Source organism: Melospiza georgiana, chromosome 1 (assembly GCF_028018845.1).
Source record: "Melospiza georgiana isolate bMelGeo1 chromosome 1, bMelGeo1.pri, whole genome shotgun sequence".
NCBI classification, from domain to species: domain Eukaryota; kingdom Metazoa; phylum Chordata; class Aves; order Passeriformes; family Passerellidae; genus Melospiza; species Melospiza georgiana.
The window spans coordinates 47556945-47701123 of NC_080430.1; the positions used below are offsets into that span (position 1 = coordinate 47556945).

At 40.7% G+C, this 144179-nt stretch overlaps 2 protein-coding genes across 2 annotated transcripts; one reads left to right on the forward strand and one right to left on the reverse strand.

Annotated features, from left to right (window-relative positions):
- Positions 1-34106: 34106 nt before the first annotated feature.
- LOC131081541 (uncharacterized) lies at positions 34107-52928 on the reverse strand. The gene is made up of 2 exons (XM_058020760.1): positions 52848-52928; positions 34107-34672 (listed from the first exon to the last, which is right to left on the reverse strand). Exon 2 carries the CDS (start codon positions 34662-34664, stop codon positions 34107-34109), a length of 558 nt encoding a protein of 185 aa, XP_057876743.1. The 5' UTR covers positions 34665-34672; positions 52848-52928.
- Positions 34743-113045, forward strand: SEPTIN7 (septin 7). Its single transcript, XM_058020885.1, has 13 exons — positions 34743-34946; positions 52844-52946; positions 86161-86267; positions 92219-92319; positions 92919-93053; positions 95966-96083; positions 97752-97844; positions 99071-99167; positions 101212-101263; positions 102176-102301; positions 108668-108803; positions 111372-111511; positions 112026-113045. The coding sequence occupies exons 1-13, from the start codon at positions 34743-34745 to the stop codon at positions 112063-112065; spliced, it is 1452 nt and encodes a 483-aa protein (XP_057876868.1). The 3' UTR covers positions 112066-113045.
- Positions 113046-144179: the final 31134 nt, after the last annotated feature.

A 144179-nucleotide genomic window follows, 5' to 3' on the forward strand; every position in this document is an offset into this window, starting at 1 on the left:
TTGATTTTTCCAGTAGATAGTGTCCCTTTAATGCCAAAGAATCAGACCTTTAATTAAGCTGGAGAGAGGCATGAAGAACTTTGCTAATGAAGAGAGGACCATAAGGAACTCCAGCTTCTGAAGGAAAAGATAAAAAGAAAAGCCTGAAGGAATATCATTTGCCCCCAGGACCTAATTCTCCTGTTTAAATAAAACACGGATGCAGACAACTAATGTTAGGATTTGCAAAAGCAGAGGAAACAGCCCTTATTTTTTATGTTTATTGACTTTTAATTGCCTTTCTGTACAACCAGCCTTTGCAAACCTCATGTTTGAGATGGGACATGAGACCTCAAGCGTGTTCCTACAGCACCTGTTGTCTTTGAGATTGCTTATCAAATTGTAAATGTGGACAACTGGTATTTGACAGCACCTTCAGTGACAACACTTGACATGCTCATACCAGCTCACTTCCCTCCCTTGTTCTATAAGAGCAGTTGTTTGCTTTTGAAATTCTGATCATGCTGTTACTAGCAGAGTATGTACTTGGAATTCCTGGGAATTTCCAAGAATAAACTGGAATTTCCAAGAATAAACTAGAATTTCCAAACACCTGGCAGATATTTGTACATAAGGCAATGGATCAGCTAGCTGATCATGGGTACTTGGAAGAATTAATATGCAAAAATCAAGGCAAATAGTCCATAGAATTTTTCATTCAGACTGGTTGAAATTTTATTGCTTGACAATTTGATGGTCTGTAAATACACAAGTATTTCTACAGTGCACATTTTAACTACTATACAAAATTTCAGACTTGGGATGATTGAGAAATCTCCTGAGTTAGAACCTGCGAACAGTAAGATCCCTTTGGTGGTGGCATTTAGAAGCTGCATGGTGTGCCAGCTCTGTGAGCAGATCCCTGCACTGTGCACAGGCCCACGGAGGGCAGCATGACTCTTGCAACAATCTCATTTTAGGACTAAAACTTAAAACCTTGTAAAAATGGCTCAGCATTTATTTATGCTCCAGAAAATCAAACTCATAGAATTATAGAATTATTTGTGTTGGAAGGACCTTAAAGATCGTTCCAAACCCTTGCCATGGGGGCATAAATGTCTTATGAATACTGATTGTGAGGTATCATATCTCACCAAGAGTCCATTTGATATTTTAACATGCAATAAATTATGTCATTATTCTTAATACTTCTCTGGCTTGACATACCTTGACACATCCACAGTAATAATTTGCATATTTGCATATTTCTATTGTCTGTGACATCTCTGTAGTCCAGAGGAAAAATTTCGGCACGTGTTAAAGAATGCCAAAACTAGTCTTTTTTGTAAAAGAATTCATGCAATAAAATGTTATAAAAGACTGAGGAGATCATCTTCTGACTCCTGAAATGTCTAAAGCAGGTACCTGATTTGAGAGTTGGGCCTTCTTACACAGCACTAGCCTATCCATGAGGAAATGCACAGCCTATGAGATCCTGCATCTCCAGGCTCTTAACTAAGGCACAGAAGATACATGTATAACTAAATTATTAGAGAACATCCAAAAGGGGCCATGAAGATGGTGACCAAGGGGGAATGAAGATGGTGGTCTAGAGGGGGAATTCATACAGAGGGTGGCTGAGGTCACTTGGCTTGTTCAGCCTGGAGGAGACTGAGGGGAGCCCTGATTGCAGCCAGCAGCTTCCTCACAAGGGGAAGCAGAGGGGCAGGCACTGATCTCTTCCCTGTGGTGAGCAATGGTAGGGCCTGAAGGAACAGCAGGAAGCTGTGCCAGGCGGGGTTTAGGTTGGGCAGCCACCCGAGGGTGGTTGGGCACTCGAACAGGCCCAGGAGAAGTGGTCACAGCACCAGCCTGACAGAGTTCAAGAAGTGTTTGGACAACGCTCTGAGGCACATGGTGTGACTCTTGGGGTGTCCTGTGCAGGGCAGGAGTTGGACTAGATGATCCTTGTGGGTCAGGATCCTTCCAGTTCAGGATATTCTGTGATTCTGTGATTCTAGTCCATGCTGATATCCCTTTATCATGCTGCAATAGCTCAAAATCTCAAGTAATTGGCAGTAGAATACCATTCTGTTTCTCCATTGTTTTTATTAATTTATTTATCTCCTGATAAGGTAGTATGCAGTCTAAAAACTTGGATCATTTCTTTCTTTCATTCCTCTGCAGAAGCCAGCAGGGCACAGCTTAGGCGCTGTAACATCACAGCAGTTGCAAGCTGAGTTACAAACTGAGTTGCAACTAAAAAATTCAGCCTCTTCTGTTATTTATACTAATAGTAGGGGTCATGTGAAATGTCTGACCTGTATGTGGGATGACAACCAGAAAGAACTTGAGAATCTCTATGCTCAGACACATCAGTTTTCTCCAAGACTTTTTCAAAACTCTGCCTTTCCATGGAACAAACAAAGGATTCCCACATTCCTTCTCCAGAACAAATGATTTTGAGAAAATCAGTATTTCAGTTCTTGCCAAGATTTTTTCTTATAAATCACAGAATTTACATTTCAGTTAATGATTTGGAAAACTTGATTGACGGGGAAGAAAGAGTGGGTTTGTGCTGTTTTTGCTCTGTTCAGTTGTATACATGCAGCCAGAGTGGTTTATTCCTTGAGAAAACTAAGGGAAAGGTCATGTTCACATGGATTTTCTCACTCTGGAAGTGTGTATCATCTCCTCAGTACTAGAAATATTACAATTCCCAACAGTACAATAGGAATTTCCATAATGGATTTCCGTCAGGAAGAATGTCTCTGTAAGCCTTTTTGTTGCCATATTAACAGCACTGACAAACAGGTTTGACAGCATGTCTTTAGAAAAGAAGTATGCAATTTGTCAGTAATATTTCTGATATTTCTGTAAGCAAGCAAGCTGAAATGCATATGTTTTTAAATATAATAATGGGCTTCTCAGTTTGTTTTTTTTTTGGTCAGGACTTACGCACTTATGTTTTCTATATGTACCAGTTGATCCTTCCTCTAAACTTTTAACTCAGTGGCCAATTTCCATCAAACATCACAAGGGGTAGCAGTCAGATATTTAAAGGCTGCAAGAATTATGGGGCTATTAGAGAGAGAGAGAAAAAAAAATTAACACATATTTACTGATAAGAAAGCTAATAATCTTTCTTCTTTTTAGCCACCAGAGAATTCAAATGGAGCAGACTGAGAGGGAAATACAGAATTACTTGTTTTCACTTGCAAATCACGTAAAGAATGAGTCAGTTTAAGGCCCTACAAGTCTGCAAGGGGTGGCAGGCGAACATTTGGCAACATGGAAATGGGCTTCTGAAAGAAAAAGAAAAATTATTTCAAATACTCAATTTATAACATTGCTAAAATGGCCATTTGAAATCTATCAAAACTGGCTATTATCATGGGGTTTTTTTAGAAGAGCATTTGTTTGTGTAAAAAATACTATTTCCATTTAGAGACAAATTCCTTGTCTTTTTATATTTCAAATAATTCTAAGACACTATGAAGAAAAATTTGAGACAAATCAGCATTTCTACGAAGAATGATCTCTTGCAAAGCAGTAAGTACAGGAAAGTCTACTGATACAATTGATTTTTAACTCTGAAGAAGCCTCTGACCTTACTGCCCACAAGAGGCTACTGATGAGATGAGTGCTGTGATCCAGCTTCTGCTCCCATCAGTAGCATTCTTTACTCATGTGACACTAAGAGTCATTAACATTAAGAGACCATTAACATTAAGAGACCTGTCAGTCTGCCCACATGAAAGAAACTGCAGTCAGCTCCCACAAAGACACTGATAGGGCAGAATGTGATAAAATGACACTGAGAGCTGAAAAAGTGTTTCTCACTCTAGATGTTTCCTTGTTTTCTGCTACTTGCTTGACTTTCTTTTGAGGTTTAAAGCCCTTTGGAGCAGAGACTTCTCCACAGTGCCTGGCTGTAGACCAAGCAATGAGCTGGCTGTGTTTTAGGGACATGTATGAAACGTGGGAGGTGCATAAATGTCTGCAGGAACTGTGGCTTCTTTGTGCATCATGGCACAGCCCATGCAGCCCCACAGTCCTGGGTCCATAACCATAGAAGCAATAAACCCAAAAGGATCTCTCATAATTTGAGAACAAAGCAGTACTTAATTAAAATAAGAAGAAACAAAGTGCGACCCTTCTTTTCATAGTTCTTTTTACAACAGCGTATAATTAGTTCGTGGAACTTGCTACCTAAAGATAATCCCAAGCCCCAGTTTTGAGGGCAGTGTCAGGAAGCATTTGATTAGGGAAGGGCAGAGTTCATGGTTGGAAAGGAGTAACTTGTCCCCCAGCTAAGAACAGAGCAAGTGCAGACTGAAAAGGTGCCTGTTTCATTCTCCATAGCATACAAGCTATGTTGAAGCATTGCCAATTAGAGTAACATCCCTTTCACCTCCAGGAAGCAGTAATGGACTCATCTGAATCAACAGCAATGTAAAATTTATTGTCACTGAAGATCACTCCTTCCTATAGTCGTATTTTTTTCTTTGAGTGTGTTCAGGGCTAAAAACATAAGGAAAAAAACCAAGAGACTTGATGGTAGCCAGAATTTTTCATGCTCAAAGGAGAAGTTCCTCTGAAACCTGAGAGGTTTATGATTTACATTACAGGGGCTCTGTCAGATATTTTAAAATTTTTTAACCTTTTCTTGGGTAAAGTTTGTGTCAGCATCTTTAATTTCAGCTCTGGACAACACAGACAGAAAAAGGGATGCAGGCATCTCCTGGCATGTGCTCAGATAACTGGCACCTGCACAGTAAGTGTGACATGCTCCAGATACCTTGAATTTTTATTCACTTCAAGTACAGTTGATGTTTGTATGTGTGCTGGCCAGTTATCAGGACAGACATCACTTGGTCTGCACTACTGCACATCCACTCACGTTGCTAGCTATCCAAAAATGCCAAACATAGGACCGAATTCCTGGGTTTCCATGTCAACAAAATTTTGGGGCTGAGGGGAAGAAAGGACATGCATGGAAAGAATTAGGATATGTAGGTGAATAGCCAGCTTTTGATGAAAGAAGGGATTGCTCCTCCACTAACCACTACAGTGGTGTTTGTCACTGAGCGCCTCCCCCGCTCCCAGGACAGGGCACAAGGGAATTACAAGGGCAGAGCAGTGCAGCACTGCCAGTTCCAAGCCTTCCTCGCCTTCCTCATCCTCCCTGCATGGCATGGCAAAGCATCTTTGTTCAGTGGCACCTGTGGGACAAGGAATAGAATTAGGAGCACGGTTATGGCAGAATTGTCTGGATGAGAACAAGGTGTGGCAGGCTCAGTGATGAAAATACTTGGAATTAGCAAGGCAGCTCCTCCCTGCTTGCAACTCTGGTGTAGCCATTACCTCCTGGCAGTATCCCTTGCAGCAATCCCTGGGGATTTCTCTCTCCCCCTGTCCCATACACTCTGGCAGTGCTACACAGGTGAAAATATCCACACAAGTAATTCATTAATTGGCAGAAGAATGTGAAATGCTGACAATGTGTCTTTGTGAAGGGGTAGAGGAAAGCCTTTAAAAACTGCCAGTCTAATGATTATAAAATATCTATCTTTCTTCATTCTTGTCTTCATACTTATTATTATTATTTCTAACAAAAATTATCAAATGCTTGCTAAGTTTTATCCAGTCTGCAGAAAAGAAACCATTGTTCTTCAGAATGATTTATCCTTTTTGAAGTTCCAGTCTTACAGGTTTGCAGATGTCACAGCACATGACTGGAGACTTACAGACTCTAACTAATGTCTTTACTCATGAGCAATCCCAGGAAACTTCATGCATCCATTTCAGTGCATAGGTATTTACAGAAACAAGATCCAGTTGTCCTGGAAATCCATATATTTTGTATATTTATATTTTGTTATGTCTGAGCCATTGTCTCATGTCTGTTGTGATGACACTCTCATATATTTTTGAGTGGAAACAAGCTGGTTTAGATTTTGCTTCCAAATATTTTGTTTCCAAATGCTTTTCAATTCTTGTTTGTCTTTTTAGGAGTCATCCTGACATCTGTACTCTGAAAAATATAACCTTCTCAGTCTGAAATGCTGTTCTTGCAGCTAGAAGGTTTTATAATAACATTTGTCTCTGTCCACTAAACATCACACTCTTATTTAAAAAAAGATTTTACAAGGTTTTGAATATCATAAGAAGAGTCTTGAGTCGCAGTTGAAAGTTTCAAAAGCTTCTTGCTCATAAATGTGGAGCTTAACACTGTGTTCTGAGAATCTGTAGTCACATCTCATTTACAAGAGCAAGATACAATTAAATAACCTGGTGGGTATTTTGCCTGCAGTTATTGATGCTTTGGCTTTTGTTTTATCTAAAAATTGCAAAGGGTGAATTCAGCCTATAGGTTGTGTAAGCAACAGGGGTTAAACCTAGTTACAATTTGATTCAAGCCATGCTGAGGTGCTTGCAAGAGGAAGAAAGACACAATTTCCTCATAGTGACACTTCAAAGAGAAGTCTTAGCCGTGTAAATCTGGATGCTCCAGTTCCAGCAAGGAATCCTAAGTGTGTATGTAATCAGCCACCCTCCTAGCAGAGCACTTAGAGATTCCTCGGGAGCACTGCAGGTCACAGGGCTCCTCCTAAACCCAAGGGGGATCGTGGGACTTCACACACCATTTGTGAAGACCAGGTTCTACAAGCTGTCATGAGGGTTCTTGGGCAGAGTCAGTTGCTCTGGCCAGTCTTGATCCCTACAGTCATTTCATAACAATGCCAGACTTCTTACACTGCCAGTCTGCTCTTTGACTGCATTTGCCTGAGTGCCTTTTGGACTGTTCAGCCAGCTACTTGTACAGCAAGTATGCCAGGTATTTTCTCAGTTTGCTGGCACAGACATTGTTCCCACTGAACCTTATATGATTATTAACCAACAGAAGGTTAGTAAGAGTGAACTTGTTGATATCCAGGATGTAGATGTTACCAAAACACAAATGGTCTTTAAAATCACTATTTCATGCACTTTCACTCCATTTTCACATCTGTCATTTTAAGTTGAATGAACTTGAAAGGTTCTTTGTTTGTTTGCTTTAATGAGAGTCTTTGGCAAGACATGGATTTCCTGCAAGACTCTGTGGTCCTAAGATGTGAGCCCTCAGGTCACGTAGCACACAGGGTCGTGCATGTCAGGCTCCATTTTCAAAACCTGCCTACAAACAGCTCCTAAACACAATTAAAGGTCCTCAATAATTCCCAAGTCAGAGATTCCCATGTCAAAGATTCCCACCCCCTTATTTTGCCAGGTTGCTCCAATAACATTGTGTTGATGTCCGGAGTGTTTTTCTGCCTTTTACAGAGTAATCAGTGTTCAGCAAACACCAAGCTTGCTTCTCAACCACGACATGTGTTGTCATCTCATGCTTGGGAAAATAAATGGCACATGCTTAGGAGTGCCTATTCACACAGGTACCTAACCAGATGTCAAAGTGGTGAGTAATAGGGAGACTCAGCAAGTTGCTAACCAGCTATTAACTGTGTGCTTCAATAATTGGCTTCTGCTGAAAACCAGTTCTCCACAGGCCACAATTTTAGGATGGAAACGGCAAGTTAAATGAGCAGCACACAGAGATGCTGTGGTTAACCTTGTCAGTCAGTAGATGGCTCTGTTGCTTCTAGCCACCTTCAGGGAACAACACTGCATTGCCATGGCCAAGGAGAGCGCTCTTCCCCAGGGATACAAGGAGCCACTGACAGTGTTCACAGACCTTTCCACTTCGTTGTTTCCAAATGGTTCAATTTGCAGTATTGTTCATCTATTTTTTTTTCATCTATTTTTGTTAGTTGCACGAAATCTTTGTTAACTCTGGTTGAGCCATCATGCACTGCTGTTTCATACATCTTAAGCTTAAGTAATTATTTGCTCTTGACATCACCATAATTTCACAGCAACAGGTTACAAATGCCCCACTGGGAAGGAATGGGTTATTAATGTTTAGAAGTGGACTGTGAGTTTCTTCAGTTGTGTATTCATAGTCATTGCCCTGGCTCCTCCTCATTCTCACCTTGTGGCCTAGCAATTGCACAAGTGATGGGCTTCCTGTCAGCTTAAAACATGGCAACACTCACATCACCAAAAAATTACAATTGCTTCATTGATTAGCTCCAGCAGAGAGAATGAATAAATACAGAGTTCAAGCTACTCTTCCCTTCCAAAGAAACAGTCACACCAAATTGGAATTGCAGGAGACTGCCAGGGCATCAGGAGGAAGCTTGGAGTGTTAGGCTCCTTCTATTCTGCAGATAAAAACAACATTTCAGTTACCCAGAAAATCTATTAATGAGTTTTCTCATGCATTAAATGACCACACAAAACCCTCTTTCCCTCTGTCCTAAAAACACAAGCCAGCATGATGCCAGAAGAACTCAGTGGTGGCAGAATTTACAATGGGTACAAGGAGATTATATTGGCTGCAATGGAAAGAAATGAAAAAAGAGAAAAGTTTATTCTTTGGCAGTTGTGGGAAGATACAGCAAAACTAGTGACAGAGGTAAAAAGTTCAGGAAAAAATAGTAAACACTTTCAGATGCAGGTGGATTAATGTTCAGAAGCTGGTAATATTATCTGAGCTCCTGGAGCAAGGAAAGCAGGTCCTGTAGGCAGGATCTGCAGTCCTCTGGAAGCACTGGGAATGTTTTTATGGGTTTCAATAGCCTGTAGAGCTGCCAAATGTTGTGCATTTCACTCAGGCCAGTGAGGACCTTCTCACGCTGGCCTGGCTTTCAGCTGGTTTCTCAGGCTCTCAAGCTGGCAGTGGGAAAATGTGTCAGGCTTTTGGCTTGTAGTTCTGTCTTTGGACTGTTAGAGGCCCCCACGGCTCTACTCCTGTGTAACCATGACCTGTCTGTAACTGCAATATGGCCCTAAGCAGTGGACCTGATCCAGGACAAGGGGAGCCAGGATAAAGGTTCCCAAGCTATTGTCAGTGATGGCAGGATCCCCAACATTTTGCTCCACAGGTAAAGTAGCTTCTCCCTTTGGAAAGCCCAAATCAGAGCATCAACTCCTTTTCTCACCCAGCAATGTCTGACTCATTCATTATCCTTCTGCCCTGGAACCACATGGATCTGATGTTCTCTGTGCTTCCCTCCTGCTTGGTGACCATCTTCCCATTAATCCCCCTTCCACTTCCCAGCAGCATCCATCTCATAGCCCTCTCCAGCACTGCACTACCCCACACCTCTGCTCTACACTGCTTCAAGTAATGTGTGTTGCCTGCTAGTCTGAAAATTGTTTGCAAGCATGTGTAAAATTGCACACAGGGAGCATGGCACCTTTTGGAATCACTGTTTCAGCCCCAGTCTGGGGCAACATAATGAGCACAATAATAATCACAAAATCAAAGAAACAAGTTTTCAACTTGTGGAAAATGCCTGCAGTCAACGAATGATTGCCCAGCATGTGGAAATGAATACCCAGGGTCTGGAACAAAATAGGATTTATATTGCCATAGATTTCATACTGGATGGCAAAAAACATCACACAGATTGAAATAGCAGAGGAATTTATCTAGAAAATGCTGCCTCACAGAGCTGTGAGAATATGGAACGTTAAAAATCCATATTCGATGAGGGGTCAAGGGAGATATTTAACCTTTCTTGGACTGTACACGTACGAAAACTTGAGTTAGATGGTTACAAGCTTTAAAGAAGGCTGACCCATTTTGCTGTTTAAAATATTCTGAGACTTCCATGGAGACATATCTGATGCCACCTATATATAATGACCTAGATTTTAAAAGCAGTTGGGAAGCAGACGTCTGGAAATCTGCTGTGAATTTTAACGTTTTCCATACAAAGATGGAGTGTAAACTGGCAGTTTCATTTCACTTATGGAGGACCAAAATGCTTTTAGGGCTTCCCAGTTATATAATGAGGAATGTCATGTTTGAGAGATGACTGTGAAGTGACAACAGAGCCATCCAGATTCCTGTCCTGAAGGATGCTCAGGTAAGCACAGGTCTAATGCTATCTAATAACTGTATGGTTGTCTGCGTGCCATATCTTAATGGCTTATTAATAAATGGGTGTCAGTGGCACACAATTCACAGGCACCACTGGGTGCCTGCTGGCTGAGCTCTCACAGTGACCCACTAATGGAGCAGTGAAGAGAATGAATTGCTTTGCCAACGTGAAGCACTCAGAATAAAACAGACATGTGATGGTTGAGATGAAGCACTTTACAGGATACCTTCCCCTCTCCTCAGATTAACAGGCTTCAGGCCACAGGTTCTTCTTCCCAGCTATATTCTCTGGGGCTCACTCAACCATCCATAGCGTGGACTATGTGAAGTGGCATTTCTAGAGTTTAGCAGGCAGGCTGCCAAAAGAATCTCTTCTACTCCTATTTTAACGTGAATTTCTGTGAGTTGGGGAAACGAAATCAAGCAGTCATATGAAAGGGAATTGCTGGCAGAAAATATTTGGAGGAAAAAAAAAAGAAAAGGAAACTAAAATGTCCCTTTTCATATTTTAAATAGGAAAAAATATCCCAGATCCTCATAGGCTCAGAGATCCAAAGGTCAGGAGAAACAATAAGTAGTAAGGCTTAAAAAAACAAATAATCTAGTTGAGGGGAAAAAAAGGAAAATTTGTAAAAATAATCAAAAGCAAGTTAAAGGGTAATTAGTGAGATAAATAATACTGATTTCCAGAAAAATATTTCATCTGATAGCAAGGGGACACAAATATGTTTTTAGTGGAAGCTGACCAAAGATAATTAAAAATTGGTCCATGGGAGCATAATTGCCTTGATTGTCACAGCTCTTTAAATAAGAGTTTTGAAATTGTGAAAACAGTTGTGTGATACTACTGGAAGTGCTCATTAAAATAAAGCAGGCATTTCTGCAGACTGCTAACAAAAATTCCTATGAAAAGGTCTGATTAGAGTTTCCTCTTCAGAAACTATCTGCACAGCTTTTGGAGGCCAGAATGCACATGGAGTCAGAGAAAAGTAGAATTAACTATGCACTTTCTCCCACAGTTTCATCAAAACCTTAGTGAATTACATTATAACCATATTATAAAATAAATGCTAATTTTAATCCCCTGCAAGTCTCACAAGTGCTATCCCTGTTACACAAAGATGACTCCAGACACAACAGTTATGTCTTGAGAAATATCAGGCTAGATCATCTTTCACCAAAGCAAATAAAGGCCAGAAAAGATAAAATACTATGAAATTATGCTGTTCTTTTTTTCAGATGTCAAGGAAAATTCTGTGTTATAGTAGCAATACTGAATTAAGTCAGAGCTAAATACTAAAGGGATTATTGCTGTGCAGAAGATACAATGGCAGACATGTGTGCAATGAATTGGAACATACCATATGCTTGTTCAGATGAATCTTTGCAAAAATTGAGTTTAGTGAAATAAATTTCAGAGTTTCAGCTTCTCAGAAAAACACACTTTGAATTACTTCTCATAAATATTTGGTGATTACTCTTGCAAATCTTCTTATTTCCTGAGTGCAGGCCTGTTAGTATGAGACAATGTTCCTCAAGTCTCTTGAAGCCCAGTCTCAGAGGGCACTGCCACTTGTTTTATACTGGTTCCATGGCAGAACAAACTGGTTTTGGATGAGGCAAGCATCAAGGGCATTTGAATGTCCTTGGAAGTACCAGGTGGAAACCCTGGGCAAAGGGAAGCTTGCAGTGGTACAGCAGACACAAAGAACCTGAGAAGAAGGAAAGCAAAAACCTTGGGATGGACAGAAGACAAATGCTACCAGATGCTTTAACATCAGCTGAGTAATAGCAAGCAATTTTCATTTAACTGCTCTTTCTTACAACTGCAACACAAAGAAGCTTTGCCAATGCCTCCCATTCTTAACTGCACTTTTGCAGCAGAGTTTAAGCCTCACAGAAGTCAATATGGTACTGCTGGCAGAAGAATGGGGTTTGCACATGATTTTTTTTTTTTTATTCAAATTGAACAAAACTTTTTTTAGTGTATACTGTGATTTCCAGAAATGACTAGGTTTCCAGAAATTGCCTGTCTTTTATACTTTAATTTAGAATCACTCAGGTAGTAAAAACCTATAGCCATTTTACCATCTCATAGCTTGCAATATTGTCTTACTAACAATTTATAGCTCACGCCCTCCACAAACATGACAAGAGTCAATCCCCAGAAGTTAAATGAACCACATCCTCTGTGAATATACCAACCCCCAACCATCTGCAGAAGGCCTGAGAAAATAGAGCTAGTAGTGTAACGCAGAAGGTCAATAAACTGATTCTTTCAGATCTACACTATTTTGGATTGGGAGATAAAAGCCAGGATGTGAGCTTTCTGAGGCTGCTGCTTCTATATGCAGAGTGTGTTCACAACCTCTGTAAAGACAATTCAGAGCTATGTTAGTCTTCAGCCTTTCACACTTATTTGATATTTCCCAATTACAATTCCACTCAGTGACAGGATGATTGAAATTGCTATGATCCCTGCTGTAGCTATTTTGCAGGCTTCCTTTATCTACATAAACATTTCCTGTTCTGCTTTCTCATCCTCCCCCAGTGTCCTATAATGGCTTCCTATTGTAATTTTTTACCCTTTCTTTCACTTGAGTTCAAATGGATTTTCACTGGTGACCACTCTGTGATATTTCTTGGGTTAGAAATACATCACAGCTTCTCCCCAACTGAAGAGGTTTTCTGTGTGCTACCAAATGCTTTGGATAAAATATGTATTGAAATGTTTAAAATTCTTTGCCAAATCTTAATTTGACCTGAGCTGCAATACAACTGGTTCTAGTTCTGCACCTTATCTTTTTGTGATTTTTACTCCTGAGTGGTTTAGTATTTATACAGCAGCATGGGTATAATTTAGGCACTGTACAGGTGCTGTATTTCTCTGTGATTTATACTTTAGCATTATAATGATTTACTATGGAGGCTGCAGTCTGACTGAGATAGTTACAGACCACACTGCAAGGGAAAGACCAGTGCTGAACAGCACCAGTATGGAAGCTAGTTCATTAAAGTCAAGTCAAAGTCAAGCTGAAAAAGAGGAGTCTTAAGGAGGCTCTTAAGTCTTTGTTTTGTGGAATAAGAGATGCAGCTGAGGAAGGTCTGGGAAACAAGCCTGAGTGATATTTGTCTGTCCTCACCCCCACTGCTGTGCTCTGACCAAGCAAACCTTGCCTCCAGTCACTGTTTCGTCTCTCTCCTACTGGTCTTAAATCATACTAGTCATTTTTATAGCCTTGCTTCTCATCATCTTCCTTTCCAGCAATAAAATTTATGAATATCCCCCAGATACCACCACTGGCTCTGTCCCCTCACTAGCTTTACCATCCCTTGTTTTTTCTGTGCCTCCCATTCAGGATATCACCATCATGTGCATTTAGTCTGTAGCTCATTTTGCTGCCAGTCACCCAAACCTGACCCATGCTACAGACAAATGGATTCTCCCACTAACACTTAAGGATGCTATGGGCACTCCTTTGTGCTTTTCATTTCAAAAAAGTAGAAGCCTGGTTCTTTTCCTTTCCCTGAAGGCCCTTCATGAAATCCAAGTTTCGTTCTCTGAGATAGTGAGTGACTCCATCCTGTACACCTGCAGATCCTGTTCCATTAGTGGGTCTCAGTTCTCAAGTAAGAGTGCTCCTCATTAGCTCGTATGAATTCCCTCATAATTGTCATGATTGTGGATGGCCACCATGTAAAATAGTCTGCTTTACTAAAACAAGTGGAAGTGGGCCATTTTTTAGGGATCTGCCTGTTGTTTGAGAGGAAGATGTTGTAAACGTGGCTTCTCTTACATCCAAGAATTATGTTGGTTCATCCTCAGCTGGAATGTCTCTCCAATAGCTTTGGTGTTTTGAGAAATGAGTAGATATAAGGTAGTTAAAAGAAGAGACAAGAGAGATAATTTAGCAGAGAGATAATTTATCCTTGCTTCTGTTGAAGGAAGGTTTCAAATAGAATATAGAATATTGGATATAGAATATAGAACTTATAGAAGATAGAATAGAATAGTTCAGCTGGATGATGAGTTTAGCTCCCATCCAGCAGCTAAAATTATCATCTTGTCCAACTGCCTTACCACTTCAGGGCTGACCAAGGTAAAGCATGGTATTAAGGGCTTAGTCCAAATAAATGCCTCTTGAACACTGACAACTGTGCTGCATCAACCATCTCTCTAGAAAGCCTATTCCAGTGTTTGACCATCTTCTTGGTAAAGAGATGCTTCCCAATGTCCAAACTAAACCTTACCTGCTGTAACTTTGAACCATTCCCATCTGTTCTATCACTGGATCCCGAGAAGAAGAGACAAGCAACTCCAAGGATATGCCTTCCTGTCCTCTCACCATCTTTCGTGTACTCTGGACACATTCAAGGATCTTCACATCCTTTTTAAGTTTTGGGGCCCAGAACTACACAACATCCTGAAAATTAGGTTGCAGCAGCTCAATACAGTGGGATAATTATTCCTCTTGGCTGGTCAGTTGTGCTGTGTTTGATGCACTCCAGGATGAGGTTTGCCCTCCTGGCTGCCAGGGCACACGCTGCTGGCTCCTTTTGAGCCTCCAGTCAATTGGCACGCCCAGGCCCCTTTCTGTGGGGCTGCTCTCCAGCCACTCCTCTCCTAGTTTATACTTGTACCCAGCAGTATTCTCTCCCAGGTGCAGAATCTGGTATTCCAGGTGGCTAAATTTCATCCCATTAATCATAACCCAATGTTCCTGTCTATTCATGTCTCTCATCAAGGCCACTTGTCCTTCAAAACAGTCAACACTTTCCAGTTCAGTATCATCAGCAAACTTACTAATGGTGCATTCAACTCCTGTGCCCAAATCATTGATAAATATATTGAACAGAACTGTTCCTAGGATTAAGCCCTGAGGAGCACTGCTGGTGACTGATCTCTCTCTGGATGTAGCCTCCTTCTCTACAACAGTCTCAGTTCTACCCTCCAGTCAGTTAAAGCTTGAGTAAAAAATGTGCACCTTGCCATCTTTTTGAAAAAAGCAAGCAATGATCTGCATTTTGAGTAAAAAAAATATGCACCTTGCCATCTTTTTTTTTTTTTAAAGCAAGCAATGATTGCATTTTGTTTTTCTTTGCCAGATGAATTTCTGCAGTAGATGTGTGTTCTTCACACTCTGTCCCCTCAACTGATCTGAGCTTCATTTCAATTTTCAAGACAATTACATCATCCCCTTTGAGCCAAGTATCCCTGGAGTGGTAAGGAGGGAAATACAGTCATTAATGGCGTTAAACCCTATCCTGCAGAAAGCCAAAAAGAAAAAGATCATTGTTCTGGCTTAAAGCAGTTGAATGGGGAATCACTAAGCTGCAGGGAGACATGTTCTGAGCTGTATGTATTTGCCTTTGCAGCTCAAGAGATGCATAGCTGTACAGTGGACTGGTTAATGTTTCTGAAAAGCTTTCTGGACATTTCAAAAGATAGAACATTCCCATCTTCCATTTTAGAAACAGATACAGGGATAAATGCCCCAGCTCCAAGAAGCAGGTTGGATTAAGGTGGAAGGTGTGTAAAATGGCTTCATGGGTGTTCAAATCCTTATCAGAATTAAGTATTACCTGGGTGCTGGTATTCTTATACTCTCTTATATATAATCTCTCCTTAGCAACTGATGGAAGAAGGGGAAAGTCGTGATTTCCTTGAAGTGCTGTACCATCTGTCAGCTCTACCCATCTTTTCTTCAAACTTATTTTGAGACAGCTTCTTTTCTCCTTCTGACATTCTCTATTCCCAGGCTTGGCTATAGCTGGATGATTGTTATGTTCAATTACAGATTATGAGATACATACAACTGTTCACTTGAGAAATCTGAGGTAGCTCATCAAGTGACATCCCATTGACACAAATGTTGACAACCAGCTTTCCACGAGGGGATGTGAAGCCAGAAGATAACCAACATGATTCTTTCAGATGTTTCTGCAGGGAGTGCAGATATAGCCTGACCCCATTGATCCCAGATAGCTTCTGTAGAAAAGCAGCCAGATCTGAAGTTCATTTGTATGGGGAGCTGATGATAAACCTTGCAGACTTTCACCAGAGATAAGAGGATCATATTCTGCAATGGCCATAAATCATGCTAAGGAAGGTTTGCCTTCCTGTGGAAGCTTTGAATTACTGAAGCTGTTTTTTTCATATTTTTCTTGAACTTAAAAATACAGTGATTATGCAACACAATAAATAGATTCTTTTCTGTTTAAATGTGATTCTTTCATTGAGTAATATCTGGACCATGTATGAGGGAAGAATTTATGCATCTTTTAAAACTCTGAGTCTGTTCTGGTAATTTTAACCTTGCAAAGACTGGTTTTTGGCTTTTAAATTTTCTTCCTGCTGTTAGTAGGACTTTATTTAGGGTTTTAATTATTTTTACTTGCCCTCTACAGTCTCTCCAACAGAGCATTAAGGCAGAAGAAGTTAAAATGACAAAAAAAGGCACATCCTTATACATTCAGGATGCTAAATCCAGCTGAGCAAAGCAAGCAGAGTGCAGATGCAAGACAGAAATAAAATATGCAGCAGATTCAGAAGTGAAAGAATAAAGACGTCAGTGTGGCAGACAGTGAGAAACTAAGCAAACACTGAAAACACAGCCCACGAAAGAAGCAAACATGCACCACGTATAATGAGGAAGGAAAAGTCAGGCTCAGGCCATCCCCACTCACTGGCAACACACGAAGAGAGTCAGCAAATGCAAGCTGTATGGGTTTCTCTGAAAACAAAGGCTTGATTTTCAGAAATGGAATTTTCTTCTTCCCATGAAGCAGCATATCACTTTGTAAAAGTCAGTCCCTCCAAAAAGTCAGTGTGAATACCAGAAACTGGTTTAGGCTTTTGTCTTCTGGGGAAATGGTTATCCTCACTAACTGGGGGTAATTGGAAAGGAATGATTATAAATTATCTGTGGAACTTTGAAATTTATCTCTTGCATTGTGTCATGTTCTGGCAGTAAAGTGAAAGTAAGTCAATGCTGGTGGTTCCAGGAAAAAAGCTGGAACAGGAAATAGCAGGAAAAGTGAAGGCAGTGAGTAAGAACTCAAAGCATAATTTACAATATGTGGACGTTACACACATACCTGGAGCAAGATGTGCACATGTACACCTTTGCCATGCAGACACTGAGGCAAGAGGCAGAAAGACTGAAGCAGAAAACAGCTTAAGCACTCTGAGCCCATGTCCACACGTGTTAGACCTCTGTCCCAAGCCCACCCACACTGAGCCCTTTTTGTTCACTCTGCTAGTCTTGAAAAATATGATGAAGAGCCCTGGCATGTGGGAAAAAGCCAGTGGTTTGCTAAAGCTCTTATGGGTTTGTCTGCTTTTTTAATCCTTTGTTAAATGTGATTGCAGCTCAGAATTCATCCTTTTTTATGTTTTGCAAATTGAATTAAAAATAAATAAATAGCTAAAAGGAGCTTTCTGGCAAAATTATTTTATGTCTGTGTTGTTATAATTCAGCTAGCAAACACCAAGTTCTTCAGAGGAAAACACCCAGGGCTCATGGCTTGAAAGATCAAAAAGCAGAAAAAAGGGAGCAAGGAGCTACATCCTTTGCTAACCAGCCCAGCATCCATTACTAAGATTTTTATTATTGAGTTATACAAAGGCAGCAGTGAAAAATTATGAGCTCAGGAAGATCTCATATATCACATTGATGGAACTAACAAAATTTTAAAATATGTGTCATTTTAAAGGGCAATGAATAAAGATAAATGTGTCTTGTTCCATACTCCAGAAATGAGCAGCTATTCAGAATGGGGAACTGAATAAACCTATCGTTTCACATCACTCTCAATTCTTCCACCATAATTTTCACAGCCAGAATAACTTAATGGGAAAGTGACACAGGTCACCGATGTAATAAGAAGCTATCTGCAGCCAGCTCTCACAGCAGTTGCACTGGGGGAACTGCTGGTGCAAAGCAGGCAAAGCAAAATGAAGTTCAAGTAAAGACCTGCTTCTGAAAGGTGGAAAGGTCTGGGCACAACAGATGCCTCAGCTTGACAATGTAAATTCTGTAAGGACTCAAACAGAAAGGGGCAATTACTGCCTTATGCTCAAGGTTTAATCTTAAATTATAGGATAGTTTCCTAATGAGGGGGAACACTGCTGGAGACAGCTGTGGTGGATGGAAGGGAACCCTGCTGTAATTACAGATCCTTGCACATCAGTGACAGACGGTCCCAAACTCCAAGGGGAAACACCTTCATGATGTTTGTTTTTACAGAATCAAATACCATTCTAAGCTTGCAGTGGAATGGAAACATTCAAGGATGGGAACCTTAAGACTGGATTTCAGCCCTACATGATGCATGTTAGGAGCTGGACTGTTTTGGCAGAGCTGAATTAGTGTGCTGGGATCTTAACTTGGGCTTGGGTATGATAACAATGGTCAATTAGAGAAATGCAAGATTTGTTAGTGGCACTGGAGAGGTAGAAAAAAAAGAAAGACAGCAGACAAGTCTTAGGCAGAACATCTGATGTGGCATAATCAGAACAAACTTGTTCCCTTCTTTCAAGATGACTGCTAACAGCAAGGGTGTTGAATATTTCACACGCTTTCTTATGCCACAGAGCACGTTACTGGACAGACTGAAAAAAACGATTCTTGGTTTAACACATTTTTTTTTTGCCTTTGTGAGCTATACAGTCATAGACAGCAGTCTAAAACATGTGGTCTGCAGACTCCCAGGGTCCCACAGATGACTTCCAAGGGCTGCAGCAGAAATAACTAAAGAACAAGTTGTTGTCTCGTCACTGTTTAAGGATCTGCATGTCTCCAGTAAGGTTTACAGTGTTCTACAGATGAAGAAAGCTTAAAATCTTTGCATTTACACTATTACTATTACATGAGAAGAAATGGATGATATTTTTCCAATTAGTACTTCCATGGATGACTCAGTTCCTACTAGCATGGTACACAACTATATTTTCAGAGTATCTTCGCTTCAGCCAGTACACAGAACAAGACCTGATTATGTAATTAGCAGCTGTTCAATGATTTGTATTTTACTGGTTTTTTAATGGGGCTTTAGACTTTACTTTGCTGTATTCTTTTGTAATGAAGGAAGGATTTTTTGTTTCCCAAGATGCTTGTTTATTGGTATTTAACAGTATAAAATCTGAGTATTTCACAAATATTTTTTAAGAAAACCTATGAGTGGATAAAAAATGCGGGGAAAAATGGGGGGAAAAGTAAAATAATCTTGGCAACTAATGTGAGATATTAAAACCTGATCCTTTTAAGCACTTAATGTTTGGGATTTTTTTTTCATGCACAAAAAACATAGCCCCCATTGACTTTGGTTACAGCTCTGAACACAGCACTTTCTCACATCAGGAGTCACACTGACCACTAGGGAAATTAGGAGCTTCCGGGTAAACATATACAAAGTTTGCCTGGAATGCAAGGAGTTCTGGAGCAGTGGGACAGAGTCCAAGGCAGCATTTAAACCCCAGGGGCCATTTATCCATACCATATCTTCTCTTTGCCCTCAGCTTTGAGTCCTTTCTGACTGATCCAGTCCTTACCTCCACGCTGTAAACTTCCCACCCAGTCCTAATCTTCTTGCACAGCAAAACCTAGGCCTTACTAAATCCAAGATTAATGGCCCACAGACATCAGCCCCATGTACAGCTTGTTCCTTGGGCCAGCACTGTTCCCCCTCTTCTTGTCTCAGCATCAGTGTTCCCACTGCCTTCCTCCCTTTCTCCTGTGTCAACTCAGCCAGGTTCAACCACAAGTTCTCCTTGTGGGTATTCCCAAGCTCTGTTGGTCCCTTCCAGCTTCTGCCTTGCACTTTACTTCATCACCAGTGTTCTCCCCCATCTCTCATTCTCGTCTAAAACTTTCATCCTTCCTCCTGCCACCTCCAGGATCACTTTCCACTATTCTGAGGCTTCTGCTGTGCAGCAGCTTCCCCTTTCCTCCATAGTGCTAGCCAGGGGAAGCTGGCTGAAAACCAGGCTGTGCCCCTCTCTCAGTTCAGATCTCAACATTAGCTGTGACCTGACACAGAGCCAGCCTTGTAACAACTATACTGGGGGAAAAGTTATCTTAAATTTGGATTGGAATGTGCTCAGGGAAGACAAGTCATCAGGGAGGTTAGCTGCTGTTTCTGTTGAATATTTGTGAGTGGCAAACCTTCAAGGGCCTCCCTCTGACTGAGTGAACTGTAGCTGCATTTGCTGAAGGAGTGTAAAAGAGAGAGCTCTTTCACCAAGACCACTTCTCCCTCCTCCCCTCAGCCCTCCTGATGGCAAAGGCCAAATCTCCACTCCAAATGCCTTTGACCTGACCAAGCCTTCCAGGCTGGATCTGAAAATTACAGCCAGGCGTATGTAGGTGTATCCCATAGAGCCAGACAGCTCTGAACAGCTCAATTCTAGGAGCTGAATTCAGAAGGAATTATAACTGGTTGCAAACAGGGCTTTGTGAGGTGTTCAGACAATTTTAATAATACCTGGAGCCACCAGACTCACCTACAATAACTGATTTCATTTGAAGAAATCTATACAAAAACTGTTTTGGTACAGCCTACAGTAAACAAGCTTTTGTTTTATCTTCCTCCTCCCCGTGTTAATTGTGACAGATACAGCCTGACATCATTGTAATCTGGGAAACAGATAGTTAGGAAAGGAATTGCAGCCACACTAGCACTTAGCTTTCATCTGACTTCTTTCTGCTCTTTGATCTCTTAGCTGGCTAATTAAGAAGCTTGAATCAGCACCCTGCCAAAATAGGTTGTGCCTTTTTTCCATACCTGTGACCCTCAGAAAGAACAACCAGTGTACTCACGTTCAGTGAAAGAGGCATTGCTTATGAGTCTTTCAGCTCTGCTCATTTAGCTGACCATATAAATGTGTGCTGTGCTCTACTGTGGACCCTCCTCTTTCTGCATTTCCTATTCAAAGATGAATTGAGGGGGAAAAAATACAAGCATTGACATCAACATTTTGCAAAGGAAGCAAATGTGCTCCTCCCTACATCTAAATGAATGGCCTTTTAAGGTGACTGCTGAATTAAATTCCTGTATGATGAAATCAACAGGCATGAGAAAGTTCTTATTTCCGAAAAAGAAAAATGCAGCAGGGGAGGAAAAAAAAATAAAAAATCAGGCAGTATGTGATTGCAGGGCTGAGAGCTGAATAGGAGCTGTTTACACTAACTCAATAAAGATACTTTAGTCAGCTTCGGTAGTAAGGCAGCTTCACAGGCTGAAGGGAAATGGGGATATACATACTCTGAGCCTGCTAAGCTTCTCTAATGTAAGACATGTGCATTTCGCTGAAGTCCTGAAATACCTCACTTAGAAGAAAGATGATTGAAACCCCAAGCCCATCTTTCTGTTTATCATACATTACATATTTCTGACATACTTTGAGCAGTACTGTATACAACCAACACCAGTCTTTATATATATATATATGCCTGTAAGGTATGCAGCTAAAACTTAATTTCTGTGAAGACCTAAAATACCCTTAAGACAGAGTAAAAATAATCTCATTAGGGGAAAGGGGCACGTCTGGACATTCTCAGGAAAGAAGCTCTCCCCAAGCACAGCCTGTCACTTTACCCTTGCAGGGGGAAATCACAAGGAAGCAAACCACCATGAAATGCAAAAATTAAACAGTCTCCTTGAAAAAAAGAGCCAGAGACCTCCACGAAGGCCATAAATTTTGTAGCACTCAGGAGGTCACTAATGGTTAATTAACACTACTGAAGCAGTTTTCTCTCATTTTTTACAGTAATATTGCAGAAATATGAGAATACAATGGACATGAAAATCTGGCTCCAGTTTTTTACCTCTCTTTATACCTGCTGCCCCAATGTAACCCTAAAACTTGGGTCCTTCCTCCACATCTTCCATTGTTGGGATTTCTCCTGTGGCTGCGTTGTTGATAGAAATAATAGCTTTGGGGCAGGAGAGGTCCTTTAAGGTGTTGTTATTTTTTATTATTATTCCATCATCCAGGCTTGCATTAAGTAAGGTTAGACCAAACAGTGATAAAACACTGATGCCTTATCTTAACTATTCTCAGTGTTGCTACAGGCAATGGTGCTACACCAAAGATAACTGAATGTTAGGGGAGGCTGGCTATTTTAGACAAGCCTACATGTGCAGGAAGGAAGGGAATGTGACACCTCGTTACAGATTTAGTTTTAAGATAAATGAAGCAGAAAGCAATGATTTTCCTTTTTTGAATGCAATTCCTCCTCCTATCACAGATTTACAAGTGGTAAATTAATTACTTGGGCAGTACAAATAAGGAATGGAGAAGGAGCTGAGTGATGGATTGAAAACCTTTCAGAGGCAAGTGACTTCTATCACAACAGGCAGGGAAACACTGCAGTCAAAGCTACTTTCTGTGTCACAATCTGGAGCTAAACCTGAACTGGATGTCTCAGCAGGGGACATGACAGCACTACACCCTTTTAACTTCTCCTGTCTTCTTTGCTCTCTGTCTACTAAAAGAATGAAATCTGAGTTTTGAACCCTACATATATCTTATCCATAGCAACCACAACACTTCCCTCAGATTTGCTAAAATGCAAATCTTGAATTTAGATGAAAGAAGATGGATCTTGCTCCGATACTCTAATTCTGAGCTTGACTGAAATTGAGAGGTAAACATCTTTGTCAGCATCAGGGCTTCCTGATGGCCCTTCCCATCTCACAGCCTGCAGACTCTGGCTTAGCAACCCATGACCTTTGCTAGCAATCAGTGGGAAAGCACTGAAGAAAAATTGCTGAGTGATGACTCACTCTACCAGAGCTTGGTTGCTCTATCATTTTCTAATGCTGCTGATGGGAAGATATTTTCTATTGTGAGAAGCTTGTTTTCCTGCTCCATAGGAACAATGATCCATAAGGATTTCCTGAGGAGTGACTTCTCCTTAGAGTAAGTCTGCTTGTCTCTTAGCCTCTGGAAGAGTAACTGAATTACCCATTACCCAGTTACTTATAACCCTCCTTTTCCCTCCTGTGTTTTCAACACCTACTTTAATGTAGAGGATGACTCCTCATTGGACACAGGCACTGGGGAACAGAGAACTAATGAAAAACTTCTATAAGTCGGCAGAGGAGGTGGAAACATGTAGGACCCCCAAGAGGAATCAGAGGACCCATGTGGAATACAGCATGGAGGATTGAGTTGAGCAACACAGTTCTGGCAATGCTGGAGTGTGAACTCCAGCTTGGAACAGCTGACCCTGATGAGGGTCATGGCAGCAGATTTCTTTCTTCTGTGATCAAAAATAGCACTTGGGGCTTCTTAAGAAAGCAAAGGCACAACAGCAGTCAAAGTTTATCTGCTTGGGCAGAAGTCCCAAAGCCACTACATTCTTCCCCTTTTATTTACAACCTTCGGTGACAACTCCTCTCCTCTGATGGCTGCAGACTGTAATGTTTCACTGCAAGCACAGCTGGCTGTTTGGGGTGGCTGACACGCAGAGCTGCACCTGCTAGAATAGATGCTAAGAAAAGAGATGTGTTCTGCGGGATACAAAGGCATTGTCTGACCAGTGACCGACTGCATGGGCAAAAGAGTTTGTTAAGACCATCCTGTGTGACCTCCTGCATTGACCAGCTGCTGGCTCCTGGCTGGGTGACAGAAAGCCTTTCAAGATGCTACCAAACCTATAGAAATTACTCTGATTTGATGGTGAGTATTGGTAAATATGTGTGTGTGTGCCTTTAGAATGGAAGAGATGTCAGTCACACTGCATAGCTCACTATTGTCCCTTTTTCTACTCCCAGGAGGCTGGGAGAAGCAGCTGTACTGCAGAGATGCCAACCACCAGCAAAATACAGCAATTGTTTTATGAGTTTAATGCTATTTATCTTCTAATTTATTTACCAGAGATACATGAAATCTCAATGTTCAATGAAAGCCAGTTTGCTGAGGAGAAAAGTCTTTAAAACACTCTTCCATTTGCTAATGTATTTTTCTTATTAAACAGATTGTTTTGTTTGTTTTAGAATATTTAAGCATCATAAAAAAAAAAAAAAAAAAAAAAGAAACAAGCAAGTGCGGGTGGAGAGCTCAAGCTGAGAGAAGATGGGAGCAGGCAATGGAAAGCAGGCCAGCCAGGTCTCCTCTTCTGGTTTCGAATTTCTTGCCCTACCAAGGACAGGGTCCCCGTTGGCCTGGAAGGGTTTGGTGCCTGCTCCAAAGGCTCACAAGCTTAGGGGTGAATGGTCACTTTGTGTAACTGTGTCTGAAGGAGCTCACTCTGATCTCCAGACACATGTGAGAAAGTTGCTGGCTTGGTATTTGCCAGCACAGGTACTGCAATCTCCTCTGTGTTTACCACAGGTATTTGTAATGGCTGGGAGCACACTGCCAGCCTCTGCACCACGTGGAATTAATGGCAGGATAGAGGCCCACGGCGGAACAGATAAGAGGGATCTAGAAAAATGACAGAGGCCAGACAGCATGAGATTAATGGTGGTGAGAAAGCCTGCATTAATAGCAGTAATGTAGCTGTGTTTCCTGAAATGAGAGCAAGAAATTCCCTAGTGTGGATACACTTCTTGTTGGCCAAAACATTCTGAATTCCTCAATAATCAGGCAGGAAGTGGTAAAATCCATCAGACAAAATGAACAAGATGTTATTTTTTCTAACATTAAAAATACATTTTAGGTCATAACCATTACAGAAAAAACATTTTTATGGCGAATCAGATTTATTTTTTCTGCCATACTTAATTTTTCAGTGATGTACAGCAAGTGGAATTTCTGCACACAAAGATGTGTTTTAGGAGCTTTGTTTCCATCCAGATCAGTACTTTACCTAATAGGTAAAATTCAAATGTACTCACTGCTCTTTCAAAAATTTGCTCAAATAGAAATTATGTTTTAGTAGCTTCTCAGTCAAGTAACCAGAGAGAAAAGCAGAATTACAAATGCCAGGAGTTTTGTGCTTTGTCTGAACAGCTGGAGGTATGTAATTTCGGATTTATTTTTGTCACTTTGTGTGATTTTGTCTAGTTTGCACCATGACTGAAGTCAGTGTTGACTCTGTACCACAACAGATCTACAGCCTTGTACCCACTTTGCCTTGGCTGGCTGTTCTGAGAGCCTCCTACCAAGATTTCGTGTTGCCCCCATTTTAGAGCAGTTCTGTCTTTTCTCCAATGAGTGGAAGTCAGTAAGATCCAGCAGATGCTGCTGCCTGAGTTCAGTCAGCAGAGTAACACTGTGATTCCTTCCAGCTTCTCTGCTTGTACATCAAGAGGAAGGAGGATGCTAACTTTATAACTTCTCCCCATTGTGCCCCAGAGGTTAGGCACCTTGCCATACACAGATGTTATCAAAAATGGAATCATTTTATAAATAAACTGTGAAATAACAACGAACTACATAAATGTATGCTTTGGTTCAAGACCACGTATTCCATTCTTTGAGAACGTTCTCTAAATAAACGGAATGTTTTCATTTTATACTTTGTTATGATTTATCACATTGTGGTTTATTTAAGGCTTTCAATGTTCTCTCTTCCATTTGCTGAACTTTAGATATGGAATTAAAATACACTTGACTGCACGGTCTTCCTTTATATTCAAAGAAGAAGCCATGTAGCTATCACAATGGATTAAGACATCCTACATTAAAACCCTGTCACTTTTGCAACTGCATTTATGCAAGAAGACAACAGTAGCTAATGGGTCCATCTAAGACACTGAGTTGAAGGGACAATTTTTTCATAGCTGTGGTAATCATGAATACTCTGAAAAAGGCTGCTTTGCCAGTTATAGCCCAAGAAAATTGAATACTGTTCTCTTGCAAAAAATGCTCTGCAAGTATTCAGCCATCTTATTCCATTACACGCCATTACAAAAAATTGTGATTTGTTTATTCATTGGAAGTTCATGCACATACACTACATCTTTTGACAGTCCATAAACACTGCTTTAGCCTGCTTTCTGTCAGAGGCACAGGCTCAAGCTAAGAACCTTTCTGAAGGATTACTTCTCTATTTGTCCACGATGGACAGACCATAGCACTAATAGATGCATGACCCCAAAATTAAGTGATCCACATTCCAGCTGCGCTGTCTGGACTCAGGCACAACAGAGTTATGGGGTGATCCACCCATCTGCAGGGAAAGCTTTTCTTTTAGGGGACATCCCCCAAAACATCAGGATCAAACATTCCAGTCTGTCCAAACCAATTCTTTCAAGAAGTAGGGGTTTCCAGGAAAAAAATATTAGTGGCGTTGAGGTATCTTCACAATAAACTCTTTCTGCTGTTTCCAAACCTATTGACTTCCATTTGGTATTTAGCTATGCCTTAAATAATTTATTTACTGTCTTGTAATGATTCATATAACTATATAGTGCTGCCAAGTGAATTCCATTACCACGGGGACATTTGCAGACATTTTAAATAGTTGAGATAAATACAATAAACTGGAAAAACCACCAAGAAATAAATTGATATAAAATGGGAGGTCATTGGCTCATGGAACCAATGAAATACACCATGAAATACCAATGAACTGGAATGAAATACACTACATTTTTGAACCAGCTAGCCAACTCAACAGTAACTGCACAAGCTGCTTAACAATACACTACAGGTAGAACAATACTACATTCTTTCTGCAATAAAGCAGGCAAAACACTTTTTAAAGAAAGGTAATGTGGACAAGTATCTGCTTCCTACACAACTGAACCCTCTTTCAATAACATTCAATTTTTCAGCTAGGTCTTTTAGGGAAATAAAGAACACACAGGAACTGGCATGTACATGTCAGTTCAATAGACTATTTCTATCACAGTATCTTTGGTCAAAGTGAGTAATATTTGAAGACAGTCATGGCCATTACAAATACTACTAAATTCATAAAACATGAAGTCATACATCTAAGCATTTCTGGTCTATCTATCTATCTATCTATCTATCTATCCATCTATCTATCTATCTATCTATCTATCCATCCAACCATCCATCTATCTACCTATCTATCTATCTATCTATCTATCTATCTATCTATCTATCTATCTATCTATCTATCTTTTATTTAGTTTATTATATAACAGAGGCATTCCCATGCACTCTAGGAGCACAAGATTAACTACCAAAAAGTGCTACCAATTTAAAACCAAACAGTATATGCTTCCCATATATTTGACCAGTTTTTTTACCATAGTTTTTTACAGAACTTTGGGCATTACATGGGGCTGTTAAGGGGAAAGGAAAAAAAAAAGCATTGGCAAGGAACTTGCCAACTCATCCTGTGTAGGAAGAGTCCATGCTGCCAGTTTATCCAAGAAAGACACTTAATGAGCACATGACCCAGAAGTTGTTTCAAAAACATGTATTTATGACATTATGTAAATAACCCTAACCCTTATTTTTCCACACTTCCATGCAGATTATGTGTTTTGCATTAAAATTTACACACTGTAAGGAGTATGTCTGAAGTCTGGCTCTGTAACAAGCACATAATTTCTTCAAAAACTCTCTTACATGCTAACTTTCTGTTATTGCAACAACACAAGAACTTTCCTTATCTGGAAGAATAAGGATAAGTTTTGGGTTATGCTAATGGATCTACTTTGAAACAAGCTCTTGAAATATTCTTGGCTTATATAGTGTATTCATCATCAAAAAGACCATTATCTCCCATTATGAATCCCAAATGTCTATGTAACGGATTCTTTCAGAACTGTGCTCTATTTCTAGTATTGCTCAGTCATCATAGAAAAATCACTCAGTATTTTTCTCCTTATGTAAAATAGAAGTTCAGAATGTTGCAATTCAGAATATAAACAGAAAGAAGTAATCTGAATTAAGTTGCAGCATTTTCCTTGTTCTATGTTTCTAGGGTTTTTTCCACATTATGCACCAATAATTTAACTAAGTGGATTGAACCGTAATGTATTTTGAGTATTTCTATAATGTTATATTAATATTTTACCAGTTTGTGGTTTTCTTACAAAATATAGTTTTGAGATTTTTTTTTTTCTGTTAATAGTGAGCTTTGATTGTTCAAGATTGAATAAACCTTAAATTGCAAAATTCCTACTATCACCAATGGCAGTAGCATTCAGTCAGGCCTACAAGTAATCAGATGCCAACTGTCACACATGGTTTAAGTAAAAAATAAAAAAGAATTTGCTTTTTACTTACTGCTAAGTATTTCATGTCACCTTTTGTTGCAAAAGACAAGTGAGTAGCTCTACTGGATTAACTGGAGCTATATGCATTGGTGTGTTCAGCTTAATGACTGTCACTAAATAAACTATCAGCAAAGCCCAAAAGACAGGTACAAATAAGTCATCTGCTGACAAAAGCAGGAGACAAAACCAAGCAGTGACCTATAAAAGCTTCTGTTCATTGATTCTAGCCTAGGGGTTCAACAGCTGGGTTTAGGCTGGAACCTAGAGATCACATGCATAAGGAGTACCTGAAATTTGCAACTGAGTGTCTGAAAAGTGACTTTCAGGAGGTTTTGTAGGGCTGATGCTCTGGTGCCGAGACACCAATAAATTTTTTCATACACAGCAGCTACTCAGAAAACCCAGGAAGGATGGTCTGACTACCTTGGATAAATGACACGTGTTTGTGTGCTAGATTAGACAGGAGTGGTGGTACAAGTCCTACTCTGTGTGAAATCCTTCGCTCCTAAAGGTTGTGCCAAGCAATTAATTGTATTTAATCAATTCATTGAAGTGCCAGGTGCAGTCTCCAAGGCCAGATCTGGGAGCCAGATCACATGCTAAGTAAGCACAGTGGCAGAGTCCAGGCTGGTCCAGCCTGAGGCACAAAGGGAGAGACTCGTCACTTCAGAATGAACTTGGAGAGGATTCCAGATTGTAGGCATGGCAGTAACTATAACAGAATCTACAGTCACATTTTTACAGGTAAAGGAAACAGAATGAAATGACAAAGTGATTAAAATGCCAGTAAGTGGCACAATCTGCAACACTTGGCTTCAGCTGTTCAGCTTTTCTACCCAAGGCCTTGATGTGCATACTGCTACCTCAAGTCTAGTGTCAAGAACTAGATGTACTGCTGCTTTAGTATGTGCAAAGATAAAGCCTGATTCAATGCTCCTAGGGTGATACAGATGTCCTTTAATCAAAAGGTGACAACTGCAAAACACAAAGCCAGACTGCTGGGGCCACAGTGGCACAGGGTACATAGTACTTGTTTCCCATCAGAACCTGTCATTCACTTTACTTTTTATAGAAACAATGTCCTGATATGAGTAAAGAGAATAAATAGCTGACTACTGTACATACAGAATTGATGTTTTAATTAATTATGTAATATTTGATTTATTATCTAATATTTTTCTTCTGTAATTTGAAAAAAACCCACCGTCTAGTGTTTATGCAGGAAATTAATTTTTAGCTCATTAATTCATTTTAAGAAAAAAAAAACAACTTTTCTTTGGGAAAGCATAACTCCTTTCCTGAAATTAAAAAAAAAAAAAGGCAATACAATGTCACATTGCATTGCATGTCTAAGTATTTTTTCCCCCTAATCGAATATGCAAAGTGTGACAGCAGCACCTTATTCCAGGCTAGGAAGCAGTTGCTAATGTAAAGAGGCAGCGAGCCCAGCTGCCCGAAGGCCTGGCTCTCTGGCAGTGGCAGCCTGAGCAGCCCCTCCTCTGTGCCCTGCTCAGACACAGCGGCCCTCAGCCTGCTCAGCTGCAGCGCTGCTCTGAACAATTGCACAGCTGGCTACAGGGAAAGCCTCCCAAGGATCTACCCAGACCTGCCCAGCCCCAGTGGGGTTTACTTATTAACAGATAATCAAAGGGAGAACAGGAATTACAGGACACGTGGCACACACCATTGCCTTTGCTGGTCATACAAGCAGCAGCTGCTGCCTGCAAGCGGAGGGGTGGAAGGGCGAGAGGGGCCTTTGCTCAAGGCTCTGATTCCCTGGAGTAGGAAATGTATTTTTCAATCTGTCAGCTCACCAGCTTGCATCTGTGACTCTTGTACAAACAATACATTAGATGGTGCATTTTTCAAATAGCTTAACACTACTGGAAACCTGCTATGTCTCCCAAGACAGGAGTCTTTCACATGGATGAAGGAAACTGCCATGAAGGCTGTATCTCACCTCACTTAAGGAAGTAATAGTTGTGGGGCTGAGTTAGGCTGCCTTCCTGCTTCTACGGAGCTATATGCCCTGCTACACCACTAGAACTGCACAAAGCAACCATTTTCTACCTTAAACAATAAGTGCATGTGTGTGCCTCTCACAAGGATCACATCATTGGGTCGTAATCTATCAAAGCCTCTTTCTTTAGATAATTGAAGTAATGGATGTATACCAGGACGATACAGTAAACACACTACAAAACAAGAGATGCTGTATTTTTCCTGTAGCAATTGTTCAATAGAAGCCTGTGTTCATAACTTTTACAGCATTCACTTGCTGGTGAATGTGGCTCTTTCCTATTGCTGCAGAGCACTTTTTAAAAAAAGCAAATGGGAAAACTTAAAAGGGGGGCAAGAGGTGCGTATCTGTAGAATAATCTTATAGGGGGCAGCCAAAGATGCCAGTCATGATGCAGCAGTAATGATAGGATAGAATAATAGAATGGCCTGGGTAGAAGAGGATTTTAAAGATCATCTAGTTCTAAACTGCCTGCCTTGAGCAGGGACATCTTCCACTAGCCTGGGTTGCTCAGAACCCCATCCAATCTGGCTTTGAACACTTCCAGGGATGGGCGGCCACAATTCCCCTGGGCAGCCTGTTCCAGTACCTCACCAATCTCACAGAAAATAATTTTTTCCATATATCTAATCTAAACCTAGTTTCAGTTTGAAGCCATTCCCCCATGCTCCAGTGAAAAGTGCATCTTCTTCCTTTTAGGCTCCTTTCAGATACTGAAGGCTACAATCAAGTCACCCTGAAGCCTTCTCTTCTCCAGGAAAAAACCCAATTCTCTCAGCCTTTCCTTGCAGGAGAGGTGCTCCATCCCTCCAGCTGGTTAATGTGCTGCTTGTGAGTTTGCAAGGGTTGTTTCATGACAGCCCTCCTCCTCTGAGAACAGAAAAGTGCCATAAATACAGGACTGACTCTGGAAACATTTATTCAGGCAAATGACCATATTGACTTGGTATGTTCCCAAAGGACAGGGTCGAGGGACAAGACAGATGTGACACCTGATGGCTCACATTACTGTTAGCATTTGTATTACTGCTGTTTCTTGTGCTAGAGAACAAAGCAAAATGGCAGCATTTACAAAGAGATCATCCAATGCAAGGGGCAACAGGTGTCCAAGAGGCAACACAGTACAAGGACAAGAGACACTTCTGGTCAACATGACAAGCAGGGGTCAAAGAGTGGTCAAGATGCTTGTAGACATTATTCCAAATCTGAAATTTAAGGATGGGTTTGAAGGAGGATGCTGTGCTCATTATTCCCCACTGAGTATCCTCAGCCTCCTACCTTGCAAGAGTTAGACTGTAGACAGGAGCAGGAATTTGGGACTTCACCCCGTTGCTGTAAAAAAACTGTTGTTTCAGCAAGACATTGCTTGGTCCACAAAGATCTGTCACACTTGCACAGCAGCTCCAGAGGATGCTGCATACTTTGGACTGCCTGAGCAAGCATGATTCAGTCTGGAGATGCACCGTGTGCCCTACAAACCCAGGAGGGACTGGAGCTGCCATGCAGGAGCAAGTCAGCACACTACAAGAGCAGTTATTCCACCACATCTCATGCTGGAGCTAATGCTGTGTGCAAATTCACCTAGTGAGTCACGTCTGCTTGCATTAAAAGAAAGACAAAAACAAAATAGTCTTCCTATGTCTCACTGGTGAGGAGAGACTGAAACTGGCTAGGCTGGTTGGGAACCAACCCTAGTTAGTATATTTTCTAAATGTGGTGAGTGGCTTTTGTTTCTGTATCTGAGGACAAGAGGGACAGAGATGAGGGTTGAGTTATGGCAGGTAGTGTCCTGCATTTAATTTAGCAAAGATTTTTATTAATTTCAAAAAAAGCAGTCACAAAATTGTACCTTCAATATTTGAATCAAATAAACACAATTGACAGAATCCTGACATTTACTTGAGTTCAATTTTTTAAAGTTCAATGACATATTTAATGAAGGCTTTGCTTTTGAAGAGGAGCAGCAGATCACTACAGGAATGGAAAAAGTTTGGCTTTTATTATATTGTACACAGAACACAGTATTTTTCAAACCTCAGGGACCCATTTGCATTTGCTTTGTTTCTCAAAATGAACACAATTTTGCAGAATCTTCCGAAGCCTGTGAATTGCTGTATGAAAAGAGACACCCCCCACACTGCTATTCACAACCCAGAAAAATGGGACATTAACCTCACATAAAACCCATTGGCTTGCATCTTGCTTCCTCATTAACCCTGTGCCAGTTTTGCAGTAGGTTTCAAAGGTGCAAGCTCACTTTTGTTTTTCCAACAATCAATACAAAGTAATGTTTTACTTAAAAGGGAATTCCCCAAAATCATTATTTCCTACTTGAAGATATCCCCATCAGTTGCATGCTATTTTCTCAACATATCTGAAAACCAAGATAAATATTTTTAAGGAGTGTGAAGCCCTTACTACAGGAGAGAAAACAAATATTATTCGTACTGTTTGTTTTCCCACAATGTATTTTTATGGGAGAGCTGTGGGGACCATATTTTGCATTCAGTGAACAACTTCTGTGGTGTAAAATGTCTCTCTTTGGTACTCGAATAACCACAAAAGCAATGTAGCTCTATCTCATTCCCATGGTCATTACCACCTAAACCAACCAGAATGAAAGAAAGGTTATTTCTTACCTCATCCATTGTGAAAGACATGGATTTACAAGATAACATTTGGCAGTCTTGTGACCAATGATAATAAAAATCTCTTTCCCTTGGGCACCCAAGAACCACAGCATATTGTAACATTTCCAGTTCTTAAAGAGTGCTGAACCACATTGTGAAGGGCTGCATACCTTTCTGAAAAGATTATGCATTTTCCTCGTTGTCATAAAAAGTATTTGTTTATGGAATGGGCAAAAAAAAAAAAATACACTAGACAGGAAAGAATTGGATGGAACGCTGTGAGAAACAAAGGCAAACTTTGTGTCTTCATTGTTGCTCCTGCCTGGCTATGAGTGCATACAGAAATATTGCATTATTGAAAATTTTCCTTTTGCTGCTGAAATGAAAACTGCTATTTTCATCCTCCCAGTACCATGGCATGATGTTAAGATGTACTTTTAATAATGGCAGCAACAAATTATATAATAAACAGTAAATTAACGTAGTTTTACCTTTTTGCTAACCACCTTTCCTCATAAGAGAAATACACCGTGCCTCATGTGAAAGAAAAGGCCAGGAACGAACCATACTTGAAAATCTCCAACACAAAAGAAAGTATGCTAAGTTTCAAATCACACATCATAAATACAGCTCTCCAGTATTCCAGTTTGGGCATAAATATCCCAGATTTTAAAAGGCTCTTGGAACCTTTGGATAGATACCTGTCCAAAAAGTAAAATGGAAATACGACGTTGAGAGCTCTAGGTGAATAGGAAAGGCAAAAGGCATGTTTCTGCCTCTCTTGGAATCCATGTTTTCCCTTCTGTACTGCAGTGGACGTTTCTGTCGGCTGGCAGCAGCATTTCCGAGGAGCCAATGCAGGAACTCAGGGACGTACAGGACAGAGTAGTCCAGGCTCAGGGCTTGGCACTGGGATTCCCAGGGCACCCAAGCATCCCTTCGGCCCCCTAGAAAAATGTTACCTAGCGCCTGCCAACAGCTGCGTTCAAATGCTTTGGTTGTGTTTCGGTGTTTTCTCACTGTGTCCTCATTCATTACGGGGGACTTGGGCACCCAATCGTGACTACGTGGGGGGAGCAGCGAGTCGATCGCCGCAGTGCCGCAGCCCGGGGCTCCCCGGGGCTAAGCGCGGCTGAGGGCCTCGCTCGCTCTGCCCATGCCGGTGCCGCTCTCCCGCCGGCCTTCCCCTACGCCGCCTGTGTGGGCGGCCGCGGGCGGCGCAGGGGCTCCGGCCCGGCCCGCCCCGGGCCCCGCCAGGCGCGCACGGAGCGGCGCCGCTCCGAGCATGGCCCCGGCGCAAGGCGGGGGCGGCGCGACCGCCTCGCCCCGCGCGTCAAGCCCGGCGGACATCTTTGATCCGGGCAGAGCCCGCCGTGCGGCCTGCGCGCTCCCGCAGCGTGCGCCCGGTTCCAAAATGGCCTCCGAGCGCTCCCTCTGTTCTCCGGCGCGGCGCGGGAGGAAATAACAGCGTGACCGACCCCGGGCTGGGAGGGGCGGGAGGGAGACGTGGGGACAGCGCCGGGCGGAGGGGCTGAGCCGGAAGCCGCTGTGTGCTCGGAGAGGCGGGCGGGGAGCGTGTGAGGAGCTGGGCGGAGGCGGCGAGGGAGAAGGAGGAGGAGCGGGCAGAGGCGGCGGCGGGAGCGGAGCCGCTAAGTCCGTCCGGCCGCGGGAGCGCGTAGGCGCCGTGTGCGGAAGGGCCGCGGCCCCTCGACGGAATCGGCGTAGGGGGCGTTGGAGAATCGCCGCCGGGTTGGCTGGCGGGAGGCGCTCGGGGAGGAGGGGGCGGCCCGCTCGGTGCCGCCGCGGCTGAGGGAGGCAGGGCGGGAGGACGAGCAGCCAGCCGGAGCCCAGCGTCAGCAGCGGCAGCCGCACCGCCGCCGGCCAGCGCCATGGGTGAGTCTCCAGCCCGGGGCCGAGGCGTGGCGGGGGGGCCGTGACAGTGCGAGCCTGCGGCCGTGGGGTCTCCGCGATGGGTGGGCTGAGAGGCGGCGCGGAGAGGGGGGGATACAGCGGGCACCGCCGAGGCTCCCATCCCGGCGGCCCCGCCGCGGGGCCCCCCGTCCCTTTGACCGCCCCCCGCCTTCCTCGTCCTCCTCCTCAGATGCAGCTCCAGGCCCCCTCGCCGCCGCCTCTCCCCCCCACCCCCCCAGTCACTTCCTGCCTCGCCGAAATTGTATAATGCCTGCGCGGGGCTTGGGGAGCCGGGCGGCGAGAATGCCGGAGATATTTCTTCTCCCTAGCTTTTCTCCCCTTCCCCCTCCATCCCGCTCCCTCCTCCCCTTTTTTTCCTTTTGCGCCCAAATTTGGGAGGGAGGAATTTGCTGCTGCAGGAATTAAAGCAGCCTTTCGAATATGCGGGAGAGGAGCGGGTGGGACTGGAATCGCGGGAGGAGGGGGAAGGAAGGAAGGGGGCGCCCGTGCGCGGGTGGGAGCGTGTGTGGCAGCAGCGGGAGCCCGCCAGCCTCCTGCCCGCCTCGCTTGCTGCCTTCTCCTGCCCTTTTTTTCCCTTTTTTTTTTTTTTTTTTTTTTTTTTTTTTTTTTTTTTCTTCTCTAGAGCATTTTTTGGGGGGTGTATCTCGCTTGGGTCTGGATTTTAGTGGCCCGCCCGCGCTGCCCCGCCGGCCCAGCCCGTGCCCCTGCAGCCCGAGGGGTCCTCGGCCGGTCGTTCGTAAAAAAGAGAAAGTAGACATTACAATTTTCGAGCAGCTGCCCCGGGAGTCTGTATGAAACGCGTTTTTGAGCAGTTTCTGTTTGATCCGCTCGCTTAGCGAACCAGTCTTGCAGAACAAACTGGAGGGGTGCTTCGTGTTTCAGGAGGGTGACTGGGAAAAGGGGCGATTATGCACGAAGATTGTTTTAATGGGCGACTTAAGGAAAAGCAGCTAAACTTATTTTAGCGTGAAGTTGTTGGCTTCACGCTGAACCAGTTATGTGCAAATGTAATTCCAAGAAAAGACAGCGTTCAGGAATCTTCTGCGTGCAGTTTGTGTGCCGCCTCCTGCAGATGAAACCTCGCTGAACAGAAGACTGTCAGAACTACCCATTCACTGAATGTTTTTTCCTGGCCATTGTAATCTCCCTCTGACTGACAGTGGCTTCAGGTTGGGCTCAGTGAAAGAAATGCTTCTATATGCAGAAATACCTATGGTCTGTATTAATATCATGACCAAAAAAATGTCAGTTTATGTAATATATGCAGGTTTAGTTCCCATGAAAGTTAGATGGGCCACTGCTGTGTATCTGCACTTAGAAGGTAGACCATACCTTCTTATGGAAGTGAGATTTTTTTTTTTTGTAGTAATAGCTGCTCAGTGCTAAATGGTAATTTAATTTATGTCTAGAACTTTCACTGAGGTATCAAACTAGTATTATTTCTTCTTTATGATTCTCTATATATAATGAAGTTTTTACCTGCTGAAATGTTGGGAAATAAGGGAAGATGTATTTTTGTGTAGTTTTTAGCATCTTTCACTTGATACCTGCTTAGTTTGTGGGATTACTAGCATTTTTAGCTGTTGATTTGTGAACATAAGAACAGTAATTCAATCTGACTTTGGATGACTGCATTTTTTAAGCTGACTCGAGAATAACAAAAATCAATAAATAGAAATTCTTTATCTTGGGAGAGTGGGTTTCAAGAAGCCATTGCTCTAAAGGTTAATTACTACCTTGTCTGTGTTGAAACCTGAATTGGAATCCAAGAGTGTCACCTGTTCTGTGTTGGCTACTATGGCAGAAAGGGTTGTTACCTAAGTCATTTTGAAATTGAAGCAGATGTAACAAGAACTGTGCATCTCATCCATGCACTGATAAAAACTCACAGCATTTCCTTCTGCTTACCCATAAGGACAAGTAACTGGTCTCAGTTAAAACAGTGCTTCAGATATGTACTCAGTGCATGTGTGTTTCTGTGTGTATGGATAAAAACTTGATTGTTTATCTTGTGCAGGAATTAAAGGTCAGTTTTGTCTGCTTTGTAAGCTAAAATACAAGAAGTTTTGCTTTTTTTTCTTGCATAGAAATGTCTAAACGTGCACAGCAGATTTTTTTTTCTTTCACTGGCTGTCAACTTAGTGGTATTTGGTCTCTTTCATGGGGCAGGCTCATACTTTGTGTGCTTTATTTTTTTTTATTTCTAGTAACTCAGTGCTGCTGTGGTGGTTTTTTTTTTTTTTTTACTACCTTAAAATACCCATTAAGACAACAAAGATTTACAAATACAATGGCTGCAGTTTCAAAACCTCATTTTAAGCATAAAATCAGTGAAGGAAAATTTGCCTCTGAGAAGGTGTAGGAGAGAGGACTGTAGTATGACACACATTTTTAGCTTCAATTTACTGCCAGACTGTTCACTTAACCTGTCTAGACCAGAGATGTGTGTGTATGTATGAGTGACGTTCTGTTTTCTCTAAGTTGGTGCTCCAGCTCCTGAAATGAGCTAGTTAATTGCAAATGTGCGCTCTGTAATTAGAATGGCATTTAGGCACCATTTAAGTAGTTTAGTTAAGCCTCGTTTAAATTAGTAATTCAAATTTGGGGTAGTGTTAAACTATAGGCAGTCGCAGACTATTCCCTGGGAGGGTGTGAAAGGTAGAGTGTGGAGTAGATGTCTTGCAGGGGTGGGGATGGTGGCACAAGGAGGTGAAGGCATTTCTCAGCTGCAGGGGCCAGGAGCTCAGCTCACAGAAACCAGTGATTTCCTGTTCACCTGGCTAGAGTGAGTTTCACGTATGGCAGGGATGAGTCAATTTTTTTTTTCAGCCCTGGTTTAATGGCTGCACACGGATAACTCTGTAATGTCATCAGGCGGCTCCTTTCTATTATGTGGGGGATTTAAATAGGAAACAATCAGGTCAGTATTTACTTTCATAACTTTAGTTTAATGCAGCAGCCCTGTGAAACCAGGTACTGGCTTCATTGTGTGGATGTGGCTGTGAAACTCCTGTAAGGCATGGCCTCCTTACTTTACATTAAAAATGAAAAAGTAGCCAGTAGGTTCACAAGCACTTCAGAAGCCAATATGTATCCACTTTCCTTTTGACAGAGTTTGAGTTAGAGCAATGTAAAACACACGCCTGACTAAACCTTGCTCTGATGTATGTCCTGGACTTCCTTCCCCCAAAAGCCACTTAATCTTCTGCTTTTTGTGCATCAGTGCAATCCCATGCCTCAGATGTGCCTTACAGGAGCCTGCTGGTCTCCGGGGCTGGCAGGGCTGCTGCTCACAGTCACTGCCCAGCAGCCCTTCTTAAAGCCACTCATGGGGAACAGAGTACTTCTGTATCTTATTTTCAAATGGCTCTTTGTGTGGCTGTTTTCACGCCACATTTCAGTCATTTAACGCAGTGATAGCTCAGTACGCATTTGAAAATAATTTTGGAAGCAGGATTGCTGAACAATATCACTCTGGGTGTTACATTCAGAAGCACTTAAACTAAAATAGAACTGAATTATTTCTTAGTGGTGCAGAAGATTTAGAAATTTTTTTTTTGGTCAACATTGAAAATAACAGCTTTTCTTAATTGCCTTTATTTTCTTTTTTTGCTTATTACTATTATTGCTCTTATTACTTAAAGCTATTAATAGTTGTGTGCTTCTTATTTTTTAATCTGAATACTTTAGATGTTGACTTACAACCAGGGGGAGGATTGATTGAAACTTTAGGTAGTTTCTTCCTCCCATGACCCATTGTAGCTCTAGAAGGATCAATATTAAGATACAGAACATAGTTTTGGTCTGACACTTTCAGAACAGAGCTTTTTTAATGGGAAGATTGCATCATACTCACAAAAGATGTGAGACCTGAAGAAAAGAAAAATTACTTAAACTGCTCTTTTGTGTGATGAAAAAGATCAGAGGATGACAGTGGTCTTTAGAAGTGTACTCTTAAAGTAGAAAATACCCCATATGAGGCTTCTTTCTAGTGCTGTGGGGTAAAGCATGACAGGAGAATGACCAGAAAAATAGAAATACAAACTAGGTATATGAGGTGTGCTCTTCAGCTTTGTTGGTGCATGATGAACTACGAAGTAGTAGTTCATCAAATTCTAATCAAAGCAGTCTCAATATATGCAGAAATCAGCCTGTCATACAGTGATGTTATTATAAAGAAACCTTTCAGAAAGGCAATCGAAGTCCTTGATGGCAGAATTTCTGGAGTGACATTTGTCTGAGAAAGCATTGTAGGTCATTGGAGTTGATGCTGAGAAAAATGTAAGATGGCATGAATGTTGGTACTGCTACCAGTGATTGTCACTGCATTATGGGCAGGTAGATTCTTAAAAGAATAATGCATTAAATATTGCCTGGCTTTATATCTTGTACATTTAAAAGACCATTCTTGTAATATTCATACTGAACTTTAAATAAAATGAAACTTGACCTAGTGAGGTGGTCAAAATTGCCAAGAATACTTAAGTTAACATTAACATAAAGCTTAAATCAAACCTTTTCCAGTGTTGGCCAGTTGCTGTGTTTGAATTTCATTTATGTGTAATTCTGTTACGGTGTGCAGGAAATTCTAGTGTGCCCAGCAGTGTCCTCCGCTTTCCTTTTTGTTCTTTTGTAAGAGCCTTACCATATGATTTTATAGCCTAGACTGATGTGTTACTGCACTGCAGTTGAAAAATCCTGTCTTGATTGTATGTGTTTTCTGTGCACAGTGTATGAAAACTTATGTGTTCATATGGTGGTGTGATTAGATGAGCTTGCTGATGTAATGGAAAGTTAACCTTACAGCAGAGTAGTTTTCAGCTGGGTGTGTGAGCTAATCTCACTTGTTCGATGTGCACTTATCAGAACTGATAGGTGGAGCAGTTCCTGGGTGAATCTAGGCCAGCTGCTTGAAAGGAGGCAGTTCTGCTGCTCTGCCCACCCTGCTGCCTCTTCAGCCCAGTAGTGAGTCAGTTCATGGAGCTCAGCTCACAGGGTCTGCCTGGTTTTCTTCCTCAAAATGGGTTTTCTTTCTATTAGTTGAGCTCCCTGAACCTTTTATACCATGTGATCACAGGAGTGTTGGCATGGAAAAAGAAATGCAAGTGGGCTTGAGGCAAGAGCTGGAGCTTGAGGTGACCACTTGGGCAGTAAAGAGCTGCGTGCAGCCTTGGTTTAGTGTGTGCTTTGGGCTGGTGAGACACGGCAAAGGGAGGAGAGTTCCATTTGCTGTTCCCACCCAAACACTGAGTCCTGACATAGGCTGGCACTTGCTGTGCTGGGGTGCCCAAGGCAGCAGGGGTATGTGGTAGTTGGTCTCGTTGTACAACTTGTTTCTTTCCACTCTTCCTCCTTCCCTATCTCAACCAGTGGCAGACTGTATCCTGTTGGAGGAATTAGTGCTCGTCGTTGAGAGTGTCGTACTCTCCCCTTGGTGAGAGCTGGTGACTTACCCCAGGATAAACACAAGTGGGCAAAGTTTAATGGCTTTGGTTTCAGCTCCTGTCGCTCAGTCCTTGATCACTGAATGGGTGAGGTGAGGCTTTTTATTGCAGGCTGTTGAATCATTGCCTGTGACATTTATGGTAGTATTATATTGGCATTAGGACTTTTCCAGAGTGATTTGCAGAACTGAGGCCTTCATTAATGATGGCTGCAGAAATCTCACAGTACAGAGGGTCTTGTAGTCATGACCAGATCCTGACTGTGGTGGTATCAGAGTTTTAGCTGACTTCCTGTTATAAAAGGAGAAAAAAAAAGAAAAGAAAAAGCAGTTTTGAGGCATTAAAAGCTGTTGCTGTAGAAATGTAATTCTCTGGAAGCTTTCTGACAGCAGAGGCTTTTCTGAATGTGTGATCTTACCAATATGCACTGTAGTAAAATTCCAGATGCTGGCTTGAATGTTTTACATTTGGGACAGTGAAAATTTCTAAAGTAGACTGGTACAAAGAAACACATCCTCTTGTTCCTCCCCATCCCTTGCTTCTGGGAGCAAACATGTCCTTATTTTAGTTAGTAAAGGTGTATTAACAAACCAAGAGATTCAAGATTATCTTAGTTTCTTCTTGGGAGGCTTTGCCAGATGGTGTGAAATCAAGGTCTGAGTAATCCCTTGATGATGGGTAAAGGGAAGGAAGCCATCCTGTTGCCTTCTGTGTTCTTTATTTTTGTAGCCCTTAGCTGAGGTAGAACTTAGAGGAGAATGGTCTGCAAACTGCTGCAGTATGGTTCTGAAGTTTGCAGTCACCTCCTACTGTTCAGCTGTGCCAGATATTGACCTTCAGTGCTCTTATTTGCAATTCTGTGGGCATCTGCAAACCAGTAAGTTCTCAGAGCAGAGGAAAGAACCTGCAGTTTCTATCTGAGAGACTGAAACAATGAGGAACAAAACCTTAAAGAGACTGGGGCAAAAACCATAATATGTGGTTGTTGTACAGTTGAGGATTGTGAATAAAAAAAATCTCCTTTTCAGTCAGTTAAAGAAAAAATGGCTAAATGTTGCAAGTTCAAAACAATGCTGAAGACTAGATGCTTGAAGGGAGGAGAAGGTTGGGGTAATGAGCCCCACTCCCATAAAAATTTGCTAGGAAAGCTGGGAATTTCAGCAGGGAGTTTTTCCTTACCAGCAGTTTCAAATTTAGCAAGTTAATTTTTGAGCTGGGTGGTGGTGTTCCTTTTCATGTCTTTAACAAGAGGGACTCTATGAAAGGTGTTTTGAGGTTTATTCTGTTTAGAATTCCTGAACAGTTGAAATTTGCAGCTGGGGAGGTCAAAATCATATTAATATTCGGTATTTTGTGCAGACCCGAGCTAAGTTATTTGAATGTCAGTATATTGGTAATATACTGACAGTCAAATGTAATATACACTATTATATACAATATACATTAGCAATGAAGGGTCACTGATGTGTTGTTTGTCCAAACACATGCAAGAGTTAATTTGAAGAAGACTTTGATAGTGATTAAGACACAGCTTCTGCAAAGGAGTATTAATGGATGGCCTCTAACCTGGTTGCTGAATGATTTTCACTTGCCCCTGGCCTTGTGATCAGCCTGCAGGGCATCCAGTGTCCCCCTAGGTAAACATGACTGGTTTTTGGTATGTTCAGTTCTTTGTGGCTGTGGGCATCAGGAAAGATCCTGGGTTTCCTGTGCTTTGAGTTGTGTTTCTGGCTGTGCACCTTGCCTGCTGAGTGCTCTTGTGTGGCAGCAAGGTGTGGAGAGGATTTAACTCCCACTTGAAAACTTGGCAGGGCTAATCATGCAGGATAGCTGCTCAGCTGATGTACGTGTTGGACCATGTACACCATGCTCTTCACAGCCAGCTTCCTCCCTAAAGCCAAAACCAAAAGGATTTGGGAAGTTGAGAAATCAACAGCTTTGGTGCTGTTAATCACTGGGATGGTTTGCAATCCAGCTGTGGCTTCACTCCTTATTCCTCTTTAGTTCTGTCATCCAAAGCAGTTTGACTGCTGGTGATTTGGTTGCTCTCAGATGTGTTGCCTTCCTCTTTGAAAAACATGAGCAGTAAACACCAAGTTAAAAATTAAATCTTTGATGTAGAATAAATGACATAAATCTTTAGGATAGCAAAATGCCAAACTATTTTACAGATGAATGGTAGTTTTATCAACTATATATTGTAATAGTCTTATTAAACCTGGATGGTAAATTTTACTGTAGATATGGACCATTCTTTGTATCACTTGCCATTGCAACTCACAGGGCAACAATCTTAACTTTTACTTACTATCTTCCTTACACAGTAATTATAATGGGAGCTATCTTTCTGTGGTATCTCTCTAGCTTAAAAATAAAGATAATTAAAAACAATGCAGCCAGCCAGCTGTGTTTCATAACATCTAAATTTAACACATGAAGTGGTTTTTAATACTTGACTTGGCATAATTCTTTGAAATAACACCTGGGTCTTTTTTAAATCATCTTGGTCTCATTAGAATTCTTTATATTCTAAAGAGAGAACTCAGTGTGGAAAGTTAAAAGGGAAAATTCTCCAAGTATTAGTAATGTTATAATATCCCTATGGACTCCTCTCAAGGTTTGATGAACCTTGTATTAGAAGAATTGAAAAAAAATATTATTTCAGCATATAATGGAAATTGTAATTAAAAGGCCTAAATTCTGTGTTTTGGTATCATTAAAATATACTGTTATAGCGGGAACAGGGACATGTGCCTTATAATTTTAGCTCAAAATACCTGCCATGGTGAAACCAGCAGGACTTTGGAAAGCTTCTCTATGACAGAGGGTAAGGAGTTCAGCATAGAAACTACTATAGGAAAATATGAATATACAGAAAACCAGATGACTTCCATATTGGAATTATTTGCACCCAGTGTACAGGAATGTGTGATAAAAGCCCTTCACCCTAGTTACTTCTCAAAGGAGAATTGTGCACGTTAACAGAAGAATCAGGATGAATAGTGTAATTTCTCTCTTTAAGGGGAGCACACTTCATTTAGACTATGTTGAATGTGCTCGAGTATTTTTGCATGAATGATTCACCTCTCATTAGCATTTCTACACCTACATGTTCAAAAAATTTTACTAGATCTGATAGTAACCCTTTGGGCTGGAACTGTAATAATGCTGTTTCTTGTCCTGCCATCCTTACAGATGCTTGATGAGGAGGCAGGATGGGATGTGCTGCTGGGGAGTTCACTTCTGTGGGGATTCCAGGCATTGAACAGAAGGAAGTGCAAAGTGCACACCTGCAAATGCCTTTTTCAGAGTCCCTTGGTTGAAACACTGCCAGCTGGATTGCAGCAATCTGCTCTTCCTGAGAATCTGACTTCTGTGCTTGGGCTAGTATGAGGCACCTGTGCTGTTGCTTCTGCTTCACCCAGAGATTTGGTGTGGGAATCAGTTGGTTTGGGTTTGTTCTTGCATTGTTTTTTTTTTAATTTTGTAGACTTTTTTATCATCCCCTGCTGAATCTTTCAGTTAACTGATCCATCTGTATGCAAATTTTGAAGGAAAATGCAATGTTAGGGTGAACATGAAGGAACTGAAAAAGGATATGACAAAGGAACTAAATGATACATTGTGGCAAGGCATGTTAGTTTGTTTCTCAACACTTGCTGTGCTTTTTTCCTTCTGTTTCCAGTGCTAAGTGAGACTCGAAATGGACTCCATGTAGAGGTGCTGACCTACTTGGGGGAGAATATCCATTTCCTTAAAAATGGCATTTTCAAAACCATAGTTTAGTTGATGTCATGGGAGATGAAAGTGTGAGATAAAAGTGTCTGAAAGATGCTGCCATTTTGGTATTGATTGGTAGGGTTTTTTGGGGGGGTTTAAAATTATTTTAAATTTTTTTATTTACTTGTCTTTTGGGAAATATCCACAAGCTAAATACACATGAGACATATTAAATATGAAGTTGAATAGCAAATAGTTTGTTTTCATTCTTGTTGGAGTTGTTTGTTTGTGTTCAGTGGGTTTTTTTCCCTTGGAGGCTTTGTATCCTGGGATCTTCCATACTTGGGTTTGGTTTTTTGGTGTTTTTTGAATTTATTCTTTTTCTATTGTATCTTTTACCTTCAGCCCTTGGTTCAGTGTTTGTGTTGGAAAAAACATTTAAGGACAGCAAAACTGAGGAAGAGTTAGGGAGGTTAATGGTGGTGATTGATGCACCAAGTGATGTGTGCTTGGTGCTGTTCCTGCCACGAGGTCCCCAGCTGCCATTTCATTTCGACCCTGACTTTATAGAGTGGAAGATAATCGGTCACTTCCCTGTCAAATGTGATTTCTAGTCGGTCGTTCCAGTTGGATGCAAGTTGCTGTGTGATGGTGGTTTGTGTGCTGCTCTCTGCAGGCAGACTAAGGGTTTTTTTAAAGCCAGAATAAAGGGGAAAATACACACTCAAGCAGCTTTAAAATAGTGTTTTTGTACTTTAAAATTCCATCTAAAATGCAAAAAAGGTTTACTTTATTTTCAAGGAATTAATTGCCTTGCTAGTTGTAGTGGAGGTTGAACTATTAAAAAAAAAGTCAACATGTGTGGCTGGCCAGAATTATTCTGTAGTTATTGTGGGTAGAACTTTTTAATACTGGATGTTTTAGTTATACAGGCCTGCTTTTATAGTTTGACAACTTTCCTCCTTCTCTGCCCCTTCTATAACTATAATTAGTTACTGCTTAACTGGCTTCATTTTCCTGTAGTTGTCAGCTTTCTTGCACTTTGGCTGCTCAAAGAAGTGCAGCACTGGCTGTGTTGGCTGTAGCTGCTGTGCATATTTATTGTACACTGGCTCTGAAGTCTCTCATATTTTTTTTTACTAGAGAACTTAAGCTTTAGTAGTGTGCCTACAACATCCTGTTTGTTTTTCTTTAGAGTTTTCTGCTTTCCTCCTGGATGTGCTGCCTGTAGCTCTACAGACAGATTATACTGTCTGCTCTTTCTAGTGCAGAGTCCTTTTGCTCTGTATTTCAGCACTATTTTTAATTAGCCAGATGATGGTGTCTGATATGGGAAAAAAAGAGGGAAGCCTAAAGCTCATTCTTCACCTGCTCACTCACTATGCCCAGTGTGATTTTGAGGAACAGTGGAATTAGTGCATTCAGTGGATCAGTGCTTGAAATTAGTACTTACTGACTTCTTCAGCTTGCTACTAGAGACCAAAAGAGATCCTCATTTCTTAATTGTAGTTATGCATTGAAAGGATTTTCTTTTTTTCAATCCTTTATGGAAATATTTTTTATTTTTTCTAATGTAGGCAATGCCCTCAGTTCACACTTGGAAACCAAGTTGTTGTCTTGCAAAGAAAGGCTGCTGCTGATGTCTCTTTGAGGGGATAGAAGTGCTCATTTCCTTTCCATCAGTGCTAGACTTCTGCCATGCAGATTACAGCAGATGTTACTGACCCAGCAAATATTTTTACTTTATTTGAATAGTGAAAGGACAAATGTATTCATAGATGCTTAGCTTAAGTTTAACTTTGCAAATAGATCTGATGAGTTTCCCTTTTATATTGTTATTTCCGTACTTTGTTCTTTTGTTATTTGGAATTTTTTTGTTAGTTGTTTTTTTAATATGGATTGTGTTTATTTTAAGGGGTTTTGCAGAGAAAAAAGTCAATGCTGAGGTACTACATATTATCTTAATGAGTGTCCATGGATTGTAGAAGCATTATTACACTAAATACTGCTACCTGAAGCCTCTATTTTAAGAATGCAGTAACAAAAACTCTAAGTTGCAAGATTTGCAGTTGTGTCTCTGAGATGTGGGAGGACAAGATGGGGAGATGTCTTACTTGTTTTATGTATTGCCTCTTTATTGACAAGTTGAAAAATGCAAAGTTAGATAAACTGTAGAAAATTTGAAGGGGTTTTGAAGATGTTGGTAAGGCCTTCTTGCGAGTTTTGGAGGCTTCTCTGTATTGATGTGGACACTTCAAATAACTAGCAGTGTTAGAAGGAAGAAAATAAAGTTACCATGTCAGGGGTAGTGGGGGAAATAGGGGTAAACAATGCTTATAGACCAGTTGTTATGCATAGAACCAGAAGCTGTCAAACTGGTCATACTCACAGCACAGTGGTAGGATATTGCATAGAAATATTGTGGCTAAAGGATTTGCAGAAATTCAGCTAAAAGTTCTAAAAATGTTATTTTAATTCTTCATATCATTGTTAGAGCAGGTGCAAATTCTTGTGTCTTAGCAGCACTGAGTAAAGTAAATTGTATATAAAGAAAACTTGCCCTACATCTAGTTACCTTACCAAAATAAATTGACACCATAGCAAATGTAAATTGTAGAAAAAATACCGTGTTCAGAGGATGCTCCTGGTTCCAGCTGTGTGAAATGCGTGAAGAATGATCAGCTTTTCTTTTCATTGTTGATGACAACAAACATTGCTATGCCAAATGCAGAGGGTATCTGCCCTTTCTAATATCACTTTGTGTTATGGTCAGATTTCAACAATTTTTGGATTTTCTGTGATTTTCTGCGTACTTTTAAAAGCAGTATTTCCTAGGAGTGACTAGAGGAAAAATAAGTATTTCTTAGAGTAAGTTTGATTGAGAAGTGCTAAAGCCAACTTTGATTAGAAAGGACAGTGACTCCTTGATGTCACACTGCTTTTCTGTTTGCTCTTCTATTTTCTGTCCAGCTGTCTTCATTAATATTTGCTGCTAGTTTGGCTATGTCATAAACCCTCAAAGAGTTTTCATAACATCCTATTACAGGCTATTGGTTGCTACCAGTGCATAGAAGCTGCATTTGCCTGTGTTGAGTGTGAGCTGAACTCTCAGGTTGCACAACACAGAGGTAAAAAATGGCTTTAGCTCACCTTGGAGTTCTGTCTCCTTTTTGTCAGAGAGATAAGGTGTGCTCTTTTATCAGGCACTGGACCTTAGGCCAGAGGCTCTCATCTTTTGGTCCAGATGGTAATATGTGAAGAATGACTTTAAATTTATCATTCCTGAACACAGTCATTCCAGAATAAAGGAGAAAGGTAAATTACAGTGTCTGGGCAATAATGAAGATGACAGACTTATTTAAAGTGGAACTACTTTTTTTTTTTAATATCAGTGATCTTCTTTAGAACTGCTTGGGAAGCCACTGATGCCTTGCTTCTCTTTTCACTCATTTGCATAGTTAGAGCAGTTTGCTGCTGGCTATTAATTCATTGATTCTGATGATGGATCCAAAAACACCACCAGCTCTGCAGCTGGTTTATGTGGGCTGTGACATTTTGCTTGAGGGAGACGTACATTAAAGCAACATTGAGTACACAGAGTAGATGCACTGAAAGTCATCTGAGGCCAAGTTTATAATTGTATTGCTTGCCTTCATTTGTGCTGAGTTAGATTGGAGATTGCTGACAACTACAAGAAGATGAAAATATTAGAATACTTGATATACAGTGATAGCTGGAATGCATCATGGATGATTGTAAAATGATACAAGTGGACTGCTGTGCTGTATGCTCAGTGACAAGCTGTGAACATGTTTTAGAGCTCAGGAGTGAGGTCTTGTGTACAGTTCACAGTATCATCAGCTCAGTGCTTGGAAGGATTCAAATACGCTACATGTTGGGAATTGATAAAAGGGTGAGAGTAAGAGATAGCACATGATCAGACATTGGATCTGTGTTTGCCTCTTGGACACTGTGTGTAGCTCTTGCCCTGGCTTCCTCAGAAGAGTACAGAGCTAGAGTAGAGTTATGTAAGAGCAGCAGGAGCAATCAGAGACATGAAATGGCTTCTTTTGAGCACAGCACGTTAGATGATTAGGGCTGTTTTCCAAGGAAGATACTACTGTGCTAACAGGAGGTAATTTTGAAATTATATTCATCCTTTTAACAATGTACAGGGGCAGTCCTTGCTACAGAGACTTTTGTGGATGCTGTTTGTGATTATAAGAAGAGTGTGCATGGAAGAGAAATTGGTCAAATGCTGTTTAAGTGAAGAAACAGCCCATCCTAAATGCTTGCGAGGTAGATCTTTGGTGATTGTGGAGGTGTTAAGAGAAACACTGCTCTGTTTATTCTGCTGTGTGTGCTACCTTAGATGTATGTTTCTGGCCTCAGGTAAAGGCAGAACTTTGGTGTGATCCATGTGGCTGTTCTTGCTGGATGATAGGATTTCAAATAGTACTGCTTTTGTCCAGGAAAGGAGGCGCCTGTGTTCACTCAGTGAACTAGTGCTTGATGATGTTACCCTTCTTTCACAGTTGAAAGCAGTGATGTGCTACATGATACCTGATAGTAATGTATTACTTAGGGTGGTTGATATTAAAATCTTGGAGTACTGGGGCTGCTGTGGGATCTGCAGTATCAGTTACGTTCCAGGCTGCACAGCTCGCTCCAGTTCTGCTGTATATGCATCTGTCTTCCTCCCAAAACAAAGGGAGCTTCCTCCCAGAGCATCTTGTGCCACCTTTCTGCGAGGCACAGAGAAGGACTGGCATTGATCCAGCAGTGCTTTGCTTTTTTGTCCTTTCAGAAGAGTACAGCAGCAGTGTACCCAGTGTGCTGAGCTGGTATGGCTCTGGGTGCTGATAGACCATGAAGGGGGCTGTGGAAACAGAAAGCTTATATTGCATTACATAGACAAGCAGAAGGAGACTTCAGGGCCACTTTGAAGTGCAGTTTCCATCACAGTGTAGAGTTTCTAAAAGTAAATTCAGACTCTGGAACTATGGGATTGATTAAAAATTAGGTATTAAGATGCAGAAGCATCTTAACTGCTGGCCTAGAATTTGCTGTTAAGATGGGGTTTTTTACTTACTTTTTTAGTATCTATGTATTGAAATACTCAAGCCTGGGAAGATGTTTAGTGACAAACAGGATCTTTGTGATACAGCTTTTAGTTAAGGTATTGTAAGTGGTGTGTTGGAGAACTGTTGTAGGCCTCTTGTCACGCACAGAGTTAGATGTTGTTGAACGGGCACGTAGCTTGTGTTCCCTGCTTTGTTCTTTATTTTCTGGCTGTTGAACCATGACACTTGTGCCCAAGGTTGCAGCAGTGCTCTAATGCTCAGTGTTGCAAATGAAGTGAATTGACACTGTTCACTGAATGTGTAAAGTGACTTAGAAACACAGAATCCTGGAAGACATTTGTGAGGATGATGGCTTTGGTCTTTGTACCTTTTCCAGACTAAAATAAAGATGCTGTGTAGTAGTGTGGTGAAATGAGATTGCATATTCTAGTGAACACCTCAGAAGAAGAAACATGCCTGAACCCATTACAGGTTCAGATAGCATATGGCAATCAAAAATGTGTTGAATACCTGAAGTAAAAAGAGCTATTGTTTAAGCTGCCTGTATTGATCATTAAATGGCTGGAGTTTGTGTAGTATATTACCATGAAATTCGGTTGTTTTCTGTATAATCCAAACTAAATTAGGGTTACTAACAAAGACAATTAAGGAGGCCTGCAAGAAAGGTGAAGAGGGATTTTTAACAGGAGAGGACGAGGGGAAATGGCCTTCAGCTGACAGAGAATAGGTTCAGATTAGCTATTGGGAAGAAATTGTTTATTGTGAGGGTGGTGAGGTGCTGGAACTGATTGTCCAGAGAAGTTGTGGATGCACCATCCCTGGAAGTGTTCAAAATCAGGTTTGATGGGGCTTAGAGCAGACTGACCTAGTGGAAGGTGTCCATGCCCATGACAGGGGATTTCGAAGTAGATGTTCCTCCATACCCCTTCCATCCCAAACCATTCTGTGATTCTGCTTAAAATGCTGCATCCTAAGCATAGTAGGTGGAAAATACTGTGATTTACTTTGATCAAATGTAAGTAACGTTTTCTTCTTTTCTTTTCTTTCTCACACTGCCCCTCTTCCTCTCTCTGGATTGCGGCTGCACCTTCACGGACTCGTTGCTGCAATGGTTCAAATTCATCATTTTGCTGGACTACTTCTGGATGTATTCTCCTGATGTCTTCAATTGTGAAAATGATGGAAATGTGTTGTTTACAAAGTAGCTGTAAGTATTACCTTGATGCAGATGTTTTGCAGCTAATGTAGGAAGAAAGGCAGCATGAGGTTTTTATTAGATGAACTAAAATTGAGCTTAGGTAACAGCTGGTTGAAAATCAAGAAGGGGTAAAAATTAAGGGGAAGGTATTGTAAGTATTAGAAATGTGAGATCTCATTTGGCACCATGTTCAAGACAGTGGAAGTCAACTCTTTTACCAAAAGTACTAAGTTCCTTTAAAAGCTGTTGCAGGAATTGAAGAAACTCAATTCCTAATTTGTTTTGGTCTCTTTAGAAGTGGCAAACTATGAACAAAGGCAGCCATTTAAGAACCAGTATGTTGAAATCTTCAGTTTTAATTGGTGTACCAGAAATCTGAATCTGGCATCCAGCTGCAATTTTTTAAAAGGCTTTTTCCTACTGAGGACAAATGCTCACATTAAACACAGCATTAATGCCCAATGTAACATTTGATACATCTTCATCTTTCTGGTTACTACCATTTTTATTTCGTTATCTAAAATTGTGGGTGTAATTAATGTAGACCCACGTAATAAAGCAAACAACCCAAAATTTGCCATCTATTCTTTTTTAGCATTTCATACTCAGTGATCTAGAAGTACAGAGGGGTAAAACTATCTGAAGTGTGGAGCTCTTTATAAAGGGGAAGAGAAATAACTTTAGTTCAAGACCAGAATTATATGGAAACCCATTCTTTTAAGCAAAAGAATTAGCTAATGAGGCAGTGAGGTGTTTCTGGTAAACATGACACACATTAAAAGGTATGTAGATACTAAAAAATGCAGGTGACTGACAAGTAGAACTATTAGGAGTGCCTGACTGTGATTAGATATTTCATATCTGGTAGGATGAATAGGAGTTCAACATCCTTAATGGTTATTAAGGACCTGCACTGTTAAGGAGCCCTTTAATATCTTTAACAGCACTGACCTGCATGTCATGTAATATCTCTAAAGCATTGGCTCCAGCTCAGGGTTTCAGATTGTGATAAATTCCATTCCTTACATGCAGTAATAGATTGGAAAATTAAAACAAATATTTGGATTTTAAATTCCTGGCTGATTTTTAAAATACTTTAAAACCTTTCAGATGAGATTATAGCTGCACCAAAGCCTATATTGAAACAAAAAGCTTCTTTAAAGAAGTTCCTTCATGACACAACACAAAGATTCCTACATTTAGGGAAGTAACAACATTTGTTGCATTATGATTATTTAAACTGGAGCCTCTAACTTAGTCTTTGCAATGGTGTAGTTTTGTTTGAGATTATTAATGGTTTATTTGCCAAATGGAGAAATCAGTTGGGTGACTTAAAACACAGAGTCCATTTATTGACTAGTGCTGTTGGATTGCCAAGAGGTTAGTTCTTGCATTCAATGCTTTAAAGGTGATAGTGGTTTTATATCCTTGCTTTAATTAAAGAAATATTTTTAAATTAAAAATTCTGAGTTTATTACTGCTTTGAACTTATTCTGTCAGTTTTAGAAAGAAAGAATTTCAAAATAAATGACTCAATCACATACCAGACTTGAATTAACCAAACTGTATCCCATACAGAGAAGTTCTGAGCCAAGAGTGCCTGCAAGAGAAAAATTTTTTACAAATTATTTTTTAGAATTCCTCTGTTCTCATAAAGATAATTTTAGGCAGTGGAATTTGAACTTGTAGACAGCACTTCAGCTGTGTGGGTATGTACAGCTCTCAAACTCTGAAACTGAGGCAGTACCACCATCACATGACATCCTCTCAACTTTGCATGGACATAACACCTAAAGGCTGAAATCCCCGCTCCATGACTAGCAGTGCCTTGTGTTGCTTTTAGTAGACAGTTTTCTCAAGAAAGTGTTTTCAGAATCTTTGTAAAATATCTAAATTGCCCAGTCTCATAAGACAATCCTCAGAGCTGCTGCATTAATAAACAAACAGTTGTAGGATTGTGCTGGAAGAGTGGTGTAAAGGTAGCACAGTTGAGCTTTGAAAGATTGCTGGGTCTAGTACAGTCAGGAGGAGGCATTTTAAGTACCTCCAGCATTTTCATTAATGTGGTGAGAAGAAGTAATGGCTAACATCCAGGATTCTTCTCTTGTTTCACAGTAGGCACTATTTTGGGTAAGTTTTGCAGAGTACAAGGCAACTGAAGTTTTGCCTGTATGGAGAGTTTATGCAAGGCATGCTGCATTAGTGTAAGTCTGGGTTTGACATGAAGGCCTGCAGTTGAATGACACAGAAGCAGAGGTCTCAAGTTGATTCCCTTCATGTTGAGGCAGTACCACCATGACTTGGAAATACAGGAAGGGTGCATTCATACTGCTGGCCTGTGTGTCAAATGGGCATTGGTACCAAGTTCATTATGTTTTAATTTGTTTGCACATGCTCACTGTACAGGCATCATATGGCAATTGCATTTGCCCAAAATACTTGTGGTGTACCTGAGTTTCTGTGCCAGTTTTTCTGACCATCCACACAAAAAATTGTCTTTTGTATTTTTTGCTGCAGTTCATTATACTGTCTTGAATGTAGACAGCTTGGGCTGTTGAGAGGTTGGGTAGATAGCACTTTTCTACAAATGTGAAAATGAAGTGAACATTTCATTAACTAAGAATACAAGCCAATTAAGAAATTACTTGCTTTCCTTTTAACTTTTTCTTTTCCTAAATATTTCTTGCTTTAGCAACAGAAGAACCTTGAAGGATATGTGGGGTTTGCAAATCTTCCAAATCAAGTTTACCGAAAGTCTGTGAAGAGAGGATTTGAGTTCACGCTCATGGTAGTAGGTAAGTTTCCCTCTTTGTTTTGAGTGTTGATAGTTAGAAGTATTTTGCCATAGTTCTTAAAATCTGTGATGATGATGTAAGTATGTTTTGCATGATCTCAGGAGAAAACATGGATCTTCCCCTGCTGGACTGATAAATTTAATGAGGAGACAAATAAATGATGAGAACTATGTAGTTCATATGGTCTTAGGAAAGCAGTTTGGTGTGGATCTGGTCTAAAATGCTACTTGCAAGTATGACTGAAGTAATTTGAATTTGATTGTCATTTGAATAAAAAAGAAATTTTTGTGGTTGAGTGCAACACGGCAAACCTCGTATATAACCAGGCAGTAGGATCCTGTCTGTCCTGCCCTTCTGTGGCCACAAAACTATGCTGCAAAATCCAAGCTTTAATTTAAACAAACCTTTCTAGTTTGTATGGTTGCAGAGAAAACCAAATGTAAATAGTTTATTCCCTATGGACTACAGTAAATGGGAAATTATTGTTAGTTTGAATGAATAATGCCATTCAGAACAGTTCATTTAGGCTTCAGGGATGACCCAAATTTGTCATCTTTCCTGCTAAGGAATCTCATTTCTTTTTTCTTGCTCTTTTGAGTATTTTTATGGTAATAGACTGTTAGTAAAGTTGGGTACATTCACATGTAACTGATGCTACTGGATATGTGACCTTGTTTTGGCATGCCAATCAGCAAAATAATAATAATAATAATAGTTTAGAAAGTGTTTTATAATAGCCATCTGTCACTTTGCTATCTAGTTCTATCTTTTGTAATTTGGCTAGCTTGTAATGCTTTGTTTTGTCATCAACACAATAGATTTCTTGTGCAGGCTTTATGTGCATGTAGCATAACAGTACTATTGACAGTTAGAAATCAAGGGCAAATTGGTACAAACTCATTGTATAGGTCATGTATATTTTTCTTTTGATTACAGAAGTGAGCTAGAATTTTAAAACTTGAGGGTTGCTTTCTTCTTTTGGAACTTGATGACAGGTTCCTTTACAGTCTAGCATCCAAGTACATATTTAGTACAAAACTGTTCAGTCTAAAGTAAAATTTGGTTTTCTGCTATCTACAGAAAATAAAAAGGAGGAAGGGATGAAACTGTCCTCATAAGTGGTAGATGTAGGGATGTGATACAACTGGAGAAAGTCTGCAAAATTACCTCAATATTCTCGTTTCCCTGTAGTATAGTTTAAAGCAATTACATTTAGGAAAGTTGTAGAAGATGGAAGAAGAAAAATTGTTCCAAAATTAGATTGAAAATGAGATGTTGACTCATTTTTATAGTTTTACTAAATAGTTTTACTATTTTTGTGCTTATTAGTAAGACTTCATTTGTTTGCACGGAAATTTATGCCACTGTCTGGAAGCTTACTAGGAGAGGTGGCAGTATTTTCCTAAATTAAAAATGCCACTAATTCTCTTCTTTTGACCCCCAAGTATAGAAATCAGATACTTGAAAGTGAGTGTTTAAACAAAATGGTGGCTGATCTTTTAGTACTCTGGAGACATTTGGGGAGGGGTGGGTTAGGGAAATTTTTTTGTTTCAAAGTTAAGTGCCTGGTAGTAGTATGCCCTGGAAAAATGTGTTTGTTTTTAAATATGAAGATGAAATAGTTTGTGTATTACTGATCACTTGTGTTGGTAAACACTGTAATGTAATCTGCAAGTAGATTGTTAGGATTGTAATTACTTGTTGCTGTATTCATCCTGTGAGGTAGTGTACTCTAATGTGGTTTGAAGTCTTTAGCTGACATAATGATACAAATCTGTAATAGCAAATGGAGTTATCTATAATCTACTTGATAAAGTTTAAAAGTCAGAATGTAGTGTTTATCTGTGTATGGTCAATGCTGGGAAAATAAGAATACTGGATGTATTTTCTCTTGGAGATTATCTAAAATTTTCTCTTGGTCTTTCTACTACTAAGAGTTGTGTGTGTGTGGCTACCTTTTACTGTAGATTGCACAACTACTGGTCTGCTGGCTCTGCTCTATTTGGAGGTAGTTAGTGTGTTACCCATTTGTTCTGAGAGGCAAAAAGAGAAAAAATATGCTTGTGTTTGGTAAACAGGTACAACAAAGACAACAAATCCTATTTGGGATCTTGGATCTGTGTCCAGGTATTTTCAGGTGTCCATGAGGTTTGATATTGCAGCTAATGCATTTGTATAGAAACTGTTTTCCTGTTGTACCTCTAGTCTGGAATTATCAGTTAAACTTAATAGGTGTGCATAGTGTTATATCTGACTTTTTGGTCTTTGGAATGTGTGGTATGAAAATTGACTAGAGCAGTGTTTGGGGGGAATTTGCCAGTATGGTTATACTATTGTGTGTGTTTCTACTGCTGTAGAAACCATTCTGTTTTCAGTTTAACAGTGTAAGATTTTTGTGACTGAGCAAGTAGTAAGTACAGCATCAAACAGATCTGTTGTTTCCAGTAAGAAGTTTTGCAGGTAAGTAGATTAATTTTGCAGAACATTTCCTGTGCCTAAAGCATGAATGTGAGTATGTAAAATGCCTGTTTCCCCAGTTATTGTCCTTGCCCTGGAATGGTGGAGCTGCCCATAGCAGTGTGTGGTGGCTTCCTGCTCTTCTTTGTGCCAGGGAAGTTAGACAGTGGGCTTTTAAACATGGGCATGCATAAGGCCTAGAAGTTGTTGGAAAGCCTAGAGAATGGTTTCTGGAGCAAGTTTTCTCCTCCTGAGCTAAGTTGGTTGGTGGCATTGCTTTGGACCCACGCGGACAGTTGTCTGTCTGTAACTTGCTCTTTTGAGTTAGGGCTTGGTAGGATTGATGTATCTGAGGCTTGTAAATGTTAGTGAGCTCTTTTCTAAAAAGTACAGTTGCTGATTTCCAGATGTTATAGTGTTTACTTTAAATATAACTAATAGGTAAAGTGATTATGAACTACCCACATACAAGTATAAAAAGAGGATTTCAAAATACCTTTTTTATATCAAATGTTTTAAGAATCATTGAAAAGTAAACCTTAATAGAAACTGGTGTTACTCTCTAATATTTAGCCACAATAAGCATTTTGACATTTCTATCTCTGTGTCTTTTCTCTAAATTGTATTGATTCTTTTGTTAGTGTTTATAAATTTTTCTTGAGAAGCTGAAGACTGAGATAGCCCTTTGTTTTCCTCATTAATCAGTTTTCATTGATTTGTCCTTCATCTTCATGAGACAATTTCATATCAGTTATATTCTCAAAGGCTTAGCAGTAGTTTTCATTGTGCTGCTTCTGCAACAAGTTGGTTTTGCAGAATGAAAACTCACAAGTGCCTTCTCTCAGGATATGGCATAAAGTGAGCAGAAATATACATTTAACTGAGCTCCGTTCTTGATTCTTTCAATGTAAGACATTTAAGTAGTAGTTTAAAGCAACTGGTTCCACATCTGAAGCATTAAAGCTCAGCAGTGGAAAAAATGTCAAGTTTGCCTTGGTAGCCTGCTTCCTTCATAATCTTGTGTAATCTCTTCCAAGTATAAGACATTTGTTGAAACACTTGAGAACTCGACATAAATATTTAGTCTGTCTGAAATCCAAAGAGTATTCTCTGTATTTCTCTACTGTACGGGTTTTTTGGAGGAAAGTACATGTTTAAGTCAGATGCTTAAGAAAACAAAACTTCCAGAAGCACTACCACTGTGGTTAGTAACTCACAATTAAAGAAAGTCTTAATTGTGGAATTGTAGTTCTGTCTGTTTGTTAATATAATTACACTTGCTTAAGTAGTGGGTGTGTGTTTTTGCTTTAGTGTATATGAGGTGTGGAACAAATAGTTATTTTTCAGCGTGTCTTCCTTCTAAACTCTGAGTCAGGAAATCCCTCTTTTGTTGTTGCATTGAAATGACGCTGGAAACGGGATTTGAACCAACACCCAAGTAGATACAAGGTCATAATTCTTAAAAATTCATTTCTTCTGTAGACCTTATGTACTTAAGAATATGTATTTGTGGTGACTTTTCCTAGAGCTGTGTATTTCAAAGTGTTCAGGCTTCATGAGTCGCATTAGAAGATGGACTTTCAAGTTTGGGGTTTTTTAAAAGTGATCTGATTTCCAAAGTCAGAGCACTTAGAGTTGAGTGGTTTCCACAGGACCTTTCTTCGCAGTTCCTAGTTCTTGAGCAACTGTTTGGTAGCTGTGACTTTGAAAGGTGTTTTGAAACCTCTCCCATAGTAAATTGCCTGTTTTGTTTCCAAATTGTTCCTTTAGCCTTGTTGATCACCTGTAGATTACAGCTGGAAGGAAAATGCCATGCAATATTGTTGGAGTCTTTCATTTGTAATTATATGCACACTCAAGGAGTTTGGTTTAAACATGGGTTTTTGGCATGGATGCAAAGAAAAGGACTGTGTTTTGCAAGACTTGAAGTTACATTAAAGAAGCAGCACACCCTGATTTTAAAATGCTTTTATTGTTCACTGGAGAAAGCTTGGACTGATTTAATACTTGTATCTTCTAGTGATGGGTCATTTTCTAATCAGAAAGGGAACAAGTGAAGGGGTTAATTCTAAAGAAATTTATTTATCAAACCAACCAATAGTACTAAGACACTCAGCTACTCACAGATACTTATTCTTTACTTGCTGTCAATTTTAATGCCAAGAACAAAACCATTTATCACAGGATAGAAAGAATAATTAAAGGAAAAGTAACCTGTGTGTGGGCTGTACAACTAAGTAGGAAGAGTTTTGGGATGTTGCCAGTTCTTGTTGATCTACTGTGATTTGAAATGCTCCTAGTTAAGGTTTCAGTCATGTCTCTACCACAGTATCTGAGTAGGTGTTTGGCCTTTGGTGTCACCTTCATTACCTGGCTGGTGAGGATCCTGCTCTGCCCTTGCTGAGTGTGCAGTGCCTTGTGCATCCAGTCAGGGGAGTGCAGGACTGGAGTAGTTCCCTCTTGTTTTTACAATGAAGCAGCATGTGATGGAAAAGAACTAGCAAGATTTCTTGCAGGTATCCTGCCTCCATTCCCCTGTAAGTTCCTTTCTTCAGAATACCTGAATTCCTCTAGTTCTCTCATCCTCTGAAAACTGCTCTGTGTGCCATTGGACATCTTTGGCTGCAGCCCCTTTTGGGCTGCTTGCATGGGGACTGCCTGGATGGTGCAGCTGTGCCAGTGGGCTAGGGCTGGGTTAGGCAGCACTCTTCCAGTTCTCAGGGGGCTTTTTCTATAATGAGATGTTGGAGGCTGCCTTCAAGTGTTGTGCTATAACCCAAATAGATCCTTTAGAAAACTAGCTAATAAATAAAATAAAGTTGCAAGGATTCTATTCATAGGATTATGAGGTTTCCCTGAAGTATACATATAGAAAAGGTTGTTTCTAAGGTTACTGAATTCATTAAAGAAGTAATTTATTGTATTCCACTGATGATGCCTACAAAGTATAAAAGTTGATGGCTGAATATGTTAACATGTACCTGATGGGGATGCCAAAGCAAAATAGGTTGAACATAGGAGAATTGGCAGAGGTAAAACCCAAAGAAATTGGTGGAACTCAGAATGGAGCCAGTGTATGCCCACAGATGACATGCTCCTCTGGAGTAATCTCTGTTTTGGAATAATGCCTCATCAGTTGCCTATTACTCCTTTTTTGTGGAAAGGAATAATTTTTTGAGAGGGCAGAATAGATGAATTCTGAAAATCCTTAATGAAGAAATAAGTGTCTCTCCAAGATGTGAAAGATCAGCAACTTAACAGTGAGTTTACTGGCCTGTGTGATTTTCCAGTGATTTACTTTCAAGTGGGAACTTGAGGTACATTCATGTGAATACTTGGCTTCAGTTAGAAAATTTTCTCTCATACTTTTTTTTTGCTTTATGGATGGATTTTTTTTCTTTTTTTTTCCCCCTCCTCTTTCTTTTGTGAACTACAACTGGCAACAAACTTGCTGCTTTCACCTATTTTGAAGTGTTTTGCTGTTTCTTTTTTCTATGGCTGGGAAAAGAAACCTGAACAAGTGTATAACCTGATAGAAAAGTGGAACTTTTTACAGTGGGTTGTTGTTGAAACTTACTGCCAGGGAAATGCAGCTAATCAACCTATTTGAGCTTATCAAATAGTTTCAAATACTTTCACAGATTGCTTGTAGCATAGTGGCTTTTAATTGCTCAATAGGAAAAAAAAATCTTAATTTTTGTTAAGCTCATTTTAAACATTTTCCTCTCTGTGCAGTAGCTTAAAGGTTCTAATGAACAGAACTAAAATTGGCATTTAATAGGATTGGTCTTCAATTCTCATTTTTTAATTGTTTGCAATTACAACATTAATTGGAATTGTAGCGCTTACTGGATAACTTCTAAAGAGCCTTTGGATTTTTGTTTTCTTATTAAGTGTTTGGATGCAAAGCTTCTTGAGTAGATTATATGAAAACCAACTACAGTAAGGTACTTTTTATTAGATGCTTGCTGTTACATGACTCAAGTTCTGACAACTAACCTTAAGTACCAAGTATTTGTATATTAAAATATTACTTGGAAGAACAAGGAAAATGTTTTTGTAAAGCACTGGTGATTGTAAGTTTCTCATGTGGCAGTATTTTGGTCAGATCTTAATTTATCTATTTAAATTCTTTGTTTACTGGCAAAGGTTTTTATTGAAAGAGACCTATATTTCAAAGTGTCTGGATGTGAACCCATAATTTGGCAAAAATCTGCCTGTAATCTAAATGGCTTTTATTTGAAAAAAATTTGATGATTCTGTTGCAAACAATTTTTTTTCTATTCCATAAATTGATTTTTTGTCAGTCCCATAACAAATGCTGTGGATTATTTTACTGGATCTCTTAATAGATGAATTCAGGAAATTTCACAGAAAACATCTAATGAGAGATTGTGCTCTGCATTGTGTAGGTGTCATTTTCACTTTTGAAGCTTTGTGGATTTTTTTTGGTGGTTCTCTGCATCAATCCTGTCACAATACTAGCTGTCTTCAGGCCTTCTTTGCTATATTCCTAACTGCATAAATATTTTTCAGCTTTTATTTTCTTCTCCTGCCTTTTTTTTGTTTTATTTCTAAATAAAAATGTGCTTGCTGATTTTTTGTGCACATGCACACAAACCCACAGTTACTCTGCTGATATTTAGTTTTTTGTAGTAAGCTTGTTCATTATGGTGAGATCAGCATTTGAACTTGGTCCTTGTTGTTGTTGGTGACAGGTCTGTAGCTGCAGTGAATGTATCTGGCATTTTGATATTAGAATAAGGATAATTAGCAATGTGTGAAGTTGAACACATCTTAGAGAAGGTACCAAACGAATGGAATGTTTTATTTCGTAAATTGATTATCAGGTGGCCAACACTTGGTTTGATGCTACTCCACAGATTGTCCTGAGCTGTCACATGCAGGAGCAGAGTGTGAACTAAATGTTGCAAATCTTGTAAGCAGTGACCTGTTAGAAGTCACATTAATACTGTTTCCAGTTCCTTAGCCCAGGATGATCAGGTGACACTATACTGCAGCACTGGTTTTTGAAGCCATCATTGCTACAAGCCCGGAGTGAGATTCAAAGTAGGAGCCAGTTTTTTGTACAGATAAATATGCAGTATGAATTTAAAACTGCTTCTCATTCTCATTTCTTGTTGGCTGAAAATGTTAGTCTTGCCTGCTGTATCAGGAAATGCTGACTACTTTTCCAAGGAAGAGGCTCATTTTGTAAACAAAATAATATTCTTGGATGGAGTATTTGTGGTCTGAATATCCAGTTGTAGTAAAGCCTATGTGACCCATTAAATGTGATTCAATGTGATTGTTTTGCCTCTGGCTGATTTTGCAACAGTCAGTTCAGATCTTCCCTGTCGATCCGTTTGAAACAGTTTTTCTTCCTTTTCCAGTTTTTTTCTTTATGTAGTATGGCTGTTATATGCAACTGTTTCATTATGGCTTTGGATATTTTTCTATTGAGGTTCTGAGCACATTTATTGATAAATTAGAGTTTATACCATATTCTTGTCTTGAATTTCTCTTATTAAAGAGAATGAGATTCTTCTAATTTTTTTCTCACTTCTTATGGTGTATCTGATGGTATTTTCTAGTAATTTTTACCATAATGCAATATTTTAAACAGACTGTTTAGATTTATCAGTATCTGGAGGGGGGAGAAAGGCTGCTAAAGCTGACTGTTTATTCAAATTACTTTTTTCTGTTTGAGTTCTTGTCATCCTTTACTTTCATCCTGATTTTTCTCTGTAGGTAGTTTACCGAGAGCACAAATTTGGGAACTTTTACACTCCATCTTGGAATAGTGCTAATTTTCTCTCAGTGTTGATTTAAGCTATGTTAAGTTTGTAATGCCATTTGGTATAGCTCCTTCCCTCTGTTAAACTTGAAGTGAAAGGTTTTTTTTGAGGGTCCTGGTTTCCTAATTTCACAGTCATTTCTGGCTTTTTATCAGTGAAACTTTGGTTTTGGTCATAGATGGAACTGTAAGTCAGAATTGTGCTGATATCTTCAGACTGGACCCATGTGTCAAAGTTAATGCAGAGTGCATCATTCTGGTCCCTCTCATGAAGCTTCTCCTTTGAAGGCCAAACAAATGTGTTTCATGGGGCAGAATCTTCCTCAGAAGGGCAAAAATGGTCTGTGATTTGAGGGGATTAAACTCAGCCTTCCGTTGAGTGAGAAGCAATGCAATGGAAGGACAGAGATAAATGTGGGCTGGATAAAAACATCAAGTGTCAGTTCTAACAGCATCTGGCTAGCTGTTTTACTGCTTGGGATTTGTGGAGTGGTGTTGCTTTCTGTGTAAGGTGACAGCTTGTGTTTTTGAAAAGAATCTGGAGCATTCCCAGGTGACGTCTCAAACTGCAGGCAGCAGTGCCTTTTAAAATAACAGTCTGAGGTCATCATATGTTGAATTTTGAATTTATGGGCAAATCCAGAATTTCGGGTCCATTTTCTGTTGCTCAGATAGGGAAAAAATAGTAATTCAGTGGTCTGAAGTGGAAAGAAGTTGTTGAATGATTGTGGAGCACTTTTTAGTACAGGATCATGAGCATTGTGTTAAAATGAACAACTGTGAAGCAAACCACTGCTGAAGCATATAATTATCAGATAAGCAGTTGCTGATGCTTGATCAGATCAAATGGCATGGAGTAACAAAGGGCATTCACTGCACACTTCCCTCGGTTGTTCTTGCCTTCATGCACATTACCTGTGTCATCTGTCTTTCAAAATAGAAATATTATGTGTTGAATTCACAAGTATGATAGGGAGGAATCTCAGGAATATTCCAAGTTTGGCTCATGAAAAATATGAGTGGTTCACCTGGGATGTAATAATCTGGTAAAGAGCTGGTTGTTATTTCATCTGTAACTGTCTCCTTGGACCCTATGCTGTAAATCTGTAAAACGTTTACTTTCTCTCTGTGTTAAACTGTGATCCATTAATTTGCCTTCACATCTACATGATTTTTCTGATGACAAGATATTGTTAAAGTTTCTGTCCCACGCTGTGGAGTTTAAAGGGAGCTGTAGGTTTTCTGAGAGGCAACTTCTTTGTCTCAAAAGTCAGCAATTCTCTTTTTACCATCTGTTCTTCCTTGGTTTGATGGATGGAGATGGTTTATTGTCAGTTTCCGGTTATTTTTTGCTCTGCTGTTTTCCTTATTAGCTATTTTCATCTGACATTGATGAAGATTATTTGGTTTGTTTTCTTTTTGTCGTCCAAGAAAATGCCTTACATGACGTTAGCACAGTCTGTCAAGGAAGCCTTTGAGCAATTAATGTAATACCCTGCAGTAAAAATACCCTCTCTTCATGTAGGACTGAATAACAAAAATAACACAAGGAGATTTTTAAGGACCTGAAGATGAGTTTTCTTGGCTCTTGGATGAAGTGTGATGGTGCTTTGCTTGATAGGTTAGCAACATAATGTTCAAGTTTACTGTAATTATTTTTAAGGGGATATCCCTTCTGAACATTTTGATCACCAGATTCTAACCTTGTATCTTCAGACTTCTGGCCAAAACCTTTGATGTTTGTGCTGTTTTATGACTAACCATTCTTCAGTGCTCTCAGCAATGGTAGTTATGAAAACAAATCATGTAATCTCTTTGTATAGGTCCAGTGTATGACATTCCTAGCTCTGAAGAAGCCAGAGGTAATTTTGTTAGTATGAATCTTCCAGTGCAGAAAAAGCTAGCTTTAAACAAAATCACAGCCACCTTGTTTCCATGTGCCCTGAAGCCTGTGAGGGAACTGGTGCAGAGATTGGTTTGAGCAGGACAAAAGAAGCCGCTTGTCCCACAGCCCACCTATGTCCCATGGCAGCATTTGTGATGCATTGGTTAACCTGAGTGAAACTCCGGCCAAGTCAAACATTGAAGAGCATGATCTAAGTTGCTCTGTCAAAACTTCTCCTGTATGTAGGTTACTGTATCAATAAAAATAGCATTTTACATTTCCTTATTCTGTAAAGTTGTGCCGGAATTTTTCAGTTTTTATTCTATTACCATCTTAGAGTAAGTAAAATTTTTATTTGAATTATTATTTCAAGGATATATATTGTCTCCTTTTTTCTTTCTGAGTAACTGAAACTAAAAAACTAAACCAATTGCCACTGCAGGGCAATGTCTTCTGTCAGTGATTTTGCAATACCCACTTCTGCTTCAATGCAGGTAGACCTTAATCCAATAATGCACGGTGCTTACTAATCCACGTAATAGACTAACACTGTCTAGTGGTTAAAAAACTGAATCCACATTCTTAAGAAGAAAAACATGCTGTGTTTCTGAAATACTGTTCTTGGTCTGTACAATTTGATCCTTTTAGCTGCTGTTGTTTAATAGTGAAGTCATTCTATAATCAGATACTTTTTAGTGACTGAGTGCAGAGAAATTAGTTGAGACTTGGATGGTTGTGTCACATTTTACATTTAAATATTCATCAAATTTAAAAAGTTTGGCTTAAATTATCACAGTTATTTCAGTCTACAATAAGTAAAAGAATGTGATTTTTATATGCTGTTTGGCTGTGGTTTGAGCTGAGGACAGTGTCCAGATTTTTGACTGTGAATTTATCTGCTGTGGTTGATTTGTGTCAAATGGCAAGCATTCAGATAGCTGAATAAAATAAAAGTGACTCAGAGGAAGTATTTTATGAGCTTTACAGATACTTGGACCGTTTGAGGTTCCACTCAAAAACAGCTTCTGCTTTAAGTAACAGTAAATGCATTTATTCTGCAGCTAGTTGTATAACATTTTTATATACCTGTCTAATTAGAAAGGAGTTGAGACCTACCATTCAAGGCAGCAGCTGTGCTATGTAATCAACAGACAAACTTCTAGGCATTGTGTGTATATACATATGTATGTATTCATTCTTATTCCCTATTTTGGCACTCATATGATGTTTTCTATTTGGTCTTTTTTCTATAAATAAATTTCATTTATAAGAAGTAATTTGCTTTAGGGCACAGTGTAGAGTGCTATAATTGTATTTCTAGTGCCTATTAAATGGTGTTGAGTGGCTGACTAAGACCAGGCGAAGACACAGACAGCAGGAGAGGTAGGAAATCGGAAGGAGGATCATCATAATGACAGTAGCTGAAATCATGTCATGGTACTAATTTGGAGAAAACAGCTCTCTGTAGAGATGGATGAAGAGATCTCCAGTTTCGTGCCTCCTGCAGTTTCTTGACTCTTCATCTGTAGAGCTCTTTTAAAAGGCTTCAAAGTAGCCCTCCTGCAAATAAATGTTAAGCAGCCATTTTGTGCTTGAAGTTTGTGCCTTGCTGAAGTCTGTGCCTTTGGTTTTTGAGAAACAAATTTTGAGTTTAATAGTGTGTGGGCATGGCTGTTGATAGTTTCTTGTTTACTGTTTATAACTTTTCAAAAACACATGTTGTGAAGAGGTCAAAATAAAGATTACTGTCAACTAGCACCATAAAGTTTGGGAGGTAAGTGATATTTCAAGGAAGCACCACTGTTTGCTTGCATGCCTCTTTACAGAATCACAGAATTATTTGTTTGGATGGAATCTTTCAAAAGTCATCTGGTCCAACCACTGTTCAAGGCACTTTCATGTGGTTTCTCTTGAACATCTGCTTTTGTCCACTCTCAGGAGGAGGGTGCTGGATTGGATAAAATAAGCACAGTCCCATTTTGGAGTCACACTTGATGATAGTGGTCTGGTGTCTGTTGCCTTCTTGAACTTGTGGTGAAATGTAGGCTCTCTAGTCTGATTATTAAAATTACTTGACAAATGTTTCTGTCAAATCAGTCCTTAAACTGATTAAAGTCCAAGCCTTTCCAGAGACAACATTGTCATGTAGAGATTCATCATGTGGGTGAGATGTTGCAAAGGTATCTTTGCCATTCAGTTTTGTCACTTTACCACTGAGGTGGTTTGTTTAGGCTCAAAAAAGGCTGAACTGCAAAAATGCTTTTATACCATTTCAACCAGAAGCAGAACTCAGGAAGATGGAAGATGTTGATAGTTTGATAGGACTCTGAAGTCTTTGTGAATCTAATACCTTTCAGATTTGGTCTGTAGTTAAATTTGTGTCCTGACATGCTTTGCAGTTGCTAATCAGGTGGAGTTAGGCCACTCACAGTATTGGGTTAATGAGAAAGTGAAAATATTTTACCCCAAATTAGATTTTTTTAGCCAAAGATGAAATTGAATTGCCTCAAAATAGATGAAAATTAATAGAAATTAGCATTTGATTAAATAGCATAAAACGACAGTTCTTATTTGAATTACACTAATTTGAATATGCATATTGTGAAGATCTTTCAGTTTATTATCTTATTTTTCTACCATCTTAAAACTGACATGTTGTTGCATCTTTTCTTGCTTTTTTTTTTGTGTTGCTGAAAAACAGGGAGACAAAGGCCTCCCTGTTACTAGCAAGGTGAACTGCGGGCAGATACACAAAACTTTTTCTGCTTACTCAAATAAGGCTGTTTGTCAATATGTTTACTTACCAGTTTCCTTAAAATTCCTGCTGTCAGCTTAAAAAAATCCATTTAATGCATGTTGAATGTGATTAATATTTAAATAAGTAAATTATTACAATGAAAGACTAATAATATGAAAAAAGCCCAGTAGCCATGCTTCACTACTTCACTAAACATGTGTTTTTTACTTGTTTGCATATTTCTTAGTGGTTTGATGTAGATATATCACATTAAAGTCAGGATATCCTCAATTTGCCAAATGCAAAAATAAGCACTCAGGTTCAATCTCTAGCCCCAGTAAAGATGATTATTTTCTTACTGCATTCAGTGGTTTTGGGGAGACTTTTCTTAACTTCTATGTGCTCTTCATATTTGTGCTTTACAGAACACTTTTATGGATTGTGCTTCTTCTTGAGAAAGTGCCCATATCCAAACATTACTAAAGTGATTGGATTTCTTTTTTTTCTTTGCTTTTTTCATGTTGTTATTTGTAGGTTTTTAATATGGAGCAGGATACTGCTTCCTAATTGTCCAGCTGCTGGGAACTATACCTCTGCAAGTAAAGTAGAAGAGTCACATCCTAGAGAATCGTCACATCTTAAGCTGCTTGTTTTTGTTCATACAAAAAAAAACCCCAAATGTACTGTTCTAACAAACCTACCATCCATGTGCTTCAGATGAAGTTCGAAGCCTGCTCTTCTTGGGTAAGAAGAGAGAGCCTCTTAGCACTTTTAACTCAACTGAAAGATAAGAGATGAACTTTGACACAGAAATACTGCAGATTGAGATGCCTTTTAGAGAAGTGGGTGTATGTGCCCAATTTAGATTGGCAGTAATTGCTGCATATTTCCCCAGAAAGTATCCATCCTGTTAAAACACCTGGGTTTTTTCATGTCAGATATTGCTGTCATAGTGCTATTCATTACTATATGAATAGTATTACCTGAGTGACATGGACATCTCAGTTAATGTTACCTGTTTATTACAAAGAGGCATAAACATGCAGTTTCTCTTGCTTGTGATAATCTGTAGCCTCAATTTGATGATTGGCCTTTTTTGGCTTTTGTAGATTAAGTTCTGTGGTGAATTCTGCTATGTGGAGGTGCAAAAAGATGTAAACTCAGATGGGTTTTCTTGATACAGTGAGAAGCTTTTAAATGAAGTGTCATTGAAATAATTATTAAAAATAAACCTAAAAAAATGGAGTAATTTTTATTTTTCAGCTAAGACCAAGATAACTATAGAGACAGTTTTTGTTTTTTGTAGATATTCACATGTGACTTAAGTTGTATCTTGAATATGTTTATGCTTCCAAGATGGAAGATCAAGGGCTGTCTCTTGTGTGTGCCTTTCTACCTGTTTGGCTCAAGCTGCTGTGTCATAGCAGTACTGTTGAGTGTATTTAGCATTCTTTCATGCCAAATAAATTGTAGTGCTCTTGTTTCTGATGTTTCTGGCTGCAGCTTTTTTGTTGATGCACTTTGAACCTTTTCCGGAAGGCTTTTTATTACTTACTGTTCAGAAACCATTTTTAGCTTTTTCCACATCTTCTGACAAAGTGACTGCATATGTCAAAACATATGTATAGCTTCAGAGCTATCTGCTTCTAGCAGCAAGCAAAAGCTGTGGTTCTTTGAGCTATTCTTGGAGAAAGTGAGGATGTTATATGCTGGGTGTGAAGGTGGGAAAGTACCGAAGGGGAAGGTGAAAACTGGAGACATAGGAAACTTTCTGTATTGTTCTTGAGATGTAAATTTTGATTTGCAAAAATAATTAGTAATTGAATTTCCATGGATAAAAAGGTGGAAAAATGTGACTGGGACAGATATACCTGCTGTGTGCTGCTCTCTTGTTTTTAATCCTGTGATTCAAATTTATCACTGGGTGCTGCTGAAGAGCTGGAAGCCATGTGAGTGGCTGGTGATAAGGTGGGCAGGAGCAGCAGAGAGCTGTGGCTCATGGAGAGCCTTCTTCCTTGGCTGAATCTGCTAACAGGAATTTCTGCTCAGCCTCTGGCAATTTGCCAAAAGAGGTTGTCAGATGGTACCCCATGCCCCACAAGGATTTCTCTTATCTTCAATCTGCTGAATACCACAGCATTTTTAAATCAAACTTTGACTTTGGAATCACAGACTTGTGTGAAATAGAGGTGGTAGGTTCCATGTTTCCCTAAAAGATTAGGAAAAATGAGTTGCCATTTAACAGGTTGTTACAAAGCAAGAAGGGGAGGCTTGTGACCTGTCTTCAGTCGGGTGTGCCTGGGACATTGTGCATAGACACTGTTCAGAATTAGTGCAATTCCCTATATTGTACTTGAGCTTTTTGGAAGTGCTCTGAATATTGTATCACGGGGAATTTTTGAAAGCATGAATTCTCTCTACCCCTTTCATCAGAAGCTATTTTTGCTGCTTTTGTTACATGTGTGCTGGTGGGTGTTTTGAAGCCTTAGATGAGTTTTGGTCCTGCCCTTTCTGTCATCAAGTATCACTAAATCCACTCAGTAATCCTTGGGGTAGCTCTTCATCTGACTCATGTGATTCACGTCTCACAAAAGACAGGCCCTGTAAAAGGTTAAGCGCAGAATTGTTTTTTGCACAGATTGAGTGATCTGTTGGCTCATGGTCATTCTATGGATGTGTTGGCTGCTGCTGTTCTGAAGGGCTTTCTCACTTTTTGCCTTGTAACTCACTCACAAGTTGGTTCAGTTTACTGCTTTCAAAGGGTGTCTGGATCTGAAGTCTGTCTAAAACTACAGATGGCTGAAAAGAATGCAAAAGAATGTACAGAAGCTATTCTGAAGCTCTTTGCCCTCATTAGCTCTCTTGACATGTGTAATCCCAATCTCATTTATTTATAAAGTCCCTGAGAGCAGGATCTGGATTTTGTATTTTTTTTAATAAACAAAACCTGGATATGGAAATTATGGTTCTGTGTTTTGGCTGTTCTTTAAGAGTAACAAAGTAGCAAAGAAAATTTTAAATACTTTGCTGGTAACCTTTTTAATGTAAAGTTTTGCTCAAATGCAGTAAAATCTTTCCTTTTTTACTTGCTTATATAAGTTGTTGTGTAATGCTGTTTTTGGGTGGTTTTTAGGATTTTTTTCAGCATGACTCCATTTGCTCTTGGGCATATTTGAGTTTATGCATAATGACTATGACTTGTACTATGTTGATAATTTATCTACTCAAGCTTGTCGAAACTACTCTAGTTTGCCTTTCAGAACAGGCTTTTTAATATCTCTGTTCTAATCCTGCTAATTAGTAGTCAGTGTTGACCATAAATCAAAACTAAGCACTATTGTGTATGCTCTAAACAGGATGAAGTAAAAGAGCTTTCTGCCTTGTTACAGGCATGTTTTTCTTGGCACTTCTTGTTTGAGGATATACCAAATGTATTAGCTGTTTAATGTTGATCCTTCTCAGTTAAACGCACTGAAGTTGTAAAACAGTGTTTCTCCTATGCTCTAAGTCCAACAGTGATTATGGAAAGAATCAAGTGAAAAAGATAGAAAAAGATAGATGACTTAAAAGCTGCACTGTTGTGGGAATTGTTTATTTTTTTCAGTAGTACTGATATATTTACTTTTATATAAAACTTGTATGCAAAAGGGTACTCAAACATGTTGTTTGTTATGAAGTTTCATGAGATCTGTTATATAACGATGCATTTCATGTAGGAGTATGTTTGCTATATATTCTGTCATCCTTCTTTTTCCAAATTTTAAGACCCAGAGGTACTAAATTCAGTTTCTTTTAAGACATTCATGCGTTATTGCCAAAATACTACTGAAAATAGCCTAACTATATTCTGCAGCATATTGCTGCCTGGGTCAATGGACCAATGTTAGAATTGTAAATAAAATGTATTCAGTGGGCTATGAAATCTCTGAGGGTAGAAGTGTGGTTGCAAAAATTGCATAATTTTATGTAGACTCTTTCAGGTTTATTTTATTGAGTGGGATTCATTAATAGAATGGAATAGAACTAATTTCTCATCCCTCCCTAATTGCAGAGTCAATGGGTTGCTCCCAGTAATTATATTCCAAGGCACTCATATTAGAGTTCTCAGCTTTGGCTCTGGAAGGGAGAGTATTCTGCTGTTTTGTGTGAATGCTGCTGCTTTGGTTGGCAAACCAGCACTGGTTTTGGTGGGGTCAGTGAAATATCTTTTGACTCACTGGTGGCTGCTTTAGGCTGTCTGAGGGTTGAGGACTAAAAAGTGCTGTTCTGCTTTAGATGAAACAATGCTTCTGCACCTGTAGGGAAAAGAAGTAAACAGCAGCAGCAAGGCTCCATGCAAGGAAGCTGGAGTCAAAAGCATTAATACAGATATATATGAAACAGAATATAAGGAAAAAACTGTTTTGGGTGTGTTCCTGTTGGGTTGAATAAAGCTAACTTCCTCTCTCCCAATTCTGGGTGTGGGAAGACAGACCCTAAAGTTTCGAGGAAGAGGGGAGAAGGGAGGTTTGTTTCCTTTCTGGATTGTATAAATTATGCCCCTAAAATTAGATACTTTATCTGTGAAAAAACTTTGAGATAACTAAGGCCAGCAACAGTGCAAAACAGCTCCTTAAGACTGGGGAAGTATTCTGCATTCAGGTTTTAAAATTACTGCTTTGATCACCTAATTCAGGATTATAGATGTTTGTGTGAAGTACTGGAGCTGTTTTCTCCCTGTACCTTTTGTCTGGTACCAGAATACTTGTTGTTATTATTATGTTACTCCTTATTCCTTGTGGGTGGAAGTCAGTGGTCAAGCTGCCTGTTCTCAGATCCCTTCTATTCTATTGCCTCTTGATGGCTCTCAGAGTATTTAAAATACTTAAATACTTGAAATACTTAAATATTTAAAATACTTAAATACTCTCAGAGTATTTAAAAAGGTGCTGAAGATTAGAAATGTCAGATAATTAGATGGATGCTGTTACTGCACATTTTTTTTTTTAGAATTGTGTGACTTTCTCTCCCTGGGAGAGAATATAAATAAGCTTTTTCTATTCTACACTTGATGTTAGTTGTACAATTAGCACAAGTGTAATGGGCTAGCAAGTCTCACTTGTGTGCTAGATGGTTGCAATGCATGCAATTCATTTTTAGCTAAAATGTAAATTTATCTTTTAAGTAGATCTCCCAGTTGTTCCCATGATATGATTTCATTCATATCATGGGGCAGCCTGGCAGCATGTGAACCTAATTTCTTTCAGAAAAAATATTAAATCAGAAGGTCCTGTCAAGGATTACAGGTAATAGGGTCAGTTTGCTGATTAGAGTTCAGTCCATCTGCCTTGAGGCTTTCACCCAGAAAGATAAAGAGTTAAGAGGGCTTAAAGAGGAACCTGTGCTAACTGCTTGGGAGGAAGGGATGGCCACTGATGTCTAGAAAACCAAACTTGGTTTTGTCAGTTGTGGAATAACATGTGCAATAATAGAATTTATAAACCTTTTTATAAGTCTGTATTTGCAGTTAAGCCCATAATAAGTGCTTACAAATGAGGGCAATTTTTCTGGGCATAGCTATTTCCAGTAAAAGTGTAAACGTGGCCTTAGGTGTAGTAGTAAAGTCTTAGTTCCTGTAGTACAACTTTTCATGCAAATTTTGCAGTGTTTGGCTCTTCTTGTGTGTAGGAAGTAGTTTGTATTTTCTGTTAGGTGAGGGTGATTTCTTTGAAAGGATAGAAGGAAATAAGATGTCTAGTACAAGCTTTAGAAGTGTGGGGGATTTTTATGTGTAAAAACTCTGAGAAACCATGAAAGCACATGACATGTTTAACATGCAGGGTGTAACCTATAACTTGAACAATTTAAGTTAGATTGAATTAGCCAATGCAGTTCTTGACTGCATTTTATTAATAGCTTACTTTCTCAAGTGTTGCAAACCTCTCAGTGGTAAAAGCTTCAAGCTTGTTCATCTTAATTCAATAAATGTCAAGGTGCTTAGCATAAAACAGGTTAGCACTTCAAGGTTTGCTATGGATTTGCTGCATTTGCTTTTCCTAGTGAGGAAATAAGGAGCTAGTCTCTCAGATGGATGGTGGGATTTTAATGATTGCCCCAATCCCAGGTTGTTCCCTTTTGTGACGTTTCAAGCCTGTTGAGTAAGCATGAAGACAGATGCAGGAACATAGGTGTGGTGAGTCTGTAGAAGGCTTGAGGAGCTTACAAATATTTTTTAAGTAATATTTGTATAGTCATAATGATCTTTAAGATGAAGAAATTGATTCTGACAGAAAACAAAGCCAGTAAAAAGCTCTTAAAAATCTAGTTGGTATTAAAAATAAGACCAGTTTACTTTGTGCTACTGCACAAATGCTGTGAAATGAATGTAGCTTGGAGCAGATCTGATCTGATTTGAAATAACAAATTTAATGCTAAAAGAGTATCTTGTATCAGAGTCACTATAGCAGAAAATGACTTTTCCATTTCTTCCTGTGCTGCAGACATCACTGTTGTTTATCACATTAGACATCTTAATGTAGCTTATTGTGGGCTATTTATACTTAAATAAGAAGTTTAAAAAAGACATACTTTGGGACTGAAAGATCACTTTGTGGTTTCCCCCAGTCATGGTAATTATCTCTTTTAATCATTGAAATGAAGCTTTTCAAGTTAAAAAACATTGTGGGCCCCTCTCACCAAGAAAAAACAAACCCAAAATATACCCAACCTGGGAAAATGATTTTGTTGGAGTACCTTTAGTACACTTGGTACAAGGACTTCAGAAGTAGTAATTGAAGTACTTTATTTTTCAAGAAATATTTCAGTTTAAATCTTCATTGCTTATCTTTTAAAAGGCTGCTTTCAGAGTTAGAGCTGGGTAAGTTTTAGGAAAAAATTTGATGCAGGAATACGCCAGCATTGCATCCAGTCCTTCAAAATTGTTTCGAGCAGCAGAAGAGGCACAGCTTGTGGTCACGATGGGGAGGACAGGAATGCACATCTCATATTGTTTTTGTAGGGAGCTAGGGACCCCCTGGATGTTCCTTTTCCAGTAATTGGGCAGTCAAATAGCAGAGAAGGATAGTTTTTACTTTTTTTTTGAGTTAACTGGTATGTTTGGAAGAAACAATATCCTGATAGAGATGACAGCCCTGCATCTCTGACTGAGGGGGTAGAACATGTTGTGAAATGTAACTCTGGTGTACAAGTAGCAAGTTGGGGCCAATTACAAATAACTTCTGTCGGTCACTTCAGTGCCTCAAATACTTCTGGAGCAATTTAGGCCTATAATTCAAATGAAGCATTATTGCAGATTAGTGGGGAGGAAAAAGTAAATCCTAATGGAAATTGGGAAGAAAATACTATGTTTTGCAGGGGTCATAGTGCCAACCTTGGTCTTTATAGACTAGAAGAATTATGTTCAAACTGTAAAAAGTAGTTAACCTGAAATGCATTATAGAAAGAGGAAATTTGTTGAGGTTGTTTATGGTGAGTTTATTTTTGGAAAGAATGCTTTTGGGAGGAGAGGGGTTATTGATGCACACTGATGTACACAGCTCAGCACAACATATTTTTGCTGAAGTTTGAATCTTGCCTAAAACCATTTTCCACAGCTTTCCAATTGATTTTTCTGCAGGACTGTCTCACTGCAGCATGTAACTGGATGCTGGGGTGACTGATGCTGATCTCCCAGTATTATATTCGATTTGGGACTCTGTCCATGTTTTTTCTCTGACCACTGTGCATGACTTAGATGCTTCACTGTTGAGAAGTCTTGTTCAGAAGCAGATAGGGTTGGGCTGCCTATGTGTAACTACTGTTTTCAGATATAGTTAGCAGTTTATTTTTCAGTTTTATTCAAACTGTCTTTTACTTTTTGAACACTTAGCAACTTTTTTTTCTCACCATTCTCCTCATTCCAGCGCCAGGTTTTCTGTTGATTCTGGTATTTGCCTGCATGCTGGTTTACCTTTGGATGGGTATCTATGTTTGAGGCACCTTACAGTGCAGCACAATGACTGAATCTACTGGCTTCATCCTTTTAATTCCCTATCCTTTAGGGTGCTTAGTTACATTTTCATTTTTGTGATGCTGACTTGGCTGTTGTTTTGCCTGTACTTTTGAGAATGGAGTTCCCAATAGCGCTATAGGTATTCAAGTACAAGAAACTATGCTGTTTTTTCCATCATAGTAAATTTGAACAATACCTGATGTTACTGAAATGGTAAAAGCCTCCCTATTCCCCACTCTTTTTATAAGGCTGTTATACTACTAGTTGATAGCATTTGGAAATTACTAGGAAAACTTCAGAACTGGATTTTCCTTTTCAAAAATATTAAATTCAGCAGAAAGTCCTTGTCAGTCAGTGCTTTAGGTGCAACTCTGTTTGGAAGTTCTCTGTGCCATCTGGCTGCTTTTTTCTTTTTAGTATCAATACCTGTGGATTTCTTTGGCATGGCTGTTTTTTCCACCAACTAATGGGATGATGGCAAAGGCCTCCTTCAATCACTTCAATGTTGGTAAATCTGTAATGTGACCAGCATGAAGTTACCACTGGAAAATAAAACAACCAGAGCTGCTGGGTCCTTTGAGAGGTTTCTCATCAGAACGTGGCAAGGATGTTGAGCATCACAGATGTTAATGGATAAAACACTGTGAAGAAACAAAGCCACTTTTTTATTGTGGCACTGGGCTCACTGTTAGACTTGTTTATTTCAAGGTCTGTGTTCTTCTCAGTTTCTTCTAGCTTTTCAATAATTGCACATCTTAAAAAACTATAAAACTTGGATGCATATTTTCATTTAAGTATCATGTGCTTGTCAGCTGCTTTTCCTAGACCACGTTATGGTGGCTTTTAGGAAAATGAGACTTGTGTACTTTCCTTGCCAAAAGAACTACAAAACCAAAACGAAACAACAAAAAAATACAAACACCACACACAAAACAAAAACAAACCCACATAAAACCACCCCAAAACATAAAAGGTTTGCTTGTTTAATGAAAACCAGAACAAAATGAAGAGGGGAAAAATTATACTATACATTCCATATGTGGTCAGCCTCCTTTTGACTAGTTCTTCTGTAGAGCTTTTTTTTTTCAAGTCTCCGATCTTTTTTACAGATGCTGGAATTCTCTTTTTATGCTGTTTATTAATGCAGTGGACAACTGTTTAAAGATGCCTGGATGGGAAAATTTAGTTGATGTAGAGGGTGTCAGTGGCATGAGTAAGAGAATGGAAATGATTCTTCATAATTTTTAACTACTGGAAAAATCATAATATCCTCAGTGGCATTTATAAAGTGTCCTTCTGGTTTAATTAGAAAAGCTGTGATCCAGCGATAGCAGCTGTTCCTCTAGGCTGAAGTTCAGATTTTAACCTGGCCTAAGTCTGTGCTGCTGCTGGAAGAACTAATAGCACTTGGCCTGAATTGGATTAGTGTGCAAATCCAGCTGGAGTGTTTTCTGGGAGCTGCAAGGAACGTTAGTCTTCAGTCTCCTTGCGACACAGCAAAGGAAAATCTTGGGTCAGCACAAAGGAGGAATGGCTTCGAGGCTGGGATTTAATTTTTTTTTCAGTGGCAGTACTGGTTGATTTGATAGTCACATGAGGCATTTGTTTCAGAATGTTGTCAAACTGAGCCTTGGTTGAATTGAACTAATGTTTTGGCTAAAAATCTTGAGCATTATGTAATGTTGTGGTTGTAACAAAGGGTCTGTGTTTATGTCTGAGATTTTTTTCCTTGAAGAATTTTGACTTCTCTAATTGGAAGAGTACTGTATCCTATGGATAATCTCCCTACTAAAAATACTAAATGAGGCTATGCAGAAGTCTGTAGGGTGGAATTGAAAAATATTACTAGATAAATGTTTTAAAACTGTATTTTTTGAGTTCTGTATGCATCTGAAATTTTTGAGAGCTCGGGAAGAGCACAACCTGTAGCACTGTTCAGCTTAAGTCACACATCAGATCAGCTGATATTAGTGGATGTACATAACTTTGGCAGCATCCTTTTGAGTTGACACTTCTTTTAAGCACTGGTTGTTGCAGCTGCTGCTCGGTGTGGTGTAGGATGAAGGCAAATATTTGTTCTTGGTTTTAAAAGTACAACTTAAATGTTTGTAAATGACACATCCTTTAGCGTAGTGCAGTCTTGGCTTTAAATTAGTTGCATGTTTCCAAATCAGGATGTCTGTTTCCAAATGAAACATTTGTGGAATATGGAAATCTTAGTAGTATGCATTTTCAGCTCGCTCCCCAAATGGGGAGCTTTCACATATAAACTATAAATAAGTAACTACATGTTAATCAGGTCTATCTCACTTGGACTTCCATGCCTCACTGAAGTTTAATTTAATTTCCTTTCTTTTTTAAAGTCTTATTACTAAAATGACTGTTTCAGGAGAAATGTGTATCTGATATCATTTTGGACAACAAACTTGAATAGGAATATGATAATTGCACAAATTAAGGATGGCACCTGAGGTGTGGGAAGATTTTTGCTATGGGAGAGCAACATTAGACTTCTTCAATTCAGATTTTGAAGTCTGGATAAAACAAAAATACATAGTGCTGCAAAAGTGGTATTGTTGTATTCTAATTTATGGAATATAGAAATTATGAGGCTGTTTCATGTCCTTCTAGCCCTGTAGAGGCAAATAGCTTTGAGATCTACAGTGCAACTTGGCCTTAGCATAGCATAAATATTGAAATAAAAGATGAGGTGAAACTGATGTTTTGTATAAAAAAGGTTAATTTAGAGAGATACCATGACATTGTTGTGGAGAAGAAATTGCAAGATTTTTTTATTTTTGAGGTTTTAGAGATATACACTGCTGGCAAAAGTGTGGAATATATATGAAGTTGCTAACTTTAAGGAAATTGGCTATTGACAAGTATTTGTTCACCACTTTTCTGCTACATCAGTGCCAGGCAGAGCAGAAAACAATAGCTGCAACTCAGCAGGCATTGAGACAGAAAAGAGTATGTCACATTTTCACTTACTTACATGTTAGGGTTTTTTTGCATTTTATTTGACTGAATGATTTAAGAATTTATGTGATTTATATAAGAATTTATGTAAAAAATATTTTAAGAATTATCATTTGTATCACTTTTGACTAAACTCAAAAGAGAGTATCATTCTCACCTTCTGTAAAGGACAAGCCTATTGCTTACCAGATTCAGCGTCCTTGGCTCTGGGCTGTGTCCTCTGTAGCTGGCAGGAATTCCAGAAGGATTCCTGGTCCACCTCCCATGTCTGTCCTTCAGACTTATCCACTGCAAAACATAGCAAGTGTTCTAGACAGGTCTTAGGACATGACCTTATCAGACCTGGCTGTTTTCCTTTCCACTTTGTAAATGGATGCTTCTGTTGGCTACAAAAGCAGCTCAGTTTTCTTCTAAGTCATTATTAGAAAACTGAGCAGTGGTGGCAGCAGTTTGGAAACAATGGTTTAGCACTTAAGCAGAACAGTTGTTACCGTATTAAAAAGGGTGTAGCCTTGACAACACAAGCTTATTCCACGCCCTTTTTTAGAGCTAAAGTACCCATTTTTACAATTCCAGTAAAAATATGACAGTGGAGGCTGTCTTAGGGAAACAAAAGCACATTTTGCCAAGGTTGCTTAGAAGTGGCAGCAGTGTATCCAGGAGAGCACATCTCTGTGATCCTCTTGCTCCTTGGTTGGCTAACAACAGACCAAAGAAGCAGAATTATCCTAATTTGCAAGCAACATTGCCCTAATTTCCTGTTCCTTATTGCCACAAGAATCATATCACTGGGGTGTATTTCCAGAATTCTGTCTAGCTGTCTGTATCTTCCTCTTGCCACTTGTGCCAGTTAAGGGGTTTGTCATAACATAGTTTCCTGTTATAAAATATCCTTCCAAGCATATTAAAGAGAGAAGGCAGTAAGAGGGAGGGTAGAAGGTAGTGAAAGAAAATATTCTAAGTATTCTACCACAAGAAATATTCTAAGTCCTCTGACAAAGTTTGGTGGATTTGCTTAATAGCAGAGTGTCTCATCTGGGGTATTTTGAGAGCACTCAATATACTTCCAGTAGCTTTTTTTCTGTTATAGTGTAAATTTTCAAGGGAAGATATGATGATGATTTGAGTAAGTCAGTATAAGTGCTCTTTGTACTGTTCTGTAGAGACTTACTAGGTTCCATGTAAATAAAAACAATTTTGGTTTTTGTCCTTCTGAAATTTTCTGTGATGCTTATGCCTTAGATGTATCAGTTTGATGGCGTTTTGAGGAAGATGCTGCCTAAAGTGCTTCACATTTCTCTCCTTTTGCTGAGATTGATGTCTAGAGCTTCTTGTTCTTGAGTTACATGCATGTCACATTCAGATGTTGACCCTGTATCTGTACCAAGTGTTTTAATCTTAAAGATTAAGTAAACCCCATCACTCTTGCTTATATCTTCATTATCATTTTGATGGCAGTGTCAGTTTTGTTTCTGTCCAAGTATAGAAGGAGCCTAATGTGACTAATCTGCAATCTTTGTTCATTAATATATTTTTTATTCCTTAGTCAGCAAATGTTAGCAGTTATGTACTGGAAATGCTGTACAATTGGCTGTCAGCAGTAATGTGGAGATGACAAATCTCACGTTCCTATAATATTCCCCTCCTTTTTTTTTTTTTTTTTTATGAATAATTTGTATAATCAGGGAATTCAATTCTATTTATCCCTGTATTTGCCTCCAGAGAATAAGTCCAGCTCTGCAGCAGTGGTGGTCCCAGATGTTTGCACTCTTGCCTTAAACAGACCATCCTGCTTTATCATTTTTCACAGCAGTTTCTGTTCCTCTTGATTTGATTTTTGAAGCAATAAGGTTTTTTTTCTTCTCTTATGAAGACTCTTTATTTTTGCTTTGTCAAAGCCTGTGAAAATTGAAGGTATATCCTGGTTGTGAGATTTCACCATAGAAAATTTGTCCTGGAACTCTTCAGCTTCTGTCATTTCCAATTGAATTCTTTAACCCAATTACTTCACAAAGAGCTTGTGCATTGAGATTGCCCATGTAGGTCAGTTTTTACAACTTCTTGCTGCTTGTAATGTCTCTAAAGCTGCATTGCAGTATGACTACAGCTTAATCAGTCATGGGAGTTTTATTTCACCTAACACAGAAAACAAAGCAAGGTAAGATATGGCAAGCTTGGACTGCTAATGTTGGGCTTGGAACTCTGAAGCTCAGATTGTTACATTTCAGCTGTTGTACGTACTAGGTAAGAGGGGACTAATACTATGCAGTGTTTTTGTCATCTGCAGTAAAGTTGGAGAACTGGAAGTGAAGAGAAACTTGTGGTTTTGGTTCCTTGGTTTTTACTGAGCTGCAAATTTTTGTCCAAAATGCTGAAATATTTCTTTCCATGCCTCATGTTAAATTAGGTAACATGTCCTATTTTAAATGACTACTTTGCAGACATGCTGCTTATCAGGAGCAAAGTCTGTATATGCAATTAGAGGAAATAAGACTTTCTTCAGGAAGTGCCACAAATTCTTTGACTTGCGAATTGCTGCTAATTCTTTTGTGACAGAGAAGAGATCTAGTTTTAAATGCAGATTTTTACACTTATCCTTGTTTCCAGAAAGAGGGGAGAGTATTTGACTTAGCTCATCTGTCTGGTGTCATCTCCCCCTCATTTTTTCCATACTGAAGCCCTGTGTGCCCTAGTTTGCTGGATTGCTTCTTGCTTCTGATGCTGCATTGTGAATTCTAGTGCAAGAGTTGGACTGGGAGTAGGGGACCATTTTTCTTGGCAGTAGTCAAAATTTCACCTGTGAAGTTGAACCACTGTTTCATGGCAGCTTTAATCTGTCAGTTGTAGAAAGCTAGACCTGCTTCTGCTTTGAGAAGAAACAATAGTACTTGGAAAATGCTGTGTAGTATCTGTTGCGATATTCTTCTGAGGTATTTCCTATCTCTGCTAATGGCTTTTCTGAGTTATTTAAATGTCATCTCTGACAAGAATGATATACTAAGAGTCTGCCCTCAGTTATTGCACTTTAAATTCTGCTCTAAGAAAATTGATTAAATTGTCTTGCTGTATCCTAAATGCTGAAATTATGCTGCTGTTGATGCAGTTGCTGACAGGCAGAAATGGATTTATTGCTGCTAGACTTCCTTGTTCTTCTGTTTTGTTAGGAGCATCTTTGTGGCTCTAACATATGTTGCTTCCATAATTTATGCTTCACATTCAAGTTGTTAAATGGTGGAGCTTTGACTTTCTTCCCCTTATAAATGTCTGTAAAAGACAGAGTTGATAATTTGCAAGATTTCACATGACACCGTCCTACATGGAAAAGCAGATATGTGGTAGCAGCATGGTCCTGCTCCCATCCTCCTCCTGACAGGTTTCATTTGGATGTTCTTACATGTTTGTATTTTGTATAGCACTTAAGGCAGGAACTAGCCTTTACAAAAGCTTCTAAAATCAGACTTGAAATGAAAAGCATCTTGTAGTCTCCCTTTTTGTGGTTGTCTATAATGACATGGCAGAGCATCATTTCTCCCTGGCAAGAGGAGAGTTCTGTCATACCACTTGCTGTAGTTCAGGCTCTCTGATTATTCCTGTAGCTTGCCTTCTGTATGAAAGCAAAAGCCTGCATCTTACAGTGCCATCAAAGCCATTGCGCATTTGCATAAAGCTGCAGGTGCTGTCGTGCACATAAACTGTGAATATAAAAGGATGAAAGAAGATGAAATGCATTATTTTTTATGCCTTCTGACAAGCTTTTTGCCCTTCTTTGAGTCACCAGCATCAAACTAATGAGATTATATTTTAAGCAAAAACTGTCACAATAATTAGAATTTATAAAATTGAAAGATTCCAGGAAAAAACTTGCTCACCAGCTAAAAATAAAATATACTTTGGTGTAAACATTCTGTGTAAGTAGGCTTTGGAGAAGTACAGCATTTTTCCGTTGAATTTGATCCCCTTGGGATAACTCTTTGTGGCTGTCAAATGTGCTATCAAATGCACTTCATCACAGAAGAAACATGTTGTTGGATATCTTCATTCTGAAAAAGCAGTGAAGTAACTGCAGCTTATGCTTGACTGTATCAAGGAACTCGAAATACAGATGTCTACTTAAAATGCCGTGGAAGCTTCCAAAAACCCTGTGCAATTTGTGGAAACCTGGTTACCATGGGACTTACTGGCAGCTTTTCTCTAATGAGCTACAAGTGCCACTGAGATGAGTTACCTTCTCTCAGCCATCAGAACTAGCAGTTAATGCTTCTTTTCAATCTGCAGTTCTTGCTGTGTCTGGTTAATAGAGACAGTGACGGAGAGACTGGGCCATCTTCTTGGTGGTGATATATGAAGCAAATCTCTTTGAACAGTTTAACTGAAGTCTCAGCTTCCCGTGCTGCAAAAGATTTTTCTTGCTGGTGGGTGGTTCCTTGGCAGTCTTGTAGTCCCACCTGGAGCCTGGGAAAGCAACTTGAAATTCCTAAATACACGTAGCACTTGTGGTCATGTTCCCAGTGGTGCAGTTGACTGTCACAGGTCATAAGCATGAAATACTGTTTCAATGGTAGATAGCCAAGTAATTGTCAGTGAAGAGTAGAAAACTTCTGGTTGTTTCTGCAAGAGTAACTTAAAATGAAGAGGTAGGAAGTCATGCAGAGAGCGAGCTGAGAATGTTCAAGATTGGTTACTCAGCTTGATCACTTGATATGTTTAATGAGCTCTCATGTGAGTGAGGTCATAAATCTAAGAATGCAAGTCATGCTTTTTTTGGTGTTTTAGTTTTAGAAACAAATTCTAAAGATATAGAAGAAAACCTATCCTGGATTTTTAGAATGATGTGGTATCTAGAAAATGTAGTGTGATGCACTATTGAGAGGGGCAATATATGAATGAGAAAACTGCTGTCTCCATCAGAAGTTACAAATACAGCTGGAAGAAAGAAACCTAGGTTGGACTTGTTGTCCATTTTTCTCATATATATTTGAGTGTGAATGACACAGGCTAGAAAGTTGGAGGAGGTTGAAAATATGCTACGTGCTCAATGTGCCACAGCAATGAACAGTGAAAAAGCATCATTAAAGGTAACAATTCACTTCTGTTATCATAGGGAGCAGATGCTGGCAGTTTGAGGCTTTTTGTAGTAATAAAGTCATAGCAAGAAATGATGGAAACAAGTTAGCTGTGAGTAGATTTTCTAGCTGATTGTCACAGATTAGGATTTCTGCTTCATTTATGAGGAGGGATTTAGAAATGAAGATGAAAGATTTATGTAGTTCAGTTGAGCTAGTTACTTGTATTTTTACCTGAGCACTGCTTTCCTCTATTCACAGGGATTGTACACTGTTGTTCCAGTATTTTTATTATTCATTGCCTTTGCTAACTTGCTTTAGTACTCTTCTGGACAATAATTACATGGTTTGCAAACCATCCCAGTGGTTTCCTAGTGGTCTTCTCTGATCCCTAGCAGAATGTTTGAGATCTCTATGCTTCAGATATAAAAGAGGAGACTGAATGTGTTGTTTTTTGGGTTTTTTCCTTGGTCTGTTTCCTCATGTTAACAGCTGGTCTTATATGTGTAGGAAAAAAGAAGGTACTTGGTCAGTGTTTTGTTCACAGGAGAAAAAGCTTTGCTATCCAGGGTTAGTAAAGTGATGTGCTATGAGCCATCTTTAGAAATATGCTAATGGTCAAGAGGTAATTGTTAACCCACATGTATAAGAAGAGTTCCACTCTATTTGTACAGCCATTTAGAAATTCATGGACTTGAGAAGAGTTGGAACTTCTGCTAGTCCTGTGAGGACTCACAAAAGGTATTCCTTCACAAAAGTATGTTAGTACAAGTATGTGCTTATTTCTGCCAACAAGAGTGGCCAGCTTCATGTCTTTGAATGTGGCTATAAAAACAGCCTGATAAAATGTTAACATTTGGAAACACTAAGCTGTTCATAAATGTGGGACACACAATAATGAAGAAAAAGAACAATATTCAGAAGAATTTGAAGCCTATGTGAAATATTTAATGGGAGAGTGAGGGCAAGGTTAAAGCAGTACCTGGATACCAGAAATAATTAACATTGTGTATTCGGGATTACCCCGCAAAATAAATGTTTTCCTTTCTTTCTTCTTTTTAAAACAAATTTCTAAACATTGCTCACTCTAAATTAGTTACCTAGGTCTAACCACATCATAATTCATTAAGTGATTGGAAGTTATTGCTGTTGAAAAGTTTCTATTACATTGCATTGTTTTGCCAGTTCATGCAATGGTTAAAGGGCAAAATCTCATCAGACATGCCCACTGAAAGTGGGAAGATGCATTTTATTTGGGATGTATAATTTTTTTTGTAAAGGCAAATTAAATTTCACTTGTTTTCCCTTCTCCCTTGTGGTATTGTTAGTCATACTCAGAGCCTGTTCCATCCGTGGAAGCCGATTTCCCAGCCTTTCCAGTAAGCAATCCTTTTAGGTAATTTTAGGAAGGACAGAGGGTTTTGTTTGGCTGTGGAGTTCAGGGTGTTGTGTGTGTGTGTGTGTGTTTGGGGAATTTGTGGAGGTTGTTTTGGTTGGGGTTTGAATTTTTTTTTTACTGTATATTTAATGAAAATTACAATATTTTAGTGTGTCCAGAAAGGCTGATAGAATGTTCACTTACAGTTGGTCTCTAATTCTGTTTTCATTGCAGTTATCAGAGAAACTCTTGTTTTTATTACAGTGGAAGCAGTACAACTTCCTATAATACAATTTTAAATGTTCCAGTTAGAGTTTTTACCTACAGTTTCAGTGCAATTGCTTTATTTGATGTTATAGCCTCTTACTGCTGTTGCAGATGTTGACCCTTTACATGGTCTAAGGCACAACTGCATCCAGGAATGGTGCATTGATGCAGACTCTTACATGTGATACCTCAGTTAGTGCTAGCAGTTAAGCAGTTTAAACTGTTATAATCTGCACTGGCTGATTAAAGTTAGCATGATGGGTAAGGATATCCAGGATGCTGGGCACCTTTGGGAACAAGACTGAGCATAAATATCTTTAGCATACTTTCTTTTCACTAATTTCAGCTCAAAATTGTCTTCACATCCTTGCAGCTGCGAGGGCAGTGCAGGAGGGGAACAAACCTCAGCTCTCTCAGGGTGTAATGCTTCAGCAGTTCAGAGACTGCTTGGTATGGCGTGCCACAGCTGCCCAAGCCGTCTAGGGCAAGCTGCTGGTTTTCCATTACACTCTTTTGAAACTGAAAATCTTATTTCCATATGTTGAATTTCAATGACAACTTGACAGGCACTCATTTTCAGGAGAAGTGGTAGTTGTCAGTGTTTTTCACCTGAAATTCTTCAGCATATTAAGATTGGCAGTAACCCTAATAGAAGGGAGAAAGAAGGAGCAGCCCTTGTTGTATACTCGAGTGGAATCTGATGCTAAAATCTTTCTTCAATACTGTAGTAGGATGCCTTTTACAAGATTATGGTCAAGTTAAAAAGCAAAGGTTACTGAAAGGATATGAATTGTACATTTGAAAACCAGACCACCCTCTTGAGGGCTTCAGTAGGGTGGATAAAAACCTTCAGTTTAACTGGAATGATGTCTATCTCTTGAGCGGGTTGTGAGATGGAGGTTAAGCTTTAACCAGGATGTATCTATGAGAATGGGAAGTTGGGCATTTCAGACGCTTCTTTCTGTTGCAGAATTGGTGGGGAGGCCCCTCGGCTGCAGCTGTCCCTGCCCTTTAAGTCTTGCAGATGCAGAGTAGCAAACGGGTGTCTTTTATAACCAGGCTCGGAGGCAGAGTTCATAGGTGTCTCATGCATCTGACCACGGAAAAAGGCAAAATGTGCCGGGCAGTGATGAAATCTTGTCAGCAAGCATGTCCCTGCTGGCTTGCCTAAACCTGTCCTGGTGGGGTTAGTGTTCACTGCTCTTCTGACACCCATACCTGGAGTACCCATCTCCCTTTCCATCAGCCTGGCCGTGGGCAGCCGCTGCTCTGTCGCAGCGCGGCTTAGCTCGTCTGTCCCAGAGGGTGGGGTTTGAGGAGCAGGCGCTGCTGAGGGCGCAGACAGCCGGCAGGAGCTCTGCTTGCAGCGTCTCATCCGCTGCTAATCCCTTTACAGGGCAGCTAATGAGAGCGCTCTGCTCCGTGCTGCAGACACTCTGTGCTGCGCCGCGGTAATCGAGATGGCTGCTGCGTGTGAGCCAGCTCCTGTAGGAAACCCAGATACCCATTACAGGGGAGACAGTTCCTGACTGCTCCCTGTTACAGAACTCTCTTGCATTAACCCAGGACATTTACCTCAAGACAGGGTTGGAGGTTTTCTCAGTTCAGTCTCTAAATCAGCACAATGTTGTTTGGGGCTGGAGTGATTAGTCCTTTAGCTAAGTATTACTTTTCAATTATGGGCCCAGTTCAGCTAATTTTCCCCCTCCCCTTTACTGTAGTGAAAGTACATGGTTTGCCCTCAAATTTGTTAGCTTGAAAGCAAATTTCTCTGTGACTGTTTCTGTTTAGGTCAATGAACTGACAGACTGCATATGAAATTTAAACAGAAAAAACCCATTTTTTATACCTTTCTCATTAGCTCTAATGCCATTGTGAATTGTTGTGTTGAAGTTTCTTAACAAAAAAAAAAAAAAATCCGTAAGCAAAAGACTTTTCTTTTAGAATACTAAATAATTGATCTGAAATTCCTGCCCTTGTCTCTGTAGAGCTGTAAATGGAGGATAACCTTTGCTGTGGTGTCCTTAGCTGTATTTGCTTGGATTGTCATGGCAGTTCATTGTTTAGCAAGGCTGATTTACTGTTGGTCATGAAGAAATTATCAAAAAATGCCTAATAAAATCCAGCCCCCTTCTGTACCCCAACAACAACAAAATTCCCAGGCAAACCATGTAGTTTGAAACTTCATTTTATCTCTTGTGGCTTTAATAGTTATAGCCAGCTAATCTCAGTCTTTCTCCCTCCACCCCTACTCCCACCCTCACCCTGATAATAAAGACTCTCAAATAAATAATATTTGAAATAAAGGAGACAACTTAATCTGCTTTGGCATTATGATGAGTTACACCAGGAAGATAGCTTGTGTATAAAATTCAATGTAATATCATCTCTGTATCTTGTAATGGGAGAAATGGACAAAAGTGCTCAATGCACTTAATTCTTAATATGATCAGAAAAATTAATGTCTGTAGAGCCCAACAGTGGCAGTTGGATTTGAAAGGTTTCCCTTGAAATTGGAAAATATTATAGATTCTCAAGGTCTTAAGAGTGCAGTGCATGTTTTCAGGTACTATGTTTAAAGAGCGTTTGAAATGTGGATCTAAATGTTTATATTTGACATTATACTCCTGGTTTTACTGAAACTGTTCTGTTTTCTTCTAGGTGAATCTGGACTGGGAAAATCAACATTAATCAACTCATTATTCTTAACAGAATTGTATTCCCCAGAGTATCCAGGTCCTTCACACAGAATTAAAAAGACTGTACAGGTATGTCTGGGGGAAAAATGGTACAGCCTGAATATTTTAACTTTCAATTTAGTAATGTAAGGTGATATAAGTTCTCACACTAGCACCTGAGTTTCAAGATACATTTAGTCATTATATGAACAACTAAGAAATATTCAGTGTCTCTGAACAGCAAAACTTTCAGGTTCTCAAATATGTAGCCTGTAGAAATGTGGGAGCCCTGAAGTGTTTTGTGTTTTGCCTGTAGATTAAAATGCACATATATGTGCAGAACTCTTTGAAAATGTATTTTTTGTTATCAATTAAAATATTGAGGAAATCTGTAGAAACACATAGATCTGCAGTAAAACCTGTCTGTTAAAGACAGGCTTTTAGAGACCAAATGGTAAATGATTTGACAGAAGGGCAGCAACCTGGGTATAAAAGTATCTGTGAGTCTTGTGCAGACTGTATCTTTAGTGGCATAATGGTACCTTGTTTTTTTACCTGTTACAAGTTGTTACTGTAAAACATCAGGGACTAGGGCGAACCTACCTGACTTTAAGCACTAGACCTAGGCAAGTGCATGATCCACATAAAATATTAAGCCAAAGACTGGAAAACTGAAGCTGATCCATTTTTTTTTTAATGTAATAACTTGTTACTTGCTACTTTCCCTTAAGAAAAGGAGCATGTTTTCTGTCTTATAAAAAGAGTACTAAAAATGACAGCTACCTAATGCTAAGAAGTAATAATGCTATGGGTAGTTTAGGAATCATTGTGTTTGTGAGGTACTTTCTGCCTCCACAGCTGAGCAGCTGAGTAAGGATGCATGAGCTCTGCTCACCTCTCTTGATGTGCACTTGCCTAAGACTTTGGTGAAGATAGCTTGTGATAATCTGACTTTGTTCAGGTCAGGGCCATGGATGCTCACCTTTGCTGCTGTTGTCCAGCAGAGTTCCTCCAGCTGCAAAATTCAACTGTGGCTGAAGGGACTGGGCAATTGTAGAGTTGTCATAAAGTGATTAAGCCCTTTGTTGTGTTAGGAGGGTATGCAAGGTGCTAAACAGAAGCTGTAAAATAGAGTGCTTTTTTACTGATTGGAATCAAGTAATTAGGCTCCAGTGTCATGAACCACTGTCCTTATTGCTTTGTGGGACCTCAGGGCTTTTTTTGTTTGGGGTTTTGGGTAAGACATTTTTAAATCCAGTATCAGAACACAGAATCATTACCACAGTAGAAGGAAAAAGTTAGTTATTATGTCCATATTGAGACGTTTAAATGGCATTGCTTATCAGTTAGCTCAACATTAAAGCTTGAATACTATTACAAAATGAATTCATTGCAGAATATAATTTTTGTCTTATTTGAGAAAAGCTTTTGAACACCCAGGGTTTGATTAACAATATATTAATAGTTTCTTAGCTTTGTTCATATCTGTTATGCTGCTTTATCAATTTCATGTAAAACCATAGTGACTGACAGAATGGACTTCAAAGCTTGTTATCAGGGGCATCAGACCATTATTTGAATAAGGTCTTGAAACAGCTTACTTGTTTCAAAGAGATGTTAAGTGGGATGGAAGAGGTGTGCAGAGAGTTAAACTCTCATATAATGTACTTATTACTGAGCCAATCAGAGACTGCTGGAAAACTGAATAGATGGGTGACTTTTTTATTGGAACAGAGATGTAGCATGATTTCATTACTGATGATTACATCTTAGTTTAGCAGAAGCTAAACCAATTCAGGTTATGTTCATTGAATTTTAGTTTAAATAACTGTGGGATGGATTCCCTGTCATTGGTAGATTTTTGGTTTTTTCAGATGGGAAAAATCTTTGGAAGAATTTGTACTTAAGCTAACAAAAAAAGCCAAACCAAGACATCTTCCAGAGAACTCACTCCCCCCCTAGTTAAAGATGCATCAGTGTAAGAAAAAATACGAAAATCTGTGTGGAATTTCTGGAATTTGAGTTAAGTACTTTCATCTGTTAGGGGGCAGGATTAGATGATCTGTTGTTCATTCTGACCATCGAGGTGGTTTGATTTGTATTGATTTACTGGTTTAAGTAAAAGAAACGTACTTTCCAGAAAGCCTCACTTAATGATTTTTTTTTTTTTTTTGTATGTAAAGCTGGAGAGGGGGAAGAAAAGGGTTTGAACAGAGCTCAGGCTGAAAAGTCATTGTATTTTCTTCTTACTTCCACTATGTGGGCTAAAGCTTGAGGGCAAGAGCTTGCCAAAGCTTTTTTTCAGTGGTGAATTGGAGTCTGACATGACTTAGAAAATAATATGGTGGGAATTAAATAGATTTAAAGACTGTCTTCCCCTCCAGAAACTAATATTTTGGCTTTATCTAATAAGTACTTTTTTTTTTTTTTTTATATACTTACAGTGCAGCTTTGCTTTCAGTTTCTTGGAATGAATGAAAAGTCAGTGTAGCATTTTAAGAAAGAAAGTGAAACTATCTTATTTCATTGTCAGTGTAAGTGAGGATAAAATTGTTTCCCCCTACAAGCTTGAAAATCGTGTGTGGTAGCAGTGTCTATGATGTGGAGGTGTTTCCTGTCAAATATTAAAGAATAAGCAGTGGGAGTTGCTGTTTGGATCCACTGGATTTGTACTCTGCCAGTGAAAACCTCTTTAAGTTGAGGACTGATAAAAGGGTTTTGTAGGGTAGGGATGAGAGAAACCACCTCACTTGAGCATCCTCAGATCTTGGTTGTAATAATCACCTGTTCTTATATGGTGGGAACAACTTACTGATCAGGAATTGTGTATGAGGCTCTCACATAGATAAACACAAACTGTGGTTTGGGCATTTGCAGTTTGGAGTTGTTGGCAGCTCCTTTGCATTAATCTCATAGAAAATGCAGAAAAACGGTTAAGAGTAAGTGATTTGGTGTGGGATGAATTCAAAGGAAACACACTGAGAAATGAGAGGGTATTAAATGTGTTTTCTCTGATCATTATCTGACTGCCTTAACTGCAGGATGGCAAAGGCATGTTTCATCCAATAAAAAGCAATCAAGCTGTAACAAGCACCAAGTGATGAACGCTGTGTAGTAGCTGCCAAGGAGACCCGTGTGACCCAGCTGACTGGAGTGCATGGGAAAATGTCTCTTTGGAGGAGACTTTTCTTTAAAAGTTTTAAATTCCAAGACTTGAACTAATGTTTTCCATGAATCCCTTGGGAATACTTGTAAATCAGATGATGGGATGCAGTTGGATGCTTAACTGTGAATGACACTAGTTTACAGTGATTTTCTGGATCTTTTCCAGATGTTGCTGCTTTCTTTGACTTTGACCATGTATGGACACATCCATTTAGGTTAGAAAAATGCAACTTTGCAGAGGCTTTGTGGCAGGGTCTTCGTCTACTGTTTCCTACCAGTAGAATCTACTGCTTACAATATATCCTGGATGTGGTTTGATTGTCCACAGCACAAGCACAGGACTTTTAATTCATCAGCTAATGTCTCTTGTTCTGTAGGTTTGTGAAAATCCTGCTCTGATAGCGAGATACCTACATGAATTTATGAAAAGTAAGAAAAAAATTCAAATCCTCACAACCCAGTAATGTATTAGCACTGTCTGCAGAGATTCAGTTGCTGCAGACCATTTGTCAGAAGGTGACTTCACAAATTCAGCCGCACTTAGATTTTACAAGCATGCAGAATCAGGGAAAATGCTTGGCGTGACATTTCTGAGATCTCCTGACCTTTCTTTTCCTTTGTTATGAACATATGTTCAAGATAATGTTTTATTAATTGCTTCTTTTGTAAAAGCATTCCACTGTGAGCCCATAATAATTTAATGGTTCTTGCTGGGAATTTTTGTGCTGGAGAATAAAGCTGATACCTTGTAGCTCTTGGCAAGAGTGCATCTCTTAACATTATCATCTCTAGTATTTTGCAAGTGTTGTGGATTTTGTATACTTGCAGAGAGCTTGGTAATAGGAGGGCTGTGTGGTTACTATATGCAAGATAGCCAAAAGAATGCAAGGAATCAGAAGTTAATCTCTTGTGTCCCAAAGCTTGAGAGTAGTAAACTCTTGGCTGAGTTGACTATGGCAGGGGATTACTGTCTCGAGTTCTGGTATCAATTGTGTACAGTAAAATTTTCTTGATAGAACTCTAGAGGATGGAGGAAATACACTCACTGTAGTTAAAATGTATGTTTCTAAAGCAGTGCATGTGTTCCTAGGTTCTCATGGCTTTCAGCTGCATGCTCTTGGAAGGATGAGAGTTGTATAGTTTGTCAGAGAGTAACTTGGTGGTGGCATAGGCTGGTGTGTGTACTGTTTTGTTTGGTTGGTTTTAATTCCTGGTTTTTTTTGGTTTTTTTTTACACCTTCCTAACCTTGTAGTAAGGCCTGTTCATGTTGGAGTTTGAACTGGGTGGTCTTGAAGTCCAGCCCAGCCTGGATACTTCTCTGACCAGTATCCTGGTAGCCATTAACTGTTTGAGAACTGGCAGCGAAAGGGACTGATCCAACTTGGGTAGGATCCCTACTGATGAGTAGGTAAAAACAGCATCCTGCATACCCAGAGATGAAATAGGAAGCTTTCTTTGTAGGTAGTTACTGTTTTTTGTGATTCTGGATATTCTCTTCTGAATTGGAATCAGTGTTACACTTGTGCAAGAGGGATTTAGTTTGACTTTCTGCAGTGGTAGTTTATCTTGTGGGTTTACAGTGTGTCACATAAGCAGTGACTGCAGAGCATTTGCAATAATGTTCAGGTGTGGCTGTGGGAGTCTGCTTCACTTGCATAACAATCAGAGATGTGCAAGAGCTTACGAAGCATTAATATGATATTTCTCAAATCTTGAACTGGTCAAGAGACCATCCAGATAGGGTTTATTATAAATAGAACTTTGTTTTCTCTCCCCAGTTAGGGTTTGTGAGGCTCAAGGAATGTTAAGCAATGAGCAACAAGATGGCATTACCTTGAGTTTTCCAGCTCTCAGGTGTTTCTGGATAAATGGCTTACATGGCTGATTTCTTGAATCATATCTAGAAAATGGTGTAACTTGTGATTTAATAGGAATTGTTTTAATATCGGGGGAAAAAAAAGGATGATTAAATGTTTGAGAAATTGGAAAGAAGCCAACATGGGTTTGTCATTTCATACTGCTGTGCATCTCACTGATAGTACAGTGGTGTACAGCACTTTCTCAGACAGATGGACTGACATTGGCAATATCAATAATTACTGAAATATTAGTAGGGAGAAGAGGCTAAGCAGTCCATGTGCTGCTTAGCCTAGTTCTTCTGTCATGACATGCCTAATCTGTTGGGTGACATGTTCAGTGCAAGCTGCCTGAGCTGTGCTGTGGGTGTGTGGTCACAACTGGAGGCATGAACTCCCACACCCCGATCTTGCATCATTCCTTGTGCTGATGCAGTTGCCTTCTGAGGAGGGTTTCCATCAGTGGCTTGAGCTAACAGGAACCCAATGCATTACAGTCACATGAGGTCTAGCTCAGCAGATTGCAGGCAGATTGTATTACTTTCCAGTATAATTCTGTAGGTAATAGGAAACCATCACTTTGAGATGGTTCCCAGCCATTATGCTAGCTGAAAAATAAATGTATTCTTAAAAATACATTAACAGGACTAGAAGTGTCTAAGGTGCTTGTGCGGAGGATTAGTTTTGAAAAGTGTCATTTTCTTTGAAAACTTTATCAAATTTAATGCCTGGTTAAGATTTTTCCTGTTCATCAGGAATTTAAGTATTAAGATATCCCATATACTTAGAGAACTCTTTTATCACTGACTTTATTTAAATAATGATCTTTTTCTTTAAAAAAATATTCATTATTGTAAAATTATTGGGATTTTATAAGCAGAACACAGACACAGCATACCTCTGAAGCAGAAAAGTTAACAATTCTTTGTCAGGCTTCTTATTCATTGAATGCTTTTCCCAGTGTTTAAGATAGTTGACTAAACTGCTAAAAATTTAATCTTACTGTATTCATTTTACAGGTTGAGCAGTCAAAAGTTTTAATCAAAGAAGGTGGTGTTCAGTTACTACTTACAATAGTTGACACACCAGGATTTGGAGATGCTGTGGATAATAGTAATTGGTAAGGCATTCTTTGTATGTTCTCCCATGATAATTCTGCATTGCGTTTTGTGTGTGTAAGAATACCTTGTGACAGATTTTAAAATGCAGGTTTCAGTATTCAGTTAAAATACTAACACTTCTAAACTTTTCATTTAGCTGAAAACTTCTAACTACTGTAATTCCAAGTGCCTTTATAACTTGACTGAAGTGCAGTCAGCCTTTCCTTAAACTGAATGGTACATTTGGCTCTTTATCCACACATGCAGTGTGCAGAACCACCTTCTGTGCTGTCACAAGATGTGATCAGTGAAGCATATTCCTTTAGCTACAGTTCTTAAGTATTCTCTTTTTATGCTTTTACAATGAAGGTGGTTGTGTTTGAAAGGTTTTTTTCAGTGGACTCACACATTGTATCTTCAGAACTATGTAACTCAATTTTAGGTTGAAGAGTTGATCAGTTGCAGTGTTGAAGTACCTTAATTTAAAAAAAAGGAAATGAAAAGCAAAAAAACCCACCCCAAGCTGTGGGGAAATTGTGAACATATATTTCTTAGCAAAAAGAGGTTTCTTTATGTGAGTAATGTAACTTACAGGTTTTTATTCATGTAATCTCTGCAGCTGGCAGCCAGTTATTGACTACATTGACAGTAAATTTGAGGACTACCTGAATGCAGAATCTCGAGTGAACAGACGCCAGATGCCAGATAATAGAGTGCAGTGTTGTTTATACTTCATTGCTCCTTCAGGACATGGGTTTGTATTAGTGTATTTTATATTTTCATTCTCTTATCTCAGATAAAAATTTGTCAATCTGAATTCTAAATCAAATTTTCTCAATGTCCTGCAGATCATGCTTAATTTCAAAGATGAGTTTACTTTGGCTTGTCGAACATTAGCAAGCCAAACACCAGACAGTACAATTGCACATTAATTGCATAACAAGAGAGATAGAATTCTAGCAATGAAAAATGCAAAGACGTTCACAGATGCCAGGTCTGTTTGTGATCTGTATGTCCTTAGATCACATTAGGAGAAAGTGGTTCACATGTCAAGCAAAAGGATTTTTCCTTTCCATTCTTCCTCCCTCCCATTAGTGTAAATTGAAGATGGAAAGTTTCATGCCTCCTTGTAAGCACATCAATAATTCACTTGGTGTGTAGTATTTTGTCTAGTGGCACTTCCAGTATAGGCATTGCAGATTATTTTTCAGTTATTATGTGATCTTCCACCCCTGCACAGTTTTTACTAGATCAGACTTCTATCTAGTGGTAGACAGGGAGAATTGCATTTCCAGGGTGTATTAGGTACAGATTAACTATCTGAAACTGGTTGTTTATCTTTTTATCATGGTATCATTATTAAATTTGTCAGACTCTTGAGTTACACCTTCAAAACCAGAAGGAGGTGAAGATAAGTTTAAGCCTATTCTATTGTGTTGGTCAAAAGTAGTAAAACTTGTTGAAGGGAGTGATGAAGGAATTTAAAGAGTATTCCTCAGGCAGTAAAAACTGCCAGCTATTATACTTAGCTTCTGTAGCTAGCACTGGAATGGGTCTAATATTTTGAACTGTACAGATACTTCCAAATATGGAAAGAAATGCCAGAGGGTGGAGGTTTTTTTATGTAGACTTGCCTTTATTAAGTATTTTGTTGTTGTTCAACAGGCATGTTTGTAATGCCAGTTTTGCTCAACATGCATGTCAGTTTTATATGCAAACATTTGAATTCTCTACATGCTGTTTTACTAGTGTGCAAAATCCAAAATGTAATTTAAATAACGGGAAGACGATCCCTTGTGTTAGTCAATTATTTCTGAGCTAATTTTCAAAAAGCATGTCTTCCCTGCACACCCCCATGTCTGTTAGAACTTCCTAAATCAGTGGGAGGTACAAGTTGTTCTTAAGGAAAAAGAAAAGTAATGTTTCCAATGGATTAAAATTTGGTCACTAAATTTGTGAGGCTAAAAGCCGTAAAATTATATTCCTTGTACAGGTATTTCATGTTATTTTTAGGGGAGAAAAAGGTGTACAATTATGCTAGGTTTTCATGCTGTTTTTCAGTTCCTGGAATAAATGTTTAAAATTGTCATCTCAGTAAGGAAGTTAATGAAGAAAATTGGTGCTGCTTTTAGCATTCGTTTCCTCTTTTAAGATGCTGCCCTCTCTGAAAGGACAGAGCTCACTTCCTACCTGGTTTTTGTGGTGATGCAGTCTTTACTCCTGTTCCCTCTGCAGACAGCAGCACATCTAACCCACCAAGTAGTGTCCTCTTTACTCTTAATGCATTATTATATTTATGTTGAAGTTAAGTATTTGTGGGTGAGCTTACTTCTGCTTGTCATTTTAATACATCTGTAAAAGCCTACTTTAGAAATTTAGAGATTATAAAAAATAACAGTTAAAGTCCTATTAAATACATCCCACCATTTTAGCTAGTATTCCCATAAACACCTGAAATGATTGAATTGGTTTCTGTGGAAACAGGGGGAGAGAGTGGAGGGGCAGGAGGAGCCTTCCAGGTAAGTGAATGGGATGATGATAGAATTCACAATCTTTCTGCAATTTTGGAATCTTTATATAAAGCTTTCCTGCTTCAGTGTCCTCTGTAAACACTCAAGTCCTTAGTTCAGCAGACCTCTTGAACAACTCTGCTTTGGCAGCTGCTCTTCAACCCAGTGTTGCTGCCCTAGGTAGCTTTTTGAAGCAAGTAGGAGGAAAGCATATTAAGGTGAATGGATAACCAAAAGAGTGCTTATAATGTAGATGTGCTTTAATGTTAGCTATTTAATGGGCACATGTTGAGAACTGGTGAAATCAGTGACAGGTAGAAAATGTAAAAATGAAGTTAAATGTGTGTTCTTGAACGTTTTCTTCATTCTTTTTTTATGTATGGTTTTCAGAAATTTCAGTACCAAATTAATCTGGTTTTAATGTTCCTAATACTAATTTTTTTAGGATGAAAAATAATCTTGTTAAATCCTCTAAGTGAATCCTTTAAGCCTGACTAAACTTGCTGTCATTAATGCATCAAAACCTCTCTAGTTTTACTTCAGGAAACAGGAAATACTGACCACTTTGATCCACATAGACGGTGAATATACAACCACACAGCCACCCTATACCCATATGATGGTTTAGTTTTTATCACTGTCATCCACTTTCATAACTGTCTTTTTGTTTTACATACCAGTTTAGAGGTGAGATATTTCTAATTCATTTGTACATAGGCTACAGGGGTTAAATAAAAAGTCTCCTAGCCCACTCTCAAGAGGAAGCATACAGAGACTTTCAGAACCTGCAACTCTGTGTGTGAACAGAGCATAATTCACAACTGTGAGCTCTTATCAGTCAGGCTTTAAGTGGGATTATCTTCCAGCTAATAACACAGACTTTACTACCTTCATAGAGTTCTTACATCTTGCTTAAATGAGTGTACTTTCAGCTAGCAGAAGACTTATGACAGCTGGTAATACTAACTTACCACTTATTGCACTTGTATTATACAATTTAGGGGATTTGCTGTAATAATTGCAGGTAACCTTTTCATTTTCAGTCATCTGTCACTCATAGTTCAGTGTCTTAAGAATAGTTGTCAGGACAAATCTCATCATTTGTACAGTCTTGTTTAATTAATGTAAATTGCAAAGCTCTAATGCTGTATTTCAGACTTAAGCCTTTGGATATAGAGTTTATGAAGCGCCTGCATGAAAAAGTGAATATTATTCCACTTATTGCCAAAGCAGACACACTTACACCCGAGGAATGCCAACAATTTAAAAAACAGGTGAGTTGAAAAATTAATATTTACAACATAGGATAATTTAGTAAGTTGGTCCCTATGGAAATGGTGAGATTTAACTTACATGCAGAGTTTAAACCCTGAAGCAATAACTTGAGACAGCAAAGCTAAGTAATTTATATCTCTAGATTTAATTATAATTCTTGGTGAAATAATCTTGTTTCTGTCCTCAGGGGAAGCGGTTTCAAGTATAGTATGTTTCTTGGCAAGTAAAATAATTCACTGCTGAGATAAAAATCAGTAAGGGAGGAAAGAAGCTTTCAGGATTTAGGTGCCTAACAGAAGTGTGTTAAAAAATAAGGTATTCAACAGTATCACAGTTTTACTGATTGCATTGAGATATTCACTTCTATGTTGATGCACTGTAATTATTAAAGATACCTCAGGTATTATATGAGAATCAGTAAACTTGTTTACTCTTGGGTGTGGTAAAGCATTTTAAAGATGGTGAGATAATTCTAGCATTGATACAACTGGTACAATGTCTTTGTATTTGTAGAATGTGTTTGCTGTGAGTGTCTACAAGTGGTTTATGTTTTATTTTCAGCTACATTATCAGAGTAGAACAGTTAAGCTTTGTAGTATTGTATGAAGAAGACAAGGAGGACCCAGAACAAGACAAGACATAAAATTTTTTTTATTGAACTCTGTCCAGTCCCAGTTTAGAAGAACACAGAGTTCTGAAAAGGTGGCATTAAGAGGTGTTGTGTGTAAAACTCTTGATTTAAATAGATAAAATTAAAAATTCAATGACAGAAAGGAAAAAAAATGGTACAGCACAGAATATTTCTAAATATATCAGTAGCTTTATGAATGAGTGGGTGTTAAACAGGGGGGACTTTCCCAAACCAAACTATGAAAATAAGTCCTTGCATGATTTGGAAACTTAACTTCTCCTAAGGCTGCAAACCCATGAGCCAGAAATATTCCCCAGGGCTCTGCAGTGCAGCTGTCAGCTAAATGGTCTAATATTTTTCCATCCTAAAATTCTGCAAAACTAATCAGCTTGTTTTTAAAAATACCCTTCAGACAAATATAGCATCAAAACAGGACAGTCACTTTATTATTGCTTGTGAATGTTTTTCAACAGTACTAACTGCTAGAGTTAGTCCATCAGTCACAAGCTCTATTAAAACAGGCAGGTGATCCTGCTTCAAGCAAGTGCTGCTCAGGTGTGATGGAAACAGAAAAGAATAGGAGTGACAGCAGTAGCTGTTGTGGGAACTCAAAGGGATAAAGCGTGCCTGCAATTATCTATTCAAGTATCTGGTTTTTAAAGAACCCAATTGCAAAACTGGTCTTAAAGTTTGTTGTATTAGGTTTTGCCCCTAACTCTATGCAGACAGAATTTCCTTTAGAGTAAACCTCTTATTTGTCCTGTTGTAGAAAACTGATATTAATTTTTGCTGTCTTGTGTTGGTGGATAATATTTTGGTAGCTGGGAGCTCTAGCTCTGATTGTGTCTTCTCTTGGCTAAGGAGAGATGATCACACTATTAACCTGAGGTCACCTGAGGGTGTTAAATGTTATGTTGTAATTTAAGTCAGGGTAATCGAAAGGATTTTATGTATCTAACAAAAGGAGGAGAATCAGCAAAAAATCAGGCTGTTATGAAGTATGAAATCCTCAAAAATATAATAATTTTGTTTCTAGATAATGAAAGAAATCCAAGAACACAAAATTAAAATATATGAATTTCCAGAAACAGATGATGAAGAAGAAAATAAGATTGTTAAAAAGATAAAGGTAAACTAATTTTCTTTTGAAAAAGTGCTTATGGAGGGGCAAGGGGGGGTCGAGTTTGAAAAGCATTCTGTCATTAATGAAGAGCCCACTAAAGTGTTTAGAATATAGAAATCACATGTAAAGCTGTCCTGAGGGTCAGTGTTCCTTATCAGAAGCAATGAATGACATTATTAAGTCATCTAAGTCCTTCAATAGCTAAAATTCAGAATGAGAGCACGAGATCACATGTTCATTAATGAACTCTTAAAGATCACTTTAAAAACTCATCCTTATTTGACTTCTGTCTGCCCTCCACAGCTTACCACTTTTTTTTTTGGTTCTGAGCTTTGAAGGAGGCAAGGGTTTTCTTTCAGACAGACATGTGCAGTGGCATAAAATGTGTGCATTACAGCTAATAGCTCTCTGGCTGATTGATACACTGAAACCTTAATGGAGATAAATGACCAAAGAAAATCAAAAGGACTGTCAGGCTGTTGAAAGGCCTTTTCTTAGTTTATTCATGTTTTCAGTTTGTTCTTTCATGTTGGAGTCCATCTTGTGTATGTTTCTTGAGCCTTGCTTCTGTTTGTTCAGTAGCTGTAACGACTTGTAAGAGCTTTTAAATTTTTTTGTTACTGGGGAAATCTCCTAGGATAGATAAACACAAACAGGACAAAAAATGGAAGATATTCTGGGACTAAGCCTAGAGAAGAGCAGAATAAAAGCAAAGACAGAAGTGCAAAATACTGAGCGTAGTACTCTGTCCCTTTCTGCCCCTGGAAGCTGCTCTTGGCTCCTTTGTTGTTTGTTACACTGGAGACATTCTCAGTTCAGCTGAAAACAAGAACTTGACGTGGTTCTTTGCCAAACCTTTGAAAACTGGGTACAAGATCCAGTCAAAGTAACAGCCCTTGTAGCCAGTGGGTATATGACTTGGTAAATAATTGTGCAGTTACATAAATAGGAAATGGTTTGCCTCTTGCATAGCTTACTGAGTAACAGTAGTGTCTGTTCCTTAACTAGATTCACAGAATGCAGCAGCATAAGGAATTCAGAAGGAGTGTGTGTATATATAAAGTCATTAAACTGGGCAGAGGTCAATAAACATCACTATTCTTGCACTTCTGGGTTAGCTGCATTGCAGTGTTATAGCACTGACCTAGCTTATGTTAAGTTGATACATGGGCATGCTTTCAGTATCTTTTGGCAGCAGATTTTGATTTTTAAAGTCATACTTTATCTTGTAGGACCGTTTACCTCTTGCTGTGGTAGGTAGTAATACGATCATTGAAGTCAATGGCAAGAGAGTTAGAGGAAGGCAGTACCCATGGGGTGTTGCAGAAGGTAAGGCTTTCTTGTGATTTTTTAAATCCATTTAAAACTTACTAGACATGAGTCTGTATTTGACATGTTTGAAATGCTTAATTTCAATGATCTTTGGTCTGGAAATTATTGGAATATACTATTTTGTTATTCTGACAATATTGGAACAAGGTAAAGGTTTCAACAACATGTAACTTTGCTAGCAGATTTCTCTTGAAGCCTCAGTGAGAAATTGTAAAACCTGTATTAATTTATTGCAGGTGATGATGTGACTTAAATTACAGTTGTTTTCTAACTTTTTTACCTTAATTATCTTCATCTAAAACCTGTGTATTAAATTCTTCTTTCTAGAGCATTCACATTATAAGTATTAATTTGATCAGTTCAATTGCTATAAATAAAATTTTTCCCAAAACATCTGAGTCTTAAGTACTGGGATGTAGCAACAGAAAGTTACCTGGTAATGAATAGAGTAATTTTTTTAAAAATTTGTTTAAAACTCTCTTTCTACTATAGAGACTTGAAGATAATTGCATGTTCTTCTGGCAGCCATTTCTTGTGCTTTAATGCTGTTCATATATTTCAAATGCCACATGGCATGACTTGCACCACACTCTGTAGTAAAACAATCACTATTAGACTGTTTTTCCATGATCATTGAGTTTTTTCCTTTGGTGTGCATGTGTTGAATAAAGAAGAATTTTTTTTCTCTCACTATTTCTGCCTTCCAAGGGCAATGGACTATAAATTGGATGCAGTGTAAAACAGACAAAAAAGCCCCAGCCAACAAGCAGTGTATGGACCAATATTTAAAAAGGAATGCTGCAGCACTTTGAAGTGCATGTCTGGCAGGAAATGAGGTTTGGCAGAAAGTAAAAACCAGCTGCATCAGAGAAGATCAAGCTTTATTTCAGGCTCTTCTGTTGGCATTTGGAGATGTGCAAAATTGTGCTGCTTTTCTTTATTTTAAAACAAATTTCTGAAAGGTTTCATGTTCGCAGTGGTATGACTTTTGGAAAGGAAGAGCTAGCCTAACTAAAAGGAGCCTCTTGGAGTGGCTTTCAGTCTGTCAGGACAGAGATGATGCTTTTTTGGGAGTATGACTTCATGTACCATCTGAGCGGAATTTACCAGTCTGTGTAAAACCATGGAATAAAATAATGCAGGAGTGCAGATACAAGAATCAACACACAAAGTGGCAACGTTCTGCATTTTTCTGTAGGATTCACTGAATTTACTTGGGCTATTTTAATTCCTTCATCTTAGTTTTTTCCCTCCTTGCCATGATAATGTCTGTCTTTACTTCAGAAGCACATTGGAAGCTGCCCTATGCCTTTCTTTCGTGTGTGCTAAGAGCTTTGTGTGTTGCCTTCTCTGTCTGCACATTTGAGAGTTCTGGGGTGTGCATTTTTCTCCAGTGTCATTTCATGATCTCTCAGGGAAATGCCACTCTCAGAATCAGCCTCTTCTACTTCAGTGGGGTGATGGGCACAGTGGAATAGGTGGCATCTGTAATGACATCATAATGGCAGCTGCCAGCTCACTCTTCATCTTGGTTGGTGCATCAAATTCAGTACACAACCTTTGCTTCAGTAATGAAGAGCTAAATCCATATTAAAATTAAAATTCAGACTTCTGCAACTTATTGGGCAGGGACAAACAGGTTGAGTCTGTCTTTCAAAGGTTTTTGGATATAGCTGGATCTAGACTGAAGTCTTCCAGTCTTCCCTTAGTGTCTGATCCTTACACAACTGTGCTGTGAGGCAGCCAAAGGATGAAACAGTTAAACTGGCAAAACTGTGCTTCTGTTGTGGTAGCTTATTCTGCTGCACTGACTCAGAACAGTTTGCCAGTAAGGCTTAGGGGAGCATAGGAACTCTGCTAGTAAGACACATTATTATAGTTATGTTAATGCTTTCCTTCTGCTAACACACATGTTGTTTGAGTAAGGAAAGACTGTGGGAGTAATTTGTTGTTGGAGTGAATGTAGACGGGTGACATTTTACCTCTGTGTAAAGCACAGATTTTGGTTGACATCTCAACAAAAGCTTACTTCTTCTTGCAGTTGAAAATGGTGAACACTGTGACTTCACAATTCTGAGGAACATGTTGATAAGGTGAGTAACTGATAGGTAACATTAAGTTTTCTGGTATATCTGAGACATTGGAAAGTCATATATTGGAGAAAAATGAATTTGAGACAGTGAGTTCATACGAATTTCCATATTTTTTAATTGTAAACAGTTATCTTACATTTTATGATAACTTGTTTAACCACATACTTAGCAAGCAGTGGTGTTGATAGTGAAATTTTTGTGATTGCTTTTTCTGTTACTAGTTTATTCTGTTACTAGTCCAGAGGAGCCTGATTATCTCTTAGTGCTGATGTGTATGTAGTTGTAGGCATTTTCTAAAAACTTAAGCACTGAAAACTTACCTAAAACAAGACTGCCTGTGCTTTATGTTAGGTGCTGAGTCCTGTGCTCCCAGCAGTCCACTAGGTGACATCTGCTGTAAAAACTGTTAGTTTGATTGCTAAGCTTTGCTTTTCTCCTGGCTGACAATGGAAAATTATGAAAAGAAGTGAATTCTTTCAGCTTAGTCTTGAACTTAACATTTAACTTTTGTAGAATTAAAAGATGGTAACCAGGAAGTTTTGGCTTGTCGTTTCTTGCCTGACATTATTTTTCCCACCTACTACAGTAGTAATACACACTTTTCTTATCTGCCTGTCAAATTACCTGCAAGTTTATCCACAGAACTCAAACTTTCCAAAGACTGGTCCTGTAAGTTAGTGTTTGGGATATTGCAAGCTTTAGATAGTTTGGTGCAAAATAACCTGGTATTTCTGTGCCTCTGCTGTCTTGAGAGCTCCAGTTTAAGTGGTAGAGTAAAAACATTGTGAGAAATGGGACATTATTGGAGGGATATAATTTAATTCAAGTCAATCTGCAAAATGAACAGGGACTGATTTTTCAGGTAGTATTTTGTATTTGTGCACTAAGCTGATAAATTACACTTATTGACAGAACTCATATGCAGGACCTGAAGGATGTTACTAACAATGTACATTATGAGAACTACAGAAGCAGAAAACTGGCAGCTGTTACATACAACGGTGTTGACAACAACAAAAATAAAGGGCAGCTAACAAAGTAAGTTCCTGTTAAGGCTGTAAGGCTGAATTGCATTTTAATCTTTTTTTTTTTTTTTTTTTTTTTTTTTTTTTTTTTTTTTTTTTTTGGTTGGCTGGTTTTATGAGTGTGTGGTGGTGTTTTGGGTTTCTTGGGGAGGGGTGCTGGTGGGTTTGTATTCATATAGCCTTCAGTCAGTTGTCTCTTTGCTGTGTTTGGAAAGAGACAGCCTCTTGTTTACTTGTAATTTGGGATTTTTTCCTCTTTCACTAAGACTGACACTAGTTTCACTGAACATAATAAATAATAGATTCAGTTTTGAAGAGAATTGTTACATTTACTCAGAGTTTTACACTGATACTGCAAAGTTCTGGTGCATTAATTTCTATTTTGGTTTATATGTTACTTGTGGAATTTTTGGTTCTTCTGTGTGAATGATCAATACTATTGTGTCAGGGATGTTTTTGAGAAGAATGGGTTAATATTTATTTAGAAACTCTGAAAAAGCAGACCTGCTACTGTCATCTTTGAAATGCTGCTCTAGCAACTCATATGGCTGCCTATCATGGCAGGGGAATTATTGCAACATCATTATCTCTTGTGAGAAAGGAGTTGCAATGCAGTGTTTGGGGGCTTCTGTAGCTGTTTTTTCAAACTCATTTTTATTACCTCTGACAAGAAGTTACTTGCCAACCAGATGAAGTTAGTCAAAGATTTAAAAGTAGGCTCTACTGTATACTGAATTGTATAATGCTATTTGCAAATAGCTACATTCAAATATTCTGCTCTGCATGTAGTAACTGCATCAACAGTAATTAGTGATTAAATAATTATTTATTAATGGTGCTCTTATTTTGTACTATATTTAAGTACAAATTTCTCAATCAAAATAGAGGGTACTGTTCTTTTCAGCTAATGGTATGCAAAGTTACAGCTGTTCTTCCTGAAAAAGATCCCTGAAAATAGTTGGAAATACCTGCTATTTGCACCCATATTACAGTTACAAAGCCATTTTTACTAAAGAAATATCTATTCTACACTCTCTTAATGCTTTAAAAGTTGTGAGGGAATGATTTAAATGGACGTGATTTAGTTTCATCTAGTGTGAGTCTGCATGAGACTTCCCTGCATGGCACTGACAAAAAATGTAATAGTTTATGTCAGTTATAGCAACTCTTCAGAAGTGTACTTGCACTTAAATAGCATTTCTAATGAGGTCAAGTCTTAAAAATACTAGTTTTCAAATATATGTGTCCATCACACTGTGGTTTCTTCTCACTGTCATGTTTCTGCCATCATCTTATTCCTGACTTGTAGCTCAAGGCTTCTGAGTGCACATAGCAAGTATGTCAGATGAAAATGTAGTAATAGGAGTGCAGAAGAGAAAATCCTGCATTTTCTCCAGGACTTCTAACTTGCTATTACTGTGCTTTTTACTGTATTATTATTTGCTATTACTGTACTGAAAAGTGAAACTTTTTTCCCCCCTCATTGTTATTTGGGATATCAAAGGAAGCTGTTTACATTTTCCTGTGTGTGTTATTAAATACTGGGGTTTCTTATATACCTTTCAAAATCTTAGTATGTTTTTCTTAGATTTTGGAAAATCTGACTTTTAGTGACAGTACTTTTACCATTTTTGTTTTGTTTCTGCTTAGATTTGTGTTAGTCTCCACCTACCAACTCAATCTGTTACCTCATCCATGTAAGAGGGCTGGTTATTCTGCATTCTTTAAAATAGCAACAGAGTCACTATTGAAAATTTTTTTCCCATATTGCAGACACAATAAGATGTTACTTTCTATAAAAATACATCTATGAGTAGGTTTTAGAACTCTTTGTGACCTTCATTCACCCCTCCACCCCACTCAGTTTCTGATAGCATTCCTGATACTTCTTTTTGAGCCAGAACTTACATACACTACCAGGGTGTGGAATTACTTTGCTTTCTGAAGCATGCTCACTTTGCCTCTCCTGTCACTTCAGATCACTGTGTTGTCCCACCTGAATATTTCCAGGTGAATGTGCTTTCTGGAACTATTTTCTCCTCTAGAAATCTGTTGCTTGGAGCACTGCAGTACTGGAACTCAGAGATGAATAAATACAATTGGTGCTCTTTGCTATCAGGGTTTTTTTGTTCAAGAGAATGAGTAAATAATTGCAGTTTGATTCAGCCATCTGAAAGATGGCAAAGTCTATTGCAAACTTAGTAAGACTATTTGAACATTTTGTAAGAGTTTGTTCCCCAGAGTACAGGGTGACTTAATAAGTAAATACATGAAATTCTTGAACATGTGCTGGTTATGAAGCAGCTGATGCTATTTTTCTGTTTTTACCTTAACCATATGTTGAGTTGCAGTTTTTTGGGTGTTTTTTTATGCTTTAACATGCATTTTTTACTTCAGTGTGGTTTTGTAGCTTTTGGTTTTTTAATCTAGTATAGTTGAAGCAGCATAGAAGGAATCTTCCTAATAACCATGTGCCTCCTGGAAACTGAGGGGGAGGAACAGATATTAACAGTTTATCTGTGCCTCCCCTTAGGAATTTCATGCTTGCCTGCTGGGCTTTTGAGAGCAGTGTCTGTGTCTCAAATTGGGGCAATATTGATTCTTGCATGGGAGACAGATCCTGTATCTCTGTGTGAGAATGGAGACGTGCTCTGATGCTGTCTGGTGGTATTACAAGCATATGGTTAAACACAGAAACACCCCCTGGCTCTGGAAACTCCTAAGCTGCTGGTTTTTGAGAGACTGGGGGGCAGACATACCAGGAGACATGCAGTGGTGCTTGTACTTTTCCAAAAGTATCTCCTGCTGGCAGCTGTTGGAGCTGTTGGACTGACCTTTTGTAGCTTTAAAACAGCTGTATTTTTATGATCCTAGCAGATCTCAGTTTTTCATGCAGCTGTTAACATATTTCTTTAGACAAAAATGCTCATGTGAAAACAAATAGAAGTATGTGCTGCAAGTTTTAATAATACTGTGCAGATTAATTGAAGCATTTTTCTGTCCAGTTAATAATCTTAACTCTGATTTGGTGAAACTTGACTGTTCTGTAAGTAACTTGTTAACTTAGGAGCAATCCAAAGCATGTATTTTCCATGGTTATGGAGGGGTTTTTTGCATTTTAGGTTTAGTCTGATTTGTCAAATTTTCAATATCATCCTAACCATTGAAAAAATTAAATGTCAAGGTAATCTTCGCATATGTAAATAACTTGTCTCTTTAAATCATGGGGTAATGGTAGTTTCACATGTGTACTATGTGACATGTGAGAAAATTGGCATTTGCTCTGAAATTGTGATGTTGTAATTAGAGAAATCTTTTTGGTTTGCTGTATGAAGCTGCTATCTTTAGTGAATTTAAAAGTCAAATCTTATTTTTATTGCGAGTCATACTGTACATCGTGAAGATGGGTCTTATCCAGGATAACAAAATACACACTGCTAAGCCCGACCACTCCCATCTCCTCTTGCCTGTGTTGTTGGCGGGTTCTGTGGAGCAGCCCCGTGCCCTGGAGCCCGTGTGAGAGCTCGGTGAGATCAGAGCCTGTTCGCAGCCCCTGTTCCGCTGAGCCGGGCGCTGCTGCAGCATCCCGGGGCTGGGGGGTGACGCTGCCGCCGCTGAGACCCCTGGTGGCCGTGGGAGCCGAGTGCTCTTCCCGCAGTGTCACAGCATTCCCGGCTGCTCCACACGCGGCTCTCTGCCGGCTGACAAATTCTAACCCAGGAGATAAAGCCTCCAGGTGGCATTGGTTTCCAAAAACTTGTATGGAGCAAGTGGTGCTTGGTGTCACTAAAATATTTTAAAAGCATATATGTTGTAGGAAAAGTGTTCCTGAAAGCATCTGCACATCAAACCTGCGTTAGTATTGACATGATGTAGTGATCAACTAACTGAATTTGAAATAAATATAACAAGCTTGAACTAACAATTTCTTCCTTTTAGTATGAAAAATTTGCTTTTGGGGGAGCACATAATTAGCTTTAGGAATCTAATAATATTGAATTTACTTTTTTAAATTATTGCTTTTTGGTTTTGTGGTTTTATTTAAGCATGCTAAGCTAAGCCTCTGTATTTTTTGTTTTTTAGATTTGACACAGTTGAAGGCATGTAAGTGGTGATTTAAATTTTTCCAAAAAACTTAAGACAAAAATTCTATAAGCACAAAAAGGATTTCACTGTTTGATGTTTCAAATTTAAAACAGTTTCCTGGTATCCTGCTCTTGGCATTGTTTTTTCCACTAGCAGTTGGTTTCATTTTTTTTTTCCTAAAGCTGTGCTACTGTAAATTTTAGGCATTTGTAAATGCTTACAGTGACAAATACCTCTGTAAAAACCCATCTCTTTAGAAAACTTTTGGCTAAGATTCAAGTCAAATTTGGTCAAATTTCAGAAATTAGTAGAAGTGCATAAATTATGGAATTCCCCCCATTTCTATCCATGACTGAGGCATCTTTATATAGACGCTTATAAAGAATTAGTGCAATTTTTATCCTTACCTGTAAATTTACAGTTCTTCATTGAATTGGGGATTTAGTAACTTCAGTAATTTCTGACCATGATTGTATCTCATTACCTGCTTGCAGAGATTCTACTTTGCACATATCTAGAATAATTTTTAATTTTTGCAGAATAACTTAGAGGACTGTTATTAGAGCATGTCCTCTGAAATCAGTTAAATGTTTTACATCTTTGTTTAATGGTTTGTGGGGGTTTTTTTCCCCCTTCAGCTCTTTTTTTTTTTGTGTGTGTTTGTGTCTGATTTTTTGTTTGTTTGTTTTTGTTTAAATCCTTGTATCATTTTGTCCTGAAATAGAGAGTGATGTGCTTTTACCCGTGTCACATACTTAGGACCTAATAAAACCGGTCGTGACCTATGTTGTAAAGCTCTCAGCTGTAAATGCTCACCTGTCAGTTAATCTGATCTTCTGTGCAGACTGATTTGTACCACTTTCTCAAATACAGCTTGTATGGCATCCCCATTGGATTTACTAATTTTTCAATCAAAGGACAGTTCTGCACCCCTTTCAAGTCAAAACTGCAGCAATGATTCCTCAATATTTATTCTCCTTTGTAGATTAATTTTTGAAGAGCAGATGCATTTGAGAGCTTTACATCTCTAGAATAAAATAGTATCGTTTTGACAGCTGCTTAGCTTCCACAAGTACTGCTACTTACCTCTTCTTTCACTTCTTTAGTATTTTTCTGCATTATTATCTCACCTGTGTTTAACCATTAATTTTTTCCTTGTAAAAGATTGCTAGCAGTTGGCCTTTTGAAGGACTAAAGTAAAAATTAAACTGAAGATGCATTTCAGCTCTGTATATTATACAGCATTTTACTCACAAGTCCAAGCATTGCAGCTATTAATTCAGATTTGGTTTAATATATAGATTAGATGTCCTCTGCTGATTGATTGTAACAATTCCAAATATAATCAGTTCTTCATTTTCGCCAACACAATAGTTAAAACTTTGTCCTTTTAAGCCTTAGATACTCAAAACTGAAATAAGAGGCCAGTGATTTGGTTTGATTGCTCCTTGTGGAACAGCAGAGTCTTAACAAAACTCTGTAGCAATCATCACTAGATCTCAATCATCCTGTTTTATTATATGTTTACAGTGAAACTTACTGTTTAAAACCCATATCACCATAACATGGATAGCAGGCTTATACAGCTTTAAAAATTCAGTACAATCCAGGAAAGTATACCATAAAGTATATGGAAAAAATTAAAAATAATGTACATTATTTTTATACATTACATTTATTAATAGCTTTCTAAAGGAAAACCTTTCTACTGACACTTGAAATATTGATGTTCAGTTGCCCAGACCTTTTTTCAAAGCTGATCTCTCTTTAAAACTATTACCAGAGCTTTCAACACAGTTGCAATGTTAAGTGTCTCTTTGGGCTCACTTGGGAACAATGATGATTTAGAGAGAAAATAGAACTTTAGTCTGCAGTGCTCCTAATTTTCTTATTATGTCCATTATTTTTTTAATATATTTGAATTATGGGGAAGAAAAAGATGCCTGAAGATCACTTGGAAGATGCTAATTTTCTTTTTCTTGTTTTAACATTTCCTCTCTTCCCATGACCAGGTGGTTCTACATATAGAAAGTCAAGAGTTTCTGTTAACTTAAAAGTAGTATAAACCAATTGTACTGGGGGAGGAAAAGATATTGTATGAAATATCTTTTTGAGTAAAGCTTATCTAAACAGTTAATATAATAATGTAAATTGAATTTAAGCTAGCAGTGCCTACAGCAGTGTGTTTATGTTACTGCTTCAGCATTTTTATCTTGCTTTTTCCAGATGTCCTAATGTAACAGAGAGAGAAAAAGTTCTTACTAGCTAACTGCTTTTTCTGGATTTATGGCAGGAGCCCATTGGCACAGATGGAGGAGGAAAGGAGGGAGCATGTAGCCAAAATGAAGAAAATGGAAATGGAAATGGAACAGGTGTTTGAGATGAAAGTCAAAGAAAAAGTGCAGAAACTGAAGGACTCTGAAGCTGAGGTAATCAAAATGTTCTAAACACCAATATAACTTGAGGCTCAACAAGTGTAGAGGTGGGACTTTTTGCCAAGACTTTGCAATATAATTGACTCCATAGTTGGTTTATATGTGTAAAGACAACACTGTTCTTCTTCCTCAGCTTGTTGCCTTTGCTGGAACGGTATAAATCTAAACTTAAAATGGAATTTAAATGTTCACATGTATTCTATTTTTATTTTTAGTCATAGTATGTTAAAATACTCCATAACATCCTTACCGTCTTCTTCTCCCTTTTCTTTGGAATATTTTGTGCTTATTCTTCCATGTGATTTTAAAAGTTCTTGAGACTTTTACGGCTTACATAATAAGCTAATGCAATAGTGATCATTTGTTGTGTGTATTGAAAAAGCATTTCAGGAACTGGACACAATGCCTATAGGGATCTCACCTAAATGAGAATTACGAGGCTAAGGAAGAGTCAGGGATTTGTTTTTGTCAGTGTTCTGGTACCATTTAAACAAATTTTATGGATACTTAACTCTAATCTCTGTCATCTCCAATCTCTGTCATCTCCAGGTGAAGTCCTCACAGTTGAAACCAGTTTTTTACAGGCTTCAAGGGGCTCTGAAAATGATCTTTTTAAGGGACTATTATAATTAGAAGTTTTAAGTAAAACTTCTGAAGTAAAAGTAAAAAATTAAGTAATTTTTAAAGTTTTGGGAAAACAGTTTCTCACAAGAAGCCTAATAGAGAAGTTCAGAACTGTCAAAGTTCCTTAAGAAAGTTTGTCTCCAAATTTGAGGAAAAATGAGGAAATTTGGAAGGGTAGTTGAAATGCTTGGCAGCCTAGGCTCTGTAAGGTGCCAAGGCATACTGGATCAAATGGAAAAAAATTAATCTAGATTTTTTTTTTTTTTGAGAACTGAATAGACAAGGATATGAATAGTAAGATATGCCAGTCAGCAGTTAGAGGATTTTAAAGCTATGTGCTCTATCTGGATCATGGTTTTTGTAGCCACTTGATTTATCCCTTTTTCAATTTCTGTCTTGAATCTTTTTGAACCCTTTAATACTTCTGGTGTCCACATTTTCCTTGTTATGTGAAATACAAAAATACTTCTGGTTTTCATGTACTATCTCATGACTTTTTGACTGTATCCTGTGATACCAGTTTTTTATGTTCATTGCAATTAATTCTTCTTTTTTCTTCACCATTCATGGCTTTGTATGCTTCTGTTGTATTTATGTAAATGTAGAAAAGTAGGCAACAGACAGTGCCATGTAAAAATGTGTAAAAGGAAATAGGTTTTCAAGGGCTGTGTAGAATGGGATTATGCAAGAGAATAAGGCAAGAGGGAGTTTTATATCACTTTCTCTGAAGTGTGGTCTTCAGGTCAAGGGAGGGGATTCTACCCCTTTACTTCTCTGTGGTGAGATCCTGCCTGCAGTGCTGCATCCAGCTCTGGGGTCCCAGCACAGGAAGGACATGGGAATGTTGAGTCCAGAGGAGGCCACCAAGGCAATTAGAGGGATGGAGCAGCTCTTGCATGAGTGAAGGCTCAGAGAATTGGGATGGTTCAGCCTGGAAAAGAGGAGGCTTCATGGTGACCTCCCAGTACTGAAGGGACCCAACAAGAAAGATGGAGAAGGGACTATTTACAGGGGTATGGAGTGACAGGACAAGGGGAATGGCTCTAAACAGAAAGAAAGTAGGTTTAGGTCAGATATTAGGAGAAAGTTCTTTATTATGAGAGTGATGAGGCACTGGAACAGGTTGTCCAGAAAAGTTGTAGGAACCCCAACCCTGGACATGTTCAAGGCCAGGCTGGATGGGATTTTGAGCATCCATGTCCCTGCCCCTTGGCAGGAGGGATGGAATTAAATGATCTTTAAGGTCCCTTCCAACCCAAACCATTCTATGACTTAAATCAATTTTAAAAAGCAGTATACCACATGAAAGCAATCATGTCTCCTGACAAGTATTTCCATCCTTACATACAACACATTTGATTATCAGTCTGTCCCATCAACTTGCAGGAGAGAATTCTTATTCTCTTTTGGAATGTAGACAATTCACTTTCTCAATAATACTAATTCATTTAATTAGTGAATAAATTAATCCCCTTAATATTTTTTTCCAAATAGATCCACAATATAGTTAATACTATAGGATTAAATCAATATTTTGGGGTTTTTTTCCCCCCACAGAAAATCAAAGATGTTGCTCTTTTATGCATTAGTGATACTCAAATGCTCTGAAACTTGCTGCTTAGTGTTTGCATCAAATACCAAAGTATTTTTAATTTCCTTTTATTTGCCAAACATAGCTGCTTACAAATTCTGTTTGTAAACTGGGTAGCATTTGGGGCATTTTCTGTTAACTGTAAAATGAAGCTGTTGGATTAATAACCTTTTGGTTTCTGTTACTGGCTGTACCTATCACCTTAATGTTTTAGTCTGAGCTACTTTCTCTGAAGAAAAATAAAACACATAATTTTGTCGCATTAGTAAGTTTAGTTGTGATGTTTGTTAGTTCCAAAAGTTGCTGTGTTTTCTGCACTTACTGACTCTGTTCATAATCTCCTACAGCTGCAGCGACGCCATGAGCAAATGAAAAAGAACTTGGAGGCACAACACAAAGAATTGGAGGAAAAGCGTCGTCAGTTTGAGGATGAGAAAGCAAACTGGGAGGCTCAACAACGTATTTTGGAACAACAGAACTCTTCCAGGTAAACTGGAGTCTTGTCCTGCAGTAAAAGTTCTGGAGCTTTTTGACACAGTAATGGTCCACCCATGGTTGTAGACCACTATGGAGGTCTCACTTAAAAGCCAAGAAAAAATTTGAACTGCTTTTAGTTACAAATGACCCTATTTCAGCAATAGTGGGAAAATTATTAGCTTCTAAAACAGGTTTTAGCCTGCAAAAACATGGTATAAATGTATCTATGTAAATAAATAAATAAATGCTTATATTGATAGATTGCCTCAGATTTCTGGGGAGATGAGGAATTAAAGTTCTGAGAATTAAAATGTTTAATTCCTTAAGTCCTTGGGAGGGGAAATCTGATGATAACTGCACTGCTTGATTCACACAAGTTCTGTGTACTCAGTAAGTTTCATCCATTGTGTTGTAACCACTAAAAGCCTTATTAAAATGCCTGTTGTAAAAGGTGTATTTTTTTTTTTTTTAAAAACAGAACTTAAATGCATTATTTAACAAACTTTTTTTTAATGTCATTTTAGAACCTTGGAAAAGAATAAGAAGAAAGGGAAGATATTTTAAATGCATCATTTTGACCACCAGTTATGTATTAGTTGCCAATATGCCCGCCTGGACATCAGTGTTTGTTGGATCCGTTTGACCAATTTTGCACCAGTCGTATCCATAGTAATGGATTTAACAGCATGACAAATTTTTGTTAATTTTGATGGAGAATGAGATGCCTTGAATTGTCTAGGGTGTTGTGTACTTGGAAAAATAACAGCTCTAAGTACCTTTTTTCATTCTTTTTTTTTTAAACAGGTGTCATTTTAATGCAAAAGAAAACATTTTACTGTTGTACAATCATGTTCTGGTGGTTTAACGGTTTACAGGATATCAAAAAATGCAGGACTCTAGACGGTTTTTAGTGAGGATAAATTGCCATAATATGATGCAAACAATGCTTCTCTATTATTATAATAAAAATTCCATTCAGTGCAGCATATACAATAATGTAATTTAGTCTAACACAGTTGACCCTATTTTTGACACTTCCATTGTTTAAAAGGACACATGGAAAAACAAAAGTTGTAAGCTTACAGTGCACCTAAGCTTTTTATAACAACCCTTTTATGTTTTGGATTCTTTAAATATATGCTATTCTCATTTAGTAACTTCTTTAGCCAGAAGGATCTCATTACTGCTTCATTTTTTGTAATAACATTTAATTTAGATATTTTTCCATATATTGGCCCTCCTAAATAGAATATAGCTTCTTTCATATGGTAGGAACCAGTGAGTAAAACTTTCCTTTAACTCCCTTTTTACATTTTATGGTAAGTAGCAGGAAAACGCATTTATAGGTCATTTCTAGGCAAAATTGTGGAGTTAACTACCAACCTGTTTCTACCTGTGTGCAGTCTTTCTTTATTTTACTAGAAATGGGAATATGGCCTCGAGAAAAACATCACCATTTTGCATTTAGCTGTATTCATATACTGCATTTCTGTATTTTTGTTTGTATTGTAAAAAGTTACATAATAAACAATGTTGTGATGTAACACGCTGCTTTGTCAGGAGTTGTTATGGAGTTGAACAGCTAAGTACTTCTCTGGAAATGTGTGAACTTTCTCTCTGATTACCTGTGCCTTTTATTTCATCTGAGGAATCAGTTTAAGATGTAGAAGATTCCATTTTCCATGGCCATGCTGTGAATTGGCTAAACAAGGATCTTTCTGTCGTGCCCAGGAGAGGGCACCAAGTGCCCGCACACCCTGTGCTGTGTCCTACCAGCTCCCCTTCTGGCCAGTCCTGCTTTTCCTGCTGTCCTTACTGCCTTCTGCAAGCTTTTAGGAGGATCTGGTGGATGGGTGGGAAACAACACATTTGTAAGTTGTTAAAAATTGATGGGGATTTCTTATGTCTATTTGACTATGGAATAATGAAGAATATCTCATTTTTTTGCAATGTTCCCTGTATTATCCCTGTTTTCACTCTGTTTCTGCTCATTTTTTTAACATGAATTATGATTACAGAAATATTATTTATTCAGCTAGCTTCTCAAAGAAATTGCATTTTCAGTAGCCTGCATAAAGGCCTCCTTGTAACTAATTTCAGATATTCTGCCTGTCTCTTCTTCAGAGAAGACACTGAGTATCAGTAAGTGGACATTTCTTTCCCTTGCAGGTAAATAGAATTGCAAAATCTGGCCTGTGATGAGTCTCAGAGGATGTACACTGCCTGTATCTGCCCCTCAAGTTTCATTTTAATTTAGTAAATTGAATAATTTAATAACCAGGCAACAGTCACCATGTAGGACAGAATTCTGAACTGCTTTTTGGACTCACCAAAACTGAGGATGCACTCTATGTGGGTATATGCTGGTACTTTAGCATCCCCATTGCTCTGCAGTAGAGATGTCATTCATCAGGAAACTTGGTTTCACTGTGCTGGTCTTCATTCTCCTCACTGTTACACTCTGGCCTCTCACACACACTCAGGGTGATCAGAAACTTGTGTAAGCTTGTTAGGTCTCCTGTATTAATCATAGAATCATGGAATAGTTTGGGTTGGAAGGCTTCTCTAAGTTTAGTTCCAGCTCCCACATCATGGATAGGGACACCTTCCACTATACCACTATGCTCAAAACCCCATCCAGCCTGGCCTTGAACACTGCCAGGGATGGAGCATCCACAGCTCCTCTAGGCAATGTAATCTGTTACATGGCATTTGTATTTGTATATGTGTTTGGATTTCTCTTCTGAAGTATTGTCCTTTTGGGGAAGACTTCTGTCACCTCAGCTTTTTTTTTTTTAATGCTTTGGCTTTTCATGGTGAGTTTGGGCTGCACTAGGGCTTTTGTATTAAAAAAGTAAAATTGAGAATGATGTGTGAACCTCTGCAATAATAGCTGTGTAGCCAGTACAAAATCTGTAAGCTAAAGAAGAACTATGAGTCAGCCCAGGTTTGTATTTTTTTTCTTCTTCCACTGACAAATCATTTAAATGTGTTATTTCTGCAAAGCCAAAACTCATTTCACTTGCTAATATCTGGGTACTAAAATTTCCCTGAATTAGTGTCAGAACTCTGAGCATGTGCAGCAGAGGTTTTGTGGTGTTTTTGAGGATCAGCCAGAAACCTGTTGTGTCCAGGTGCCACTGGATAGTACTGGACTTGTCTCCTGTTTCTTTTAAAGTGTGCAGGAAACACCACCAACTCTGCAGAGGCACAGGACAAGAGCTGTTAAGGAGCAGTTCTGAGCATCTGTTGGGTGTTTCTGTTTCTTGCTCCAATAACATAGTCCCAGGTACTTGTGGGGCTGGAAATTTTGGTGCTTTCATGTGAGAATGAAGATATCCATTCAGCTTAGTGTATGTTCTGTGAAAGAGGTAGTGAGGGAGAGAAAATAATCCTGTTCCTGCCAAATGTGGCACTGCAAACAGCCCTTTTGAATGTGCAATTGCACTTAAATATGGGGGATAGGTATATTCCATTTTAGATAGATATAGGTGTGAAAATGCATTTATATTTTTATATATGAAGAAGTGAGTAAAGACTGCAGACTTGGGATTTTCTTCTGGTATAAAATACATTCCCACATTGGGTGGCTTATCTGGTTGACTGCAATGAAGATTCAGCATCCTGATAGCCAGGATGCTGAAATTGCTGCTTCCAGCATGAAATAGAAAGTTTTGATAGAGTGATGTAGTTCTTTTGGCTCTCACTGCAGTTTTCCCATTTGATAGGCAGTGAGCTGCTGATGCCCTGACTCCTTGAAAGGCCACATGTTGGACCTCTTTGGTTCAGGTGACACCAGAGTACTTTTGTGGTCAGGCTGCCAAAACCATTCCTCAATTGGGCACCTCAGGGAATGAGGCAAATCTACCTTTCCCCTTCATAATTTCCACAGTAAGCTTAAGAGATTCATAATTGTTAAAGGATTGCTTTTGTCTTCATTGATTCAAGAAACCCCTCAATGTGATTTAAATATAGATGGCTTAAAATAATGCTTTCAAAGGTTTCAATACAGATAAATCAATGTAGGTGTCAAGAATTGGGCTGGATCCCTGGTTCATGCTTTTGACAATAAGCAGAAAGTGTAGCTGAGGTTGTGGAGCAAGCCAATACATGGAGGGTTCATTTTCCTGTCTGTACAGCATTGTCAGGCTGATTTGTCTGTGGGTGGTGAGGGCAGGCTGTGTTAGTGCCCAAGGAAAGGATGTACTTTTCCCTGCAGACTACCTGATGAGGTTGTTTTTGCACACAGTTCTTGGGTTTCCAAGCCTCTCTCAATGCAGTTGATGTTTCTCCACTGCCAACATCTGTGTTTCCTGACATTAAGCTGTTCAAGGCTCAGCAAAGGCAGTCACTCTCTTCCCCACAACCCACACCTGCCTCATCCCACATTCTGGTGAGTATCCTGTTCTGCTGGGTGCCTGGTGGGTTTGGTGGCAAGCCATCAGGATAGCCTGCTTTTCACACCAGGTTCTGCTGTGCTACTCTTCCTGAAAATGGGCTGCTCCTGCCAGCACCCTCAGGAATGGAGCATTTCTGGGAGCTTTGCTCCATGCTGTGGGTTTGCCCAGCCTGACCTCCTGTTGCTACATGGTTACTTCTCCCAGGAACTACTCAGCTTGTTCCTCTTGGCAGCTTCCCTTGCTTCTAACTAGTCACAAGTGTTCCTTGTTAGAAGTGTGTGTTATATCCTGGTAAAAATGGCACAGGTCACCTTCAGGGGGTGCCAATTGGATTCCTCCCCCACACCCACATCTAAATGCCTGCTGGTGCTGGAAAAAAGCACTGTTCCCATCCTATTGGCTTGATGGAGGTTATTGGCTGTTCTGGGCTCTGGGCAGCAGGGAGGAAGCCCAATGAACAGAAGGCTGTCCCTTGCTGTGGTCCCTGGAATACATAGCTGTGAGCCTGGAGAGTTTGATCCTTTCACTGGCTATCCACAGCTGCCTGGGGTGTCTCTGCATGAGCAGGAGGGCATCTGAGACTACAGCAGCAGCACTGGGGGACCTGCAAGTGGCCTGGGGTGCCAGACAGTGCTGCTGTGGTGGCTGCAGCTGCAAATAATTCCTGCATGCTGCACCCTATTCTCCTCCCTTGCACTATTAAAAGGGGATGACCACTGGAACAGATTTTTGAGCAGTATCATAAGGAACTGCTGACTGACAGGAAAACAAGTCCAAAATTTTTATCCAATTCCCCTCCTGGTTGAAAAAGCAGCTCTGGTTCTGTAACATATCACTTCTGCACTGTCATCTGGGGAGGTTTCTGAGGCAGCCAAGATGTTTGCTTTGTGCAGACTGGGCAGTTTTTTAATGAAGGCAATCATATTTCAGCTTGCCCTGGGACAGCTCGACCACATAGGTTGAGATAAAACTTGTGCTTTTGCTTTACTAAGGGAATATAATTCTTCTGGCTTCTCAGATACCCCCTACCCCAGTCTGCCTTTCACAATGAAGGGAAATGGAAAAAGCAGTCATGTCACAGTGACCAGATTTTTGTAGTGCAGCAAGATTATAGAGAGGCAAGAGGAATCCTTTTTCTGCTCTCAAGACTTTCTCATTTGGAAACATTAAGAATTTCCTTCTCTCCTTGGGGAGCTGCTGAATTACTTCTCCCCAAACTTGACTCATCTGAGGTCCTGCATGTGTTGCAGCAGTCCCAAGCAAAATTCAGGCTGGGCAGAGGAGCAGCCCTAAGGAGAAGGATTTGGGGGTGCTGATGGGTGAGAAGCTGGGTGTGATCCAGCAATGTGCCTTTGCAACCCAGAAAACAAATGAGTCCTGGGCTGCATCCAAAGCAGCGTGACCAGCAGGGAGAAGGAGAGGATTCTGGCCCTTAGCTCTGGTGAGACCCCACCTGCAATGTTGCATCCAGCTCTGGGATGCCAGCACAGGAAGGAAATGGACCTGCTGGAGGAAGTCCAGAGGATGCCACAAAGATGATCAGAGGGATGGAGCACCTCTCCTGTCAAGACAGGCTGAGGGAATTTGGGATGCTCAGCCTGGAGAAGGTTCCAGGGAGACCTTAAGATCAACTTCCAGTACCCATAGGGGCCCTACAAGAGAGCTGGAGAGGGGTTTTTAACAAGGGCATGGAGTGATAGGAGAAGGGAGAATAATGTTTTTTAACTGACAGACAGTAGGTTTAGATTAGGAAGAAATTCTTTGCTGTGAGGGTGGTGAGGCACTGTCACAGGTTGCCCAGAAAAGTACTTCATCTCTGGAAGTGTTCAAGGCCAGGCTGGATGGGGCTCTGAGCAACTTGGCCTAGTGGAAGGTGGCCCTTCCTGTGGAAGGGGGTGTGGGGCTAGATGGGCCTTAAGTTCCCTTCCAACCCAAACCATTCTATGGTTCCTGGTGAAGAGGAATGCTTACTTTATACATGCCATACATTATACATGAATGCTGTGTTGACAGCATTCAGGCCTTCGCACGACTAGTAAAGGCCTCTGAGAACTTTGGAAGGTCACCTAAAACTGTTGTTTTCCTCAGTTTTCCCTCTGGAAACAAAGATTTGTGCCTCCCTGCAGAAGCAAAGTTTTCTTTACTTACAGGAGATGTAGGCAGGGCAGTGGGGTCTTGGCAAAGTAGATGAAGCTAATTTAGCCAGCTCCAGTCAATGAGTGTTGGGTCACCTGGCATGGCATGAGCTCCCTTCCCTTCCCTTTCTGCTGCTATGTTGGTGATTTTATACCCTGCGTGGAACTGGTTGAGCCCCTAGAAAATGAACCAGTTGCAGAGTAATTTCATCATGTCTGGAGACAGAAATTAAATTCAGATTAAATCAGTGGGATTCCCAAGGCTTTGCACTTCCATTCCTGTGCACCGGACCCTGGTGAGGTTCCTCCCCTGTCCCCACAGATGGTGTAGAACAGTCCCTGCTGTTCCTTCCTGGCTACAGCCACTGTCCCCAGTATCTCAACTGCATCTGCAGCTGAGGCTCCTTTCCAGATGGTTGTGATTAATAGATTTTTCCCCAGAGGCATTTTACCAGGGGGAATAGAAATTCAGTGCTGCTGTTTCATCAGCTCTGACTGCAGAGCAACCCAGGCTCATTTTATTTCACTTCTCATTGTCTGCCAAGCTACTGTCTCACAGAAACATCAGCATTTTTATTTAATCCTGCACAAAGAATATGTGCTCTAATTCTCAACGTTAGAACGCAATTCTTTGAATTGCAAATAGCAGCAGTTTCACTCCTATTCCTAGTGTGTGTAGGCCATACACTTTTCAACAGTTCTTTGAAAATAATTTTAAAAGTCCCTTCTGTCTTTAATTTGCTTTTGGGTGCTCAAGATTTGCACCAGGGAAAGGTTTGCACCAGGGACAAAGTGGCAGCTAAGTACACAGCTAGGCTCATCTGAAGGCTTTTCAGGTGATGTTTGCTTGCTGTGTTAGCCCACCTGATGTGCAAACCTGATTACAGTGAAGAGTGCAGAGAAAGGAGTGTTTTGTGGTCTGTTGTGTTTGTCAGCAGTACAGTGAGCACCTGAGTTATGAGCAGAAAAAAAATAACCCATTAGTCCATGCACAAAAATTCAAATCCCAGGAATGACCCAAACCATAGGGAAGTGATGTCTCTCCCTATTTAAGCAGCAGGTGGCAACATCCTCTGCCTGATGAAATTCATCTTAGGTTTTTATGAAGGGTTTATTTTTCCTTCTTTTGGAACAAGAGAAACCTCGGGCTCTGCTTGCAGCCTCTGCCTTTCTTGGGAGCACCTTGCCAGTGCCTCCAAAGGAAGGTCTGCAGAAGCACAGTAGGAAAGTGTCTTGACTTTTGTGCTCTAGTTCCTGTTTAGAGGAGGTGTTTCTTGCCCTGTGGGTTGAATGGTCTTCACTGAGTGTAACCTGCAGTCGATCAGTGATGTGTGCAAGAGCACAGAGGAATGCCTCCATGTGTACTGACAAATGCCTTCCCTACATGCTGACTTTAGTTGGTTTGGGAAAGATGCAGAAAAAAAGATTTCCCTAAATACAAGGATGTGAGCAGGGATGTGTTTTAGTGGCTTCTCAAATCGGCAATTGAGAAAAACATCTCTGCTTTCCTATTCTCAGCATTTCCTGCAGAGCAGCTTTGAGCCCCAGGACTTTCCTCATCCTGCCCTTGTTTCCCCTGCCTCCTGCTGCCTTCCCTGTGGTCATGCCCTGATTCTCCTGCCCCAGCCTCTTCTTCTGCTGCTCCTACAGTGACTGATGTGTCTGTGGAAAAAGACCCCACTGAGCTGCCTCCTCCCCACTGCTGCTCCTCTCCTCCACCTCCCCACTGTCCTCTCCTGCCATTACCTCATCTTTCCTCTCCACACTGTGCCTCCAAGAGCTCCTTGTACTGAGGGGTTTGCTGCTCCAGTGAGCAAGGGAATAATGAGGGAAAGCCACTTGGGAATGGACTGCTGTGCTGGACAAGCAGTGCTCAGCCCTCCACCTTCTTTTTCCCACTGTTGGGCACAGGGACAGCTCAGCTGTCCCAAGGCTGGCTCTGGCCTGCAGGGAGAGGTGTCCTGAAGCTGAGATGGGAGGTAGCAGAGCTGCAGTCCCATGTGTCTGGAATGCATCTGATTGCAAGCTGGGCACCCATTCTGGATGATGTTTTAAAGCATGACTCCATGTGCCTTGTTCATCCTACCTTTAATGAAGCATCAAGTCTCTTGTTTAAAGGGTGTTGCTGCTGCTGCTGCTGTTCTTTCTGCTCCCACTGCTAAATCTCAGTATGCTCCTGAAGCCTTGTGTGGACCTTAGTGGGCCACAAACAAAACACTTGTAAATATGAATTCAAGCCCTAACTTGAAATACCCTGGCCCCACTCTGATATCACAGTGGTAAGGCCTGAACTATGGTGGTTTTATTGCAATCCTTGGAACCACCAACTCATAAATAGTTCACAGCCTAATTCAGGCATCTTTGAACCTCAGCTTCTCAAAAAAACTTTTGTAGACCCACTGACCCAATTCACTGTTTCTGTGTGCTTCATCCACCACTGCTCACTCTCAGTCTGATGGGATGGGGAAAGACATTTGGGGTTTATCTCCAAGCGGGGAAGGCTAAAGCTAATTTTCACATGAAAGCTGCTTGAAGAAGCCTAAAATTATGATATTCTGGGCATAGGAGGGCCCAGAGTCCAGACTAAGTGGTTTAATTGTATGATTTCTGATGAATCAAAGACAACTTCAGTAATTTCTTCTATGTGCTGTCTTCATCCTACATCTGTGTTCTTATGAAGCATATTTGGTCTATGCTCTCAAACTCTTCTTATTGACAGAGAATCTTGAGGGCCAGAGCTAAGGTTATGTATTGTTTTAAACACAGAGGAACTAACAAATGAAGTGAGTCTATTATGGAGAAAGAAGCAGCCAAAAATTATGTCAGATCACAAGATTGTGGTACAACAAAGATTATGTCTGTAACTGTGCAGACAGTAAAGGCAGCCCAGAAATTCCTGGAAATTACAGAAGAGACACACATGACACTGATTTAAGAGATACTAAAATATTTCTGTCTGTAAAGACAGATGATCAACAATAAATGCCTGGAAGCTCAGGGGATTTCATTTGATCTGGGTGAGGAGGCCAGCTTATGAAGTCACAAAGTGACTGTAAGCAATGAGGATTGCTAGGGGCATTGGCAACAGACCTGCTTCCACTTTCTATTTCACCTTCTGCTCTTGTTGTGGTTGTATTTCTGGTGTGTGATTCATACTGCTCTTTTCCATTTGCTTTAAACTTTTCCTTTTTGAAACCTCCTCTAACCATTGTTCTTCCTAAATTCCAGGTTTATATGTCTTCCTGTCGTTCTATTTACAGGGACAATCCCTAGCCACATGAAGCTAGAGAAACGCAGTTGCATGGAGAAAGCATGCCGAAAAAGTGGTCTTGTGTACTTAGAAATTTAATTTTTCACATTCAGAAAAGGCAGGAGCAGGTGTTAACCTGCTCCTTCCTACTTGCAGCAAGGGGGAAGGACTAATTCCTGAGAGCACACCTGGGGCGGGACTGGCCAGGGAGCAGTGCTGTGGAAAGTCCTGGGAGTGGGACAGGAGCTGAGTGTGAGCTCCCAGCTTGGAGAGTGGCACCTCCCACCCCTGTGGTCAGAAACACGGCCTGTAGGTCAAGGGAAAGAGTTGTCTGCCTCCACTTGGCCCTTTGTTAGACCACCTGTGGATGCCGCATTCCACATTTCACATTTTACTGATACCTGATGGATGCCAAGGAACTGCAGTGAGTTCAGAGAGGCCCCACGGTGGCTGTGCAGGTGCCCAGGAGGTTGGGAGGGCTCCATCCCTGGAGGTTTTACAGCCCAGCTGGATACAGCATCCCAAGCACCCTGCTCTGAGATTTGAGCAGGGGGTTGAAACACAATCATGATCCTTCTGCTTGTTTTACTCTGTGCCCCTTGGGTTGCTCCAATGGAAGTGGCAAAGGCAAAACCCTGAACTAAACTGGCCTGAAATCCACAGCCACACAGAGCAGCCCAAGCTGGCAAGAGCATTGCAGAATGTCAGGAAGGGACCACCTGGCAGTGTTAGTTGCTGCTGCTCTGCAGTCAAGAAAAAACAAAACACAGGAAAAAAAAAACAAAAACAAAAACAAAAACAAAAAAAAAAAAACCACCCCAAAAACACCAAACCAAACCAAAAAAAAAAAAACCCACAAAAAACCCCAAAAACAAACAAACAAACAAAAAAAAAAACAAAAAAAAACCCCCAAAAAACAAAACAAAACAAAAAAAAAATCCCCAAAACCACACAAAAAACCTAATTGCCTTCTCATGACTGAGAAACGAGGAAATTTGAGCTGCTTAAAATGCTAATCAAGGGCAATGTCCTGCATGTCTTTATTTATGTGAGTTTATATAGAGACACTGTGTTTATATACGGGATGTAAAACGTTGGCCCTGGTTTTGCATGGTGAATGGGAATGTCCCTCAGCAGCTGGTGTCTCCCCTGCCCATGGCCTTGTCCCATGACTAAGTCGGGTTTCCTGAGTTCCTGGGTAGCTCTTTTGGACAATGCCTCCTTTCTGGCAGTTTCTCCCCGTTTCCCGGGAATGTTTGCTCACGTTTGCGACTCCTCCCGTGGTGCTGCAGTGGCTCACAGGTGACTGACCCAGCTGCCGGCCAGGGGAAGGGCAGTGCCCTCCGGGCAGCCTGGCCGGGACAGCACCATGGGACAGGGGAACGCAGTGTCCCTGCCGGGAGGGAGCCCCGGGCCCCTGGCCACAGGGAGAGCACAGATGTCCGACCCCCACAAGCTGCATCTCGGGGTGTTTATGTCGCAGTGCCTGCGCGGCGCCTGTGCCTAATCCCCGCAGAGAGGCAGCTACGGGGCCAGATGTTCCAACTCCATTGACCTAATTCGGCATCTGGGCGCTGGCGCCTGCCCTTCCTGCCACATCTCCCAGCTCCCCGGGGCAGCAGCTGCTGCCAGAGCAGGAGCAATCACCGCAGGTTCAGGTCCCTGCAGGGCACCTTGTCCCGGGGCACCGCTGCTGAGCCCTGGAATGTGCCGCCGGCAGCATCCCGGCTGCGGGGACAGCCGGGCCCGGCCCCGGAGGATGGCACACGCCGTGGTTTCCAGCGCCCTGAGCCGATTTGCTGCGCGCCGTGAAAGGATGGATGGCGTGCTGGGCTTTCATTGAAGGCTGATTTCCCAGAGGAGGGATTTCTGTCAGGGATATTAACTCCCTGCTGCTTCAAGCTGAGTGCTTTGAGTGGCTCTCGCTGATGTCTTAAAAATAGAGATATCCTTATTAATATATCCCAAAGAGGGAAAAGGTTCTTGTTCTCCAGCAAAATATGTAGTCACTCTTGCATCAAGCATCATCCTTCCTGCCTTAAGGAAAGAAAGAAGCCCATCCTTCCTTGCTGGCCTTTGGCTTTGTCCAAATGAGAGTCAGGAGACTGCATCCTTTTCCTCAGGATCATAGCTTTGTCAAAGAAGGGTTTGGGCTGATAGAAACCCCAGGGGTTTTCACAGACCTTGGCTTTATTTTGATGCCTCTCAAGGAATCCAGTGATATACACCCCTCTGTTCCCCTACCCATCAGCCTGAATGAACTAGCATCCAGCGTGGGCAGGGCAGTACCTACCAAGGAATAGGTGTGCCTAGAGACTCTCACAGAATCATCATTGGGTTGGAAGAGACCATCATTGAGTTGGAAGATCATCCAGTTTATGTGTCCACCCAGCACTGCCACTGTAACACCTAACCCACATCATCCAGAGCCAGATCCAGGTACTCTGTAAACACCCCAGGGATGGAGATTCCACCACCTTCCTGGGCAGGGGGAGGTGGTGTAGTTCAAAGCCTGACCCCCCCAACAGTGATTGTTTTTCTGATCTGAATCTCCCCTGTCTCATCCTAAGACCATTCCCTCTTGCCCTCTCACTGCAGGCCCGGTAGAAGAGACCGGCCCCCCATGGCCACAGCCTCCTTTCAGGTGCTCGTAGAGAGCGATGAGGAACCCCCAGAGCTTTTTTGTGAGACTGAAGAAGCCCAGCTGGCTCAGCTATTTCTCACAGACATGTTTTCTAAACCTTTCAGAGTCTTGTTGCCCTCACTGGACACGCTCCAGCCCTTCAGTGTCCTTTGTAAAGTGCGAGGCCCAGACATGGACACAGCGCTCAAGGTGAGGCCTCACCGGTGCCGAGTACAGGCCGTGGTCACTGCCCTGCTCCTGCCAGCCTCACCATTCTGATTTTTCTGTGAGGAATTAGCCTTGCAGGGACACTTGCAATGCATGCCCTTCTCTGTCACACCAAGGGCAGCGGCATGGGGACAGGAAGGCTGGATTTGGAGGATTTGGGGTGCTGGTTGAGGTCTGACCCCCTGCCTCTCACTTGCTGTTTTATTGGCCAGCTCTGCATCTGGAGGGGTCCATAGGAGCCCAGCTCTGGGTACAGGAGCTTGGGCATGTATGGGAAAGGGCTCTGCACAGCAGTAGAGCTGTGCCCAGCCTTCACCTCCTGTATCAGAAACCCTCCCCCCCCTGATTTTGCACTGTTTTGGTCCTTAATTCACATTTGCTGTTCCTAATCTTCTCTGGTGTTGTTTACAGAAGCACTGGGGGAGGATTTCAAGCACACTGCTGTGCCTCTGACCCCATTTCCATGGGAAAATGGAAAAGGGGTGGTTGGTTCAGCTGTGGGGTCCCAGGCTGCTGGGAGCTGGAAGCTGGCAATCCTGGCAGCTGCTGGTCCTGGCTCACAGCAGCCACCATTGACTGGCTCACACTGCAGAGGCACCAGCTGTCCTGCCTGGAATGCTGAGGGAGGAAGGTAAAAATACCTCCTCAGTCACACGCTTGCGAGATTCTTGGATGGAGGATGCTAAAAACAGCACAATGGTTGTGGACATGGTGGGTTTCTTGGCAATGCTGTCAGCAATTAGTCTTCCTCCTGGCTTTGCACCGGAATGGAGGTGTGGGGGATTAGGGTTGGAGAAAGCAGTGCTGCCCTGGTGTTGCGTGCTGGAGGATGCACGGGTGGAGCAGCCTTTTCCCAACTTTCTTTTTGCCTTAATACACTCTGACAGAAGACTTTCATGGCCAAAAAATTGATGCCCTGAAATCATAAGGCTAGCTGGAGCAGAACAGAGGCAGGGCTGGACCATCCCATACTGGTTTAGAACATCATAGGAGAAAAGGCATTGTAATGGTCAGACATGGGCTGAACAGATTTGCCCCATGCATGTAGCAAAGGGAATTCTCAAGGACATAACACAGTGGGGGAAAAGCTGGGGTTTTTCTCCACAGCCCTGAAGACCCTCCCTGTGGCTGCTCAGAGCCCTGCAGCTGGGCTTCCCCACAGTATAAATGCAAGCAGATTTGGTAGGTGTGCAGCCAGATAAGCCCTGAAGGAGCTGGGTTGTGCTAAGACCCCAGTGGCTGGGACATGGGCAAGAGGTGCCTCTTGACAGTGCTGCCCCACACCAGTGATGGCTGAAGCCCTGCTATGGTCACTTCCCAGGCCTGACAGGCAGCACAGAGCAGTGAGAAGTATTGGAAGGCTGAGCTATTAGTAGGCAGCTTCTCATCAAATCCTGGAAGAGGAGTGTGTCCCTCTCCCCAGCCAGCAGGGCTGCAGCCAAAGGAATAATGTGGTGAATGCCATTTTCTTGGCAACTCTGAATGCTGAGTTGCTACCTCAGGGAGGAAACAGCCTGTGAAAAATGTATTTGAAAACCAGTTGCTAGATAGTCATCGGGTGAAGCAAGATGCAGCTTTGGGCTGAGTACCAGAACTGCTCTCCACTGCTCATCCTCACCCAGCAGGTGCACAGCTCCCTTTCCAATGAGCTGGGGACACTGCTGCAGAGTGTCCAGCTCCCAGCAGTGCTGCTTTCACTCTCCATCACCTTGTTGGGAGCCCAGCTTCCTGCTCCTCATGCAGGGAAAAGGGTCTCTTGCCCAGTGGAGACAGCTGAGATACCATCATGGCTGAGAGCACCACAGCCTTGCTCTGTGCTTAGATATGAAGTTTCTCAGCAGTGCTCACCCTGGTTATCCTAACTAGCATGCATGGACAGGGGAAGCCAAATGGCTTTTAAAACATCCATCTACAGGCTGTGCGATGTCAGCTGGCTGCTGGCCTGGAACAGCTGCTATGGAAAGTTGTCCATCCCAGCTCTCACAGTGCAGGAATGAGCCTGATGGATGGGAAGTCACAGGAAGGAATAGTAAATCAGGAACCAGCACCCTTCCCATCTATTTTTAGCAGCAGTATCAGTGGTGTTTACGGGAATTTCCTCCTCGTCCTCTGTGTTCCTATTGATTTCCTTCTCAGTGGTGTTACAGCTTCAGTCAGCGTGACCTACAACAGATGCAAAGCAATCAGCAAGTCCTTTCTGGCTGTGGGGAGGTGTGGGATGAGGGGCTCTGCCATGGTTGCTGGTGTGGGATGCTTCCATCTTTTATGTACCCATGCTTAGCCTGAATAGCTTAATCCTTGGTGATGCTTTCCTTAAGTCAGACATTGCTAAGAGTTCAAATCATCCCTCTGGAACTGGAAATGTTCCCAAATCTCCATCCCCACCTGCCTGTAAGGGGGAGTGGGCCAAAGCAGTGCTGGTGGCAGGAGCTGCTCGTGCACTGGCCCTCAGTCACTGGTGGCAGGTGGCCACAGGGGATGCTCCATGAAGATGCTATTTCCAGGCAGAAGTGGAAAAGCAATCACAATTTTATGATGCGTTGGGCCCTGCTGGGTGTCTGCCACGCTGATCCAGATTGTGCAACTTCAGTACCATTTAGCAGCACAGCCTGCTCAGCAGTGGGAAGGGATGGCATTCACAAGCCTTGCACATCACCTCTTCTGGGCTCAACAAAGCCTTTACACCCAAGAGCTGGCAGGGAGCACACCAGGCAGCAGGATGATGTTCCTGCTTTCCCTACACTGGCAGGCCTTGCCTTCCTCCCCTACCAGCCCTTTCTGCTTCCCTTCTCCCTTTCTGGCAGGGCTTAGAAAACCCATGCATACCCATCCCTGGCACAACAGGACATTGCAATCCCTCCTCATCCCATGAGGGCAGCAGTAGGGCAGCCAGGCTCCCAGCCTAGCTCACACACCTTTCAGAATATGATGTCAGTCATGATTTGCTCTTTTACCATCTACCTGGTTTTACTGATCAAGCAGGGCTGACCTTTCCTCCTGGTGGGCTTTGCTCTGGGGGCTACAGAGGGAACAGACAGACTTAGGGCATAGTGAAACCCATTCCATCCTGGTGGGGCCAGGGTGTTCTGCTGCTGCCTTCTGGCTCAGTGCATCCATCCTCTCCTGGCACAGAGATCCCAGCCCCCTCCTGGAGTGGTAATAGTGAGTTACTGCTGATTTCCTTCAGCTGGGGCTTAATCCCCAGCAGCTGCCAGTTGTGGGGCCAAGTTATATAGGGAGCTGAAGGCCCTTTCCCAGGTTAGGAGTTTGAGGTTGTTTTTGTTGCTGTGGATGTGGTTCTGGGCTGTTTCATGTGCTGTTGTGCCAGGGACTTCAGAAGCCATTTCAGCATCTGAGAGCAGGCATGTAAGTCAGGCTCCAGAGAGGAAAGAAAAGTAAGGTTTTAAACAAAGCATACTATTTCTCATTTTTATTTCCTATAGATTAAACCCTAAAATTTTAGGTGCTCATGCTCCTAACTGTAAATGATTATTTGTGAAAGATTTGGGCTGTAAGCTGTTGTGTTAGAGCTCCTCTCACAGCATGCTTTACCTTCTAAATATGCCTGTGGGTTCCACTGCAGTGGAAACCAAAAAAGAAGAAGATTATGAAATCTGGTGGAAAAATGAAGCAGTGAGTGTTAAGGTTTTAAATCTCCTCTGCTGTGGGTTAGCTGGCACATGGCTTAGAAGTTTGTCTGGGCAGATATTGGGAGGGAGGGCAGGATGATGTGATGAGATGCTTTGTGGCTCATCTGGAAACCATTTCAGAAAGATGTAAAGGGTGACAATTTTCTGCATGCAAAAGAGGCTGAAAATAACTTTTCAGAAAACAGCCTTGGGAGATGTATGGAACCCTAGGAATGCAGTTTGACTGGAGGAGAACTTGAAGAGTGCAGCACTCCTGAATGAGGGCTGTGCAAGAGCTGTGTGTCTGGATTCTTAATTCTGTGCAGCTGAACTCAGGAAGCCACCTGAATCTGGATCAGCTGATTCATGCAGCTGTGCAAACTCTTGGTGGCCTTTTGGCCTCTCTGGAGGCTTCGTTATTCCCTTCTTTGTTTCTTTCCTCACATGAAACCAGTAAAAGAACATCTTCCAGCATAACAGTTTGAATGGTGAAAGGTGGGTGAGATTTTGGGGTGCAATTCTCTTACTGGTTTGAGCCTTTGAATACAAGCAGTTGTGCTGATGGCTGTGACTCTCTGACTACTGAAGTTTTTGCTTACTAGGCTTGTGCACAGCACAGCTCCTAGACTCTGGCTTGGGGTGATGGTTTTCAGCTGCTTTTGGAGCACCAACAGCTACCAGCTGCTTGGGGTGTTGTGCACAGGGGGGGAAAAGTCCCGTCTCCATGGAAAGAAAAGGGAGCAGGAGTTTCTCTATTCAAACCTTGCCATGGCAGAGCTTGCTGCTGCAGTAGGAGATGCCCATGGGGAACAAGGGCACATACAGGTTGTTTCATACAGGTTGTTTCATACAGTTTGGAGATGCTGGCCAGGTTACTGGCCCTTTCCTTCAAGTGGTTTGGGATCACTGTACGGAAAGTTGTTACTGATTTGAGGACAAGGGACTTTGAAAGACCCTGTGCTGAGGTGAGTCAGTTCCTGACTTGATAGGGTGATGAAATGAGCTCCCTCAAATCTGCTCAGGGAGACTCTGATCAAACATTGCCTCACCTTCTGTGCCCACACGACTTCTGCTGCCCTGCTCCCTACAAACACGTGCAGGGCTCCAGGGGACCTTGCACCTGCTCTTAGGAGCAATAACAGCAAAATCAGCCCCCACTCCAAAAGTTCTTGTCTGGGCAAGAACCAGAGACCTTCCGCATCTGCCCTGCCCACTGGCTCCTGGCATCTTGTTGCCTCTCTCACGAGCGAGCTGCACAGCCTTGCTTTTCAGAAAACACTGGCGTTTTGTAATTTTTTTGGCAACTGGGACGAGTTCTTTGCAACTATCTGAACTTTGCATTTGTTTAAGCAATTTACTGCCTTGTCGCTCAGAGGGGTCATTTGTTCAAAGCTGAATAGCTGCGGGGCTGGAGAATAAACATCAGTCTCCCCACTCTTGCCTCCACAGGGTATTGGCCAGCTGTGGGTGATGCAAGATGGGCTTAGCTTCACCCTGTTTAATGAGTCAATGAACCCTGTATCTCTCCTGACATACAGGGTGACTTCTAAAGAGAGAGCTGGTTTCTGTCCTGCCCATTCCCCAGGCATCAGGAGCTGTGCCTCCATGCCCACCCTGCTGCAATAGGGCAGAGAGTTTGGCCCTGGGGTGCTGGGGAAGGACATGGTTTTGTGGTGGTGCCCTGTCTCCAGAGGCTCTGTAACAGTTGGGTGCTTTTATCCTGAATAAAGGTGCTTTAGAGATGGTGACCAACAGCACCATTGGGAACTTGCAGGCAGGAGAGGCTTGTGCCAGAACCATGACTGGAGGATCTCTCTCCTTGTTCCCTAGCTGAGACTTCTGATTCCTTCTGGGTCTTGTGGCTCTCCTTGTCTCATTCAGCAGCCTTTAAAATCTGGAGGAAGTCTCTCTTATCCCATTCTCCAAGACAGAAATAAAACCTCTGCCTGGTATGTAGGGATACTTGATTCAGGGCTTTTTCTGAGACACAGGATGAGACACCAAATGAAACATCTTTATCCATGCAATGGAAATGTCCAGCAGGTGGGTGTTCACTCTTTATAGATGTATAATGTGGCTGAGAACTCTTGCTACTTGCTAGGGGTCAGGCAGCTTTAGGACTGGTGAGGTGTCCTGCTGCTTCACCCTGAAAAGAGCACAAAGGCATCTCTCAAAGCCCACAGTCAAGACTTCTGTTTGCTTCTAGTTTATAACCAGCAGAGCCCTGATGATGATGACTTCTGGGCTTAAAATAAAAGGAATTCACCTGAAACTGGCAGGCTCTGCTGGGCAGCCATCCCCAGAGCTTTGCTGGTGCAGTACAGCTTGGTGGCTGACAAGAGGTGTTTGCCAGGTTGGCAGCCCCTGTGCACCCCAGCCTGCCACACTGCAGAGCCCAAATTGGGAGTTGTGCTCCATGGCTGAAAAGTGAGAGACTACCTGCCCTGACCACTGCCAGGCTGCTCAACTGATTTGTGTGACAAGAGGATGTTGGGCTTCCCAAAATTATCTTCAGTGCATCTCTAAGGTTTCATTTCCTTGTGGTGGCTGCTTTCTCAGACGCCTACGCTTCCACTTGCACACGAACACATCTGCTGCAACAGCGAGCACCCCAGCAGCCTGGGCTCTTGAGGCATGGAGCCAGACCTCTGCCTTTTGTTGGAGCAAGCCAAAATTTCTGCTTTGCACTGTGCCAGGTAGCACTGTTCCCATGTCCCGCTCCCACCCAAAATGTGCAGTGCGCAGCAGGGGAGAAACAAACCCAAAGCCTGTACAACCCTCCTGCCTGGCCAACGCTCTGCTCACAGCTTCCTTTTGGGTTCATGAAGCAGTGGAATGGCAACATCTTTGCAGGCACCTCTTTGTACCATCTGCAGTGGTATGGCCTATGTGTTTTTAGATTTTCCACATGGTGCAACACAAAAGCAGGGGCAAGACTTCCTTAAGGATGTGTCAAAACAGGATAGAAACTGCGCCCCCTTTGGTCCCTGGAAGTGCCTGTAAGATGCCTGTGATGGGCAAAGAAGAATTTGGGAGGTGTTGCTGGCTCCTGTGGGCTGGCCTTGACAGAGCAGGTGTGCTACAGATCTCCCCATGCCACCAGTGGCAGGATCAGAGCCTCCAGCATGACTTGGGGCTGTGGAAAGAGTCCAAACCACTGGCTGGGTGGGAGCTCAGGCTGTGCTGGGTCTTGCTGGGGCAAGAAGGAAGCAACGTGAACACTCACCTCATTGAAAACCCCAGAAAAAGCCCCAGATTTTTTTCTAGTGAGACTGAAACCCTAACAAGCATAGCACAGCCCCAGCCTGGCACATTGCCCAGCACTGAACTGGCAGTGGAGCCCCTATTCCCCAGAGCATCCCTCCATGCAAGTTAGTCCAGCCAGCCCTCCTGCTGTCTCCATAGCACATGCATGTACCTGCAGCACTTGACTCCAGACCTTCAGCCTCCCACATGCCAAGAACAGGACCACACTTGACGTACCCTTGGCTTTGCCAAAGAAAGGATGTTCTGCTCTTGCATGTGGTAAGCTGGGCTTTCTGTTCCAGCCTAGATGTGGCTGGTGGCTCATGATCCTGCTTTGAAAACTATGGGTGGATTAGCAGCAATAGGCTAGTTGTTGTTCTCCCATATCCTTTGTGCCTCATTTACCAATTTATTTCTTGATCTGAGGCTTTCCCTTTATTCCCACCAAGACCTTTGTTCCTGTTGTCCCAGCTTGTCTTTTCCTTGGCAAACCTCATTTACTTGTTTCACTCACATCATACCCTAAATCATTCCAGACAAAACTAAGTTTGAGGGCTTCTAAAACCCTTTCTAGGAAAGGAGAGAGGAAGCTGGAGTGCACTTGTCTACCTCCAGCCCCATGCAGGGACACACACAACCCCAGGCAGTCCTGGCAGGGGGTGTGGGGGGATGTGTGGGGCAATGCACTGGCAGGGCTGTCAGCAAGGCTGCTTTGATTCTGTGGGGTTTAGTAGCAGCCATCACTAGGCTTGCTATTCTGAGGAAAACTTGCTTTTTTTGCTTCCACCTGCTGCCCTTGTCACCTCCTTGGCTATGGTGGTGAAATGAACTGTTATTTCATCCTTCACATTTTCCTGTGTGTAAGGATATGGCAAACCCAAGCTATGATGTGATTTGGGAAGAGGAATGAGGCATTTCTCAAGGAAGTATTCCAACCCCTCTTCATGAGCGGAGCTGCTCGTGTCCAGCCAGCACCACGGTGTGGTTTACTACTTCTGCAGAGTAGGAAAGGGAACAGCATCCCAAAGTGCTGCTTCAGAGAGGAAAAACTTGCACAATTTTAAGAGAGTAATAAAAGAAATGCAATGATTCATCTGGGGGGGTCTGGTTCCTGCAGAGATAGCAGCAAAAGCCAGCCTATGCTGTGCCCTCTCTCCAGGTGTTGAGCCTTGTTCCCCATCAATGGCTGAGGCAGGGAGCATGGAGGTGATTGCTCAGGCCATCATGAGCACCCCAGAGCTTGCCAGGGATGTCTTCCTACCTCCTACATACCCACACTTGAGATATCCTACAGAGAACTGGTGCTCTTGCAGTACCTCTTGCAGGGAGGTTGTTGTCCTTGGTCTGGAGCATTGCCAGTGTTCAGCTGCAGCTGATGAATGAGCTGTTAGGGAGATAAATGTGCCATTTGGTGACTGGCCAGAGCATTATTTACCATTTATGCTCAGGACTGCACAAGGTGGTGCATGACTGGCATTACCAAAAGTGCAGGGACAGCCAGACCCAAAAGGCAGAGTTGCTGCCTTTGCCTGTAGGAGGTTTCTTTGTGAGCACAGCTGGCAGAGCTGGGACAGCTTGTGCTTCCCAACAGACTGGATCAGAAGCAGTGAGATACTGGATCTACAAACATGATGCAGGGAAGCAAAGGCCCTTCTGAGCTGACATAGCTACAAAAGAAACCAGATGCCTGTGGCAAAGTTTAGCAAAATTGTGTTTCAGGAGTCCTTATTTCAAAAATTGTATGCTGTCCAAGAAATAAGCTAGGAACTCACCAGCCTACCTGTAATTGTTGCTGCTGCTACTACAGTGATCCTCCAGAGTTACTAGCTGTGTGTAGCTCTGCAGCAGCTGAGCTCAGAGGTGCTGCAGCACAGAGGAGCATCTAACAGGTGGGAAAGCTGAAGCAGGCAGCAGTGCTGGTGCTCAAGGGCCACTAAACTCATCTTTCCTGTGTCTCTCTGCTCCACTGGGTGGGCTCCTCTGCTGGCTGCTGCTCTAGAGCCAGAACAGCTGTTGCCTGTCATGGGAGCAAGAGAGCGGAGTTGGGTATTGATGTTTCTTAATTAAGAGGATTGTCTGAGTTTCTTTGCTGGCATCAAAATGTATTCCTCACATAGCTGTGCTCTCTGCATTGCAAAATGGACACTGCTGCTATTTTTATATGTGTTTTCCCAACTGTTTTTCATTTTTCTGTGCATCTGTTCCTTGCATGATCTTCTGGGTAGCCAGGAGTGAAGATGAAGTAAGAAAAGAGAAAACACTGCAGTTTCTCATTTGGGCAGCCATCTGGAGGCTTTCTCAAAACATTAAGAACCCCCTGAAACTTTGATCTTTTTGCAGTGTTTATGCTGGGCACCCCCCAAAATGGCATCATCTTAAATCACAGCTTTGAAACAAGAAGGCCAATCTGTGGTGGTTGGCAGAGACAGCAGGCACATCAACCTTCCTCCAGAGCCCCTCTGCTTCTCCCACTTTCTCCTTGCTCTTCTCCACCAGCTTCTGCAGGATGGGCTGGAGGCAGGCAGAATTGGATGGGATCCATTTAATGTTTTGTCCTTGCTCAGAGTGACTCTCTGAAGTGACAATTTTCTCCCAGCCAAAGGAAGAGCTGTGCAATGCAAGGCCTTTCTGTCCATGCTCCATGTCCCTGTCCCACACCCCTGCACCCTATCCAGCATGGATAGAACTGGGCTTTTGCTGGGCACAGGATGCTGCAAAACCCTTAAGTTGCTGCTTGTGGGGGAAACCAACGTCAGCAAGGCTGTGCTACTTATTTCTGAGCAGAATGGCAAAACACAAAGAGGCCTTCTCCCTCCCTCTCTGTTATTTTTCCTTTGTGAGGGATTTAGATAACCAACAGTACCTATGGCATTCCTTCAGTGTGGTGGTGCTTTGTGGCTGGCAGATGTTGACCCTTTAGGTGTGTCAGTGAATTGAGCTGCTCCTCATTCCATGCAAGCATTTGCCAGACAAATGTTTTTGTCTCAGGCTGCCTTCAGGTACAGGGTATACCGAGGTGACTTCAGCAGCTGATGGAGAAATGTTCCTACTGAACATGATTCCTGCTCAAAGTCACATTCTGGTCTATTTTCTCTTCTGAAATTATAATCTTTAATAAATACAATTATTAAAACCAATCTATAACAAGAATGATTAAATAATTGCCTTGCTGTAGAACTGCATGGCAAGAAAGGCTGAAGAAGCTTTAGGTGGAGATACAGGTTGTATGGGAGTAAACTCTGAAAACTATAGAGTGCAGGGAAGTTATGTTTTTAGGCAGTGATGACAACTGGAGAGAAAGTGCTGGACTTTCTCTGCAATTCTGTCACCCTGTGACATCTGATGGGGAAGCTATTTCTTCATTCTATGTTGCTATCCAGGCTTGGACTTCCAACTTAATTCAGAGTGAGTAGGAAACCTAGACAAAATCTGGAGAGGTGCCTTAGCAGAACACCCATCACAGGTAAGATCAGAGATGGACTTTCTCTCCCTGCTCTGCTTGCTGGTTTGTTTGTTTTTTTTTTTTGCATCCCCTGTGTGAAGAACACTGTAACGAAGCGTGCTCAGGTTGCTTTCTTCCCTTATCCCTTCAGAGCTGTGCACTACACTCTGGATAAAAGGATCCTTAAGACAAAAGGACATAGGAACTGAAGTTCCTCAGCCACAGACCATGGATAGTGTCTGTCAAACTCCGCTTTTCCCTTGCTGGTATTTCTAGTACTGGGTTTGGGCTGGTTCACAAGCCAAAGCTTCAATCTAGGCTTTGGTCCCAGAGGAATTCAGCAGTTAAACTTCTCCCTGCCTTGGAGGGAAGGAATAAATCCCATCCTCTTGAGTGCCATGCTTTGCAGTTCCCCATACTTGGGGTGTTAAGGCAGGAGGATAGCATGTTTCTAACCTCAAAGAAAGAGTTTGGAAAGCACAAACCATTGGTAGGCTCCACCAGAGTCAGGTGTGTAACTCCAGCTGAACTTTCTGGAGACAGTGCTAGGCCAGTCCCCAGCAGTTTTGGAAAAATCCCACTCCTTTAAAACTATCTCAGTTGTGGGTATCTCTGTTCATCATGGAAAATCCTCCAAGCCTTCCCAGTCTAAGAGCAGTGAGGAGTCTGTGGTCCCATGGTACAGGAATGCTTGAGGCTGGTGGGTCATGTGCTCCTCTCCATGAAGCATGACATGTGCTCAGCCCTGGATGCTGCAAGGCTGGTGGGGCTGAATGGGCTCTGAAAGCCCAAAACTGTTGCTGAGGCTCTCTGTGTCTAAAAGAGCATGGAAGACTCGCTGTTTGGCTGCAATATTTTCAATTAACACCAGGCTGTCATGGGTTGCTCTGTAAGGTTGTTGAACATGCACATCTTCACATGGGCTGGGGATGATTTGAAGGTGTCTTTGAGCACGGTACTTCAATTGGTAGGGAAGCAACCCAACTGTGCAATGTTTAAAGCAGGAAAGAGAAAAGGGGAAGCCCTGCTGCTTTGCAAGGAAGGCAGGCTTTCACTGGGCTTTATTTAATTGGAAATGATTAATATTCCCTTGTTGCTATAGCTCCTCTGGGGCTCTTCCTCCCTGTCAGGATTTTCATTTAGCAAGTTTTTAATGCACTGTTTGCATATCTGCTATCACATCTGAAAGTCACCTCTGCAATATATAACAGGCAGGTGGAGGAGGAGGATGGAGAGGAACGAGCACAGATGCCTTTTCAGCATGCACCAAGTGCTGTCTCTGGAGAAGACCTGCTGGCAGGTAGTGCTGGGAAGGCTGTGCCATAAGCCAGCAGGCAGGCAGTTGGGAGGATGGCAAGCATTTCAGCATGTAGCAGTTGACATCTGGTGCAGGGAATGAGTGGGAGGAGAGGAGGGAAAAAGGCAGCCTGATTTCTCAGAGTTAGCTGCCAGCTTCCTCACCCTCGCCACCTTGCCAGCTCCCGGAGTTCAAAGTCGTGAGGCAGCCCATCCTTTGCCTGGAACTATGAGTTGTTGTTACTCCATAAAAACATCCTCATCTCCTCAGCAAGAAAGCAATACTAAATGCCTGGCTCTTTTTGGGGTGGGGGTAAGAGCATGTTTTCAAGCACTGCTCTGCAAGCAGGTAGGCCAGAAATGCAGGGCTGATGAGTGAGAACTGATGCCCTCCCACACTGGTCATGGGGACTGAGCTGCCACTGCTGGGATGCTGCCTGTCAGCTGTGGAGGCAGCAGAAATTTCAGGCAGTTTGTGTTCCATCAGTGTCCAGATCCCTCACACTTTGTGTGGATGTTTTGGGTTTGGATGACCCCAACTCAAAAAGTCTGGCATGGTAAAACACCTGTCATGTATAGATGTACTCCAAGCAGGGATTGAGTGGGAGAAATGTGGCCTCACTTCTGTGTTAGTAACACCAACACAAGTTATGACTGGATTGTGGGTTTGTTTTTACATTAAAATTTGTCTTTGTTCTCAACGAAAGTTAAAGAGGATTGGGTTTTCAAGTGTTTAGGCCTACCTATCCTATTGTGTTTTGTTTCTAAGCAGTAAACACTGCTTGATCAACTGTTCCTGACTGCTGCCACCTCCTCATCTTATATTGCTAACACCTGTCAGCTCAGCCAAAATCTGTCAACAGAGGTCCAAGTGCACTTCCTGACTTGCCAGCCCACCCAAAACATCCTAGCCATCCCAGCTGGCTTTCCTCAACTTTCACACAGTGCTTACTGGATCAGGTAAGTCTTTTTCTATTGATGACAAAGTGTCTATGTCATCTGTGTACACCTTAAAATTATTAGAAAAAACCCCTAAACCCATGTTGGCCACTGGGAGGAAAGGGGTTTCTTGGTAATTCCAGGAACAGTCTAGCATTGCAGCACTCCCCATTTGGAAGAGACGTGGATGGTCAAATTTGTGACCCCAGCACAGGGTTGTTAGCAGCGCCTGTCATCAACCCTTCCCACTCCCTGCCAGCAGAGACAAGTCAGGAGGGTTCTCAACTCCCAAAAGGAGTGTGTCTCTCTTGCACTTGTAAAGCTTTTTTGATGTTATAACTGTTTCTGTGTGGATATTTTCACCTTCTTCCATGTGTGCTGTATTTTAGCACATGCATTTGCATGTTACAAACCACTTTTGCATATGGAACCAAGTAGCACACAATAATCTGTTAAGCAGACCCTTGTACTATTAGAGTCCAAGGCAGCTTTAGAGAGAGACCAAGAATATCTCAGTGACAAATCTCTTGTCAAAGGATTTGCAGCCACCTGCAAATCAGGTGATAGCCTTACATTTGTCATCGATTTCTGGGCTGAAATACAGAGAGCAAAGACTTGGTTCAAGGGACCATTATGATTACAGTTGTTGACTACATACTGAAAAACAAGCCTATTTGGTCAGTCATTAACCAGAAAGAAGAAAACAGAAGATAGTTCATTCAAGAGGCAGTTTGTGCTCACTGAGTTGAAACAAATGCCTTTATTTAATTTTGTGAAGTAATTTTCTAAGCAATTAGTTTCATCCTTACCCCTTGTAGTTGTGACATGCTGACAAATATTTTTCCACAGCCAAGGAAATTGCAAATAGCTTTTCCATAAAAACTCAGCTGGTCTTCTGGGAATTTTGTTTTGAGAAGAGATGGCAGTTGAGTGAAATGGGTTTTTCCAAATCCTTTTTTCCAGCTTTAGCTTGGTTGGACACCACTGCTGGAGACCAGAAGTTTGGTCATTGTGGTTTTAAGAATCTCTGCAGACTTGAGCTTGTGGGATAATGAGTCAGTTTAACATGGTTGCACCCATCAGAACTACCTACTGCTATTCTTGTCAGAGCTTTGAGATGTAGGAAAACATTTGAGGTTTTTCAACCTGAGTGTAATTCCTGCACTGAATAAGGTCTTGAAGTACTGAAGCACTTGAGCATACTCATTGACCCGAGTCTTATTAGTCAAGATATGCAAGGCTGTATTTAGAGTCCAGGCTCCAAGAAACATTTATTTCTAAGAAACCTGATTATGGAGCTTTGGAAACCCAGAGTCCCTTTCACAGGGAGGCCACTTGCAATCCTCTTGGTTAGTCTCTTGATCAGAGGCATTCTTAAAGGTAGCCTGGTGTTGAAGTGTTGTCTTGGATCAGGGCTCAGGAAGACACAAAGGAAAGAACATTTTTATTACTGAAGACCACTGCAGGAGCTGTGTTGGGAAGCTGTTTTCACTGAGAAATGTGTGTTGTATGTAAATCATGATTATGGCAAGGAAAATGTTATTTCTTGCAGGCCAAGTGCTGGTGCCCCCTAAGGGATAGTGGCCTTGTCTCAGGCAGTCTGTTCAATATTGATTGTCTGTTAGCTGAGGCTTCCTATTGATCTCACATATCTGTCTTTTAAAGAAGATTAGATTTGAGCAACTTTCAATGGAGGGGAAAGCAGAAAAGAAAGGCTGGTTCCAGCACTAGCAGCACTTCTCTGTGCAAATTCTAATGTCCATGATTCTAGCAAATTATTAGTGCTTTAACTCGGCTTTGCCTAGAGGCTGGCAAAGACATGACCTGTAAGGGGTTTGCAGGATCCCTGTCTTTTTTTTTTTTTTTTTTTTTTTTAATATTTCTTAAGTTTGTACCAATGTGAAAAAGAAGAATCTTGATCTCTTCCTGACAGATAGCATGGACAGTGAGGTTTGGGCTCCTTGCTGAGGACCCCCTCCTGCACAGCTTGGCTATGGATGTGTCCCCCACCTCATTCCCCAGCCTTTCCCTCAGGCCACACTAACTACAACCACCAAGTTACCCATCCCCATGTTCTTCCATGCTTGGGGATCTGTAATTAGACAATGATGGCTCTGTAAGGGTGTTGAAGATCTATTTTGGGGAAGCAGGTCAGATTTGAATGAGAGTGTGTTGGATCTCTATGTGTCTGCCACAGCAGAGCCCACGGATGGGCTGACATTTCAGTGCATCCTGTTTACACTGCAGCCCAGACAGCAGGAGAAGTATTTTTAAACAAAAATGCAGATTGCATTGTAATCACCCCATGTTAAGGAAACAAACATTTTTGCCACAGTGCAAAACCAAACATTTGCTCAAGATTTAGGATTCCTTTCCCTTAAGCTATCTGCAAAACATAAACTCTGACTTTTTCTCTTTTCTTCCATTGATTTCCTCACCACTGTCCTGTGATACATTAAATGGAGAAATGTTTGCCATAGGTAACAGTTTCACATTTTTGCATTTCATAGCATGCCAGGAATTTGGTTGCTGAGCATTTTGTGTTTTGAAATGTCAGGCGTGTCTGTCTGAATCAACTGACTGCAGCTTGCACTGCGAGCAATGCCTGTATTTTGACAACATCTTTACACCGAAAGGGAGGGGGAAAAAAGCCAACAGAAAAGCACAGGCTAAAAATTACCCTGGTTGCTAAAAATACTGAGGACAGGAATAGAGAATTCACCACGCTGTTTTTCAGACTCACGTGTACTTTGATTTTATTACAGGATTAGAGCTGCCAAACTATGCCAAAGGCTGCGGTTGAGTTTCTATTATAAGTCTGCTTTCTGGCTTCTCCCCCTGACTGTGAAAGGCTTCATATAAGGAGGCAAAATCCATAGGTAGGAAGCCTTTAGGATGAAGGGGTAGATATAAGGGAGTTTCTTTGCTTTCTCCTGAAAATTTTGAAGTAGGGTGTCTGGAGCAGCCCAGGTATTGGGAACATCACCCTGGTGTGTGCTCCCCTGGTGGCCACTGGAATGGGGAGCAGCTGCTCTTGGCCACCTTGGCTTGGAAAAGGTTTATTTTCACTGCAATGAAGGGTGGATTTTACCTGTCCCACATTACAGCCCTCGCTGTGCAGAACCACGATGGCAGAAACACTTGTCTGAAAACTGGGCTTTCTCCTAGCAAACCTTTCTGTCCTACCTTTGTCCTCCTAATGCTGGTGAAGAGGATTGAGAGGCAGGTGGGACAAAAGAGCATTTTGTAGAAGACACTAAATGGGGAATTTAAGTGTCTTCTACAAAAGTTAAAGACAGCATTAGCATTTAACCAAAATCATATAGCAAAAAAACCCCACCCAATCTATTGCTGCCTTTTCATGTGATAGGAATTTGAAAGAATAAAAGTTTCAAGATGAGTTCCAAGCAGGGATCCCCTTGAGGTACTGTGTTAGGCTGATGCTGCCTCATCATACATTCCTGCTTTCCCTTCTTTTTTAATAGTTTCATGTGATTTTATTCTTCAACATGCAGAATACATTATTTTGGAGAGCTCAATCTATAAAAAGCAACAAGTAAGTTGGAGCCTTGACTCGGCTGGGAGCAGCTCTGCCACTCTGAGTTATCAAGCTCCGTTTGCAGAGTGTGTGCCAGGAAGGAGCAATACCTGAGGGGACTAACCCAGATAATTTGAACAGCACCATCTCTTTTGCTTCTAGCAACAAGGAATGGCTGCTGCAGGTCATTACTGTAAAGAATCAAGCAGGCAGACAGGTCCCAAAGCTGCACACAGAGGCCAGCTCGTCACCTGTGCTGGCACCATCGTGTCTCTCGGTCAGGCCACATCTGCAACGCATGACAGAGCCGAAACACCTTGCAGCTGGCAGTAGTGATAATAAGGCTAATAAATAGACTGGTTGCTTATGAAATGATAATTTGTTCCAAAACAGTCCTTATTAATAGCCCACGGATGGCGGTGGCCATCTGGGGCCTCAGCTATGCAAACTGCTACAAGAATTTGCTCTGCAGCTGATGGGGAGCCACAACTGCTGCTGGCTTAGTCCTGGGTGAAGTGCGTGTGAAAATGGGGAAATGCTTCTTTGGAGAAATCTATTTCCAGTCAAAATATCTACTTGTTTCCTTGAATATTTCATAACACAGTTACAAAATAGGCAGAAAGAACATTGATCCCCTAGAGTGCAATATGGCTGACTTCATGAGACTTACTCCCTTCACAAACTTGGCCTGCTTTATTTCTTAATGACATTTTTGAGCTAATTAAAACCCTCTCATGCAGATAGCTTGCTTCCCAAGCAAGAAGGAAAAAAAAAGGAAAGAAAATTCCTTGAAGCCTCCCCCAAAGGTCAAGCAATGCCACAAGCTGTGATGAATGTGTCCATTTATCACCTCAGGTCTGAGGCTATCCAGAGCTGTGACATTTCCCTGGTAGAAGTCAATAGCAAGTCCTCAGTTTGTAGCACGGTGTGAAATTTGCTTGCTTTTCCTTTTTCCTTCTCCCATTTCTGTTTAAAGGATGTGATGGTCTATAGCAATCTCCATCTCTGTACCAGTGATATCAGCTGGTCTCAGGCATGCAAGGAGCTGCAGAACCATCCCAACAAGATCTGCTCTATCTGGGAGATGATGTGACTGAGGGACCAGCTCCTGGGAGAGGGCAGATCCAAGTCTGCAGGAACCATTATCTGCCCAAGCTGCATATTAGCAACAGTACAGAGCCAGGCCAGCTGTCTTTGTACTCGACCCTCTTTTTCCTCCAGCACAGAGGTGCAAGTCTGAGAGTCTGAGTCTGTGCCTGCTGGCCTCCCGCTCACCCAGAACAGTTGTGTGCTGGAATGAGAGGCTGGATGCACCTGCAGGGTACTTTGGCTTATTTGACCCAGGTGCCTGGGAAGGAAGCCAAACCAGAAGCTGCCTTCATGTGCACATCAAAACTGCTCTGGCTCCATCTGGGGTGGCCCAGACCAATTCTAAGTCCTTGTGACAGGGACATTGTTGGGGAGACCAGACCTCCTCTGAAATAAAACCTTTGAACTGCTTATAGCGCAAGGGCGCCAGCTGCTTTGGTCCACTGATCCATTCCTAGCATGCTGAATGCTTGCTAATTATAGCCAGGAGGCAGACCTTTTCCCCCTGGCCCGCTGAGCTATGCTGGCCTCCCAGCGAGCTGCAGGGAAGTTTTAGCCCTATCTGTTACCATCAAGTGCCAGGACTCCATCCTCGCACACAGCTGGCTCTGGCTGCTCTCTGCCAGCAAGGGCCTGTTACATTTAAAGCTTTAGTTGCCAAAGTTAGAAGCAAAGGCTGGAGCTGTGGTGTCCTCCTACACATCCTGCTTCTTCCTGGCTTGTGGCTTTTTGGGTGTCTCAAGAGGATCACAGGGAGCCCATGGCAGAAGGGGAGACCGTGTATCCCCACGGTACTGGTGCAGGATAGGGAGGGGGGAAATTCAGTGGCAAGTGAGTCATGAGGAAGCTAATCCAGAGCTGTTTCACTGCCCTCCCCCCTTCTCTGTACTCTCAGTGACTTTTTTGGGAGATGTTAAAAGATTCAAGCTCTTCTATAGCTGAAGTCAAACTGTCTGCCAATAATAGACATGTTCTTTCCCTTTACTTCACCCACGCAGGTTGATCTGTGTTTTTTATTAAAATTTTATGGAAGGCACTTCAAACTTATAATGATTGAAAAAAAACCCCAAAAAACTGTTCCTTATGTTGTTGTTGTTATATTTGGGAGTTTATTTGGCTCAACTGTGTTTTTGGCTTGGCTTAGAAATTTCTTGCTTGCCTGGTCTGCTTTTGTTGGCCTTCCTGTGAATACATGCTTTGTAGATAGGGAGAAAAAATAATAACAAAGTGTAGTTTTCCCTAAGGGTTCTGAGCCAGGTGGAAGAGCCTGTGTTTTGTTCCTAGCAGTGAGAAGTGGGTTAGCTGCTGCAGTGAGCTGGCAGGAGGATAAATCTTTATTTTTCCTTTCTTCTGTGGCTGCTGCCTGTGCCACAGGTGTAGAGAGCTGCTTTGGGACACACAGCACCCCTGGGAGTTGTATTCAGAGGGGTATGAGAGGTGCCTAGGCAGGGAGGACAGGAATGAGAGAAACTGGGGAATAGGCAGGTGGAGCAAAAGGGAAGGAGATGTGAGTAGGAGGATAAACAAAGAAAAAAAATGGGGAAGCTGGAGCTGCCTACCATGCTTCTAAGGTGAGGCTAATGGAGGTGCCAAGTAGACAAATATATGCACAGAACTACATATAGACACACCTGCAGATGCACACAGATAAAAATGTCTCTTAGGAGTTTATAAATGATTTGAGCAAAATATAGTTCTCTGTGTGTGCATCATCTAAGAACAATTGACTTCTGAATTTGGTACTCTTCACTGCTCATATCAGTACTGATCTATAAACCCAGCACAACAGATCCATTGTTCTCTAAATAGACTCTTATTTTGAATCTGCATAAGGTCTGCAAAAATCAGGAGGCAAAATGTAATGTATGTTAAGTGAATTGTATAGAAAGAGAAGTAAATGGTGTCCTCCAGGGCATGTGCAGGAGGAGACTTGACACTTGCAACTCTCTTTAACTCTGGATATTCTGAGGATGAGGTTTCTAATTGCAATGACCACTTTGTGAGAAAAGGACCTGTTGGGACATTAGCTGGGCATTATTTTAGTCTTCCCTGCTGAAGTCTGTTCTCTAGCAGCACACCTTGTTCACCTGAGCATCCCTAGTACCCTTGAATTAGAGGAATTAAAATAATTGGGCAGGGGGGAAATAGCAAAAAAGGAAAAAAAGAAGGGCTAGCCAAGCTGAACTCACTTTTCAGATATTCTCTGGTGTTTGCAGACAAGGAGTTATGTTAGAAAAAGGTGAGACAAGGAGCCCCAACACTGGTGTGGGGCACAGACTCTGCAGAGGGCCCTGCAGTAGACGCAAAGGCATCGTCATGGGATGGGCATTCTACACTGCAGCTGACATCCATTCATAATCCAACAGCTGCCAATTCAGTAGGATTTGAGTTCTTTTCATAGGATCTGAGGAAACTCCCAAGCCAGTACTAAATTACCCCTTAAAAATTCAAAGGTTTACTATTTATTGCATGTGTCACAGTAGGATGTGGGAACTGTGCCAGGGCCCTCATCAAGCAGAAAAAAAAGATGGCTTGTACCTTATATCAAGATCTTATCTGGGGGTAAAAATTGATTGGTATATGTAATGTCACCTGCAGAAAGCTATGAATGCCCTGAGCAGTTTCATTCCAGTGAGTGCAGAGTAAATGCTATAGGAAATGGAAAAATTTTCCCTAAGTTTTCTTCAAGTACTGCTTTCTGGAGTATAGAAACTATACTCCAGAACTGGGGACTTGGCGGATTCTTGTTTCTGGACTAATGGTTTCACAGCAGCGCCTGAAGCAAGGACTGGGGCTCAGGGCATGCCCACATCAAGATCCACTACAGAGAGGGAAATCAGTATGGAGGCAGAGGTATCATTTG

Bases quoted from the DNA above. Each gene is read 5' to 3' on its own strand.
- LOC131081541 (XM_058020760.1), bottom strand. From the start codon at position 34,664: ATGGCGCTGGCCGGCGGCGGTGCGGCTGCCGCTGCTGACGCTGGGCTC.
- SEPTIN7 (XM_058020885.1), top strand. From the start codon at position 34,743: ATGGGTGGGCTGAGAGGCGGCGCGGAGAGGGGGGGATACAGCGGGCAC. The intron at 86,268-92,218 runs GTATGTCTGGGG...TTCATTTTACAG, and splicing joins GAATTAAAAAGACTGTACAG to GTTGAGCAGTCAAAAGTTTT. The intron at 97,845-99,070 runs GTAAACTAATTT...TTTATCTTGTAG, and splicing joins AGATTGTTAAAAAGATAAAG to GACCGTTTACCTCTTGCTGT.